We start from the raw sequence: 144,179 nt of genomic DNA, 5'->3' as shown, positions 1-144,179 counted from the left end.
ACAAAATCATAATGTGAAGCAAAAATGTTTCCCATTCAATTACCTACGGATTGGTACTTTGGAAAATGGAATCCATTGTGTTTTCACAGAGTTGTGACATATTTTTTAACCCTATGAAAATGCGTCTTAGAAAGATTGACCAAATTCCAAGGGTGATAACTCTTAAATCATTCAAGATATCGATAAGCCTTGAAGGGTTTAGGTAGTCCGGAGTGTGGGCTTTAAAATGTTATATCAAACACGATTGCACTATATGCCGTTCTGGAGAAGAAGATTTTCAAACACAGGCACCGTCAAAAACGTGAAAATCGACAAAAATTTCAGTTTGTTCAAAATAGCGGAACATTTGACCTACCGGCCAACTTCCGGTATGTGTTGAATCGACGGGGAATGGTGATGTCTACATTGAGTGAAAATTTGGTCAATTTATCTCTTATAGTTTTTGAGTGATTCAGGTGTAAAGATTTCGACATTTTGGGTTGTCTGCCCTTACCGGAAGCCGGAAGTCGGGATTTTTTCAACTATGTATCAATTGCAGCACACATGCTATCATCCCTGAAAGTTTCATGAAAATCGACCAAGTCCTTAGTCCAGGAGAGCTGTCACAAAACGTGTACAAATAATAAAAATAAGAAGAAGAATATTCGGATGATAACAGTAGTTCTTCCAGACTTTCGTCTGAAGACCTAATAATATTCGGGGACAAACAGTAGGTCTTCCAGACTTCGTCTGAAGACCTAATAACATACAGAAGAATAGCAGCACAAGGCACTGTAACTCGTGATTATATTATTGGTTGTAGAAGCACTAAGAAGGATAGCCAAGTGTCTTGAAGTGAGTTTAATTTTATTCCGGTTTTAGCAATATTCCAGCAACATCATGGTAGTAGACACCAGAAATGGGTTTCGCCAATTGTACATAAAGTGCCTATTTAAGTACTGACATCCTGACAGAATGAAATATTGCTAATATATATATACCACAAACAAAAAGTATTGAAAACACAACACAACAGGCTAGTGGATGTGGAAGACAGACTTCCCATGCAGCTTGTGGAAACGGTTCCTTTAAAAGAAGCTACAGACAGTATTGAAGCATCACAACTTCTTCAACATGCCACAACGCAGACCGTTAAGCACCCACCGCAGAAACAGGGCCATTGTGTGGTAACAGGATGGTGAATCCATAAGAAGTGTTGCTCTCCGTCTTCAGGTGTCTCCCTCTGTCCCTCACAGACTGAGGGACAGGTTCCAGACCACTAATAGAGTACAGGACAGACCTCGCTCTGGAAGACCCAGAAAAACATCAAGGGCAGATGACCGATATGTTGTGCTCCAAGTCCTTCGGAACCGATTCACAACTGCCAGTCCCCAGTTGCTACAAGCTGCATGGGAAGTCTGTCTCCCACATCCACTAGGTTGTTGTGTTTGAGCGTTTGAATCAAACACAGTACTGGTGTGTTTCACCACCCTTGTGTTTCTCTGTTTTTGACAATGTTTCATTTCAACGAATATTGAATCAGTTGCTTCACTGCACGTTCAACTTGTCGTTTAAAGTGCCAAATAAGCACACAAAAAGTTGCATTTACCTTATGTATAAATTACCTCACCACGTTTAAGTTTATATATGACTATCAAATTTTAGGGTGTTCCCATAACTTTTGTTTGTAGTATATTACTGGTGGTGCAGAGAGACAAAATTACGTGTTTACCAGGACTTCTGGCAAACACAACAGTACACATGGAACAAGGTGACTGAACTTGTGATACTTATCACAATACAGTAAGTCATACCACATATATACAGTGCATCACACATCACAATGAGTAGTATATACAATGATGGTACAGGACCAGGTCCCCACCAAGGGCTCAATTTAAATTATCATACAGTGGGCGATCGAAGAGGGACTGTGTCGTGAGGTACGATCATCAACTCCTCTCTGACGAATGCTCTCGACGGCACGTCTTTCAAGTAGTACAAGTTTTGTTCGCCGTTTTTTATGTCGACCAGGTCTACGTTGTACGTTTTCATGGACCATATCGGATCGGTGGCGCGTTTTCTGCTGTCTCCCTCATATTATCCCGGATGGTACAAGTACCTAACGCTGACCCGGTCCGGTAATGTTTTCTCCGTTTTATCACATCATGCTGCTGACGACAATGATTCTACAGATTTCATTTTGATGGCTTCGACAGGTCTCTTGCCCACTAGTCTGGTGACTTCGTTGTTGATGGCATCCACCACTCGAGGTAAGCATACGACCCATTCCGTGATTCTGTTTTTGGGATTCATTAAATTCCACAAGTACTGGTGCGAGAACAGGCTTTCGACTAAGGTGCGATTGAATCTCTCGACTATGGCTTGGCTATGGTGAGCTCCCGCTATACCTCGTCTCACTTGGACTTTGTGCTTGGCCAGCAGCTGCGACACGTTTCCCATGAACTTGCGTCTGGGATCGGTAGACCATGTCAAACTACTGCGTTTGTATATGCGTTCAAAGGCTATGGCGACTTTGTTCGAATCCAAGTCGTCGTTGAATATCATGCTTCGGTTGAACGCCAGGCTGGCTTTGAGTTTCCTGAGTTTTTCTTCCTTGCTGGATCTGACTAATTTCACGTTAACAGCCGAACACTGAGTTGTTCATGAGTTTGTACAAGTTTTTCTCGAAATCGCTGGTGGCCAGCTTTCGCAAGTCCATATTCATTTGGATGTAAGGCTCCATCCAAGGACTTTGATCGAACTTGAGCGCCCTGTGTATTTTTGTCAGTTTCATTCCCAGTGACAAGTACAGCTGCAGATTGCGATAGTGAACGACGTATTTTGGAGGCCATGGAAATCCCGCCTCACAAGCCTTTTTCCACGAACAAGTGCATGTCGTAATCCGTTAATAATTCCAATTTAACTCTTTTTCAACAAGGCGTCCCAAGAGAGACCAGGGAATGAGAAATACCACGTGGGGTCCAGGCTGTACTGTTTAGAGCACGTTTTTCTGAATAACTCGAACACGCCGCCAGCAGCAGCACGTCCGTTTTCAAGTACAGGTCGTGGTTAGTGCCCAAATTCTTGCAGCCCATTTTGTCCCACACGTTAATCGCGTGCGCTTATCCGTCCAGGGTGATGGCCGAGTCGGTCAAGTTGCTGTAAAATTGGTTCATGGGAGGTAATCGCGTCTCGTCAAACTTGGACCAATCGTCCATGTACTCGTAGGGGTAGACGCCCTTCCTCAGCAGCAGTGGTCGAATCTCGGCGTCGGTGTATCGATTGGTGATGTCGAAGTCGTCCGGGTCGTTGGCCTTCACCAGACTGTCTAGAGACGACAGCAGGAACTGAACGCTATCGATAAATCTCAGACTGTCTAACGAGAACAAGATGTATTTTTCCATGTTGTTGGGGATGCACGTTATGTTGCCGTCGACCTTCGCTATGGCCTGCATGATCAAGTGGGAATCATGCCGTGAAGGTTGTGAAACACGATGGGGATTTTGATGGTTTTGGGGTTGATTTTGAGCTTCAGGTTGCACGTGTTGTGAGCGGCACCTCTGTACTTGGTGGTGACGTGGCAGTGATCTCTCACAGAATCCCCCCACAGGGGTTCGTTGCACACGTGGCAATTCTTAGCCTTCTTGTCAATGAGTTTATCCTTCGACGCCATTCGCATGAGAGCAGGATCTGACAACTCTTTCCTGATTTTTATCTGTTCGTGTTGTAAGAACGTGAGAAATGTTTCGGCCGCGTCAGGATCCTGGTAAACCACAGGAGTGTTCGTTTGTTCGTCGCATCGAATGACCACGTAACCAAAACCGCAGGCTTTGTGCTCTTGCATTTTGTGCGTGAAACCTTTGTCCGGGGACGACGGAGCAACGGTGTCGATGTTTTTGATTAGGGCTTCAAAGTCGGCACGGACATTTGATGCTTGTGGTTGATGAATTTCCAGACGTTGTCGTTTTCGTTGGGCATGTCGATTCGGACGGCCGTCTGTCCCACGCCTCGGCAATCCTCCCGGTGTGATTCCAGCAGGTCGGCTGTGCACAATAGTTGTGTACACTTCATGTCCGAAGACGTTAATAGCCTGATGGTTTTATTTTCCACTCTAGCGATTTGTGAGATGGGAGTAGGCATGTCTATCCCTGTAAAGTCGAGGCCGGATTCCTCAATGGAGGGATAACAGGAAAGTCTGTCTGTATGATGGGTATCCGGATGCAAGTCGGCTATGGTCGCCACAGGTAAACAGTCATCGCCTTTGTTTCTGACGTTGAACATGGATTGTTTTTGCTTGTAGTACGGTGGCAGGTCCAGGTACGACACTCCTTTGAATGGCACGTAGTTCGCTTTATCCAGGTAGACCGCGTCGATCGTGTCCATGACCCAGCCCAAGCCCATGTCCATAAAGTGTTCCAGGGATTCTCGTAGTTTTGTAAACTAGGTGTCGATGGACGCGTCAACGGATTCGGGTTGAGTCGCGACTTCTTGCTTTCCTCTGAAGTAAGGCTGGATGTGATCGGTGGTGCTGTCCGTCTGCTGTTTTTCCAGCGACATTCTCACCATGAGTTGAAATTTGAGGCTTCTCAGATCGTTCAGTTCCTAGGTGACTTTGTCGGCGATCATGGGTTTGATGTCGTAGACGTCCATGTTTTTGTCGACGTCCAGCATCCAGCCTCTCAGATACTTACCTATGGCATGTTTCGTCCAAGCGAACTGTAGTTTGACGGTTCTTTTGCTCGGAGCTTGAGTTGTTTCACCGTGGGTTCGTCGACAATGCCGCGTTTTGGGGCAATCCTTTTCAGTTCTCAAACGGTAATCATCGTTGCTATATCAATGTGTGAAAACCTTTTTCTGAATAAAGACATAATTATATTCCGATTCGATAGGTTGTTCACTATAGTCAGATGCAAAATCAAATCTCTAATAGGGTTTTGAGTTTCTCTATGTTCAAAACCAAAGTCAAATCTCTTATAGGGTTTTTCACATGTGAAGTCAAATTTCTAATAGGATTTTCATTGCTATGTTCGGCTGCGAGTCAAAATCTCTAGTAGTTTGTTGGTGTGGTCTTGCTGTGAAATGTTAAACTTTCAACATGCACCTTAGATTTTTATTCTGAGCAGTCGGTTGCGTTCGTTGAGGTAGTCTCTTTTCGTCAAGTAGATGAGATGGTCTCGTACCACGTCCGCTCCATCGGCTTTGCAACGCCGATAATGGCATTTCACGCCAACGCCGCACAGTTCGCACGTGTAATTCACGAAACCCTTTTGTATGGACATCATATGTTTGCCGCAAATATTCGGTGGTGCATTTTTTTGCCGCAGGTTTCGGTTTTTCCTAGCAGCACGTACTTGCAGTTATACAGTGCACGCCTTCCCATCTTTATGTATATACACATAAATATATTTTAGTCTAATTGTTCGGCGATCAACACGGTGCCGCTAGACCCAGCGCCACGAAAATCAGTTCCCGGTTGTCGTTTCCTCCTGGTGGGCATCCATGTTGTTGTACATTATTATCATTATTATTTTTTTCGTCTTTAAATTGACAATGCTTTGCCGTGATGATCGCCACGGTCATCAGGGCTAAAACATGCCGTATCTGTGCTACAGCATACAGCTGACGGCGCTCAAAGCGTGGTCGATGAATGGATCTTTATTGAGATCTTCACACAGGTAAAGTCGACGTTCCGGCAGAATGGGAAGGAAGTACGACACTAAGCCGGCGTAGACTTGCGTTATGAGAGACCCTATGGTTTTGGTCATTTCGGTGCCGAATCTGGCTTCGTATCTCGCGTACAGCTTGTCGATTTCTTAGGTTGGCATTTTATGAATCTTATCGGGAGTGTGGTCACCCCCACCCAGTATAAGATCTTGTTCCTATCACAAACTGTGCATTCATCTCGATCAGCTGAGCACGACCGACAATGTTCAAGGCAAACGACCTTCCATCCATCATGCTGAGAGCAGTGCTGGTGAAAACGGAAAAGTACAACGACGGCAGAACCAAATCGTTTTCGTCACGGAATTACAAGAAATTAATCCGAGGCAACATCACGGAATTGAAAATCTCGGTTTAGACATCAAACACGATCCCGTAAGTATAGGATATCTTAGCGCGATGCTGCACATACGACAATGATGGAGTCCAGGAACATGAATTAGAAAATGTGCCAACATAGCGATCTCCGACCTCGGGACACGCGTGGATTCGAAGAACCTGGAGTCGATGGAAAACTGTATGCCTTGCAACTGAAAAACAAATGGGTATTAGTGCCATCCCAAATCGACTGGAATCTCAAAATCACCCTCGACTCTCCACACGTTTTCACAGACAACAAAGATCACTACCTGACGAAAGTCGTGAACAACGGAATGCTGCTCTTGGCTTACGTCCCTATGCAAACACGCTGCGTGATCGTTAGCACATTGAGGCAAAGAGTAGCCAAGATGCTGTCGAGCAAACACGAGATGCAAAACGTGGGATTGCAAATGGTGTCGGAATTCGACAGCTTGGTATCGGTCCTTGAAAATCTGCCGGCAAAATCGATGCTGTACATCTAAGTCTAACTCGGAGAACCACCGTCCACGCGTCGGCGAAATCGTGAAAGAGATCAAACTCCGCTGGGCCAAACAACAACAATACCAAGTTTTCTCCGTTTACGTGTGGGTGAACGTTAACGCCTACACCAGTCTGCAGGGGAGTCACCGTGACCGTGGAAGACACAATATTGCTCACCGAAATTTTCCTACTCGACAACATACGTCTCATGGGTTTGAAGTGCACGTCCGAGGAATTATCTGATAATCAATTGAAAACTATTTCGTAATAAATCATATATAAACGAGATGAACCATCCCAATGTAACGCTAGCTCATCTCGGAGAGACGCAGGGATTCGATCTCGCGACGAGGAAAACACCTTGTACGTCCTGCACTTAAAAGACAACATATACGATCGGGTGTCACTAGCAGACTTCAAACAGCCAGACTGGTTGATCAACATGACCCTCACCTCACCCCACATATCTTTTTAAAACAATGGTTACGTCTCCAAAATTACGAACAACAGGATCCTTCTCACGTTTTTCACTGCAGAGTTTGATGTACAAGTTTTACGAATGCCAGGTTAGCTTCAAACGACGTGGCTTCATATTTACGGTTTGACGTACCCGATTACCAACGGGATTTTTGTCAATTCAAAATTGACTATCAAATCACATACCACGCTCGTAGTAGATGTCTATCTCGCTGACGCTCGTGGGAGGTCAGAACGAACACTTTTGACTGGGTTGATAATACGCTGGTTAGACAGACACAATCACCAACGGTATTGTCATAAGACCAGGATCGACACCCTTAATAAGCCTCGATGGAGGGCGTGTGATAGAAAAAAAATTGAATCATGTCTCGAATATTTACATTGTACGATAATCTAAACCTTATCAGCCTCAAATACATCGATCAGATATTAACGGAAAACCAATTAAATATTATTTTATTAAAAAAATACATATATACACACACACACAAGATGGGACTGTACCCAGTCTTGGATGAAGTGGCGAAAACACTGGAAACCGTAGACGAGTGGTAGGGTTGATGGGATTGACCCTTAGCATGCATCTCGGTAGATGGTTACGCTGTAGCAAAACAGCATTGGGAACACTCCCGATGACTTCATTAGATTAATTAAGACTTAATTACGACAAAAAGTTGGACATTTCACCTTTTCCCTACCGACCCCATGCTCACTTAAAAGTCAATATTTCAGAAACTATTAGACCGATTTTTGTCAAATCTTGCATACAGCTCAGTAGTACTATATATAATGATGGTACGGGATTAGGGCCTCAATTTTTTAAATTGAGCCCTTGGGGGGATCTGGTCCCGTACCATCATTGTATATACTACTCAATGATTATTTCTGAAAAATAAAAACATGTCACCATGGTTAGAGTGAGTGAATGATATCACAGGATGTTTGCGAGTCGTGTGTTTAATGCAGGACTCTCCGTTTAAAATAGGGTATTAGTTAGCCTGGGGTTGTCGGGGGTTGTTTTGTTTAACGAACGCACTTAACTCAATGACCGTCTATACATAATCAAGTCTGGACCACACAATCCCATGGTTAACCCGACGTGCATCAATCTACATAATCGGGATACGATGACTTGTATCAACTAAGACAACGAACCAGGCCGATCCCATTGCAATTTTGACAGCAAAGGTATTGTAAGTCCCCATTGTCCCTGCTATGGTGATCTACCTTCAGTTGTTGTCGATCTATAACCTGACATATATCATGCTATAATAATATAATAATAGTCCTCTTGTTAAGCGCATTTTCCACACATACGTATGCTCAAAGCGCTGAAAGATAAGAGAAAGACAAAGGTCTTAGTTTGAAGGATAGGCGTGATGAAACAGATGAGTCTTTAATATGGTCTTGAAAGATGACAAATCATGGCATGTTTTCAGTTCTAAGGGCAGTCTTGTTCCACGCAGTGGTCGCAGCATATGAGAATGATTTCTCACCAAAACGTGTCATCTTAACAAAGGGGGCACTCAATAGATGACTGTCTTTAGATCTGAGTATCCTTGTTGGAATGTATGGTTTTACAAGTTCACACAGGTATTCTGGAGCACTGTTCGTTACACGATGGAAAGTTTAGGCGGAACAGTTTGTAGGTTATATGTATTGTCTATAGTTTAAGATTTACATGTTAGTGATGTTCTGGTTCTTTTAACTGTCTTTCGTCCACAGGTTTATGTATTCTGAGTTCATGAAAAAATAACCTTTTTTAGTCACGATATGGCTGAAATACTGCGGATGTGACGAAAAGTCCTGACTCACTCACCCTAAGCCGCTGTCATTTTACAGAGGAATGTTGTCAACAAATACTAAGTATGCTAATAAAAAGCTATAAATATAAAAAGCTTTACGTACCCGTTGCTGTGTAATATTCATGGCCTTGGACAGTAATTTGTCCGTTTCGGGAGCGGCGGAACAAGGTGCAAGACGATGTTGAGCGTAGGTGCTGAAATGCAAAACATGCTGTTCTCAGACTGCATTCAACACTGCACTTCAGCAGCGAGAAACCCAGGTGTCGTTGAATTACAGTTGCCCTTAAGTTGTCTGATACTTTGCTCTTCTTATATCCCCACTTCTGTAAATACGTTCCCCCTGATGCATCTTGCAGCAGCAGCATGGATGCACATAGAGCAGCAAGCACCATCAACCTCATCTTGACCGTACACGCGACTGTCTCTCCGTGGGCCTGTTTGTTGAGGTACGTTGGATTACAGTTCTGATCAAAATTAATATCCCCGTTACTACATGCAAGACCTTCGTCCTCACCCTGTTAGACAATAATTTTGAGAGTATGTACAAGCATGTTTCTTTGTTTAATTACCGTCTGGATATTAAACGACTGAACTACTATTCTTCTTTCTCGATACAATACAACACATATGCCCAGCATGCAGTGTGTTCATTCATTTATTCACTCCGACGATTTTTGAAAACTTTTGTTATGGTTTTGTGAAAAAGTACGAAGAACTAGCCTAACTGTACAATTATTGTCCCTCCTTTGGGATATGTAAAACCATGTCATGCAAAGTATTTATATATCTACCGGTGTTTTAATCATTATATATTTTAGCGTGCTATAAAGTGGCGTAATTTATAATGGTACATAAATTCTATCGACCGCTTCCGTGGTGTAGTGGTTAGAGCGTTCGCCTGGAGTGTGGAAGGTCGCGGGATCGATCCCCGACCACGTCATACCAAATTGACGTTAAAATATGGTACTTGTTGGTCCCTGCCTGGCGCTCGGCATTAATGGGTACAACAAGGACTGGTCGGCTCGGAGTCAGTATAATGTGTCTGAGTGGGGTATTCACGCTTCACTGCGGCATGGTATCTCAGTGGGCTAGCACTATAAAACCAGCTTCAGTCTGGGCTAGTACAAGCAGCCGCACATACACATATACACGCATGCACGTCGTCATCTGAGCGAAATATTCTCAAGCACGACGTTAAACCCAATTCCACCACCACCACATAAATTATATCAGTGGTAATCTAGTTAATTTACTGCCCACAGGCGACAGTTTTTTAAAGTATAAATGTATTCCAAATCAATGTCCAATTCTTCTCATCACGATTAACCATTGTAAAGGAACCTGGGGCAGGTGCGTTTATAAACCAGACCTGCACCTCACAGAAATGTTTGAAATATGTGAGTGAGTATATGTTAACAGATACATGAGGAAATGACCCTGTGTTTTCCAGAGCGTTCATGAGGAAAGACATAAATGTCCATGTGTCATCGAGAGAGTTCATGAGGAAAGACATAAATGTCCATGTGCCATCCAGAGAGTTCATGAGGAAAGACATACATGTCCATGTGCCATCCAGAGAGTTCATGAGGAAAGACATACATGTCCATGTGTCATCCAGAGAGTCTATACAACGCTGCCCATTCAAATTCCCATCTAAAACAACCAGATTCGTCTTTCTGTCACCACATTTCCCACCCCCCACACCATAAGCCATCACCGCCAAACGGTTCAACCTCCTGCACGCAGCAACCGGCCGTCCGCTCTCCTCTGTGTCGATGCACTCATGTCCTACCGTCAGGTCTGTTGAGGAGGTATATGCTGTCATCAGTAAATAAGACTCTGTCTTATTGTCTGCGCTGCCAACCATGAACGATATGTGTCCATCTCACACGTCCACGTCGATGGAGGCGCCTCAGTGCTACACCACGGTAGGGTCTGTAGGCTCGGATACCATGCTGACGAAGTCTCCTGGACACCGTCCTTTGGCTGATACGATGACCCAGCACAGTTGATGCTGATGACGTCACAGTGAAGAATCGGTTGTGCAAATGCAGGGTACGCAAGTACCGGTCTTAGCTGGGGTCGTCACCCGAGGTCTGCCACTCCTCGGCCTGTCCTGTGTCCTGCCTGTCTGTCTGTAACGGGTCATCAGCCTGGTTATTTTAAGTCGGCTACAACAGAAGATCCTGGCGACGTGATTGTGGGTAGCGTCAAGCTAGATCATGCCGATTGCCCTTTCTCTCTTTTCTTTCGATAATCTCGGCATGGTCGCAAATGTAATCGTAAAATATAGATGTCCATAAACATTTTCACGTGCTGTTATACCGATTATTTGTCACGTGTGTCATGTGTGCCCGTGCACGAAACTTTCGTGATATCTTCACTTTTCTGGGTTCGTGATAAGTTCACTTTTCACGTGCATCGATGTTTCATTGAGTCAGTTTTGTTGCGTTCGCCTGAATGTTTCTGACCATAAATACTCCAAATATCAAAGTCCAAGCACAAATTATAATTTCAAAAAGTTTGGTATCGTTTCTTTTGCCCCGGAGTGTAGATACATTAAGAGCGAAAGTGCTGTGATTCTGAATTTAAGTCTATTTTATCTCCTTTAACAATGATGAGTGTCCACCTCATTACCCTGGCTGTGAAATATAAATAATGTTCAGCCTATCTTCTATGTAATGTAATTGGAGACGTTCAAGAAAGTCAACGCTGGAATAAAGGGTAATTTATTTCTCTGTCGTGGTGGGAAAAACTGCAATGTAACGGCTGAATTGCATCGATAATGAATAATTCACACGTCTTCAGGCTTTTCTTTTCTGTTTTTGTCGTGGGACAACCTGTCCATCAGTTCACCCTGGAACATCGATCAGAACCGAACCTTTGGCATTTGTGGCACAATCACGTACAATCATTCCTAGATGGCGGGCTTGTTCAGTCCAGCAGTTGGTAGTCTTGACCAGTGTCCCGTTTCACAAAGCTCTCGTAAGCCTAAGATCTCGTAACCTTTCTCGTAGCATTCGCACCTCCTATACTGTAACATAGACTTACGACAGTCGTAGCGCTACGATAGCTTTGTGACACGGGGCCCAGGTGGCGTCCATAAACAGAATCGGGTTGGCACTGACTTGGTTGACACATGTCATCGTAGCCAAGTGACGTAGATGGTGTTCATTCTGTTGAGAACTGGATTGTCTGATCCTGACTCGATTAAGACCGTCACCATGTAGCTGGAATACTGATGCTAGTGGCGTTAAACAACGAACAAACAAACCATTTACATGAGTAGAAATAGATGCTCATGTCATTCAGTGTGTCCTTTGCATGGTAATGACAAGCGCTCCCGCAAATTATAGATGCATGGCTTCGTATTGCTTCCACTTGACACTTGAGGCGAATGGTGGATAAATATCTCATCGCTTATCAAATGTGCAGATGACTGGATCGTGTGTTGTCCACCACTCACATTGGTACACATTGCAGTGGACTGTCTTGCAAATAAACAAAAACTCACAGTAACTAGACCAGTTGGTCATCAATTCATTAAAGTGAATAATACAAATATAACACTTATATTCATGTTCTCATTTATCATGACAAAAAGTGATATTGATGCTTTAACTTTAAAGGATAAAGGGGTGTTTGTATTAAAGAAATGTATCTAGGTATTACCCTTGCTATAAACTTATACCTGTATCAGGATTCATTCTTCAACACAAACAAGTTTCTGTTTATGTATTCTAAGAATTGAGGGACATTTTGGAAAATAGCATAACATCAAGGTGTGATACAAATATTTTCGCCTCGATTTAGGCCTCAGTCAACATTTGTCAATAGCTTGAACGCAATAAATAAGAAAGACATCTGTGTAAGTACTAAGGTCCAAAACTTTAAAAAGTATGTAAGTACTGAGGTCCAGCACTATGACAACTGTGTGAGTCCTGAGGTCCAGCACTACGACACCTGTGTAAGTCCTCAGGTCCAGCACTACGATACCTGTGTAAGTATTGACTGCAGCACTATGACACCTGTGTAAGTCCTGAGGTCCAGCACTATGACATCTGTGTGAGTTCTGAGGTTCAGCACTACGACACCTGTGTAAGTCCTGAGGTCCAGCACTACGACACCTGTGTAAATCCTGAGGTCCAGCACTACGATACCTGTGTAAGTATTGACTGCAGCACTATGACACCTGTGTAAGTCCTGAGGTCAAGCACTACGGCACCTGTGTAAGTATTGACGTCAAGCACTATGACACCTGTGTAAGTCCTGAGGTCAAGCACTATGACAGCTGTGCAAGTACCAAGATCCAGCTCTATGACACCTGTGTAAGTATTGAGGTCCAGCACTACGGCACCTGTGCAAGTACCCAGGTCCAGCACTATGACACCTGTGTAAGTATTGAGGTCCAGCACTAGGATACCTGTGTAAGTTCTGAGGTCCAGCGCTATGGCATCTGTGCAAGTACCAAGATCCAGCACTATGACATCTGTGTGAGTATTGAGGTCAAGCACTATGACATCTGTGTGAGTATTGAGGTTCAGCACTACGACAACTGTGTAAGTCCTGAGGTCCAGCACTATGACACCTGTGTAAGTATTGAGGTCCATTACTATGACACCTGTGTCAGTCCTGAGGTCCAGCACTACGACAACTGTGTAAGTATTGAGGTCCAGCACTATGACACCTGTGTAAGTCCTGAGGTCCAGCACTATGACATCTGTGCAAGTACCAAGATCCAGCACTATGACACCTGTGTAAGTATTGAGGTCCAGCACTACGACACCTGTGTAAGTATTGAGGTCCAGCACTATGACACCTGTGTAAGTCCTGAGGTCCAGCTCTATGACATCTGTCCAAATACACAGGTCCAGCACTATGACACCTATGCAAGTATTGAGGTCCAGCACTATGACACCTGTGTAAGTCCTGAGGTCCAGCTCTATGACATCTGTGCAAGTATTGAGGTCCAACACTATGACACCTGTGTAAGTATTGAGGTCCAGCACTACGACACCTGTGTAAGTATTGAGGTCCAGCACTATGACACCTGTGTAAGTCCTCAGGTCCAGCTCTATGACATCTGTGCAAGTACACAGGTCCAGCACTATGACACCTATGTAAGTATTGAGGCCCAGCACTATGACAACTGTGTAAGTCCTGAGTTCCATCACTATGACACCTGTGTAAGTATTGAGGTCCAGCACTACGACACCTGTGTAAGTATTGAGGTCCAGCACTATGACACCTGTGTAAGTCCTGAGGTCCAGCTCTATGAAATCAGTGCAAGTACACAGGTCCAGCACTATGACAACTGTGTAAGTCCTTAGTTCCATCACTATTTCACCTGTGTAAGTATTGAGGTCCGGCACTATGACACCTGTGTAAGTCCTGAGGTCCAACATTATGGCATCTGTGCAAGTACCCAGGTCCAGCACTATGACACCTGTGTCAGTCCTGAGGTCCAGCACTACGACACTTGTGTAAGTTCTGAGGTCCAGCACTAAGTCAACCAACTAAATCTTGAAGCCAGACTAGCCAGGCGCTTGATCGCTATAAATATGAATGACGTTTGTGTAAGTACAGAGGTCCAGCACATTAACGCCTATGTTAGTACTAAACTACTCACGGAAAAAAAATTAAAATATTTGTTGGGGTTTATTTGTTTATTACTTTATTAAAATAGGTTGTTTTAACAAATATTAAAATAACTATGTTCTTTCCCAACTAAGGTCTTTGAATTTGGTCCTCTAATCATCGTCCAAGTTACTATTTTACAGGCAAAAATATAAAAAACTGCATATTATCAACAAATTTAGAAACATGGTATAATTCATGTCAGTATCAACAATGACTACCTGCGCACTGATCAGACGGGAAGATGCATTTGCACTATGCTTTTCCACAGCGATTGTGCAATTGACAATCAAAGCTATCAATAAACTCGTAGAAACTTTCAACTTCAGTACAGGCATGAAAATCCGTAAATCAAATATTTTGGATATCAATAAGAATAAAGAAAATAAAGGATGAATGGTATAAGACGTTTTTCATAACATATATTATGCACGCAAACCTATAGATCTCATTTACATACTATAGCTGGCACCAGAAGCGTGCATTTTGACTGATGAACTTTCAAAGGGTAAAAATGACTCGATTTCCACTCCTGTAAACTCATCTAAAAGTGTCCAAAACAAAAACTGGGAAAAACGATAGTCATAGAATATTTAACAGTCAAAGTTTAGTTGTGATCAAAACTACGAAATTCACGCAAGAAAACATATTATTTCTATTTCCGTGAGTACTAAAAGGTTCAGCACAAAGTAAGTTGTGTAAGTGCTGAGATCCAGCAGCTATCTATAACACCCGTGTAAGTACTGAGATCAAGCACTATAACACCTGGGCTAGTACTGAGATCAAGCACTATAACACCCGTGTAAGTACTGAGATCAAGCACTATAACACCTGGTTTAGTACTGAGATCAAGCACTATAACACCTTGGTTAGTGCTGAGATCAAGCACTATAACACCTGGGTTAGTACTGAGGTCAAGCACTAGAACAACTGGGTAACACCTGGTTAAGTACTGTGGTCCATCACATAACACCTGGTTAAGTACTGAGGTCCATCACATAACACCTGGTTAAGTACTGAGGTCCATCACATAACACCTGGTTAAGTACTGTGGTCCATCACATAACACTTGGTTAAGTACTTTGGTCCATCACCATAACACCAGTGTTTCGCACCTCATCTCAGCTCAATCACATCAAACACGTGTTGGGTGCTCTTGCAAGAAACCTTGGTGTCTGCAGACGTTAACCGCAGAATTTGCAAGAGCTGAGCGCATAGTTCCATACCCCAGATCTATCCACTAGCGATACACTGTGTTCTATATGTTCCAGACATATAGTAACACGTGTGAAGTTTCCTATTTCTATTATATGTATCAGTGCGAGTGTGGTGATTGCAAGTCTGGTCCGACCACGATTTTGCGCGTGATGTAGCTGGAATATATCTGAATATGTTGCAACACAGTTGAATAAGAATTATATCTCTTACTTTCAGAATTTGAACCACCTGTGGCACCTGCGCTACTAGCACCATCCGCGTCATCTGCGCCGCATGAACAGTTCTTTGGGTTGATTTTGTAGCCAGCCCTGCAGCCGCACACATTGTCAATACACTGGATCAAAGAATCCACACAGTCAGCATTATTGGAACACATGTCACCATAGTGACGGCCCTTGCAAGGATCTGAAATTAGAGTGGGAGGTGGGATCATTTCAATGCCACATAATTCTTCACCTGCCCCTTTTTGGCATACTTCCAAACTGAAGGCACAGCGTACAGAACACTGGTACCATATATAGTTCACCATATAGGACTCGTTTATCATTCCCACACCACTAAATACTTCACCCGCGCCTTGTTGCCATGCTTCGGAACAGAAGGCACAGCATACAGAACACTGGTACCATATATAGTTCATCATATAGGACTCGTTTATCATTTCCACACCACTAAAAATAGTACCAACACAGACAAAATAATATTTCATTTTGTTTCAAGGAAATTGCTAATTCCTACCTCTATCACCACATCAGAAAATTTCTCCCTTTTCAATTTGTCAACAAACTTGATTCATTCATACATAAACACACTCATAAACAGCAGGTCCTATCAGTCTTATCCTTGTTTAAAAGTTCACACAAAATGTTTGGAGCCAGTTATGATTATCCTGCTCATGCGAAAACTTCCCTTGACCTATTGTAATTCCTCATTACTTGACCCGTGAAGATTCGGGGTAGACTAGGTCTTCAGCATCCCATGCTTGCCACAAAAGGCGACTATGCTTGTCGTAAGAGGCGATTAACGGGATCGGGTGGTCAGGCTCGCTGACTTGGTTGACACATGCCATCGGTTCCCATGCTCATGCTGTTGATCACTGGATTGTCTGGTCCAGACTCGATTATTTACAGACCGCCGCGCCATATAGCTGGAATGTATGTATTGGGCATACATATGCATAAATATATACACACAGACACCACACACACACACACACACACACACACACACACACACACACACACACACACACACACACACATGATCCCATATACAACACTAACCATCACAGCACCTGACTAGATCCACACAACTCTGTTCATTTAACACTCAAGAACTAACTTGAGCAAATGTTTAGAGTTACCTCACTTGTTCTATTTCCAGCTCCATCTGATTCTATATTGTCGTTCGAATAAAGATAGAAAAGTCTACAGCAACACTCATTACATAACATACACAAGAGGTAACAGTTTAGACCTAGTTTCTTTCAGGGGGCATATTCACTGTTGATAGTTGTTTTATCAAGCACTGAACGTTCGCGGTAGCAGCACTTGTCAGACATGACCTAATTACCACTGTGTGTCACTACGCTATTTACATCCATGAAGGATTCTACTACTGATGTCATTGTGTACTATTATTGTACAGACTTATGTATTTCATGTCTCAAAATGATATATTTATTCACTGTCTTGAATCATTGTGTATTTTGAGTGTTAACACCGATGTTTGTCAGGGACTATTTCTTGTGTACACTCCTGCTTCGTGGCTATTTATAGAAAGGAAGTGTGACTTTTGACCCAGATAAACAATGACTTATTACACTTGTTAAGGACGATTTTCTGATAACTTTCTTGCTTAGAAGTGTTTTAAAGTGTATTCCATGATGGATACTAATGAAAATTACACTTGATTGAACTGAATAACGAATTTGATCTGTTTGACATTTCTCGGGTTACGGTGACCTGTCAACAACATTTACGTTAGGCTGAGTGACTAATTATAAATTGGATGTCCGTTTTTATATCAAAGCCACATATTCATTATCTGGTATTTTCCTGCATTCTATGGTAGAAATGCCTTGCTTTACGATATAGAGGACAATGTATAACCACCTGTATTTCCTACATTTGTACCTGCAATATGACAGTCGTTTCGTGTTTTGACATTTGTTGCCGACAATCATTTAGGCACTAATTGACAGTCTGCTGTCCGTTTTCTCTGTTTGCATTTACCAAATATTTTAGCAAACTTGTTCGTGTCCGAATTGTTAAAGGACACATAGGACAACATTAATTCCTGGATACAGGGCATATTGATGCTACACTGGGCCAAAGTTGTCAATGGTCTTAGTATACATTTGACGTCTGTCAAAATGTCGTCCCGCCTTTTGGCCTGAATATAATCGTTGTCCTTATTCTTGTTATATCACATGTTTACACAAATCTCACTTGTCCATCATGGTCGATCTTTTCGGACACTTTATTTAACATAAGGACAATACCATATGATAAAGGAAACTGACGCTTTTGTAAATTTCACTTGTCATAGAGCCGACCACAAACCAAGATGGCGGCCACTGACGCTACGTTGACGGACAGATATTGTCCGTTTTATTATAACAAATTGTCTCGATGTCCTGATTATTTCTACTGTGTCCTAATTGTATTCGGACAAGAAGGACAACATAAGGACAATTAGTAGTCACTTACTTGTGTTAGAAATGAAACTGCCTATGCAGCGTTTCTTGTATGCAAGCCATCAAACCTGTGTTCTGATTGGTTGAGAAAGGTCACATGACCTCCTGATGATGCCTATAAATACGATCACTGGTCAAGGCCTGACACTCGATTCGGATTCGCATTCGGATTCGATTCACTCGGGTCACTCGATTTAGAAACAATAAGACTTTCAGTCTGATTAAAGGCTCCTGCTCATATTTTTACCTGGCACCTCTACTGACTTAGATTTATCACCATAACTGCTTCTAGGTATATATTTTAAGTCAAATTACAATCAATTTAATAACTATATTACATACTCAGTAACATTTCTGCAAGATATTTGAGTTGAAATAACAAAATAACTATTTCCTTGGAGACTGAGCCTTGTCATTAGATATATATATATATATACAGGCCGAGTAGTGTGTGATATTTATTGGCATCATTTATTTTATTGCATTGCTAACAAAATCCCATCTACATTCTTGCCATTGAAACAAAATTAAAACAAAGTTTGCATATATCACGGCAAACTTTGCTCTCTACTTCATCGTCTCCTTGTGTTATTTGTTTTCCCACGTGCACCCCAAGGGTGTTACAATTTTGGTGTCAGAAGTGGAATACTAATTATGAAAATCAGTATCTGGACTTCGTCTAGATTGGTCCGCCCAAGGTCCTCAGGTGACTTTGAAAAGACATCTTGGTACTTGGTAAGTAACCCTGATAAGGCATCTGATTCATTGGGGGATAGGTGTATAGTACTTCTTTCCCACAATTCCTTTAAGTGCTCAGGAAGGGTAGGTGAATGCTGTTTTTGAATTTCATCAACAGATTGGGTAACATAATTATCTAAGCTAGATTCCCTTGTCTCAGGCAGCACAGCTTCATATATTCCTAAGTTCATTTTAGGGTGTAAGATGACCTCCTTCTCCCCCATGTTAACTACATTAACAGCAATAGTGGAAACCTTTGTATCAATAATACCTCTGGTTAAACATATCCCTTGTTTTTCATATAGGTCCTCAGAGGCTTCGATGATACCATTTTTAGCCATGCCAAGACAATGAGGAAGAACAACAAGAACCAATGACCCGGAGTGAGGTGAAGCATGTTCTCAACACCGGGCAACCTGTTTGGCTTCTAAATCCAGTCAGGAAGGTTGGCGTCTGCAGCAAACTTACCTCGCCCTGGAAAGGTCCATATGTCATACTGAGAAAATTAGATGATCTCACTTACTTGTTGAAGAAGTCGCAACATCAGATGGCTCAGGCAATCCACATTGACAGACTACTTCCATACTTGGGACGGAATGTGCCCAGATGGATCAGCAGATGCAAAACAAGAGACTAGGCCTATGATTTCCATGATTTTCTGATGACTGTTCGCTGTAAATATTTGTTCAACAATAAACATAATAATTAACACTAAACATTACTTCTGCCTGATGAAATTCTCAAGTCCCCTAATCCGATGCTCCCTAGATGATCTGGTTGTTAACATATCTGAAAGATTTGTCAGCCCTATGATGTGCTGAATATCTAATGTTCACATGTACCTGTCCGAGATGATGATGTTATCCTTGACTGAATTGGAGAAGCAACTTTTCTGTTGTCTAACTTTTGGACATTATGGCAAAATGGCGAGTGCAACTCACTGGGACACATAGACACTTGTACTTTTATACCCAAATATGTGAGAGGGCACCTACCAGGGTTATAATTATCGGGAAATAAGAATGGATACCGGTTTTATATCTTGGAGCTTCTGCATGGTACATCCATTTTTTTGTTAGGGATAGCATTAGGAACTTATGAGTGAAGGAAAAAAAACTGAACATACTTGACAGGGCTCTCGTATCCATTAATACCATATATGATGGTCGTATCAGCCATGGTAAAGTGCTAATATTTAATATATTATTTCAGCAATGGGGAAATTCACCTGCTGGATGTGTCCTGCTGTCTGTGCCTCCAAGAGGGAGTTGAAGAACCATGTAGCACGTGATGATCATGGCGCGCTACGGGTCCTCTGTGTGTGGTGCGATGAAGGGCGAACATTTCGTCGAGCTTGCGACTTAAAGATGCACGTACAAGCTGAGCACCAAGACGAGGCTATTGATGGGTCTTTGCTAACTGAAGCAAACGGTTTTTGGTTTTCGCTACGCCCTAAGGACTATGCTCGGGCTCTTGACTATACACCGGCATCAAATGAACCAGCCATCAGAGCGAGGGAGCCTGTGCTGCAGTGGCTGGAAGACGGCAATACCGACTCACTCATGCACCGAACCAGGAAGGAATGGGAGGTTGGGTGGAGCTTGACTTCTCCTGAAGAGGTACTTTCATTGGACATACCACCAGCAGAACAAACTCTTGATGATGATCTCAGCAGCTCCAATCCATTAGAGGCATATGATCCGGAAGCACCAAGGATTCAAGGCCCACATTATCATCTGAATGCTGTCACGGTTGGAAAAGAGGACATAACTCTCGATTTCAAGATTACAGGGGGTCTTTTCAGCTGGGTCCAACTCGATCTATCTCCCAATATCTTAAAGAACACAATCATTGGAGAAGTCCTTGCAAGAAACCTATTCCAATTAGTAGGAAGAAAAACTCCTGAGGGGCCATCAAACTCGTCAACACCAGTGGATCTTGCCCACCTGCCTAGGATTCTCGAAGGCTGTAACGGACAACTAGGCTTTGAAGTTCCAATGTCCGAGGTGAAACGCGCATTCTCTTGGCCATCGACCATTCATCCTCCAAAGCGTAGCTCACAAGGAGAGAAGCCTGCTACAAGCTCCAAGAAACAGTGCCTCACAGACCTGACCTTAGCGCATCGAAGTACCATGAAGCAAGCACACAACCTTTTGAAAACAGGTGCGATGCCCCAATTTCCCCCAGCCCGGAGGGAATGGACCAGGCGGGGAAGTCCTCTTCGCCTTGGTGGGACCTCCATCCTCTGGCCACCCAAGGGATGGACGGCCATGACAGCAGACGAGAAGCTGCTGAGCTGGGAGTTTGCAGCTATGAAGTTTGAGGAAGAGCTCAGAGGTTGCATGCCGACATCCAGTAGACAGGACCTTCTTGACAAGTATAACTTCCTAGGACTTCCTGGCACTGGAGACGCCAAAGTCGAGTTGAGCGAACTGCACAAGATGAGACTGTACCAGTATAAGTTCCTGGTGATGGTGGCCCGAGCAGAAAAAGAGAGCGACCTGCCGCCAACTGCTGCCAGACAAGTGCAGATGATGGCAAGTCTCGCCACCATGAGGGACTCCGACCTCGATCCTCTTCTCAAACAACTAGACGATGTGCCGCTGTGCCTCGAAGCATAGACAGCCATTATAAATACAGGAGTATTTCGAATTTAAGTGGGAAGGGGGAAGTGTAATAGAATCTAAATTGATAGTATAAGTATTAAAAACATCATGTAAACTTTGTCAATCATAAGTGTCACCTATTTTCGTTATATCACGATCTATCTGCAAATGTCCATCCATATTTTTAACATTAAAGTAAATAATAACCTAACAACATCATAGACAATTACCTGGTTCTGAAGTTCACAGATCTGAGGCATCTTTCAGGGGGCATATTCACTGTTGATAGTTGTTTTATCAAGCACTGAACGTTCGCGGTAGCAGCACTTGTCAGACATGACCTAATTACCACTGTGTGTCACTACGCTATTTACATCCATGAAGGATTCTACTACTGATGTCATTGTGTACTATTATTGTACAGACTTATGTATTTCATGTCTCAAAATGATATATTTATTCACTGTCTTGAATCATTGTGTATTTTGAGTGTTAACACCGATGTTTGTCAGGGACTATTTCTTGTGTACACTCCTGCTTCGTGGCTATTTATAGAAATTGAAACAAAATTAAAACAAAGTTTGCATATATCACGGCAAACTTTGCTCTCTACTTCATCGTCTCCTTGTGTTATTTGTTTTCCCACGTGCACCCCATGGGAGTTACAATATATACCACAAACAAAAAGTATTGAAAACACAACACAACAGCCTATAGGATGTGGAAGACAGACTTCCCATGCAGCTTGTGGAAACGGTTCCTTTAAAAGAAGCTACAGACAGTATTGAAGCATCACAACTTCTTCACCATGCCACAACGCAGACCGTTCAGCGCCCACCACGGAAGCAGGGCCATTGTGTGGTAAAAGGATGGTGAATCCATAAGAAGTGTTGCTCTCCGTCTTCAGGTGTTTCACTCTGTCCTTTGCAGACTGAGGGACAGGTTCCAGACCACTGATAGAGTACAGGACAGACCTCGCTCTGGAAGACCCAGAAAAACATCAAGGGCAGATGACCGATATGTTGTGCTCTAAGTCCTTCGGAACCGATTCACAACTGCCAGTCCCCAGCTGCTACAAGCTGCATGGGAAGTCTGTCTCCCACATCCACTAGGTTGTTGTGTCTGGGCGTTTGAATCCAACATGGTACTGGTGTGTTTCACCACCCTTGTGTTTCGCTGTTTTTGACAATGTTTCATTTCAACGAATATTGAATCAGTTGCTTCACTGCATGTTCTAACTTGTCGTTTAAAGTGCCAAATAAGCACACAAAAAAGTTGCATTTACCTTATGTGTAAATTACCTCACCACGTTTAAGTTTATATATGACTATGAAATTTTAGGGTGTTCCCCTCCTTTTTATTTGTAGTATATCACTGGTGGTGGAGAGAGCCAAAATTACGTGTTTAAAAAATTGAGCCCTTTGGGAGGCCCTATTCCCGTACCATCATTGTATATACTACTACTGAGTTGCATGCAAAATTTGACGAAAATCGGTCTAATAGTTTCTGAAATATTGACTTTTAAATGAGCATGGGGTCGGTCGGGAAAAATCGAGGCCTTTGATTCACACACACACAATGATGACAATTATCATACAGTGGGCGACCGAAAAGGGACTGTGTCGTGAGGTTCGCCGTTTTTTTATGTCGACCAGGTCTACGTTGTACGTTTTCATGGACCATATCGGATCGGTGGCGCATTTTCTGCTGTCTCCCTCGCATTATCCCGGCTGGTAAAAGTACCTAACGCTGACCCGGTCCGGTAATGTTTTCTCCGTAAAGATCACGTCGTGCTGCTGACGATGATGATTCTACAGATTTCATTTTGATGGCTTCGACGGGTCTCTTGCCCATGAGTCTGGTGACTTCGTTGTTGATGGCATCCACCACTCAAGGTAAGCGTACGACCCATTCCGTGTTTCTGTTTTTGGGATCCATTAAATCCCACAAGTACAGATGAGAGAACAGGCGTTCGGCTAAGGTGCAATTGAATCTCTCGACTATGGCTTGGCTATGGTGAGCTCCCGCTATACCTCGTCTCACTTGGACTTTGTGCTTGGCCAGCAGCTGCGACACGTCTCCCATGAACTCGCGTCCGGGATCGACTATGGTAGACCATGTCAAACTACTGCGTTTGTATATGCGTTCAAAGGCTATGGTGACTTTGTTCGAATCTTTCGTTGTCAACGGTTCGGCTTCCTTGGAGCGACTGGCGACGTCAACAACAGTCAGTGCGTACTTGTAGGTTTTGCGTATCACCCTGTCATGAGGGAGAAACAGGAGGTCGGCTTGGTGAACGCAATTCGGCGTTGAAATGTCAACTTTCTTCTCGGGATGTACAGAGGCGTTGGCAGGTAGAGTTGCCAGACGGCTTGTCTTCCGAGACTTGAGCAGCTTTGGCGAGTTTCAGGATGGCATCTGTGCCTTTCCAGTACCCGCGAGGGCTGTAATAAATTTTCACCATGATGTATGTACGCATGTGTGCGTGAGCGTTCAATTATTTGATACGCGTTTGTGCTCGTGTGCATAAGTGGTGTCCATGGGAGACAGCGAGGTCTTGTTGATTCTCAGTCCGTATATCCTGTGTCCGTCGCTTCTCAGCAATGTTCATTTGGTGTTTGAATGTTTTATTCTTGAACAGGGCTTCCTTGAATCTGGCATGTTTGATGTGTTTTTTCACCATGTGTTTTTTCATGCCTTTCAGATTTCGTCGTCATTTTCTTTCTTGATGGAATACATCTTTGGTCTCAAGCCGACGTACTCGGCGATCGGGGTGCCCGGGCATTCACCCTCATCTTGCCGAGCACTTTTTGGTTGACTTGGCTGACTAGGGTGATCTTTAGGGTAGTCGCTGGTGTCGTACAGGTGCATGTGTTTCTTAATGTCCTCGTACACGTCCTCGGTGTGAATTTCCATGAGCAGGGAATCCGTGTCCGTGTACAGCACTTCACACCTATTGCCGTACTGCTTTTTTTCAGTTCGTTGTAGTACAAATCGTACTTCAAGTCTTTGGATAAGTCGAGGATGCTCATCCCCACGTAAACGGACCGATTGAATTTGATATGGCTTTTGTTCATATAGAGTATGTGTTTGGTCAGTTTGCCAGGGTCGTGACCGGGAACGTACTTGTTGTTGGCTTTGGCGTATCGTTTGGAGGCCATGGAAATCCCGACTCGAAAGCCTTTTTCCACGAACAAGTGCATGTCGTAATCCGTTAACAATTCCAATTTAACTCTTTTTCAACAGAGGCGTCCCAAGAGAGATAGGGGGGATGAGAAATACCACGTGGGGTCCAGGCTGTACAGTTTAGAGCACGTTTTTCTGAATATCTCGAACACGTCAGCCAGCAGCAGCACGACCGTTTTCAAGTACAGGTCATGGTAATCGCCCAAATTCTTGCAGCCCAGTTTGTTCCACACGTTAATCGCGTGCGCGTAATCGTCCGTGGTGATGGCCGAGTCGGACAAGTTGCTGTAAACTTGGTTGATGGGAGGTAATCGTGTCACTTCAAACTTGGACCAATCGTCCATGTACTCGTAGGGGTAGACGCCCTTCCTCAGCAGCAGTGGTCGAATCTTGGCGTCGGTGTATCGATTGGTGATGTCGAAGTCGTCCGGGTCGTTGGCCTTCACCAGACTGTCTAGAGACAACAGCAGGAACTGAACGTTATCGATAAATCTCAGACCGTCTAACGAGAACGAGATGTATTTTTCCATGTAGATGTATTTTTCGTTGGGATGCACGTTATGTTGCCGTCGACCTGCATGGCCTGCATGATCAAGTGGGAATCATACCCGTGAAGGTTGTGAAACTGGATGGGGATTTTGATGGTTTTGGGGTTGATTTTGAGCTTCAGGTTGCACGCGTTCAGACCGGCGCCTCTGTACTTGCTGGTGACGTGGCAGTGATCACAGAATCCCCGCACAGGGGTTCGTCGCACACGTGGCAATTCTTAGCCTTCTTGTGAGTGAGTTTATCCTTCGACGTCATGGGCGTGAGAGCAGAATCTGACAACTCTTTCCTGATTTTTATCTCTTCGTGTTGCAAGAAGGTGAGAAATGTTTCGGCAGCGTCGGGACCTCGATAGACCATGGGAGTGTTCGTTTGTCTGTCGCATTGAACGACCATGTAACTGAAGCGGCAGGCTTCGGGCTCTTGCGTTTTGTGCGTGAAACTTTTGTCCGGGGACAACGGAGCGACGGTGTCGGCACGGACATTTGATGCTTGTGGTTGATGAATTTCCAGACGTTGTCGTTCTCGTTGGGCATGTCGATTCGGACGGCCGTCTGTCCCACGCCTCGGCAATCCTCCCGGTGCGATTCCAGCAGGTCGGCTGTGCACAATAGTTGTGTACCCTTCCTGTCCGAAGACGCTATAGCCTGATGGTTTTGTTTTTCCACTCGATCGATTTGTGAGATGGGAGTAGGCATGTCTATCCCTGTAAAGTCAGGCCGGATTCCTCAATGGAGGCATAACAGGAAAGTCTTTTTTATGATGGGTAGCCGGATGCAAGTCGGCTATGATCACCACAGGTAAACAGTCATCGCCTTTGTTTTTGACATTGACCATGAGTTGAAATTTGAGGCTTCTCAGATCGTTCAGTTCCTAGTTGACTTTGTCGGCGATAAAGGGTTTGATGTCGTAGACGTCGATTTTTTTGTCGACGTCCATCCTCCAGCCTCTCAGATACTTACCTATGGTGTGCTTCGTCCTTGCGAACTGTAGTTTGACGGGTTTGTTTTCCTCCAGCAGTTCGAGGAGCTTGGCATTCCTCATGCACGAATAACCTCTGAGCCCATGTTCTTTCGCTCGGAGCTTGAGTTGTTTCACCGTGGGTTCGTCGATGATGCCAAGCAATTTCAACAGCTGAGATTTCCTCAAACGTGAGTAACCGATCACTCCGTGTTTTTTTGCAATCCTTTTCAGTTCTCAAACGGTAATCATCGTTGCTATATCAATGTGTGAAAACCTTTTTCTGAATAAAGAAATAATTATATTCCGATTCGATAGGTTGTTCGCAATAGTCAGATGCAAAATCAAATCTCAAATAGGGTTTTTCACATGTGAAGTCAAATTTCTAATAGGATTTTCATTGCTATGTTCGGCTGCGAGTCAAAATCTCTAGTAGTTTGTTGGTGTGGTCTCCTGTTAAATGTTAAACTTTCAACATGCATGTTAGATTTTTATTCTGAGCAGTTGGTTGCGTTCGTTGAGGTAGTCTCTTTTTGTCAAGTAGATGAGATGGTCTCGTCCGCTCCGTTGGCTTTGCAACGACGATAATGGCATTTCACACCAACGCTGCACAGTTCGCACGTGTAATTCACGAACCCTTTTGTATGGACATCATGTGTATGCCGCAATATTCGGTGGTGCATTTTTTGCCGCAGGTTTCGGTTTTTGAGCTTCACGTACTTGCAGTTATACGGTGCACGCCTTCCCATCTTTATGTATATACACATAAATATATTTTAGTCTAATTGTTTGGCGATCAACACGGTCGCCACTAGACCTTGCAGTTTCTCCAAGGCCAAATAGTGACGTTTACGTTCCGCTTCCACTTCGGTCGCGCTTGACGTTCGTAATTTGGAGAAGAGATAATTGCTGCGGGAAAATGCGAGGAGGTTGACTAATGCACCACTGACCATCATAGCGATCGTAGCCATTTCTTTTCTAAAATATTATAATATTACTTCAAAATATTTTCCGGTATAATTCCTTGTTTCATGAGAATGTCCTTGGTGGCCATCACCATCCCTAAGTCAATGACGAGCATGACCATGTCCTGCACATTGAAAACGAGTTTGATCATAGGCTGTATGAGAACAATTTTCGAAAAGCGAGCGTGTGTGTATACATAAAATATATATATTTTTTTTTTAACATAACATGAGGATTTATTTTTAATTGTGTCGTCTGCTGTTGCGGGGCTATTTCTTGTTATTATTATATAGCAGCATAACGGCGCCAACGATGAGGCTTAATCCCGTTGCTGCAACAATCCACAGAGTATTATTATTATTTTTGTGGTGCTTGGCTAAACCACCTTTTCTACCGGCGGCGACGTTTTCAGGATTCTTGGTGACTAGTCGTATCGGTGTGGTTGTCGTTGCTTCCTCCTCCGTCGGCGCTGGCGTTTCCTCCAGGTGTGCATCCATGTTGTTGTATATTATTATCATTATTATTTTTTTTCTTCTTTAAATTGACAATGCCTTGCTGTGATGATCGCCGCGGTCACCGGAGCTAAAAACATGCCGAATCTGTGGTACAGCATGCAGCTGACGGCGCTCAAATCGTGGTCGATGACCGGATCTTTATCGAGATCTTCCCACAGGTAAAGTCGACGTTCCGGCGGAATGGGAAAGAAGTACAACGCTAAGGCGGCGTAGACTTGCATTATGAGATAACCTATGGTTTTGGTCATTTCGGCGCAGAGTCTGGCTTGTCGATTTCTTTTTTTGGCATTTTGTGAATCTTATCGGGAGTGTGGTCACCCCCACCCAAGTATGTATGTTTTTTATCACTTTATTTCTTTTTGATCTGGGTACAGCATATCATGCACATTTAAGAAGTCAGAATTTTTGTTGCTTTATATAGGAGTCAAATTACAAAGTCATTATCTATGTAAATAGATTGTGGCAAGACGACCAAAATGTAACAAAAAGTGTCGTATTTACAATGAGAGTATGTATGAAATTTGTGTAAGTGGTAATTGTAATTCAATTTTGGTTTCAGACTAGCGAGAGAAGGTACAATGTTTGCTAACTTTCTAGATTATATGTACTCTTTAGTTAATATGAAAATAAAATTCAGTACATCATTTCTCCTCTCTTTGAATCCGAGAATAATGGTTTCTGCGTTTAATTTCAAATGGGTGTCTGTTTCACCCAAGTATTGTTTGGCTTTGCCACCGATCGTCAGCACCACCAGTTTCTCTCGCTTGTCTAATGAAATAAAATGCGATGCATGCGAAACACAGCGAGATGAAAGTCAAGTGGCACACGATGAGTGTTTCAAACATTTGCTTAAGTTATGCTAGAAGTTTGCTAGAGTTTTTGCTAGAATTTTGCTAGCAGACTTTATACGCCACAGTTTGGTCGGTTTTCAACAGGAGTTTGGCATGATTCGTTTTGGCGAGCTGATCTTCACTCGTTCTCGTTCTTGTTTGGTCAGGATCATGTCATTTTCTCGCAAGCAGTCCTTTGAACAAATCCCTGTCCCTGTCTTAAAGCACCGAGTTGAATTTCTGCGTCAGAACCCAAACACTGTGTGTCGTGTGTCGGCCCTTGCCCGGTTTCGAATTTCCTCTTAGGGAACTTCGGGGTCTAGACGAAGAACATGCGCGGAGAACTCGTGAGCAACATGGGTAAACTGAACGAAATCGACGAGCACATTGCCCGCGAAAAACGAAAACTCAGGATCGTCGACGACGACAAAGCCACGAAAAACATCATCGAGAAAAGATTGCGACCTGGAAGATGAGAGGCGGACCTGATTGGAAGCCGCTTCCTCCAACCGGGAAGCCCTCCGATCGCAAATCAGCCACGTGCATGAAACCATCGACCGAATCTTCAACGAAGACACCACGTTGGTCGACAGGATCCGAAGTCTATTCCAAGAACAAGGGATCACCATCGCCAGCGTTCTCACGACTTTGGGCTTCATCATATCGACCCTGGTCATGTCGCTGACGGGCGGTGGTGGTACACCAAGCCTAACACCACCAAGCCCATCATCAGGCGATGTCAGAGACTGGATAAAAAAACATTTGAAATCTCTCCGCGAAGCCCTGGCTAAACTGGCCGGCAAAGCTGCCGAAGCGCTGCCTGGCATCTTGGGCAGCATCGTTTCCTGGTTGTTAGACTTCTTGTCGAAAACGGTCACATGGCTCGGTCAAAACCTGTGGGCTTTCATCGTCGCCGTAGCGGGTCTGGTGTACGTCGCGACTAAGGAATTTTTAACCAAATGAGGCAGTCCGACCGCGATCCCGCCGACCACCAGTGCAGTTTTGCGATCGACGCGCCGCTGATTATTTACGGCAAAAGCGACTTGAGACTCAATCGTCCGTTGGCTAAAATGCTCGGGTTTACGTTAGCGACATACCTTCGGAAACCACCGTGACCGGCACGAAATTACCCGATCTCGTTCCTATCACAAACAATGCATTCATTTCGATCAGTGTAGCACGACCGACAACGTTCAAGGCGAACAACCATCCATCATGCTGAGAGCAGTGCCGGTGAAAACGGAAGAGTACGACGGCAGAACCGAATCGTTTTCGTCACGGAATTACAAGACATTAATCTTAGGCAACATCACGGAATTGAAAATATCGGTTTAGACGTCAAACACGATCCCGTAAGTATAGGATATCTTAGAGCGACACTGCACATACGACAATGACGGAGTCTCATGGTCCACGAACACGCATTAGAAAATGCGCCAACATAGCGATCTCCGACTTCGGGGACATGCGTGGATTCGACAAACCCTGAGTCGACGGAAAACTGTAAGCATTGCAACTGAAAAACAGCATATACAAACGTGTCGAACTGCCAACCTCTACAGCCGCTGGTGGTGGCAACGACCTAGGCGATTTCATCGATACTGAATGAGCGTTCAACAACACTCGGTACGACCTGATACGCAACGATGAGGACGAATGGACGATAACCCCAGCCTTCCGCTGCAGGCTGTTCCACCTGGACGACGTCGAGACCACGGCCGTCTCCAGAAACCCGCAGTACACTCTCATCTTCAACGACAACAACAAATGGGTATTAGTGCCATCCCAAATCGACTGGAATCTCAACACCACGCTCGACTCTCCACACGTTTTCACGGACAACAAAGATCACTACCTGACGAAAGTCGTGAACAACGGAACGCTGCTCTTGGCTTACGTCCCTATGCAAAGACGAAGCTTGATCGTCAGGACATTGAGGCAAAGAGTAGTCAACATGCTGTCGAGCAAACGCGGGATGCAAAACGTGGGATTGCAGATGGTGTCAGCGTGGTATCGGTCCTGGAAAATCTGCCGGCAAAATCCACGCTCTACATCCAAGTCTACCTCAGCGAACCGCCGTCCACGCGTCATCGAAATCGTGAAAGAGATCAAACTCCGCTGGGCCAAACAACAACATATCAAGTTTGCTCCGTTTACGTGCTGGTGAACGTTAACGCCTACACCAGTCTGCAGGGAGTCACCATGACCGTGGAAGACTCGATATCGCTCATCGAAATTTTCCTATTCGACAACATACATCTCATGGGTTTGAAGTGCACGTCCGAGGAATTATCTGATAATCTATTGAAAACTATTTCATAATAAATCATATATAAACGAGATGAACCATCCCAACGTAACACTAGCTGATCTCGGAGACACGCGGGGATTCGATCTGCCCGGCGAGGAAAACACCTTGTATGTCCTGCACTTAAAAGGCAACATATACGATCGGGTGTCACTAGCAGACTTCAAACTTCAGACTGGTTGATCTACATGACCCTCACCTCACCCCACATATCTTTTAAATACAATGGTTACGTCTCCAAAATTACGAACAACAGGATCCTTCTCACGTTTTTCACTGCAGAGTTTGATGTACAAGTTTTACGATTACCAGGTCACACTGGCAACATGTTAGCTTCAAACGACGTGGCTTCATATTTACGGTTTGACGTACCCGATTACCAACGGAATTTTTCTCAATTCAAATTTGACTATCATATCACACACCACGCTCGTAGTAGATTTCTATCTCGCTAACACTCGTGGGAGGTCAGAACGAACACTTTTGACTGGGTTGATAATACGCTGGTTAGACAGACACAATCACCAACAGTGTCGTATCGTCATAAGACCAGGATCGACACCCTTAATAAGCCTCGATGGAGGGCGTGTGATAGAAAAAAATCGATTCATGTCTCGAATATTTCCATGTACGATAATCTAAACCTTAGCAGCCTCAAATACATCAATCAGATATTAACGGAAAACCAATTAAATATTATTTTATTAAAAAAATATATGTATACACACATATGGGACTGTACCCAGTCGTGGATGAAGTGGCGAAAACACTGGAAACCATAGACAGGTTTCGTTTGAGACAGATATGCAAGATCAAACAACAACTAGAACGTGAACAAGATACGCGGTCGGCATGACTGAAAAAATATCACAGGGCTGTCAGTTCCATGGACGGGATTAGGCGTAGCGGGTATCGGGTTATTATCCTCCATCGTGGCTGCACCCGTGGTGCTAGGCATCGAAATAACAGCCGGAGTTGTAGGGTTGATCGGAATGACCCTTAAGTATGTGTCTCGCAGACTGCAGCGTAAAGCATTGAAATACGACAAAATTTAGAATTCTAGCCGAAGCGAAGTTAAACATGATAGACGATCATATTTCCACCGCGCTCACCGATTCTAAAATCTCCGAAAAACATTTTCGTTTGGTGCTATCAGAAATTGCAAAATATCACAGAATGAAACAAGATATTCGGACCAAGTCTTGTAAAAACGCAGTCATTTGCGAAGACGAGAAAAAAAATTCATAGAACAAGGGAAGCAACAGGCCCGACAAGCCTTCATTACGAAAACCAAACAAATCATAGAAGGAGATTCACAATAAACCGTTTCGCGGACATCAACGTAATGTAGCCAGCCAGACCGAGGCGACTCCCGGGAGGAAACGCCGAGACCTGCGTTTTCATTCAGCTTCACACAGCTGTCTCCTCACTAGTCAGAAGGCCGGGCATCATAGCCAAGCCGAGACACACACACCGCGACTAGCCCACAGCATTCGCTCAATGCTACCGAGACGGCAGCGAGTCGACCCGGGGGAACTGTCGAGAGAGCCAGCCAGCCAGCAAGACGGCTGTACGAGTCGAGCCACACACTGCGACTCGCCCACAGCGCTCGCTCGGTGATACTGGACGATGACCCGTGGAGGAAACTGACGAGAGATGTGTTTCATTCACTTTCAGACAAAGTGATTATTTCCTAAACTATTTGACCGATTTTCGCGACAGTTTGCATGCATCTCGGTAGATGGTTACGCTACAGCAAAACAGCATTGGGAACACTCCCGATGACTTCATTAGATTAATTAAGACTTAATTACGACAAAAAGTTGGACATTTTACCTTTTCCCTACTGACCCCATGCTCACTTAATAAAAGTGAATATTTCAGAAACTATTTGACCGATTTTCGTCAAAGTGTGCATGCAGCTCAGTAGTAGTGTATACAATGTTTGTACGGGATTAGGGCCTCCCCAAGGGTTAATTTTTTTAAATTGAGCCCTTGGGGGTCCTGGTCCCGTACCATCATTGTATATACTACTCAATGATTCTTTCTGAAAAATAGAAACATGTCACCATGGTTAGAGTGAGTGAGTGAATGATATCACAGGATGTTTGCGTGTCATGTGTTTAATGCAGGACGCTCCATTTAAAATAGGGTATTAGTTAGCCTGGGGTTGTCGGGGGGTTGTTTTGTTTAACGAATGCACTTAACTCAATGACCGTCTATACATAATCAAGTCTGGACCACACAATCCCATGGTTAACCCCACATGCATCAATCTACATAATCGGGATACGATGACTTGTATCAACTGAGACAACGAACCAGGCCGATCCCGTTGCAATTTTGACAGCAAAGGTATTGTAAGTCCCCATTGTCCTTGGTATGGTGATCTACCTTCAGTTGTTGTCGATCTATAACCTGACACATATCATGCTATAATAATATAATAATAGTCCTCTTGTTAAGCGCATTTTCCACACATACGTATGCTCAAAGCGCTGAAAGATAAGAGAAAGTCAAAGGTCTTAGTTTGAAGGATAGGCGTGATGAAACAGATGAGTCTTTAATATGGTCTTGAAAGATGACAAATCATGGCATGTTTTCAGTTCTAAGGGCAGTCTTGTTCCACGCAGTGGTCGCAGCATATGAGAATGATTTCTCACCAAAACGTGTCATCTTAATAAAGGGGGCACTCAATAGATGACTGTCTTTAGATCTGAGTATCCTTGTTGGAATGTATGGTTTTACAAGTTCACACAGGTATTCTGGAGCACTGTTCGTTACATGATGGAAAGGTTAGGCAGAACAGTTTGTAGGATATATGTATTGTCTATAGTTTAAGATTTACATGTTAGTGATGTTCTGGTTCTTTTAACTGTCTTTCGTCCACAGGTTTATGTATTCTGAGTTCATGAAAAAATAACCTTTTTTAGACACGATATGGCTGAAATACTGCGGATGTGACGAAAAGTCCTGACTCACTCACCCTAAGCCGCTGTCATTTTACAGAGGAATGTTGTCAACAAATACTAAGTATGCTAATAAAAAGCTATCAATATAAAAGCTTTACGTACCCGTTGCTGTGTAATATTCATGGCCTTGGACAGTAATTTGTCTGTTTCGGGAACGGCGGAACAAGGTGCAAGACGATGTTGAGCGTAGGTGCTGAAATGCAAAACATGCTGTTCTCAGACTGCATTCAACACTGCACTTCAGCAGCGAGAAACCCAGGTGTCGTTCTCCAGTTGCCCTTAAGTTGTCAGATACTTTGCTCTTCTTATATCCCCACTTCTGTAAATCCGTTCCCCCTGATGCATCTTGCAGCAGCAGCATGAATGCACACAGAGCAGCAAGCACCATCGTCCTCATCTTGACCGTACACGCGACTGTCTCTCCGTGGGCCTGTTTGTTGAGGTGCGTCTTGTGTGGATTACAGTTCTGATCGAAATTAATATCCCCGTTACTACATGCAGTCTCAGGATCAGTCTGGTAGACAATGATAAAAAGAATGTGTACAAGTATTCATCTTTGTCGACACAATACGTCAAGTATGACAAGAATGCCGTGTTTTCACTTGAGAAAAATTCATTTCAGTACGTCCAGTTGTTTTTGATGATTACTGTTTTCATAGTGTACGGCTGTGCAACCATTCTTGGTTGAACATACAATGCGTCAAATATGAACAGAATGCAATGTTTGCACTAATTTCTTTTCATTTCAATACTTCATGTGTCGATAAGTACTGTCTGGATATTGTACGACCTGACAACATTCTTCTTTTTCAACATAATACATAAATATGTCGAAATATCGATTATGATGTGTTTGATACGACTATTGCAGTTGACATGTATTTTGATCCTTATGTTTGCTATGTTTTGATAACTGTTTTATCCTAGACACTTTCTGAAACTTTACCAAATCTAATTTTCAGTTTTGTACTTTTTTTTAAAATTCTGTTTATCAGCCCACCAAGTTTAATCAGCCGACGCTGAGGACAAAGTTGTCTTTACCGAAGTCCGTGCATTGTCTTTATAACACTTGCAGTGACTGTTAGACCATGCTTGGACCATACTGTTTGTTGCTGATACCGAGTGTAACCTCCATGTGACTGTATGACAGCCAGCACACTCCTCCTCATACCCCTCTGTGGAGGGGCAGTTTACGCCATTGGGCCAGGTTCTGTACAGAAGGATTCCAGTGTGTGTGTGTGTGTGTGTGTGTGTGTGTGTGTGTGTGTGCGTGCGTGCGTGCGTGCGTGTGTGCGTGCGCGTGCGTGCGTGTGGGTGGGGGGGGGACGCAGTAAGAGAGAAATTCTTGCCACGTGCCTGTGTGTCGGTTTTGGAGGCTTGCATCATTCATTCACTCAACGAGTAACATCTAGTGTCCCCCGAAAGTAGTTCTCTGATAACTAGTGGGTGAGTTTAATTTTACGCAGCACTCAGCAATATTCCAGCCATATGGCGGTCTCGGATTATTAAGTGTATTCGTACTGGTCCAAGTAGTGCTACTTATTTGCCTTAGGTCCTTACTTCCCTAACGCTTAATTGTCACTGGCTTGATAATTGTCTATCTGTGTATATCTGTGGAGCGGGCGGTTCAACTGTTTCTTGTTTTCTGCGTCTCATGTTATCTGGGTCACTTGTTATCTGCGTTGCGGCTGTTCTTCGGTCAGGAGATATCCACATCAATTTGACATTGACAATTCTGGGGGGAGGGGGGTGGGGGTGATAACTAGCTTCCTAGTATTGATAGTTGTCACTGTGACAGGCTTCACACACTGTACCCATCTGGGGAATCAAACCCGGGTCTGCAGCGTCCCGAGAGAAAGCTTTAGTCAGTAAGCTAGTCCACCGCCCAAAACTTATGAGGAAAATTAATGTAATTGTTCTGTGATTAAATGTTTTATCGATTGTTGGAAAAATAGTAGATGTCTTAAAACCAGAACAAAATAAGTTCGTCCTGATACCTTATGTCACACTAAACTAAATGTGAATAGATCCGGGTTAGAACTGGTCTTCAAAAATTCTTACTTCTTGTATAAGGCGACGAACGGGATCGGGTGGTCAAGCCTGCTGACTTGAGTGCTCCGTGTCATCTTATGCCAGCCTATGCTCATTATGTTAATCTCTGGATTGTGGCTGCAATACGATCACTTAGAGACCACCAACATGCTGAATATGTCGAACAAGCAAACATGAGACAAATCACAATGCTTTTTATGAATTCTTTAAAAAAAGTTCCCCATAACCCGCGAGCCTATAACACAGTTAAATACTCCCAGTACCATCTGCCACTCACATATTAATTTCGAAACCATTATCTATCTTTTCTTAAGTTTTAAAAGTGAACGGAATGGTGAAATGGTGTTATAAAAGACATATATTAAGAAGGAATTTGCTGTGAATCTGAATTTAAGTTTAATTCTGTCACCTTCTGGAATTTTGAATGTCTGCCTCATCATCCCCGCTGCGGAAACAAGATGAATTTTCAGCGTTATCTCATGTTTAATGTACTGGGAGACTTTCAGGAACGCCAACAGTGGTGTAAATATTAATTTATCTCTGAGGCATGATACGGAAAGAGCAATATATACAAACCACCAAATGAAATGTCAGTTTGGAATTTTACGTCCCAGAAACGGATAACTGTAAACTCATTTAATGTTTTGATTGTATATTTTTGACTACAACTCCAATTTTACCTGAGCACAGACATTCCTACATCTTTGGGATGAAATTCAGAGGAGACTGAATAATATCATACCAAGGCCGAACAGAGCCGATTTATTGCGCCAGGCCTTTGTCAGAGTATGGTTCCAGGTGCCAGTGGCCTTTGTCAATAGATTGGTGAACTGCATGCATAGACGCTGTGCTGCAGTTATTGCCGCTCGTGTTGGTCACACTAGATACTGAAGTCAAGAGACTGAATGGACTGCAAACGTTCACGTAATGTCTTGAAATTGTGCTGAGTTATTCATTGATGTGTCAAGATATTGTACACAAAATTGTTTTTGATCCGCTTAATATGGCCATTTGTGTACTGATTTGATTACCGTGCCTATCTAACCGAATCTGTGGTGTACTTGTTAGAGCGTCCGCCCGGAAAGCGGAAGGTCGCGGGTTCGATCCCCGACCGCGTCATACCAAAAGACGTTAAAATATGGTACTTGTTGGTCCCTGCCTGACGCTCGGCATTAATGGGTACAACAAGGACTGGTCGGCTCGGAGTCAGTATAGTGTGCCTATCTCATTTTGAATTCGTGCTGACGGGTTTTTTTGCTGCTGAGTATATTAACTGAATTGCATCGATAAGGAATAATGCATCCAGGGATGCATTCTGTGTTTGAAACTGGGTAGCATATCCATCAGTTTACTATCACCCACGTGTGTACAGTGTACAGAACTGTACATTCTGTGAGGATCGACTGACGTCATCTACGCGTTTAGGGTATCAACATCTACGACTCCAGCAGTGCACCAGGAAACACGTCAGACATGGGGGGGTGGGGGGTGGGGTGTCCTTAGACGATGAGGCACATTTCCTCCTTGAGCGATCCAAACAGAGGACTGTGGCGGTATAGAGTGAGTTAATATTTAACTAGTGGTTACACAGAAGACCCGGGTTCGAATCCCGACATGGTTTCAATACGTGGAGCTCTTTTTGGATGTTCCTGATATTGCTGTAATATAGCTTAAAGCGGCGTACAACTTCACTCACTTACTCAAAACAGGGATCGTGGCTACAGGCGTGGAAATAATCCTCACCACAAGCCATGTGTTTTTGAACGTTACTGAAGACGATCGCTTTCTTTTTGCCTATAAAAATGTGAAAGGCACAACATAAAAGAAAAGTATATAATATATATTTATTTCAAACGAACAAAATAATACCTAACACTGTTCATGTGGTTTAACTGAAAGGCACATAAAAAAACAATCTACGCCATCAGAGAGCTCTATATCACATAATACTTTCCAGATGAAGAGCCAAAATACTAATCTGACTGTTGTACATATCAAATCCAATGTTTATGCCCTACCAAAAGTACCCGTGAAGGTCTGGGTTAGAATGAACCTTCAGTAACCCATGCTTGTCGTAAGAGGCGACTAACAGGATCGGGTGGTCCGGTTCGCTGACTTGGTTGACACATGTCATCGTATCCAAGTTGCGTAGATCGATGCTCATGCTGTTGATCACTGGGTTGTGTGGTCCAGATTCGATTATTTACAGCCCCCCGCCATATAGCTGGAATATTGTGCGGCGTTAAACAACAACCAACCAACCCAAAGGAAACACAAGGACCATAAAACAACTCTGAATCAAAAAACGTTGTTGATTGATTTTTCTTCTCAGTTGTCAGTATAAAACCTTTGAATATGATTTGTTGAAAAACGCTTGATTTTGAGTCCTTATTTGAACAAATACCGCAATCGTGATTGTCCGTAACTTTTTTCATAGTTTTTCTGTTTTATACTATATAACAAGTGACAAGTCAGTGACAAGTGATAAGTTTATTAGTATTTGGGGCCACGTGACCCATATTACGAATACAGAACCAGCTGCACACAGTGCGCATGCCGGTATACCATTCACAACAATATCAAATTGGCAAATTTCTTTTTGAATACAGCGACAAAGATTTGATAAGTGTTGTGTAAGTGGATGATAGCAGCCGATTCCTTTTCTGAAGCAGACGGATTCTTATAATAATAGTCAGGTAAATACAGTTGTCTGTTTCTCTTATAATAAGGAGAAAGAATTAAAAAGTGAAATTCGTCTTCAATGCAGCCCAGGAGACATTTTGTACATAACAATGCATCATGGCATTTAAATCTGCCTAACTGAAATTTAAATAAAGGAGATGCACAGCGAAATTTACAATATACCCTCAGCAGTCCAAGATATTTTTATGAGTTAAACTTCTTTTTAATTTCTCTCACGACGTTTCGAGACCATTCCAGGTCCCTTCACCAGAATGGTCTCGAAACGTCGTGAGAGAAATTAAAAAGAAGTTTAATCCATAAAAATATCTTGGACATCAATGTACATATTCTAAATGCCACTGAAAGACATCATACCCTCAGCAGGTCCTTTTCGGGAAACATTTCAAGAATATACTTTTCAAGATCCAAAACAGATTGAAAACCACTATAATGTTTCAGAAATGATGACCCTGAGATCTTGCCATGCCAGTTTTTATATTGCATGTCCCTACGTCCTTGTGAAAACAAATTCATGAAAACCTTGATACTACCACAATCTTGAGCGGTACTATATAACCAAAACTGTCAAAAGCATGCACTGGAAGAAAACATAAATTTACAAAATTTACAAAGTTGCATATTTAGACATAAATTTATGATAATGTATATATTATCGTTATAACCATTTTAGTGATTTGTGATTTTTAACGTCATATTTACACACAGGCATTGTAGCCTTGTAAGATTCTTAAAGTATGTACAAACCCGTGAAGATCCAGGTTCGACTTAACACGATGGGTAATCAGGCTCGCTGACTTGGTTGACACCTGTCATCGTATCCCAACGGAAACAGATCTGGGTTCAAATTGGTCTACAGCAACCGTTGTCGTAAAACGCGACTAATGGGATCAGGTGGTCAGGCTAGCTGACTTGGTTTACACCTGTCATCGTATCCCAATTGGATAGATTGATGTTCATGCTGTTGATCACTGGATTGTCGTGCCCTGACTTGATTATTTACAGACCGCCACCATATAGCTGGGATATAGCCGAGTATGTCGTTAAGCAACACACAAACAGGTATGTACAAGTAAGAAAGGGTATACATTGTTAAAAGAGGTTACGATTTGTCTAGAACGCTTGTGCTGCTACATCTTTTCATGGTTCCTGTAATTTTTCCATCCTAACCAAAGTAAGGCTTCATTCATCCCTGAAGAATAAGGTTCTGGGTGATTGCTATTTCAGTAGGAACCATCCAAATTGCTGATTCTAAACCAATCAAAAACTGGGTTTATTTACCAAACCAACATGAAAATTGTGTTGTCCATATCCAGGCTAGATCTAGTCGTATTTATGTTATGTGTGAAAATGAGACATCAGCTGCTTGTCTTTATTCAACCTGCATGGAGCGTAAGATTTCAATCAACCTTGTGCTCCTTTCACAGAACATCAAGAGCTATTTCGATGCCGTTCTTGGAGACATAGTGGCTCATTCAACTTGGCATCCAGAGGGTTTTTCCGGGTTTTTTTGTTGTTTTGTTTTGTTTTGTTCTTACTAGGGTTTGTTTTGGGTTTGTTTTGATTGGGGTAGTGTTTTGGGTTTTTTTGTCGTTGTGTTTTTGTTTGGTTGTTTTTTTTTGTGTTTTTGGGTTTTTTTTTTTGTTGTGGTTTTTGTTGTGTTGTTTTGTTGGGTTTGTTTTTGGGGGGTGGGGGGTGTTGTTTTGTTTTGTTTTGTTTTTTCCTTTTATTTTTTGGGGTTGCTTTTTTATGCATCTCAGTCAGAACAATTATCGCGTTGCATAAAGGTTTGGTGGCCTTGATAACATCATTTTATGCATAAAAAACGTTTACGGGAGTAAGAAAGAGATTTGGGGCAGTCCGTGTTACTCTAGCCAAATGTTTGACAAATAGACGGATGCTTGACGTCGCAATTTTCGTCATCCAGAATCCAGGCATCAAATTTCAGACAGTTTTGACTGCCCGATTTGGAAAATCCTTGGACAGGTGCACCATCCAACCAGAACCACCGGTCATTGTTGTCCTTGTCACGCCCTCCAAGGTAAACATCGACGTTTTTGTTGCCTATTACATCTGAAACATCCAGTGATAACAATAAGCACAAACAGTTGGAATGTTTTCAGAGATTACTGTATACTCTCCTATCACATGGTACCCGTGAAAATCCGGGTTAGAATTGGATTTTAGCAACCCATGCTTGTCGTAAGAGGCTTGTAACACAGTGTGCGAAATAGCCACTGGCCCGCTAGCCCGTGGCTAGTAACAATCCAGTCGGGCCAGTAAATCTCCAGTCACAGGCCCGACTGACTAATGAATTTTCAAGGGATCATTTGTTTTGTTTTTTATGGTATTTTACCTTTTTGCATTCTTTTGCTTCGTTTTTACATTCAAAGTTCGGGGTAGTAAATTATTTTACTGGCTATTAACTTTCAGGCATACCCAGCCCGACTGGCTAGCCAAATTTAGAAAATATTTCGCACACTACTGTAACAAGTTTGCTGATTTTTATGTCAGTCGCTGGATTGACTCCTCTTCGTACACCTGGAATATTGATAAGTGAATAAATATATGTATGAATATAAGTATATTTTAAAAGATGAAAAGTAAATTGATAAATAATTGAAAAACCAAACAGCAGTTGACAATTTCATTCGTTGAAATACGCATTCACTCCCGTTTGGCCAGCTTCTTAACTTTTTAGATTTCTCAGACTGTCGAACATCTGAAATGGCGACCTAATGTACATTTCCCCAGGCAGATTGTGCTGGGATGAAAAGGTACCGCCTTCCACGACTCAACCCCTCCAGGCGAACAAGCGGGTAAACATGATTCAAACATCAAGGTCGTTGCACTTCCACAACATTACGGCAGTTACGTTGCAGAGATAAACTCCACTCATTGTTAGTGGGCCTTAATATTACTGTATACAGCATAAGATGATCACACATTACAAGCTTTCCGTGAAGGTCCGGGCTAGATCTCCAGTAACCCATGCTTGTTCTAAGAGGTGACTGGGGATTGGGTGGTCAGACTCGTTGACTCGTTTAACCTTATACAGACTTGTGTAGAAATATAATACCACCAAGTTCGTTTACATGACACTTAATATTTCGCACTATAATAGAAATTGTAACATAATTTACTCTTATTAAAACGAAAACAAAATTAAGGACTCGGTCATGTCTCTGTCTTTCAGGTCTTGGACCATCCTACACTGCTCCGGAGGCCACGTGTTTTCCACTGTCGACTTAGAGACGCGTGGCTATTGTTGAAGTTAGAAACGATGTTGCAACGGGACATATCTGGGCATGGAAACAAATAGCTTGCCATTGTTTATTTCTAAAAGTCTATGTCTCTCCTTGTCTAGAAAATTGCCTTTTCGGAATGTTTTACGCGTGCATTCTGGTATGGTAGAGTATGATCACCTCTTTCGACCAACATTTTAAAACCTGCCTTTGGATTCGGGTTGTGTTTAATCAATGCAGACATGCTCCTTTTGGTTGTCATTTGAATGTATTTGTTGAAAAGGAACCAACGTTTGTGCCAGTTGCAATCATTTTTGTGGGAGTTACATACGAACAATCAACTGTATAACCGTTGGTAAATGACCAGATGGTGCCCTCATGAATACGTGCAAACACTAAGTTGCGGGTACAACAACGTGCGGGAATCTTGGACAAAGTACCGTGACTATGTGTCCACCAAGCTGTGAATGGGTACCTCGTAAGGATGGGAAAGCCACAGTAACTTGGTGCGCCAAAATGGCTGCACGAGTTGTATGATCCCCAGGGAGTTGAGATTGAAAAATACGATGTGCTGTTGAAATTGACAACCTATGATAGAGTGAAAAACAAAGCGCCTTTGAACAGCTGAGCTGAGCTGGATATTTGCGATATATAAACATCACATTATGATAATAATAATAAACACGAAATGAAATCTGTCCTCAATTGGTTTTCCTTTGATTAATTTAAGCTTCCCAAACTGCTAGCAAACGTACATAATGGTATGCCATTTTATTCCACATATACATTTAAATACGTTGTTTAATTTTATCAAACTGCATATAATCATTCTGAATACGCTTTGGGGGTTATCTTTATCAAAGGGGAACCTTTGTCATTTGTTATGCAGCTATATGTATACTAACGAAAAAAAGCAACTGTGTATAACATAAAACTGCATAAAATAAAAGTAATTTGAAAACTTATAAAATAATCCTATTTAAACATGCAGTAAAGCACTTTGCATGGAATTTGACGTCACGTATTTGATGTACTTTGTGCACAATGTACACATTTTTCGTACACACAATGTTATTCCATCCTAACATGCACGTATGTCATGTCACTGCTTACAGAAAATCGGCCCCTCCGCGCCCAGGGTATGCTGGAGACTTGAATGGCCCAAAATGAAGTGGGCAGACATATTGGTGTCCATCGAAACACGATCTCATCCCTATGAAGACGTTTTCAGCATAATGAGAACACGAGAGATTTGCCTTGGACAGCAAGACGACCTCATTCAGTTGACCCATCTAAGCAATTGATTCCATACTGCCAGTTTGACTGATAGGCCAATTCCTGGCCCACATCCAATCAGTTCCAGGACCGTACGCACCATGGAGGAAGCACAACATCCGGCCCCAGCGGCCTGCAATATGTCCAATTTTGCTCCAACGTCACCGACAGGCACATCTTGCCTGGTGCAGACAGCATGTACGGTACGGAGATTAGATTGTGATGGTGTTTTGTTCACTGACGAGTCGAGATTTCATCTGGACAGCTCAGATGGCAGGTCAAGGGTGTACAGACGGCCAGGTGAACGGTATGCTGACACGTGCGTTGTTCAACGACGACAGTTTGGTGGCGAAGCGTTATGGTATGGGGAGAATCACATCTCATGGTCGGACATCACTTGTTATTGTCAATGGCAATCTGACAGGTCTGTAGTAAAAGAATGAGATCTTTGGGCCTCATGTGCAGCCGTTCATTCAAGGACAGGGACGTAGCTTCACGCTTCAGCAATACAATGCCCGTCCACATGTCCCTCGTGTAGTGAGAGCTTTCCTGAGACAGCAGAACATTCCGGTACCTCCGTGGCCTGCTGTTTCACCGGAACTGTCCCCTATCGAGCACGCTTGGAATAAAATGGAGACACGTTCACGTCAAACCAAGAAACAGCCATTTATGTTAGCTGAATAGGGACAAGCGTTGCTTCAGAAATAGAAGAACATTCACCAGACTTTCTTCAATCGCTTAGTGTCGCCTACGCGTTGTCATTGTCAAGCCTACATCAATGCCAATGGTTGACACACACGATACTGAATTTGTGAACTTACTTTAGACACCACATCTCTTCAAGAGCGTGTCACGAGACCTAGTGTCAAATCATGCATACAGATCTCGATATTATCCTGTCAACAGTTAAGGAAAACACCACAGATCATTACGAAATGGCAAAGCATCAAATAATGCACAGTTACTTCATTCCAGTAGTATATATACTCTTTTAAAAAGTAGGGAAACCTGAACTTTCAATTTGGATAGGAAATATAAGCGTTAACAAACATTTCAAAGACAGACTTCTTATAAACGAACGCACCACCATTTATATTTATCACCACCCCTAAACACAACGCCTGGAATGCACGTGCACAGCACAGTGGCCACATACACGTGCATGGGGTATCATTCCTGATTTTGACGGTTTTCAAGGACGATGGGCATTTTAGAAGTTTAGTTGATGAAGAATAATGACAATTATTATGGATATACAACTTCTTCGGGCTCAGGGAACATAAACAAACATCGAAGGTACATCAGCCCATATCCCCTTTGAGGCCAGTAAACAACTTCGAATGTACCTGTATAACATGCGGCATCATTACACAACGAGTAAAGTGCAAGAATTATATCAGTATATTGTGTGACCGACAGTACTTCTAAACACAAAAGACAACAGTGCATATATATTTACGTACATTAATCTAAACATATATCAACACGATGGAGCACAATATGACCGTACAATATGTGCTGTTACAATTTCAAGAATAGCTTTGCTCACAGGATAATACACACACACACACTCACAAACACACACACATTCTGACAACGTGCAGAGTGCATATATATTAACGTACATTAATCTAAACACATATCAAACCGATGGACCACAACATGACGATACAACATGTGCTTTTACAATTTCAAGTATATCTTTGCTCACAGGACAATGCACAAATTCTGACAATGTTCTGAGGGCTTATATATTTACGAACATTAATCTAAACATATATCAACACGATGGACCACAATGTGACGATACAATATGTGCTGTTACAATTTCAAGTATATCTTTGCTCACAGGACAATGCACAAATTCTGACAATGTTCTTAGAGCTTATATATTTACGAACATTAATCTAAACATATATCAACACAATGGACCACAATGTGACGATACAATATGTGCTTTTACAATTTCAAGTATATCTTTGCTCACAGGACAATGCACAAATTCTGACAATGTTCTGAGGGCTTATATATTTACGAACATTAATCTAAACATATATCAAACCGATGGACCACAACATGACGATACAACATGTGCTTTTACAATTTCAAGTATATCTTTGCTCACAGGACAATGCACAAATTCTGACAATGTTCTTAGAGCTTATATATTTACGAACATTAATCTAAACATATATCAACACGATGGACCACAATGTGACGATACAATATGTGCTGTTACAATTTCAAGTATATCATTGCTCACAGGACAATACACACATTCTGACAATGTGCAGGGTGCATATAGATTTACGTACATTAATCTAAATACATATAGGACTTATCACTAATTCTGGCGATATGCTACGAGGGGCGTTCAAAAAGTAGTCAGCCTCACCCAGAAAATGATACAAATGCAGCTCTTTTTATGTTTTATTTTTCTACATATTACCTGTCAACCTCAAGCAAATTGGTTTTGCTATGTTCTGCCTCACGAGCCCAATTTTGTTTGACTTAAAATGTATAAAAAATGCAATTTGAAACTACAATCGCGTGTTAAAGTAACTCCCCCCCTTCATGTTTACTGAAAGAGCTTGTGTTGGAGACACTACCCATCCCCCTTTCAGATGACGTAATCATAAGGACATAACTTATTCTAATGTTTTCACTTATTCATACATGATGTCAAGGGTTCAAACTTAATACTGAATGGTCACACAAATGTCTGCTCTCAATATATTGTAAACAGTGCCAGCTTCAATATCTGGACACAATGTTTTTGAAAGATTGAAATAGGGGTGTCCTTAAAAAACAGCCCCCGTCTAAATATATATCAAGCAATCCAAATCTTTGAATGTTGATTATGACGGGATTCATCCAATACTATACTGAACATATTTTATATGATATTATCTGAGGGCATACCGTTATCTAAGAGGTACCAAATGACAGATCGTATTTCATTTTCTGCAATTTTTAAGAAATATTATACACCAATGTGTATTGATGACTTATATCTCGTTAACCACATTACCCACAATTGTGAAATTTTGGATATGGCTTTGCTAATGATTCCTTCAAAATAGAAGTTTTTCAAACATTGGACATGGATAATATAGTTAGGCTGACTCCTTTTTGAACGCCCACGTAAGTGTGTCTATAATTTCGTACATGTGCATTAATCTAAACATGTAGTATCACACTTAGAAATACAGCTAACATAGGAACAAACCACACGCACTTCTTTAATACAATATGTACTTAAATCATTACATCTGTCAGAAGACACATGTTGGAAACATAGACTGATCACTGAGAACCCATGCTGGACAGACCCGTGAAGATCCGGGGTAGAATAGGTCTTCAGCAACCCATGTGCTTGCCATAACAAGGCGACTATCTTGTCGTAAGAGGCGACTAACGGGATCGGGTGGTCAGTTTCGCTGACTTGGTTGACAAATGTCATCGGTTCCCAATTGCGCAGATCGATGCTCATGCTGTTGATCCCTGGATTGTCTGGTCCAGACTCGATTATTTACAGACCGCCGCCATATAGCTGGAATATTGCTGAGTGCGGCGTAAAACTAAACTCACTCACTCACTCACCCATGCTGGACATAGACGGATCACAGTGAGCATATGCTGTACATAGACAGATCACAGTGAGCACATGTTGGACATAGACGGGTCAAAGTGAGCACATGTTGGACATAGACGGATCACAGTGAGCATATTTTGGACATAGACGGATCACAGTGAGCATATATTTGACACAGACCTATCACAGTGAGCATATGCTGTACATAGACAGATCACAGTGAGCACATGTTGGACATAGACGGGTCAAAGCGAGCACATGTTGGACATAGACGGATCACAGTGAGCATATTTTGGACATAGACGGATCACATTGAGCATATATTTGACACAGACCTATCACAGTGAGCATATGCTGTACATAGACAGATCACAGTGAGCATATGTTGGACATAGACAGATCACAGTGAACATATGTTGGACACAGACGGATCACAGTGAACATATGTTGGACACAGACCTATCACAGTGATCATATGTTGTACATAGACAGATCACAGTGAGCACATGTTGGACATAGACGGTTCACAGTGAACATATGTAGGACATAGACGGATCACAGTGAGCACATGTTGGACATAGACGGATCACAGTGAGCATATGTTGGACATAGACGGATCACAGTGAGCACATGTTGGACATAGACAGATCACAGTGAGCACATGTTGGACATAGACGGATCACAGTGAGCACATGTTGGACATAGACAGATCACAGTGAGCACATGTTGAACATAGACGGATCACAGTGAGCATATGTTGGACACGTAGAAGTATCGCACGAAGGTTGTGTTTGACGCATAGGAAGTCACAGTGAGTAACTGCATGTACATCAGACAGAGCACCTGGTACCTGCTTGACAAACAGACGGACCATAAAGCGAGATATCACACTAAGCAAATATTTGACAAATAGATGGGTGCTTGTCAGAACAGTGTTCATCATCCAAACTCCAGGCATCAAATTTCAGACAGTTTTGACTGCCGGATTTCGAAAATCCTTGGACAGGTTCACCATCCAACCAGAACCATTTGTCATTTTCATCAGTATCACGAGCACCAAGGTAAACGTCGATATTTTTCTTTCCTATTATATCTGGAACATAAAGTAAACTTGATATGAATACATCCCTGCTTGACGTATAAAGCATACCCTCCATTTTCAACGCATTTCTTGCAGTGACAGTGGACACTCCTGAAGACTAGACGGATGACAGTATCATTGGACGGACAAAAGCCACCCGAACAAAAGCCACCCGAACAAAAGCCACCCGGACAAAAACCACCCGGACAAATGCCACCCAAAAAAAACCACCAACACAATATCATGTTTCCCAGATGTATTTGCATGATAATTCATTTTCATTTACACACCAAAAAACATTCATTTTGCTTTCAATTTAAACATTAACAATAGACACTAGATATTTTTATATGCAACATTGGCACTAGTCGCACTATTTAGCACTAAATACGTTATAAAATAATGTATAAAAGATGTTGTATGTTTCCAACATGAGCACTATTTCATCGCAATATACTTCAATATATCATCCCAGTTCAGTGCAATACAATTTCACATTCAAAATATGATGTTATGAGCTGTGTTATAGATATATAAAGTCAACATTACCATGAAATCCATATTTTACTTCAAAATCAATATTTTATCAAAGTGAACATTTTTTTAAGGAAACCAAGTTATTCATCAAAGTAAACATAATTTTACAACAAAATCAACATTTTTATGAAAGTCAACCTTTTTAACAAAAACAAATTCTTCTTAAATTAAACCCTTTATAAAATTTCCATAAAAAATCATTAAAGTCAATAAGGGTGGTAATTGTCCTCTCCGCAATGTTAAAATAACTGGGTGGCTTTTGTCCTAGGTGGCATTTGCCCAAGGTGGCTTTTGTCCAGGTGGCTTTTATCCGAGTGGCATTTGTCCGAGTGGTTTTTGTCCGGGTGCCATTTGTGCTGCTCCCCATTTTGTGTCATAACATTTGAGGATTTTCGCAGTTTAATTTATTTGCAGGGTATAATTGTGAAATAGAAAACAATATGTCTTTAAAATGGGATGACGTTGTTTTGACCGGGTTGGTAGAAAATAGCGCTATTTGTCTGTAAGATATATGTGTGCACAATGTTACTGTGATAGCCAAATTAATAACTGTCGTATTTTGGGTTTTTAATAATTAGGGTGTTTTTAAACTTGAAAATGATCGAAGTACGAGAAAAAGCTAATTGATATATGAAGATGATAATAGAAGAAAGGAGAGGAATTCGAAATAATCAAATGAGGAAAAGTAAATGAAGTAATAATTGCAAAATGTTTATGCTGTCAATGTTAGGCTTAGTATACATTTGAACTGTGGGCAAGATACAACACAGGCCCATGTTTGAAGGTGACTAAACACGAAACAAACAACAAAGTGTTTCTAGTGTCGGGGAACATGTAATAACCGCTGTGTGATTCTGTAATTAAGCGTTACATAAAGAGTTGGGTATTTTCAGTTTGCCAAATCCGTCACAGATATAATATCGAGCAAGTTTGGAAGGTGGGGTGCGTTTGGGTTTTTTTATTTTGGAGTTTTATTAAATTCGATATGGTTGCTTTTTGGATCTCGGGGGTTGAACGGAAACGTTTAAAACATGTTGCTTATAAAACGGCAACAAACCATTTTCAGCTAAAAGTGTAGGTACCGTGTGCTACAGGTAGAGCGGGAAATGCTTACATTTTTGGCCAACACTTATGTCATCACATATTTTCAGGCATCCATTTGAGGGCATTTTTACACATTTTACGAATCAGTTCAACGGAGACTGGCTTGTGCCAGTTTTATACGTTCTATATTGAATTCAGTGGCTGAATTTAAATCAAGTTTATTGGTATTTCACCTGATCCAGCTCGGAAGATCGAAGTGATGCAGATCTCGGATTATTAAACCACGAGTAAGGTGAGTGCGTGATTTGCTTGGCTTTTACGCCGCTTTTAGCAATATCACGGTTTGGATCCGAGGAAACTGGCTTGATACATTGTACCCATGTGGGGACTCGAACCCGGGTCTTCGGCGTGTCGAGCCAACGCGTTTGCTATACATGTATGTCGATGTTTGGGGGTCAAACTTGCTCCTTCATCTTCTAGAACAGTATCGACTAAGCCAACATAGCAAAGACACTACCGGAGCCTGTGAGTGAATTTAGTTTTACGCCACTTTTAGCAATATTCCAGCAATATCACGGCGGGGGACACCAGAAATGGACTTCACGTAATGTGCCTACGTTGGGAATCGAACCCAAGTTTTTGGCGTGACGAGCGAACTCATCAGGGTCATGCTTGGTCCTTCATTAGGGGTAGGTTTGCTCCTTTATCAGGGTATGCTTGCTTCTTTGTAAGGGGTCTGCTTGCTTCTTAATCAGAGGTATGCTTGTCCTTTCATCAGGGGTATGCTTGCTCCTTCATCAGGGGTAGGTTTGCTCCTTTATCAGGGGTAGGCTTGCTCCTTTATCAGGGGTAGGCTTACTCCTTTATCAGGGTAAGCTTGCTCCTTTATCAGGTATGCTTCCTTCTTTGTCAGGGGTGTGCTCGCTCCTTCATCAGAGGTATGCTTGCTCTTTCATCAGGGGTATGCGTGCTCCTTCATCAGGGGTGTGCTTGCTCTTTCATCAGGGGTATGCTTGCTCCTTCATCAGGGGTGTGCTTGCTCTTTCATCGGGGTATGCTTGCTCCTTCATCAGGGGTGTGCTTGCTCCTTCATCAGAGGTGTGCTTGCTCCTTCGTCAGCGGTATGCTTGCTCTTTCATCAGGGGTGTGCTTGCTCATTCATCAGAGGTATGCTTGCTCCTTCATCAGAGGTGTGCTTGCTCCTTCATCAGAGGTATGCTTGCTCTTTCATCAGGGTGTGCTTGCTCCTTTATCAGGTATGCTTCCTTATTTGTCAGGGGTGTGCTTGCTCCTTCATCAGAGGTATGCTTGCTCTTTCATCAGGGGTGTGCTTGCTCCTTCATCAGGGGTAGGCTTGCTCCTTTATCAGGGGTAGGTTTGCTCCTTTATCAGGGGTAGGCTTGCTCTTTTATCAGGTATGCTTCTTTCTCTGTCAGGGGTGTGCTTGCTCCTTCATCAGGGATAGGCTTGCTCCTTTATCAGGGGTAGGCTTGCTCTTTTATCAGGTATGCTTCTTTCTTTGTCAGGGGTGTGCTTGCTCCTTCATCAGGGGTAGGCTTGCTCCTTTATCAGGGTATGCTTGCTCCTTTATCAGGTATGCTTCCTTCTTTGTCAGGGGTGTGCTTGCCCTTTCATCAGAGGTATGCTTACTGCTCATCAGAGATATGCTTGCTCCTTCATCAGGGGTAGGCTTACTCCTCATCAGGGGTAGGCTTACTCCTCATCAAGGATATGCTTACTCCTAATCAGGGATATGCTTGCTCCTCATCAGGGGCATGCTTGCTCCTCATCAGGGTATGCTTGCTTCTTCATCAGAGGTATGCTTGCTCCTTCATCGGGGGTAGGCTTGCTCCTCATCAGGGTACGCTTGCTTCTTCATCAGGGGTGTGCTTGCTCCTTCATTAGGGGTAGGCTTACTCCTCATCAGGGATATGCTTGCTCCTTGATCAGGGTATGCTTGCTTCTTCATCAGGGTAATGCTTGCTCCTTTATTAGGGTATGCTTGCTTCTTTGTCAGGGGTATGCCTGCTCCTTCATCAGAGGTATGCTTGCTCCTTCATCAGGTGAAGGATTAAGCATACACTGAGAAACGTCGTGTTATTCATACCAAAGAAGCTGGCATCCCTAAATCTGTGCTTTTCCTATAATCACTGATGTTCTTGTCATCACCACCTGTATTGTATCCTACCATTGTAATTGTATTTAATATCTGTTGTGTACAGAAGGTATATATGTCATTAATGGATGCCTAAATGGACTTGATATTTCGAGGTTGTGCATAAATATTTCAAACTTACCTCGAATGACATCCTCAAAGAATTTGTGCATGGCATCCGTCTTGTATATGACTAGGTCTGCACCTTTGCCCTCACAATGTTTCTGAGCGTCCTCCCATTTCCTCTCCTTAGATTCATACTTATAGCACATGTTATGGGCCTCCACCTTCGTGAACCCGCCGGGACACTCGACTGAAATACACAGCGTGGGAGTTTACAACACTCTAACAGTGTGAGTGCGTGTGTGCGTGAGTATGTGCGTGCGTGCGTTTGCAATACAGTGACATGTGCGGGCGCTCGGGCGCTCGGGCGCGTTTACAACAGTGACAGTGTGAGTGTGTGAGCGCGCGTTTACAACACTGTGTTTGTGTGTGCTATTTTACAAAACTGAGAAAGTGTGTGTGCGTGTGCGTTTACAACACTGTGACAGTGTGTGTGTATGTGTGTGCATGCGCGTTCACACCAATGTGACAGAGTGTGTGTATGTGTGTCCAACCGCGATTACAACACTGTGACAGTGTGTTTGCATGTGTGTGTACATGCGCGTTTACAACACTGTGACAGAGGGTGTGTATGTCTGTGAGCGTGCGTTTACAACACTGTGACAGAGTGTATGTATGTGTGTGCATGCGCGTTTACAACACTGTGACAGTGTGTGTGTGTGTGTGTGTGCGTGCGTGTGTGTGACAGAGCGTGTGTATGTGTGTGTGCATGTGCGTTTAAAAAACAGTGACAGTATGTGTATGTGTGTGTGCGTACGTTTACAACACTGTGACAGTGTGTGTGTGCATCTGTGTGTGCATGCGCATTCACAACAATTTGATAGAGTGTGTGTATGTGTGTGTCCATCCGCGTTTGCCACACTGTGAACGTGTGTATGTGTGTGCATGTGCGTTTACAACACTGTGACAGAGTGTGTGTATGTGTGTGTACATGTGCGTTTAAAAAACAGTGACAGTATGTGTATGTGTGTGTGCGTACGTTTACAACACTGTGACAGAGTGTATGTGTGTGTGTGCATGCGCGTTTACAACACTGTGACAGAGTGTGTATGTGTGAGTGCATGCGCGTTTAAAAAACAGTGACAGTATGTGTATGTGTGTGTGCGTACGTTTACAGCACTGTGACAGAGTGTGTGTGCATGTGTGTGTGCATGCGCATTCACAACAATTTGATAGAGTGTGTGTATGTGTATGTGTCCATCCGCGTTTGCCACACTGTGAACGTGTGTATGTGTGTGCATGTGCGTTTACAACACTGTGACAGAGTGTGTGTATGTGTGTGCATGTGCGTTTACAACACTGTGACAGAGTGTGTGTATGTGTGTACATGCGCGTTTACAACACTGTGTCAGAGTGTGTGTATGTATGTGTGCATGTGCATTTACCACACTGTGATAGGGCGTGTGTATGTGTGTGTGCGAACGTTTACAGCACTGTGACAGTGTGTGTGTATGTGTGTGTACATGCGCGTTCACAACAATGTGATAGAGTGTGTGTATGTGTGTGTCTATCCGCGTTTACAACACCGTGACAGTGTGTGTATGTGTGTTTGCATGCGCGTATAAACACAGTGAACGTGTGTATGTGTGTGCATGCGTGTTTACAACATTATGACAGAGTGTGTGTATGTTTGGGAGCGTGCGCTTACAACACTGTGACAGAGTGTATGTATGTGTGTGCATGCGCGTTTACAACACTGTCACAGAGTGTGTATGTGTGAGTGCATGCGCGTTTAAAAACCGTGACAGTATGTGTATGTGTGTGTGCGTACGTTTACAGCACTGTGACAGTGTGTGTGTGCATGTGTGTGTGCATGTGCATTCACAACAATTTGATAGTGTGTGTATGTGTGTGTGTCCATCCGCGTTTGCCACACTGTGACAGAGTGTGTGTATGTGTGTACATGCGCGTTTACAACACTGTGACAGTGTGTATATGTGTATACAACACTGTGACAGTTACATGCGCGTTAAACACTGTGACAGAGTGTGTATATGTGTGTATGCGCGTTTACAACACTGTGACAGAGTGTGTATATGTGTGTGCATGCGCGTTTACAACACTGTGACAGAGTGTGTATATGTGTGTGCATGCGCGTTTACAACACTGTGACAGAGTGTGTATATGTGTGTACATGCGCGTTTACAACACTGTGACAGAGTGTGTGTGTGTGCATGTGCGTTTACAACACTGTGACTGTGTGTATGTGTGTGTACATGCGCGTTTACAACACTGTGACTGTATGTATGTGTGTGTCCATTCGCGTTTACAACACTGTGACTGTGTGTATGTGTGTGTACATGTGCGTTTACAACACTGTGACAGAGGGTGTGTATGTGTGTGTGCATGTGCGTTTACAACACTGTGACAGAGTGTGTGTGTGTGTGCATGCATGACGCGTTGTGTATGTGTGTGCATGCGCGTTTACAACACTGTGACAGAGTGTGTGTATGTGTGTACATGTGCGTTTACAACACTATGACAGAGTGTGTGTATGTGTGTGCATGCGCGTTTACAACACTGTGTCAGAGTGTGTGTATGTGTGTGTACATGTGCGTTTACAACACTGTGACAGAGTGTGTGTATGTGTGTGCATGTACGTTTACAACACTGTGACAGAGTGTGTGTATGTAGGTGTGCATGTGCGTTCATAACAATGTGGTAGAGTGTGTGTATGTGTGTGTCTATCCGCGTTTACAACACTGTGATAGTGTGTGTATGTGTGTTTGCATGTGCGTATAAACACAGTGACAGTGTGTGTATGTGTGTGCATGCGCGTTTACAACACTATGACAGAGTATGTGTATGTGTGTGTGCGTGCATTTACAGCACTGTGACGAAATGTTTGTATGTGTGTGTGCATGCGCGTTTACACCACCCACAGAGTGTGTGCATCTGTGTGTGCGCGTGCGTTACAGCACTGTGACAGTGTGCGTGTATGTGTGTGTGAATGCGCGTTACAGCACTGTGATGGAGTGTGTGTATGTGTGTGTGCATGCGCGTTTACAGCACTGTGATAGTGTGTGTGTATGTGTGCATGCGCTTTAAAACACAATGACACAGTGTATGTATGTGTGTGTTCATGCGCGATTACAACACTATGCCATTGTGTGTGTATAAGTGTGTGCATGCGCGTTTATAACACAGTGACAGAGTTTGTATATGTGTGTGTCCATTCGCGTTTACAACACTGTGACAGTGTGTATGTGTGTCTGCATTCGCGTTTACAGCACTGTAACGGAGTGTGTGTATGTGTGTGTGCATGCGCGTTTACAAGCACTGTGACAGAGTGTGCGCATGTGTGTGTGCGCGTGCGTTACAACACTGTGGCAGTGTGTGTGTGTGTGTGCGCGCGTTTACAACACTGTGATAGAGTGTGTGTATGTGTGTTGGTGTACGTGTTAAACTCTGTGACAATGTGTGTTTGAAATACTAGTGTCGTTTCAACACTAATAGTGCAAGTGTGTGTTCTGTGATGGGGTGTGCTGTTTTAACACTGGGTCAGTGTTTGAATGCGTGTGTGGCAGTGTGTGTGTATGTGTGTGTGTTTTAAACATTGAGTCAGAGCGTATGCTTTTCAATGTGTGTCTGTTTGGCATACTGTGACATTGGCTGTGTGTGTCTTAACACTGTAACATAGGCTGTGTGTGTTTTAACACTGTGACATAGGCTGTGTGTTTTAACACTGTCATAGGCCATGTGTGTTTTAACACTGTGACATAGGCCATGTATGTTTTAACACTGTAACATAGTCTCTGTGTGTTTTAACACTGTAACATAGGATGTGTGTGTTTAACACTGTGACATAGGCTGTGTGTGTTTTAACACTGTCATAGGCCATGTGTGTTTGAACACTGTGACATCCAGGGTACTTGTGGAGATTTATCCAAACGTATTCCCTGGAGATTGTCAATGATGATGGCACAAATTATTATGCATGAATGGATTCCCGGGAACATTACTACCTTACCCGTTGCGTATACAAACACACACGTCCACTCACAAACACACGACACACACACACACACACGAACTCACACACACAAACCGAAACATGAGTCTCATTAACCTATTCAGACAATGACCTACTTTTCAGCCTATCCGAATTTTCTCGTGTGAAAGTGAAAAATAGACGTCACAAACAACTATGGTTACACTGAATTCCAATTCCTTGTTTCATGAGAAAATGGTATTTACAACTGAATTTTAATTTCAAACTTTAATAACATCGTATTTCTATATTTTATGGCGAGGTGTAGGCAGCATGACCTTAACTGAGACGTAACATACTGCAGCAGTTTGATGAGGTCGTAAAATGATTCACAATGCATCTGGCTCACTGGTTACACCTGTTATGTGTGTTCTGCGCTTATTCAGTGTAGTTCTGTAACGCACAATGTGATTGATATAATACCAAGTCCGTACCAGACCGCCAAACTTTTCTAGCGGCAGAACCTCGTTTTGAGATTTCCACGATTTCCAGGTTTCTGTTTGTCAGTGCTCGCTGTACGACAGAGCACGCTGCACGACATGTTTGCAAGGATTATAAGGAGCGTAGTGTTGCAATATACAAGTGCTTAGATGTACCGATTAATACTGATTAATAATAAGGTATCCAGTTAAATGAATTGGTCTAAAATATCTGGACTGGTTATTGTACTAAGTTGCGTAATAGGACGGAACCCAGTCAACAGGAAACGAGACTGTTGTGTAATCAATGTTTTGACTTGAAACACACGACGCACATATTCACAAACACACATACAGACACGACCAGACACATGAACCCAAGCACACAAACACACGACGCATACACGGACACACAGACACACAAACACCATGCACGCACGCACGTGCACACACACACACAAACGCACACCCCACCCAACCCCGCAAATAACGACCTCGACATACGTGGACATTCGTCAGTGTTGCAATCTGTCGTCTCCTGCTTGGTGCTCTGTCCGCTGCACTGGGCACCCCCATGTCTTGGGGTGGGGTTGGTACACGTGCGGGTGTACTCGACCGTCTGTGACCCCCCTCCACACGTCTTGGTACAGGCCTGGCGATCGTCCTCCACCCATGCAGACCACCCCCCGTCCACTGAAAAAATAAAACATACACAACGGTTTTGTATGGAATCCTAGAAAGGGCATTGTCGCAAAATTAACCAAGGTACGACAATGCGACAATACCACAACGCGACATTTGGCACATTGTCGCGCTTTGAATAATATATTTTATTCCACCAAAGGGCGACAATGCGACATAGCGACAGTTTTCAATGTCAAAATATGTCGTGTGTCGCATTGTCGTACTATCTAAGATGTGTAAAGAAAGCGTTAAAATGTTCGACAACGAGACGTATATATTTTCGACAAAACAGCAGATTAGAACTTGTCTTCAGCAACCATGCTTGTCGTAAGAGGCGACTAACGGGATCGGATGGTAAGAAACGCTGACTTGGCTAACACATGACATCGTATTCCTATTGCATAGATCGCTGGTCATGCTGTTGAATACTGGATTGTCTGGTCCGTCTGGTCCAGACTCGATTATTTACAGATCGCCGCCATATAGCTGGAATATTGCTAAGTGCGGCGCTATAAAAACAACAAAAACAATTACCTGGGCATGACCCATCGTTACAGGCACCTGTCTGGGTGTTGATTCCCACACTTGAGCATGTCGCTCCGCCGTTCGACGGGAGAGGGTTGTTGCAAGTCCTCTGTCTGTTAATGCTCTGTGTCCCGTCCCCACAGGTCACGGAGCAGATCCCCCTACTGATCTCTCGCCAGCTGCTCCACCCACCGTCAACTGGGAGTGAGTGAGTGAATTTCATGGTAAAGTTAATGTTTTCAACCAAAACTACCTTTCACAAGAGAAATTGCATTTCACATTATATTCGGGTCATTGCGTTACCATTGCTGGGATTATTTCAGATATATTCTGTTCTTGAAAAACCTATTTGTCATCAAGTGTATAGTACCAAACACATTCTCCACCCACCGTCAATTGGTAGTGAGTAAGTGAGTGAGTGAATTTCATGGTAAGTTACTGTTTTCAACCAAAACTACCTTTCACAAGAGAAATTGCATTTCACATTATATTCGGGTCATTGCGTTACCATTGCTGGGATTATTTCAGATATATTCTGTTCTTGAAAAACCTATTTGTCATCAAGTGTATAGTACCAAACACATTCTCCACCCACCGTCAATTGGTAGTGAGTAAGTGAGTGAGTGAATTTCATGGTAAGTTACTGTTTTCAACCAAAACTACCTTTCACAAGAGAAATTGCATTTCACATTATATTCGGGTCATTGCGTTACCATTGCTGGGATTATTTCAGATATATTCTGTTCTTGAAAACCTATTTGTCATCAAGTGTATAGTACCAAACACATTCTCCACCCACCGTCAATTGGTAGTGAGTAAGTGAGTGAGTGAATTTCATGGTAAGTTACTGTTTTCAACCAAAACTACCTTTCACAAGAGAAATTGCATTTCACATTATATTCGGGTCATTGCGTTACCATTGCTGGGATTATTTCAGATATATTCTGTTCTTGAAAAACCTATTTGTCATCAAGTGTATAGTACCAAACACATTCTCCACCCACCGTCAATTGGTAGTGAGTAAGTGAGTGAGTGAATTTCATGGTAAGTTACTGTTTTCAACCAAAACTACCTTTCACAAGAGAAATTGCATTTCACATTATATTCGGGTCATTGCGTTACCATTGCTGGGATTATTTCAGATATATTCTGTTCTTGAAAAACCTATTTGTCATCAAGTGTATAGTACCAAACACATTCTCCACCCACCGTCAATTGGTAGTGAGTAAGTGAGTGAGTGAATTTCATGGTAAGTTACTGTTTTCAACCAAAACTACCTTTCACAAGAGAAATTGCATTTCACATTATATTCGGGTCATTGCGTTACCATTGCTGGGATTATTTCAGATATATTCTGTTCTTGAAAACCCTATTTGTCATCAAGTGTATAGTACCAAACACATTCTCCACCCACCGTCAATTGGTAGTGAGTAAGTGTGAGTGAATTTCATGGTAAGTTACTGTTTTCAACCAAAACTACCTTTCACAAGAGAAATTGCATTTCACATTATATTCGGGTCATTGCGTTACCATTGCTGGGATTATTTCAGATATATTCTGTTCTTGAAAAACCTATTTGTCATCAAGTGTATAGTACCAAACACATTCTCCACCCACCGTCAATTGGTAGTGAGTAAGTGAGTGAGTGAATTTCATGGTAAGTTACTGTTTTCAACCAAAACTACCTTTCACAAGAGAAATTGCATTTCACATTATATTCGGGTCATTGCGTTACCATTGCTGGGATTATTTCAGATATATTCTGTTCTTGAAAAACCTATTTGTCATCAAGTGTATAGTACCACATTCTCCAACCGTTATAATGTTGGTAGTAACAACAATCCAAAGGCGAGAATTTATGGATGACAACTTCTATATTTGGGGAATAAGACGTTTCGGAGTATATTCTTACTCCTTCCGTTGTTGTTCCAGATATACATATATAGTTATCTGTTTCCTAGTCTTTCATTCACCCGATGAAGGCGTGCAACGTTGCATTAATTCTTTAGAACTTTTTAACTTATTATTGTTATCTAAATACGTATTCTTTTATTATTATTTTTAATAAATTGTATGGTAGCTTCTCTGTGGGCTGATAGCTTTATTACTGAAAGAAATGCATTTTGTTATTTATTAGAGAAGCATGGTGTGACATTGTGCCTTTAAGGTGTACGTTTAAACTACGCTCTAGCCACATCTGCATGGATATTTAGTGTCTTTAGGGACCAATGTTGTTCTTAAGAGACGACATGATGGATCGGTTGATAAGGCGACATGGTCAGTTGCATGCCATTATATCCTGATGTCATGGGTTAGAATAAGTCTTCTCCAGACCATGCTTGTCGTAAGAGGCGACTAACGGGATCGGGTGGTCAGGCTCGCTGACTTGGTTGACACATGTCATCGTATCCCAATTTAGTAGATTGATGCTAATGGTGTTGATCACTGGATTGTCTGGTCCAGACTCGATTATTTACAGACCGTCACCATATAGCTGGAATATTGCTGAGCGCGGCGTTAAACAACAAAAAAGACAAACGCATTAACTGATCACGATTCCATTATTCACAGGAACACAACAATGCCGTTAAAACACACAAAAAACAAATATTACCAGGACAGACTTGTTCGTTACATCTATTATTCTCCGTGGAGGTTCGAGACCCGGAACATGTATCGCCGCCGTTTGCTGGTGCGGGGTCGGTGCACGACCTCGTCGAAGTCACGGTCTCCTCCCTTCCCCCACATGTCGCCGTACACTGCGACGTGGAGTCGACCACCCAAGGACTCCAGTTGCCGTTTACTGGCACTGAAAGAGTGAAGTGTCAGTCATCGAGAGAGTGAGGTTAGTTTTATTTAAAGGTTACGAGAAGCAGCTATTTTAAAGGGTTTGAGAATAGACATGACACGTGTTTTGTTAGGACCTCCAGCCTTTAGATATGGCTCCATGGCTACCTTTAACAAAGTTCCAACAGCAGTCCCAGCTACCACACAAGGTTTTGGCAACGTTGTTGGAAGGTTGTAGAATGGTAACGTCATGACACAACGTTGTCACAACGTTAGTATTACGTCATTTTATAACGTTATGTCACAACGTTGTCACAACGTTAGTATTACGTCATTTTATAACACTATGGCACAACGTTAGTATTACGTCATTTTATAACGCTATGTCACAACGTAATAACAACGTTGCTAATTGACGTTGAGGAAATGTTATACTTTGGGCTCACAACGTTATGACAACGTTTGTTATAACTTGGTGTCATGACAGTTTTCTGTAAAACTTTTCACTTTGTGATTATTTTTACTATTCAGCCACAGTTTCAGAAAACACACGACCAAAAACAGCATCCAAACTGACGCATAAACATTGACGTGAATTTCTGCTTTGTTACTTATGTAGTGTTCAATACTGGGAAAACTATTCAACTATATACATTTGTATTTATATAGTAACGTTAAATAGAACGTTAGGACAACGTAAACTACGTTAGCATCAAATAACTTTAACCTTGTGGCGACGTAAAACTGACGTATCACAACGTCAGGCAAAACATTGTGACAACGTAAAAGGGAGTCCACAGAATAACGTCGTAACAACGAAAGCATAACTTTGCGACGACGTGAAATTGTTAGGGGGCTTCAGAGAGAGAGAGAGAGAGAGAGAGAGGGGGAGAGGGAGAAGTTTATTCAGTAGTATTTGGGCCATAAGGCCTATGATACAGTTGGGGGCGGTGGGGTAGCCTAGTGGTTAAAGCGTTGGCTCGTCACGCCGAAGACCCGGGTTCGATTCCCCACATGGGCACAATGTCTTAAGCCCATTTCTGGTGTCCCCCGCCGTGATATTGCTGGATTATTGCTAAAAGAGGCGTAAAACTAAACTCAGTCAGTCAGTCAGTATGATACAGTTGACAAATACAATTTAAATTACACGTGATCATAAACATTTGAATTTCATATTGATCTTATTTTGAATATCTCATTGAGATAGATAGCTGTTAGATGGTGTACATTACTATTTTGTGACATGAAAATTGCCTGAATGGTTAGTGGGCCTCTGTAGACTGATTGTAGCTTCTGTATATATAGAGTTCTGGCTTGATTATGGGCTGTTAGGGGTTTCAGTCACATCATGAAGAGTCAGTTTGATAGAAGAAAGCCGGAAACAGGGCCAGCAGTACTTGTAACTGATTTCTGTTACTAACACTACAATTTGATTCGTTGATGCAGACCACCTCCGTGGTAAAGTGGTTAGAGCGTCCGCCCGGAGAGCGGAAGGTCGCGGGTTCGATCCCCGGCCGCGTCATACCAAAAGACGTTAAAACATGGTACTTGTTGGTCCCTGCCTGGCGTTCGGCATTAATGGATACAACAATGACTGGTCGGCTCGGAGACAGAATAATGTGTCTGAGTGGGGTATTCATGCTTCACTCTGGCATGGTATCTCAGTGGGCTAGCACTATAAAACCAGCTTCAGTCTGGGCTAGTACAAGCAGCCGCACATACACATACGCATGCACGTCGTCATATGAGCGAAATATTCTCAAGCACGACGTTAAACCCAATTTCACCTCACCTCGTTGATGCAAATACGTAACGCTAAGACACGAAAATACTGTTTGTATCATCGCATTGTATAGTAACGATTTGCATCTCCTCTTTGCATCATTGTAGCCCCGCTTTCACGTCACGCCTTTGTATAATTTCCACCCCATCTTCATATCACCTCAACTCACATCACGTCTTTGTATCATTGTAAACCAATTCTTCACATCAAGTCGTTCTATTATTGCAACCCCCTACCTCACGTCACGTTTGATACCATTGCAACCCTTTCTTCTAGTCACGTCTTTGCATCACATCAAACCTTCCTCATAGCACATCTTTGTATCACTGCAAACCTTCCTTACATCACATCTTGTATCACTGCAAACCTTCCTCATATCACATCTTCGTATCACTGCAAACCTTCCTTACATCACATCTTTGTATCACATCAAACCTTCCTTACATCACATCTTTGTATCACATCAAACCTTCCTCATATCACAGCTTTGTATCACTGCAAACCTTCCTTACATCACATCTTTGTATTACATCAAACCTTCCTCATAGCACATCTTTGTATCACTGCAAACCTTCCTTACATCACATCTTTGTATCACTGCAAACCTTCCTCATATCACATCTTTGTATCACTGCAAACCTTCCTTACATCACATCTTTGTATCATATCAAACCTTCCTCATATCACATCTTTGTATCACTGCAAACCTTCCTTACATCACATCTTTGTATCACATCAAACCTTCCTCATATCACATCTTTGTATCACTGCAAACCTTCCTTACATCACATCTTTGTATCACATCAAACCTTCCTCATAGCACATCTTTCTATCACTGCAAACCTTCCTTACATCACATCTTTGTATCACATCAAACCTTCCTCATATCACATCTTTGTATCACTGCAAACCTTCCTTACATCACATCTTTGTATCACATCAAACCTTCCTCATATCACATCTTTGTATCACTGCAAACCTTCCTTACATCACATCTTTGTATCAAATCAAACCTTCCTATCACAAACCTCATCTTTGTATCACTGCAAACCTTCCTTACATCACATCTTTGTATCACATCAAACCTTCCTCATATCACATCTTTGTATCACTGCAAACCTTCCTTACATCACATCTTTGTATCACATCAAACCTTCCTCATAGCACATCTTTTTGTATCACTGCAAACCTTCCTTACATCATCTTTGTATCACATCAAACCTTCCTCATATCACATCTTTGTATCACTGCAAACCTTCCTTACATCACATCTTTGTATCATATCAAACCTTCCTCATATCACATCTTTGTATCACTGCAAACCTTCCTTACATCACATCTTTGTATCACATCAAACCTTCCTCATATCACATCTTTGTATCACTGCAAACCTTCCTTACATCACATCTTTGTATCACATCAAACCTTCCTCATAGCACATCTTTTTCTATCACTGCAAACCTTCCTTACATCACATCTTTGTATCACATCAAACCTTCCTCATATCACATCTTTGTATCACTGCAAACCTTCCTTACATCACATCTTTTGTATCACATCAAACCTTTCCTCATATCACATCTTTTGTATCACTGCAAACCTTCCTTACATCACATCTTTGTATCACTGCAAACCTTCCTCATATCACATCTTTGTATCACTGCAAACCTTCCTTACATCACATCTTTGTATCACTGCAAACCTTCCTCATATCACACCTTTGTATCATTGCAAACCTTCCTTACATCACATCTTTGTATCACATCAAACCTTCCTCATATCACATCTTTGTATCACTGCAAACCTTCCTCATATCACATCTTTGTATCACATCAAACCTTCCTCATATCACATCTTTGTATCACTGCAAACCTTCCTCATATCACATCTTTGTATCACTGCAAACCTTCCTTACATCACATCTTTGTATCACATCAAACCTTCCTTACATCACATCTTTGTATCACTGCAAACCTTCCTTATATCACATCTTTGTATCACATCAAACCTTCCGCATATCACATCTTTGTATCACTGCAAACCTTCCTTACATCACATCTTTGTATCACATCAAACCTTCCTCATAGCACATCTTCGTATCACTGCAAACCTTCCTTACATCACATCTTTGTATCACATCAAACCTTCCTCATATCACATCTTTGTATCACTGAAAACCTTCCTTACATCACATCTTTGTATCACATCAAACCTTCCTCATATCACATCTTTGTATCACTGCAAACCTTCCTTACATCACATCTTTGTATCACATCAAACCTTCCTCATATCACAGCTTTGTATTATTCCAACTTTCCTTACATCACATCTTTGTATCACATCAAACCTTCCTCATAGCACATCTTTGTATCACTGCAAACCTTCCTTACATCACATCTTTGTATCATTGCAACCCTTCCTTTGTATCGTTGCAACCACCTTTTCATGTCTTGCCTTTGTATCATTGCAACCCTTCCTCGCGTAACGTATTTGTTTCATTGTAACCCACTCTTCACGTCACGTATTGTATCACTGCAACCCACTCTCACGTCACACACTGTATCATTGCAAAACACTCTTCACGTCACGTACTGTATCATTGCAACCCACTCTTCACTTTACGTGTTTGTTTCATTGCAACCCACTCTTCACGTCGCGTATTTGTATCATTGCAACACCACATATTTGTAACGTATTTGTTTCATTGCAACCCACTCTTCACGTCACGTATTGTATCATTGCAACCCACTCTTCACGTAACGTATTGCACCATTGCAACCCACTCCTCACGTCACGTATTGTATCATTGCAAAACACTCTTCACGCCACGTATTGTGTCATTGCAACCCACTCTTCACGTCACTTATTTGTATCATTGCAACCCACTCTTCACGTCGCGTCTTTGTATCATTGCAACCCACTCTTCACGTCACGTATTGTATCATTGCAACACCTCTTGACGTCACATCTTTGTATCATTGCAACCCACTCTGCACGTCCCGCCTTTGTATCACTTTAACAGTTCCTTACATCACGTCTTTTGTATCATTGCAACCCTTCCTTGCTTTACATTTTGCATCACTGCAACCCCTTCTCGTCACGCTTTTGTATCACTGTAAATCCTTCTTTACATCACGTCTTGTAACCCCCTCCTTGCGTCGCGTCACGTCTTCAAATCAAGTCATCGGAAACCATTCCGTCATCCCTTCGTCGCTTTCTATTGCATCACCGTTTCATGACATCACATCCTCTTCATTTGATTGCATCACGGGCGGTGGAGTAGAATAGTGGTTAAAGCGTTCCATCGTCACGCCGAAGACCCGGTTTCGACTCCACACTCAGGTACAAAATGTGATGCCCATTTCTGGTGTTCCCCTCCGTGATATTGCTGGAATATTGCTAAAAACGGCCTAAAACCATTCTCACTCACTGTTTGCCTCACGGCTTTGCACCCTAACTTCGTTATCGTATTTCTAACGTAATACAATACTGGCGACATTCATCTGACAGCACTTAACTGACAGCATTCACCTGACGACATTCACATAACGACATTCACCTGACGTCATTCACCTGACGACATTCACCTGACATCATTCACCTGACGGCATTCACCTGACGGCATTCACCAGGCGTATTTCACCTGACATCATTCACCTGACGACATTCACCTGACAGCATTCACCGTATGTAATTCGCCTGACGGCAGTCACCTGACAACATTCACCTGACAGCATTCACCTGACAACATTCACCTGACGGCATTCACCTGACGACATTCACCTGACGACATTCACCTGACAGCATTCACCTGACAACATTCACCTGACGGCATTCACCTGACGACATTCACCTGACGACATTCACCTGACAGCATTCAACTGACAGCATTCACCTGACGGCATTCACCAGATGTCATTCACCTGACGACATTCACCTGACATTCCCCTGACGGCTTTCACCAGACGGCATTCACCTGACATCATTCACCTGACGGCATTTACCTGATATCATTCACCTGACATCATTCGCCTGACGACATTCACCTGACGGCATTCACCTGACAACATTCACCTGACACCATTCACCTGACGTCATTCACCTGACGGCATTCACCTGACACCATTCACCTGACGTCATTCGCATAACGACATTCACCTGACGGCATTCACCTGACGACATTCACCTGACACCATTCACCTGACGGCATTCACCTGACGGCATTCGCCTGACGACATTCACATGACGTCATTCACCTGACAGTATTCACCTGACGAAGGGGCAAGGGAAAGCCCAGAAACTCTGTGTATAGAATAAAGAAGAAGTTAACATACAATATATTCTGTCTCATAAAAGATTTACAGATTTCGTATTATGTTTTTGATAAAATGGGTTTATACTTACTTGTGCATGAGATGCGGTTGCAGAAATCCATGCTGGATTTGGCGGTGCCGTAAACAAGGTTAGAACAAACACTTCCCCCATAAGCAGGCGCTGGGTTGGTACAGGATCTTATGTATGTATTTGTGCGTAGTCCCGTAATTCCGCAGGTGACGGTACAGGCCCCTTGTGTGTTCACAGCCCACTCGGACCAGTCTCCGTCGACTACACAAAGAAATATGTTACAAATTACAAATATTTGTAAACTCCTCAGGGAGTGGAAAATGCACATTTAATGGGGTAGCCTTGTGGTTCAAGCGTTCGTTCGTCACGCCGAAGACCCGCGTTCGATTCCCAACATGGGTACTATGTGTGGAGCACAGTGATATTGCTCGAATATTGCTTAAAGAGGCGTAGAATAAAACTCACTCACTCTTGCTGAAGAATGCATTACTTTGCAATATACCAGAGGATTACATGTACTAGTATCTGAGGTGATGTGTGGTCCTGTGTTAAGAGCCCAGGCCACAAATCATTTGAAGCTAAGCGACGTTGGTCACAGTGAGACCTTGGATGGGTGACCGTAGCATCTTGATCCCTGAGAGTTTCCAGGACTTCAGTCCTGGCCACAAGAAGGCAAACGTGACACACGTGGTCTCACCCTAGGCAAGTGAGTTTGTTCATAAATTGCCTCTATTCACCCAGCAGTGGATGGGTACCCGGTGGGATAAGTGATGTGACTGTAAACTTTCTAGCCCCTCACAGGCAGCTCAGGTTATCCGGGTAATGATGTGTTAGCGCACTTGAGCACGCCTGCGTGGAAACAGCAGCTATATAACTAGCCAAATAGCCATTATTATCTGCCACCTGTCAAAATGAAAAAAGAACAAAACAAATATGTTGATGTGAAATGGTGATACTATACCTGGGCAGTTGTCAGGGTTACAGGCCATGTCTTCTGATTTGGAAGTGGCCCCGGGGCAGGTCGCCCCAGTACCGACGGGGGAGGGATTATTACATAACCTGGTGTAGTGTTGCTTGTGGGTTCCACCTCCACAGGAAACAGAGCAGGCGTCGGTGGTCGTCGCCGTCCACGTTCCCCATTGCCCGTCAACTGGACCAATAGAAGAGTCAATGAGTGGATCAGCGAGTTTGAATGTAGAGTGGATACTTCATGTGAGAGATCGTCTAGAGATCATCACTTTCATGAAATCGCTAAACTCGGGACTAAAACGGGTTGTTAATGACGCTGAGTGAATTTCATTCTGACGCATCAAGGCCACGTGTCCTTTACGGACTTCCAGTCTTTAAATGTGCCTCGATGACTATCTTTACCACTGCTTGTTGCTGATGCTGATGTGTGCAGCGGGTGAATTTCTAGCATCTGTTATATTTGGGATTACACTTTCTCAGCAAAGTACATCTCCTAGTGCATAACCTTCCTGCCCTTAATTGTATCTCGCTGACTATTATTAACACCTTTCACACCTTGGACACCTTTTACACCATGGACACCTTGGACACCTTGGACTCATAAGCTGCCGTGAGATGATTTGCCGACGGAAACAATTGAGCGTGACATGAGACTGTACTACGAAGACCTTGAGACGATGTTTATACACATATACGCAGCCACGCAAAGGGCGTCAATTCGTTTCTTCAATCTAACCAAGCAGATAAAACGAACGGTGAATGGCCATCAGATGCCGTTATGTGGAAACATTCCTGCTGATTCCAGCCCGATTATAACAAATTCTTTCATTGGCATTTTTGAAGTTGCGGAGTACAATCTTGACACACTTAATGGATTACTTGTTGTTACGTGACGTTTCGACTCAGAATCTGGTATCTTTGTCAAACAGGAATGTGACAGGAGAGGGACGTTGCACGCCGAAGACCAGGGTTCGATTCCCCACATCGGTACAGAGTGTGAAGCCCATTTCTGGTGTGGCATTGCTGGAATATTGCTTAAGGTGGCGTGAAACCAAACTGACGACATATACGGTCTTGTGACTGTCTTGTGGGCTTGCTTTGGAGATTTTACGTGCACTTGCCGACATTTTCATGTACTGTAATTGTATACAGCTACGAGTTGGTTGACGCATGTCATCGTGTCCCTATTGCGTAGATCGATGCTTATTTTGTTGTGCACTAGATTGTGTGGTCCAGACTTGATTATTTACAGACCGCCGCCATAGAGCTGGAATATTGCTGAGTGCGACGTAAAACTTAACTCACTCACACACCCTTAAGTGTGACTCGATAACGACCTTAAACGCGGCCATTATTAATTATTTCAGTGGATTCAAGCCGTGTCAACTGAATGTTGGAAAAATGTCCACCGCTTTGATAAAAGATAACACAGGACGACGTGATAATCCTGACAAACAACATAATCAGGGTGATTCTGGTGTTTGAACCTACGATAGTAGGGTTCTTGTACGCCAAGGGTACGCAACTCTTGACGTCATTAACCGTCGTAGACACACATGAGAAGAAGAGGGTGTCATAGGCTTGAATCAAGATGTAATCTTATTAGTAAGTGCCATTTGGCTCTGATAAAGGTGTTTCGCTTTGATCTTTGGACTTTAAGTGTACAGTTAAAATACATTTCTTTATAAAAAAAAGAGTTATTTGCATAATACCATGTTCGTAACTGCTATTTGGCTCCGATAAAGATGTTCAGCTTTGATCTTTGGACTTTAAGTGTACAGACAAAAAAAAATACGTTTTTTTAATCTAAAAATTGGTGTTTGCATAGAATACCATGTTCTTTTTTTAAAAGACAAAAACATAATGAGTTTGGAAATTCTCAAACCCACATACCCGGGCAGTTCTGATTATTACAGGCCAAGTCCTGTACATCTCTTGGGGAACCACTGCACAAAGCACCACCAACGCCTGGGGCAGGGTTGCTGCACGTTCTCGTCCGTGTCGACGTCATGGTGCCTCCGCCACACGTCACAGAGCAGTCGTCGTTGCTAGGGTTACCCCAGTTGCTCCAGTTTCCGTCAACTGAAACAGGGCATCATGAACAATATATGGAACCTGTGAAGATCCGGGTTAGAATTGGTCTTCACCAACTCAAGAGGCGACGAACGGCATCTGGTGGTCAGACTCGCTGACTTGGTTGACACATGTCATTGAATCCACATTGTGTATATAGATACGCATGACACATACACAAACGCGCACGCACATACACACACGCGCGTACGCACACTATAAAGCGTATTTTAGTATATTATGTTTTAGAATCCCCACCTGGGATAGTATGGTAGCCTTGTGGTTAAACCGTTAGCCCGGGTTCGATTCCCCACTTGAGTACAATGTTTGAAGCCCATATCTGGTGTCCACCGCCGTGATATTGCTACAACATTGCTAAAAGCGGCGTAAAACTAAACTCACTCCTTCACTAGAAGCTGCAATACCTGGACACACCCCATCGTTGCAGTTTTCCGGGTCGGTGTCTGTGTCCGAGCCTGGGCAAGTGTTCCCGCCATTAGCAGGCGCTGGGTTCGAACACGTTCTCTTCCGAGCTCTGTTCCGTGTCCCGGACCCACAGGTCACCGAACATGACGGTATAACGTCCGCCTGTTCCCATGGTGCCCACCCACCGTTAATTTGAGCTAAAAAATGAAAAACATGGATGGATGATGATGTGGGAATGATTTCAGCAATGTTGGTTGGTTGGTTGGTTTTTCACGCCGCACTCAGCAATATTCCAGCTGTATGGCGGCGGTCTGTAAATAATCGAGTCTGGACCAGACAATCCAGTGATCAACATCATGAACATCAATCTGCTCAATTGGGAAACGCTGACATGTGTCAGCCAAGTCAGGGAGCCTGACTACCCGATCCCGTTCATTGGGAAGATTGCTGAAGTGCGGCGGAAAACTAAACCAACTCACTCACTCACTCACTCTAACGAAATACAACACAGGAAACGATTCTTTATTAACATGTTATAGAACATACGAAACTACTGACCTGAACAATCATGTGTATTGCACGTTTTAGTTTCGTATTTGACCGTTGACCCCACGCAGTTGGAACCTCCATAGACAGGGGCGGGATCTGTGCAGCCTCGTTCTAAAATCTCCTCGCGGTCACCTCCACCGCAGCTGATGCTGCATGATCCGTGCGACGTCTCGACCCAGGCGGCCCAAACTCCGTTTACTATTTTATACAGAACATTTAAGCATTAAACTGCATGAAGAAACGAAACAAAAAGTTTCTTTGGGGTTTATTTATTTATTCATTTATCTATTTATCAATCATCCCCATCCCCAACAACGACAAACAGCCAAAATAACTAAAATAATAAATTAATAAATAAATAAATAAATAAATAAATAAATAAATAAATAAATAAATAAACGATCATTCAATCAATAAAAAAACGATCAATCAATAAATAAATAAATGATCGATCAATCAATCATTGTCTTACCTGGACAGCCCTGCTGATTGCACGGTACTTCCTCCGTCTTGTATTGGGAACCCGAACAGTAAGCGCCACCGTAGGACCGTCGTGGGTTGTTGCACCAGCGGTAGCTGTTCTGGCGCTTCGTCCCTCCCCCACACGTGGCAGAACATCGACCGGTCCACCTGACATACCACTGGCTCCAGCCTCCGTCCACTGTGTGTCGGGAGGGGTCGATTTCAGACAGGGAAAAGTGGAAGAAGAAAAACAATCAGGGCCTCCTCTCACAAAGCACTAAGGTGATCGAAATGTTAAAGAATGGGAGCTGAGTTTAACCTCAGTAAAGGTTGCTTCGTGAAAGGAACCCCAGATCTTAGAATTGGGTAATAAATTCAACTGACTTATCTCATGCTACTGGGTGATTCGATTTTACCATTATGTCCTTGCAAACGCCAACGGCGGATAGGGGTGCCGGGGTAGTCTACTGGTTAAAGCGTTCGCTCGTCACGCTGAAGAGCCGGGTTCGATTCCCACATGCGTACAATTTGTGAAGCCTATTTCTGGTGTCCCACGCCGTGATATTGCAAAAAGCGGTGCAAAACTAAACATCATACACTCACTCACTCAAGGAGGGAAGAAAAATCTTTGCCGGTTCTGTTTCGAGCTCGATAATAAGAAATATGCGTAATTCGGGTGAAGACAGTTTCAGACTTAGAGTCTTACCTGGGCAGGTGAAGCTATTGCAGTTGTACGTGTAGTCTGAAGTGGCACTTCCTGGACAAGTGGCTCCACCGTTGGCCGGTTCTGGATTGTCACAAGTTCTCTCCCTTGTCCGCGTGATTGTCCCATAACCACATGTTTTGGAGCAGGTGCTTGTTCGCCACACCCAACGACTCCAGGCGCCATTAACGGGATCAGCTGAAGGACAGCATACGAGGTGTTTCAACGAATGCATTGCGGTTTAACCGCAACGTGTTTGGGGCGTTAGGGTAGCAGAATGGTTAAGAGTTGGCTCGTCATGTCCAGTGAAAGGTTTGATTTTTTACATGGGTATAATATGTGAAGCTTATTCCTTATGTAACCCGCGGTGATATTGATGGACTATTGTTCAAAGCGGCGTCAAACCCAACTCACTCACTCATTCACTCGAAGACTTGCTGTTGTTGCGGAATCTAAGCCGAAGTTGTCTCTGAGAATCAACAGATTCTAATGCTGATATAAACGCTGCTTTGAATTACATTCACTCACTCACTCACTTGACCAGTGGAGATCTGGGTTAGAATTGGTCTTCATCACCCTTAAATTGTCGTAAGACACACCTAATCGGATCGGGTTGTTAGGCTCGCTGACTTGGTTGATACATGACATCGTATCCCAATTGCGCAGATCGATGCTCATGATGTCAATCACTGGAATGCGTGGACCCGATTCGATCATTTACATACCGCTGTCATATAGCTGGAATACTACTGAGTGCGGCGTAAACAACAAACAAACACACTAGCAAACACACTCAAACAAACAAACAAACACTGACTTACGTGAACATTCGTGGGTGTTGCATGCCTCTCTGACAGTCTCAGACTGGTCGCCTTCGCAAGATTCACCGCCGAAAGCGGGTTCCGGATCACTGCATGACCTTTCGGACACGACTTTCCTTTGACCTTCCCCACAAGACTTTGAACATCTACTGACCGATGTAACTGTCCAGTTTGTCCACCCACCGTCCACTGCAAGAAAACAATAAGGTCAGGAACAAAATACGTTAAAACACATATTGATCCGTAAGATTTAGGGCTGGCTATCGATTTAGATCACTAAGATTGATAATCGTTAGCTAAATATCGATCGATTATCACAAATATCAATCAACCCTACACCCTGACAAGTCTAAACCTGCAGCATACCAGCATATGAGTCCCTTATGTTAGATCTGCAATCAACCCTACACCCTGACAAGTCTAAACCTGCAGCATACCAGTCCCTTATGTTAGATCTGCAATCAACCCTACACCCTGACAAGTCTAAACCTGCAGCATACCAGCATATGAGTCCCTTATGTTAGATCTGCAATCAACCCTACACCCTGACAAGTCTAAACCTGCAGCATACCAGTCCCTTATGTTAGATCTGCAATCAACCCTACACCCTGACAAGTCTAAACCTGCAGCATATCAGTCCCTTATATTAGATTTTTAATCAACCTTACACCCTGACAAGTTTAAAGCTGCTTCATATCAGCCCCTTATGTTAGATCTTTAATCAACCTAGCACCCTGACAAGTCTACACCTGCAGCATACCAGTCCCTTATGTTAGATCTGCAATCAACCCTACACCCTGACAAGTCTAAACCTGCAGCATACCAGTCCCTTATGTTAGATCTGCAATTAACCCTACACCCTGACAAGTCTAAACCTGCAGCATACCAGTCCCTTATGTTAGATCTTTAATCAACCCTACACGCTGACAAGTTTAAAGCTGCTTCATATCAGCCCCTTATGTTAGATCTTTAATCAACCTAGCATCCAGACAAGTCTACACCTGCAGCATACCAGTTCCTTATGTTAGATCTGCAATCAACCCTACACCCTGACAAGTCTAAACCTGCAGCATACCAGTCCCTTATGTTAGATCTGCAATCAACCCTACACCCTGACAAGTCTAAACCTCCAGCATACCAGTCCCTTATGTTAGATCTGCAGTCAACCCTTCACCCTGACAAGTCTAAACCTGCAGCATACCAGTACCTTATGTTAGATCTGCAATCAACCTAGCACCCTGACAAGTCTAAACCTGCAGCATATGAGTCCCTTATGTTAGATCTGCAATCGACCCTACACCCTGACAAGTTTAAAGCTGCTTCATATCAGCCCCTTATGTAAGATCTTTAATCACCCCTACACCCTGACAAGTCTAAACCTGCAGCATATCAGTCCCTTATGATAGATCTTTAATGAACCCTACACGCTGACAAGTTATAATTTACAGCATACCAGTCCTTTATGTTAGATCTTTAATCAACCCTACAAGCTGAAAAGTTTAAATCTACAGCATACCAGCTCAGTATGTTAGATCTTTAATGAACCCTACACGCTGAGAAGTCTAAATCTACAGCATACCAGTCCCTTATGTTAGACCTTTAATCAATCCTACACCCTGACAAGTTATAATATACAGCATACCAGTCCCTTATGTTAGATCTTCTATCAACCCTACACCCTGACAAGTCTAAATTTACAGCCTACCAGCCCCATGTTAGATTTTTAATCAACCCTACACCCTGACATGTTTAAATCTACAGCATACCAGCCCTGTTTGTTAGATCTTTAATCAACCCTACACCATGACATGTTTAAATCTGCACCATACCAGTCCCATATGTTAGATCTTTAATCAACCCTACACCCTGACAAGTTTAAATCTACAGCATACCAGTCCCTTATGTTAGAACTTTAATCAATCCTACACGCTGACAAGTTCTAATTTACAGCATACCAGTCCCTTATCTTAGATCTTTAATCAACCCTACACCATGACATGTTTAAATCTACAGCATACCAGCCCCGTATGTTAGATCTTTAATCAACCCTACACTCTGACAAGTCTAAATCTACAGCATACCAGTCCCATATGTTAGATCTTTACTCAACCCTACACGCTGACAAGTCTAAATCTACAGCATACCAGTCCCATATGTTTGATCTTTAATCAACCCTACACCCTCACAAGTTTAAATTTACAGCATACCAGTCCCTTATGTTAGATCTTTAATCAACCCTACACCCTGACAAGTATAAAGCTACAGCATACCAGCCCCTGTATGTTAGATTTTTAATCAACCCTACACCCTGACAAGTCTCAATCTACAGCATACCAGTCCCTTATGTTAGATCTTTGATCAACCCTACACGATGACAAGTTTAAAGCTGCTTCATATCAGCCCCGTATGTTAGATCTTTAATCATCCCTACACCCTGACAAGTCTAAACCTGCAGCATATCAGTCCCTTATGTTAGATCTGCAATCAACCCTACACGATGACAAGTTTTAATTTACAGCATACCAGTCCCTTATGTTAGATCTTTAATCAACCCTACATGCTGAAAAGTTTAAATCTACAGCATACCAACCCCGTATGTTAAATCTTTAATCAACCCTACACCCTGACAAGTTTAAATCTACAGCATACCAGTCCCTTATGTTAGATCTTTAATCGACCCTACACGCTGAACAGTTTAAATCTACAGCATACCAGCTCCGTATATTAGATCTTTAATCAACCCTACACCCTGACAAGTTTAAATCTACAGCATACCAGTCCCATATGTTAGATCTTTAGTCAACCCTACACCCTGACAAATTTAAATCTACAGCATATCAGCCCCTTATGTTAGATCTTTAATCAACCCTACACGCTGACAAGTATAAAGCTGCAGCATACCAGCCCCGTATGTTAGATTTTTAATCAACCCTATACCCTGACAAGTCTCAATCTACAGCATACCAGTCCCTTATGTTAGATCTTTAATCAACCCTACACCCTGACAAGTTTAAAGCTGCTTCATATCAGCCCCGTATGTTAGATTTTTAATCAACCCTACACCCTGACAAGTTTAAATCTACAGCATACCAGTCCCTTATGTTAGATCTTTAATCGACCCTACACGCTGAACAGTTTAAATCTACAGCATACCAGCTCCGTATATTAGATCTTTAATCAACCCTACACCCTGACAAGTTTAAATCTACAGCATACCAGTCCCATATGTTAGATCTTTAGTCAACCCTACACCCTGACAAATTTAAATCTACAGCATATCAGCCCCTTATGTTAGATCTTTAATCAACCCTACACCCTGACAAGTTTAAATCTACAGCATACCAGTCCCTTATCTTAGATCATTAATCAACCCTACACCCTGACAAGTCTAAATCTACAGCATACTAGCCCCTTATGTTAGATCTTTAATCAACCCTACACCCTGACAAGTTTAAATCTACAGCATATCAGCCCCTTATGTTAGATCTTTAATCATCCCTACACCCTGACAAGTTTAAATCTACAGCATAACAGTCCCTTATCTTAGATCTTTAATCGACCCTACACCCTGACAAGTCTAAATCTACAGCATACCAGACCCTTATGTTAGATCTTTAATCAACCCTACACCCTGACAAGTTTAAATCTACAGCATACCAGTCCCTTATCTTGGATCTTTAATCAACCCTACACCCTGACAAGTCTCAATCTACAGCATACCAGTCCTTTATGCTATATCTTTAATCAACCCTACACCCTGACAAGTTTAAATCTACAGCATACCAGCCCCGTATGTTAGATCTTTAATCATCCCTACACCCTGACAAGTCTAAACCTGCAGCATATCAGTCCCTTATGTTAGATCTGCAATCAACCCTACACGATGACAAGTTTTAATTTACAGCATACCAGTCCCTTATGTTAGATCTTTAATCAACCCTACATGCTGAAAAGTTTAAATCTACAGCATACCAACCCCGTATGTTAAATCTTTAATCAACCCTACACCCTGACAAGTCTCAATCTACAGCATACCAGTCCCTTATGTTAGATCTTTAATCGACTCTTCACGCTGAAAAGTTTAAATCTACAGCATACCAGCTCCGTATGTTAGATCTTTAATCAACCCTACACCCTGACAAGTTTAAATCTACAGCATACCAGTCCCATATGTCAGATCTTTAATCAACCCTACACCCTGACAAATTTAAATCTACAGCATATCAGCCCCTTATGTTAGATCTTTAATCAACCCTACACCCTGAAAAGTTTAAATCTACAGCATACCAGTCCCTTATGTTAGATCTTTAATCAACCCTACACCCTGACAAGTTTAAATCTACAGCATACCAGTCCCTTATGTTAGATCTTTAATCAACCCTGCACGATGACAATTTTAAATCTACAGCATACCAGCCCTGTTTGTTAGATCTTTAATCAACCCTACACCCCGACATGTTTAAATCTGCACCATACCAGTCCCATATGTTAGATCTTTAATCAACCCTACACCCTGACAAGTTTAAATCTACAGCCTACCAGTCCCATATGTTAGATCTTTAATCAACCCTACACCCTGACAAGTTTAAATCTACAGCATACCAGTCCCATATGTTAGATCTGTAATCAACCCTACACCCTGACAAGTGTAAATCTACAGCATACCAGTCCCTTATGTTAGATCTGCAATCAACCCTACACGATGAAAAGTTTAAATCTACAGCATACCAGCCCTGTATGTTAGATCTTTAATCAACCCTACACCCTGACAAGTGTAAATCTACAGCATACCAGTCCCTTATGTTAGATCTGTAATCAACTCTACACCCTGACAAGTTTAAATCTACAGCATACCAGTCCCTTATGTTAGATCTTTAATCGACCCTTCACGCTGAAAAGTTTAAATCTACAGCATACCAGCCCTGTTTGCTAGATCTTTAATCAACCCTACACCCTGACATGTTTAAATCTGCTCCATACCAGTCCCATATGTTAGATCTTTAATCAACCCTACACGCTGAAAAGTTTAAATCTACAGCATACCAGCTCAGTATGTTAGATCTTTAATGAACCCTACACGCTGAGAAGTCTAAATCTACAGCATACCAGTCCCTTATGTTAGACCTTTAATCAATCCTACACCCTGACAAGTTATAATTTACAGCATACCAGTCCCTTATGTTAGATCTTCTATCAACCCTACACCCTGACAAGTCTAAATTTACAGCCTACCAGCCCCATGTTAGATTTTTAATCAACCCTACACCCTGACATGTTTAAATCTACAGCATACCAGCCCTTTTTGTTAGATCTTTAATCAACCCTACACCATGACATGTTTAAATCTGCACCATACCAGTCCCATATGTTAGATCTTTAATCAACCCTACACCCTGACAAGTTTAAATCTACAGCCTACCAGTCCCATGTTAGATCTTTAATCAACCCTACACCCTGACAAGTTTAAATCTACAGCATACCAGTCCCTTATGTTAGAACTTTAATCAATCCTACACGCTGACAAGTTCTAATTTACAGCATACCAGTCCCTTATCTTAGATCTTTAATCAACCCTACACCATGACATGTTTAAATCTACAGCATACCAGCCCCGTATGTTAGATCTTTAATCAACCCTACACTCTGACAAGTCTAAATCTACAGCATACCAGTCCCATATGTTAGATCTTTACTCAACCCTACACGCTGACAAGTCTAAATCTACAGCATACCAGTCCCATATGTTTGATCTTTAATCAACCCTACACCCTCACAAGTTTAAATTTACAGCATACCAGTCCCTTATGTTAGATCTTTAATCAACCCTACACCCTGACAAGTATAAAGCTACAGCATACCAGCCCCGTATGTTAGATTTTTAATCAACCCTACACCCTGACAAGTCTCAATCTACAGCATACCAGTCCCTTATGTTAGATCTTTGATCAACCCTACACGATGACAAGTTTAAAGCTGCTTCATATCAGCCCCGTATGTTAGATCTTTAATCATCCCTACACCCTGACAAGTCTAAACCTGCAGCATATCAGTCCCTTATGTTAGATCTGCAATCAACCCTACACGATGACAAGTTTTAATTTACAGCATACCAGTCCCTTATGTTAGATCTTTAATCAACCCTACATGCTGAAAAGTTTAAATCTACAGCATACCAACCCCGTATGTTAAATCTTTAATCAACCCTACACCCTGACAAGTTTAAATCTACAGCATACCAGTCCCTTATGTTAGATCTTTAATCGACTCTTCACGCTGAAAAGTTTAAATCTACAGCATACCAGCTCCGTATGTTAGATCTTTAATCAACCCTACACCCTGACAAGTTTAAATCTACAGCATACCAGTCCCATATGTCAGATCTTTAATCAACCCTACACCCTGACAAATTTAAATCTACAGCATACCAGCCCTGTTTGCTAGATCTTTAATCAACCCTACACCCTGACAAGTTTAAATCTACAGCCTACCAGTCCCATATGTTAGATCTTTAATCAACCCTACACCCTGACAAGTGTAAATCTACAGCATACCAGTCCCATATGTTAGATCTGTAATCAACCCTACACCCTGACAAGTGTAAATCTACAGCATACCAGTCCCTTATGTTAGATCTGCAATCAACCCTACACGATGAAAAGTTTAAATCTACAGCATACCAGCCCTGTATGTTAGATCTTTAATCAACCCTACACCCTGACAAGTGTAAATCTACAGCATACCAGTCCCTTATGTTAGATCTGTAATCAACTCTACACCCTGACAAGTTTAAATCTACAGCATACCAGTCCCTTATGTTAGATCTTTAATCGACCCTTCACGCTGAAAAGTTTAAATCTACAGCATACCAGCCCTGTTTGCTAGATCTTTAATCAACCCTACACCCTGACAAGTTTAAATCTGCTCCATACCAGTCCCATATGTTAGATCTTTAATCAACCCTACACGCTGAAAAGTTTAAATCTACAGCATACCAGCCCTGTATGTTAGATCTTTAATCAACCCTACACCCTGACAAGTTTAAATCTACAGCATACCAGTCCCATATGTTAGATCTGTAATCAACCCTACACCCTGACAAGTGTAAATCTACAGCATACCAGTCCCTTATGTTAGATCTTTGATCAACCCTACCCACTTAAAAAGTTTAAATCTACAGCATACCAGCTCCGTATGTTAGATCTTTAATCAACCCTACACCCTGACAAGTTTAAATCTACAGCATACCAGTCCCCTATGTCAGATCTTTAATCAACCCTACACCCTGACAAATTTAAATCTACAGCATATCAGCCCCTTATGTTAGATCTTTAATCAACCCTACACCCTGAAAAGTTTAAATCTACAGCATACCAGTCCCTTATGTTAGATCTGCAATCAACCCTACACCCTGACAAGTTTAAATCTACAGCATACCAGTCCCTTATGTTAGATCTTTAATCAACCCTACACCCTGACAAGTCTAAATTTACAGCCTACCAGCCCTATGTTAGATATTTAATCAACCCTACACGATGACAATTTTAAATCTACAGCATACCAGCCCTGTTTGTTAGATCTTTAATCAACCCTACACCACGACATGTTTAAATCTGCACCATACCAGTCCCATATGTTAGATCTTTAATCAACCCTACACCCTGACAAGTTTAAATCTACAGCCTACCAGCCCCATGTTAGATCTTTAATCAACCCTACACCCTGACAAGTTTAAATCTACAGCATACCAGTCCCATATGTTAGATCTGTAATCAACCCTACACCCTGACAAGTGTAAATCTACAGCATACCAGTCCCTTATGTTAGATCTGCAATCAACCCTACACGATGAAAAGTTTAAATCTACAGCATACCAGCCCTGTATGTTAGATCTTTAATCAACCCTACTCCCTGACAAGTGTAAATCTACAGCATACCAGTCCCTTATGTTAGATCTGTAATCAACTCTACACCCTGACAAGTTTAAATCTACAGCATACCAGTCCCTTATGTTAGATCTTTAATCGACCCTTCACGCTGAAAAGTTTAAATCTACAGCATACCAGCCCTGTTTGCTAGATCTTTAATCAACCCTACACCCTGACATGTTTAAATCTGCTCCATACCAGTCCCATATGTTAGATCTTTAATCAACCCTACACGCTGAAAAGTTTAAATCTACAGCATACCAGCCCTGTATGTTAGATCTTTAATCAACCCTACACCCTGACAAGTTTAAATCTACAGCATACCAGTCCCATATGTTAGATCTTTGTAATCAACCCTACACCCTGACAAGTTTAAATCTACTACAGCATACCAGCATCCCAGTCCCTGTTAGATCTTTGATCAACCCTACCCACTTAAAAAAGTTTAAATCTACAGCATACCAGCCCCATATGTTAGATCTTTAATCAACCCTACACTCTGACAAATCTAAATCTACAACATACCAGTCCCATATGTTGGATCTTTAATCAACCCTACACTCTGACAAATCTAAATCTACAACATACCAGTCCCATATGTTGGATCTTTAATCAACCCTACACGCTGAAAAGTTTAAATCAAATCTGCAGCATACCAGTCCCTTATGATAGACACTTCAGCAACATGGCAGCTTTCCGCGGCATACCATCGCTTATGTTAGCCTGTAACCAAGGCAACGCACTGGCAACAAGTCACATTGCATATTGCCCTGGAGAATTATTTACAACCGACGGCATCGGTGCCAGTTTGACGTCAGTTAGTGATTGCAGCGGTTAATCAGTGCATGTGACTGATCAATTACAGTTTGTCATTTGTAATGCACGATAAACTGCCTTTCTCTCTCACAGTTTCCGCATATCTTCAATAAGTAACAGCGTGTTGACGTGCTCGTATCTACCCGGGGGACCACCGATAGAATACGCCAACATTCGATTTTCGTGAAATCGATGCTGTCATGTGGCAACCTTCCTTGTATGCCTTGCCATTCCACGATATCAACACCTTGATTTAAAATGCAAGGTGTAGCCATCTATTCAAAAATTACTTAAGGAAAGATGTTATCTTCATTCCTAGAATAATTAATTGAGCATGTTTATCGCTCTTATGGAATAAATAATTGTGGTAAAAGGTTATCCAGTATAGATCGAATAATAATTGCAATCGTCTATACATGGCACAATGATATATGGTGGTAAACATCCGTTTACAGAATATTGTGACGGGAATTTCCATTAATATGTTTTACAGATTAAAGATAGTATGCAGCAGAGAGGGTTCGGGTGACCCTGGCACAGTCAGGCTGGTAAGGCTCATCATCAGCTCAGGGCCCTTACCCCCTCTACACGCAGCCCATACAGTGAATGGGACTTCTCCCAGGAAACTCTGCCTAGTCGAACCCAACAGGAAGCAAGAATTTTCCGGAGAATATGTAGACTCCCCAACACTGCAGCCTTCTGCATTATCCCAGAGTATCACAAGGGCTGTGCTCCCGGTTGAGAACCCGGGCACTGCCCCAAGAGATCATGAGGTACCAAACCAAGGGCACCGAGAACCATGGGGAGCCTGACGACAGTGTACTCGGGATGCAAGCAAGACATTTCATAAGTATTATTATTGTTATTGTTTGGTGAATCCACGCCCACGGCGTAACACTTGCAAGGACTGTAGTCAGTGCGAATCGTGATCATCGTGCCGAAGCTAATGTGCATTGCTTTCAATAAAAGAGCAACCTTGCCGACTGCATCGCTCTGATGCAGTCGGCTGGATTGAAAAGCGAAGCACAAAGCTCTCTGTTTGCTCCACATCTTGCGTATGACAAACGAAATATTTGCCGAAGCAAAGCCTTTTGATTATTCATGATCATCCTTAATGCCTGGGGACGGGCATGTCTGTGCATAACGCGACAAGTAAGGATCGGATGGGGAGAATGTGTGACTCAAGCTGGCCTAAAAAAGGAAACAGAAGGCTTTCTGTTTGCTGCTCAAGACCAGTCACATACTCAACGTAACGGTCAATATGTGATTTTTTTTTTTCGTCGAAATGTAAATATGAACTGTAGGTTATGTAATGGATTTAATGAGACTGTCCAACACCTTGTCAGTGGATACCCAGCGTTTACACAAACTCAATGTCTGATAATGATGATGATGATCATCATCATCATCATCATCATCATCATCAGGGTTCGGGTTCGACTAGGCTGCGCTTCCTGGGATAAGTCTCATTCGCTGTCAGGGCTGTGTTTTGAGGGGAGCTGATGATGAGTCTTATCAGCCTGACTGTGCCAGGATCACCCGAACCCTCTCTCTGGGCTGCGTGTAGAGGGGGCAAGGGCACCTGAGCTGATGATGAGGCTTATCAGCCTGACTGTGCCAGGATCACCCGAACCCTCTCTCTGGGCTGCGTGTAGGCCTGACTGTGCAGGATGTAGGGGGGCAAGGGCACCTGAGCTGATGATGAGTCTTATCAGCCTGACTGTGCCAGGATCACCCGAACCCTCCTAAATCGCACATGACGTTACACTGGAACATACCTGGACAGTCGTCTGTGTTGCAGTTCAGTTCATCTATTAGAGTTGCGTCCCCTTGACAGAACTCCCCACCATCAGAGGGCGCTGGGTTTGTACATTCTCGCTGGCGAGTCCGATTTTTAGACCCTCCCCCACAGGTGACGGAACATCCGTCAATGTCCACATCTGTCCATGCGCTCCATCCTCCGTCAACTGAGCAGAGAGAAAGAAGATAAGTTAGTACCAACGATAGCAGAGCATGCAGCTTGGGACTTTTGTAACTTTCATTGGGGTTCAGTTTTAAAGTGGGTACACTTTGCAAGAAATATTTGTGTGTGTCACCGTGGTGATAATAACATAACTACAAGAGGAAACGACCTCTTAACTTGTCAATGTTAATCGACAATACCTTTTAGAGATGGTCGATTGGTTCGCCGCACTCAGCAATATTCCAGCTAGATGGCGGCGGTCTGTAAATAATCGAGTCTGAATCAGACAATCCTGTGATCAGCCTCAGGAGCATCGATACGATGACATGTGTCAACCAAGGAAGCGAGCATGACCACCCGACCCAGTTAGTCGCCTCTTACGACAAGCATGGGTTGCTGAAGATCAATTCGAACCCGGATCTTCACGGGCCACATTTTGGAGAGTGTTCTTAGCTCGTTCGTCTATTTGTTGTTTTACGTTGGCATTATTCAAGCTATGTCATGGCGGTCTGAAAATATTCGTCTCTGGACCAGACAAATCCAGTGAATGACATCCTAAGAACGACGCAATTGGGATACGATGTCATGTTTCAACCAAGTCAACGAGCCTGACCACCTCATCGTGTTATTCGCCTCTTACGACAAGCGTGGGTTGCTGAAGACCAATTCCAACCGTATCTTCACAGGTCGTCAGAAAACTAAAAGAGGACCTCATATCAACCCATTCACCAACTAACTATGCAGATCTTACCCCCGGGGGAAGGTCGTCATACCTGGACATGGATCCGTCATGCAGGTCACAGTATCCTGCCCTGTCTCCAATAATGTACGCTGACCATCACTGAAAACAGAATAGGTTTAAGTGAACTTTACCAAAGTTAAAGGTATTAGCCAAATTCCTTTGCTTTGAATTTGCCGACCAGAACATAACTTCTGATTCCTATGCATGTGGGTGCCGTTGTACAAAGCGATCTTAGCGCTAAGGTTACCGTAACTCCCATTCATTTAACGTAGACTTAAGGTAGCCTTAGCGCTAAGGTTGTTTTGTACAACGGCACCCTGAAAGAAGGGTAGCACATCTCGTGCTCATGAGGATGCCTATTTTTTTATTAAATATCATAACCCAAAATTTCAAGTAGATTTTATCAGCGAGGACGTACAGATTTTCACATATTGTTTCCTTAGAACATTTCCGTTTGCTTTGGGTTTTCTTTGACAATTCTTTTGACATATTGTCCTAAACCTCTGAAACTAGATATGGAACAATCTGTGTGTGTTTGTATGAAAGTATGTATGTATCTATGCATCCATACATGTTTTGCAGGCGGTTGGAGGCTTTTTACGATAAATTGGTAACTGACGAAGGTTGACACTGTGAACGTTGGAGAAGGCACCTATGCTTAGGGCAGCATTTTTATTTTTTGTGTCTCTCATCGCCCGACCGACCCTTCTAATTTTATTGCCGACCCCTCAAAAAAACCTTTTTCTTTTCATTCCAACACCGTCTTCTCGAACTTAAAACGTACCGCCTCGTCATATACAATGTTTATCTATCTAAAATGTTTTAATCAATCGCTGCCTTAAGTCAAAAGAATGCGAGAAATTGTAATAAGAATTACAATAAATGAGCAGAAAGAACATCATTCGGAAAATTTTGTGTTTATAATATTTAGGGTTTTTTTTCCCCGACAAAACATGTTCGGAATTTGGTGGCAACAAAATGATGCGCTTATATGATCTACAGGTTGACAGCGGGATCGCGAGTCTCGGCAGCCCCAAGCAGTGGAAAGTACATCATGAACTACCAAGTCCATATTCTGCAACACGTTCCTTCAACTGGACAACTTGGATGAAATGGTGTTCGTACTGGAAAATTGATGGTGGTTTTCCATGATTTCAAATAGTGTGGTATTTTTATGGATATTTCTATAAACTGATATTTGTCTGTGATGTTAGTTAAATATAGGCATCAGTTTCGAATTTAGGGAAATGCAGTCTTTGCCATAGTAAGTGGAGTCTGATGGCTCGGCCAAACGTTTCAAAGCAATATCAGAACTATACGCTCAAGTCGATATTGTGGATTCTTGCTGTTTGTAGGTCCATACCTCAGCAAAATGCTTCAACCGTTCAATGACATAGACAATTAGTCTTTTTTAGATGTTGTACACTCTTTGCGGTTAGAGAAGGAGAGCCAACAAATCACCCAAATTGCTGGTATCATGCCGCCCTCCTTCTGACCACGATCTTCGCCATATAGCTGGAATATTGATTGCTGAGTGCGGCGTAAAACTAAACTCACTCACTCTGACCACGTCTTTGGAATGTCGGACACAGACTCGAAACACTGATGTCGACAGTTCCTTATCAAGAAAGACGTTTCTTGCCATTATGTACAAATATATACATCATAAAGCCATAGGTTCCCCCCCCCCAGTATCTCTGGATATTGTATAAGGGCGACTGCTATAAGCCTTTTATGCAAAAGATGAAGTGATTGTCAGAATTGGAATGTTGGTTAACATTTATGTTGATTCTCAATCTATGCTGGCTTGTTTGTGTCCGTAAATCAAGTTGTCTCTCCAACATCATTTAATCCACAATGGGGCATTCATTTAATAATATGACTGACTGACCGACTGAGTTTGGTTTTACGCCGCTTTTAGCATTATTCTAGCAACATCACGGCGGGGGACACCAGAAATTGGCTTCACACATTGTGCCCATTTGGGGATTCGAACCCGGGTCTTCGGCGTGACGAGCCAAAGCTTTAACCATTAGGCTACCCCACCGCCTCTTTAATAATATGACGCTTTGAATGTCACAAAATAGCTCTTCAAAATGAAATAAGTTTTTGAAAGTCACTGTGTAGTAAAGCCATATGTATTACGCCGTTGAGTCGTAAAAGATGGGACAGGATTTCTGTGATGGAACCGGACATTTCCCTTGACGACGGTGGGACGGGGTAGTGGATGGTTAAAGCATCTTCGTCACACTGAAGTTCCGGGTTTGATTCCCCACATTGGTGTGGGTGTGCTAAACGCGGCGTAAAACCACTCACTCACTCGTTCGCGTGACTGACTGACTGACTGAGTTTAGTTTTGCGCCGCTTTTAGCAATATTCCAGCAATATCACGGCGGGGGACACCAGAAATGGGCTTCACACATTGTGCCCATGTGGGGAATCGAACCCGGGTCTTCGTCGTGACGAGCCAACGCTTTAACCACTAGGCTACCCCACCGCCCCCGCTCGCTTGACCAGCGAACGCTTTCACAAAGTGAATCCACAGCCCATGGTTAGGGTAATGAGAAAATATGTGGATCTACCTTTGCAAACACTTCTGGCCAGTGCCCGTTGGTACTGGACTGTCACAGTAGCGTTCTTTCTTGTTGACCTGTGACCCGCCCCCGCACGTGACTGAACAGTCTCCCTCCTCCACCACTGCCCAGTCTGTCCATGAACCATCAGTATTAGCTGAAAGAGGAAAGATATCATTATTCAAAATTAAATTTCAGGCCAGAAAAGGAATTATACGTGATGGATGGATGTCCTCATGGATGCGTAACAGCAAGCTCCTCACAGCGATAGCCCATTTGCGCTTCAGCCCTTGTTTAACGCAACACTCGGGCATATGGAAGCTAAATGGCGTTGGTCTAAAAATAATCGAGTATGGACAAGATAATCCAGTGATCAGCATGTGCATCGATGTACGCAACTGGGATACGATGACATGTGTCAACCAAGTCAGCGAGTCTGACCACCCGATCCCGTTAGTTGCCTCTTACGACAAGCATGGGTAGCTAAAGATCTAACCCGGGTCTTTCTATTCTGTGCTTGGCGGTCCTATATCATGTAAGCACGTTATGTTTACAAACAAATGATGACTGTCGTGACGCCGAATACAATTCCGCCAACAAAATTGTTTTCTTTTATTTTGTCACTTTTAATAACTTGGAGCATTTCTTTGGTTTACAATCTGGAACCGGTCCGAGGAAACAAAAACAAACTTCATCTGAGACATGTAACGCATCCACCCCTGACTTGGTCGTATCCCAATTGCGTAGATAGATTCTCTTTGTTTCAGTCACTGGATTGTGTGGTTCTTTACTGGCTTCCTATCAACCTACTTAATCCTGTGTTATCAACCTATTCTATTGTATAAACAACTCATTTTCGCCTCATCCCTCATCTATTGTACAAACATCTCATGTATATATATCACCCAAAAATACTTCCCATGTACCACAACGACATTACAATCTATGTCGAAACGTCGCCTATACAGAATAAAGAAGTTGTACATCCATAAAAATAATCCTCATTCTTGTCATGTGGTTGGTATATCACAAACTGAAGAGTGATCGACCATCCAAAAATGATACATGATAATAACAATGCACTTATATTGTCTTAAATGGCAAGAATCTTTAGCTAATGTTACTTTTGATTGGAATCAGATTTTTACGTCTTAAAATAATGGTTTGAAAAGTATCAAAGTACTTGATTTCCAATACAAGTTTTTACATGGTATTATCTATACTAAAAATGAACTATTTAAAATGAAATTTGTAGACAATTCTGTTTGCTGTTGTTGTAATGAGCTGAATGAGTATATTTGTCATGTTTTATTGGGAATGTAGAGAAACACAAACATTCTGGAATGAACTTGAAGTTTGGATGAATAATCATATGGAGAACACAACTAAAATAACAAAATATCTTGTTTGGTTTGGAACATTATACACAGATAGATTATTAAACCATATTATCCTAACTGCCCAAAATAATATCCATTTATGTGGGATTAACCAACACACTCCAGAACTTCAAAAGTTCATGTTTTCAATGTGGAAAAGTTTATTGCAATTAAAAATAATAGCCTCTAAAGTCTTGACACAAAATGGAGATCTATATTCCCAACCTAACAATGAAAATAGACTCTATATTCGGTACGTTATTTTGATGTGAAAATGTGGATTTAGGTGTATTTTTTAACTCTATCTAACAAACTCAACAAAATGTGAATTGGTGTTTTAATGATGTACCCTTGGGAACAATAAAAACAGTATATATAATTAAAAAACGCACTTATATAAATAGAGAATCTCACCCAAGTGTCTTCTGATATCAATTATATCATCACGAGTTGATAAAGTTACAAATATCCGAGGCTTGCCGAGGATATTTTTACTTTATCAACGAGTGTTGATATATTTGATATCAGAAGACACGAGGGTGAGATTCTATTTATCATCAAAAATCACTCTTCATTAATTTTCAATGACAAATGTACATCTCTGAACATTGTACTGCCATTTGACTTGCAGTGCAGCGATGTCATAGCATTGTGACGTCATCAAGTACATGACGTCATAGCATTGTCAGGGCATTGTACAAAATCTACTGTCAAAACGATATCTCCTAGGAGATCACACAAGCGATATCTCCTGTGGAACACAGTTTTGGATGATAAAAGTAATTTCCAACCATTGCTGCCCATTGGCATATACGGGGCGGTGGGTAGCCTAGTGGTTAAAGTGTTCGTTCGTCACGCCGAAGATCCGGGTTCGATTCCCCACACGGGTACAATGTGTGAAGCCCATTTCTGGTGTCCCCCGCCGTGATATTGCTAGAATGTTGCTAAAAGCGGCGTAAAACTAAACTCACTCACTCACTTCATTAGCATGTACATAAACAAACAAACAAAATTTTAAAAAAACTACAAGGCAAATCTTGTTTAGTTATCCCTCCCAATAAACAAAGTTTGGTCCGACAAAGTATTCAGTTTGGCAAGGTTTGGGTCGTCATCGTGTGCTGCCGGTGTGGGACGTTCTTCATAATATCAACCGCTGGTGCACTCTCCTACCCAGAGTTCCATGCGGCAAGCCAGCATAGTACCTCTGCCACAGGCCACAAAAATGTGACGATTCGTCACATCTTGCACCGTCCATTCAATATAATGTACAGATTTCTTTTACTCTTTATTTTTGACGAGTCTACACATCTAACTAAACATCTTTAATAGAATGAATTAGTTTCACTGAGAAAATATCCAAAAACATGTAACACTATTTCGATTTGCGTAGCGATCCTTTGTTTACATAGGTTGTACGGCTCAACGTGCTGTCATCGTAGCTGACGGAGAGCAAACGATGCCGCCAGTTTGTTGAGTTTGATATCTAAATATGTACTGTCATAGACCTAACTGTCGCAGTTGTGGAAGAATATATATGTAACAATGTAAAACATTATGAAGAGAGCGCCGAAAAGCTTTCGTGAGTCCAGTCTCTTCTTGAATGAATATGCGCGTTTGGTTACAAACAAGAGAAAAGTCCGGTCACGTGATATGCAAATTAGCCTGTGGCAGTGATGTTATGTTAAGTCATCGCTGTGTCGGAGTGTGCCGCTGGTGCAGACTCGTGCACATCCGGTGTCTCACCGTGTGGTTGCTGATGAAATTTGGGGTTTAAGAAAATATAATATATACAGTACGTACGTGTACAGGCCTGGGAATTGCAGGCCTCTTCGGCAATTTCTTTAATATCTCCAGCACAATCTGTACCGTTGAACCTTGGTTTCGGCTTGTTACATCTCCGTCTCGAGGTCACAAACCGAGTACCTCCACCGCACGACCGAGTGCATGTGCCGATTGACCTCACTACCCACGGAGACCATCCGCCATTTACTGAAAATACAAGGTGCACGTGAAATAAACATAAACATCGTACCATACCACACAAACTCCACGTTAGTGGATTGAGTTTAACTTGCATTAACTCCAATATCGACCAGCTTCTTCGTGTAAACACTTGACGTTCCTCTGCATGTGTTTTTTGACGGAGTGTGTTTTCGAACGGTAAATATCGTGTGTGAGGAATAAACAGTATTGTGAGCAATCTGTGTCGAACTAAATATATAGTGCTTGATCCTAATACAGGATACATCTTGTACAGGATACCAGGGAGACTCTATAAGGGGGAGTGGTCACTCCTCGGAAAGCTCCTAAGCTATGCCTCGGCTCGTCACGTGACCAGTGCAGCCAATATGGCGACAGCGTAGTTTTTTAAGATTGAGCCCGGTTTATTTTCAACAGCTGATTACATACGCTGAGTGTTGTGACAACTGAAAACCTACATGTAGAAGATAAGTTACCTATTCTGTCACTTCATTTTAAGTCAAATACTTGTTATTAGTGTCAGTATAAGTACAGTAGCTTTGTAGTAAAGTTTCAAGTGGGCATGTTGTAGCTCACTGGCTTCAATTCTCAGTACACAGCGAAGAAAGACTAACTTATATCGCTAAAAACTTCTTTCACATATTCGTTTAATTTTTAGAAGGGAAATATACCTTTTGTTAAAAGGTGTTTGCAAGTAATAGTGATATTTTTATAACTAAAAAAAATTTGTTAGCGTGTATTTGAGGTGTGTGAAAAATATGACATATCGCCGATCTGACATTGAAATACTACAGGGCGTTGTTTGAGTGTTTCTAGTTAGTGTTCAAAAACAACTTTCACATACACTTTCAATTTTTATGAGGGGGATATACCATCAGGTGAAAGGTGTTTGCAAGTAATAGTAATAGTTTTATAATTTAAAAAAATGTTAGTGTGTATTTGAGGTGTGTGAAAAATATGACATATCGCCGATCTGCCATTGAAATACTACAGGGCGTTGTTTGAGTGTTTCTAGTTATTGTTCTAAAACATCTTTCACATACACCTTTAATTTTTATGAGGGGAATATACCATCAGGTGAAAGTTTTTGCAAGTAATAGTGATAGTTTTATTTATTTTTTGTTAGTGTGTATTTGAGGTGTGTGAAAAATATGACATATCGCCGATCTGTTCTGATACGCCATTGGTGCTTGTGATGCTTGAGTGTTATAGTTCTAAAACTTCTTTCTTTCTTGTTGATCTTAGTATTTGACAAAACTGGAAAGGTGTTTGCAAGGCTTTGTGATAGTTCTAAACTTTCTGTTCTTGAGGGGTCTTTGACAGTGTCAGTTAACATTCTGTCAATGCCCATGTCATTCCACACATGCAATAAGATATCTGAATTAGTTACTAATGTAAAAAAATGTCTCAAAGAAGACATTTTTATAAAAAGGACAGCTGATGTTAACATGTGTTCTACCGATAGTTTTGCGTTCTTTAACATGTTTGGGGAGGGATGGCCGTGGTGTATCATTTATTCTTTCATTCATTCACATATGTTCTTTTTCTTTTGTTCTTTTTCTAAATTTCTTTCATTCATTCACATAAAATTCTTGCTCTTAATTCATTCATTCATTCATTGTAAAATTCCGACCTATACAATACACTGGCTGAAGTACTGTTAAACGCAGCCGAAGTTGCGCTTGGACCGAACCAAGTCACTGTGTGCGTTGGAGCATGACGAGGCACACGTTAATTAGTACAAATGGTAAAGAAAGCAAGCGAGTGACCTATCCCTGTTGTAGAGTATCCCTGAGGATACGTAGTGTACTCATCCGGACATCGGTGTGTAGTGCAGGTGTGTGTTTTCATGTTGAGGGCGAATAGGTGCACAATAATGTACTTACCCGACAATGATGTGTATTGTAGATGTGCTATGGTGTACTTACCCCACAATGATCTGTATTGCGGGTGTATGTTTTCATGCTGAGGGGAATAGGTGTACTATTGTGTATTCACCCGACATTGGTGTGTATTCTACATGTACCATGGTGTACATAGCCGACAATGATGTGTATTGTAGATGTACTATGGTGTACATAGCCGACAATGATGTGTATTGTACATGTACTATTGTGTACATAGCCGACAATGATGTGTATTGCGGGTGTTTGTTTTCGTTGTTGAGGGGGAATAGGTGTACCATAACATACTCACCTGGACATCGATGTGTATTGTAAATGTATGTTTCCATCTTGAGAGGGCATTGGTGTCAAATAGCGTACTCACATGCTCATCGATGTGTATTGCAGGTGTATGTTTCTATGTTGAGAAGGCCGTGGTGTCAAAAAGCGTACTCACCCGGACATCGATGAGTGTTGAAGGTGTATGTTTCTATGTTGAGAGGGCCTAGGTGTCAAATACCGTACTCACCAAGACATCGATCTGTATTGCAGGTGTATGTTTCCATCTTCGGTGGGCTTTGGTGTCAAATAGCGTATTCACCCAGACATCGACGTGTATTGCAGGTGTATGTTTCCATCTTGAGAGGGCTTTGGTGTCAAATAGCGTACTCAAACGGACATCGATGAGTATTGCAGGTGTATGTTTCTATGTTGAGAGGGCCTTGGTGTCAAATAGCGTACTCAAACGGACATCGATGAGTATTACAGGTGTATGTTTCCATCTTGAGAGGGCCTGGTGTCAAATAGCGTACTCAAACGGACATCGATGTGTGATGCAGGTGTATGTTTCTAAGTTGAGTGGGCCTAGGTGTCAAATAGCGTACTAACCTGGACATCGATGTGTATTGCAGGTGTATGTTTCTATGGCGAGAGGGCCTTGGTGTCAAATAGCGTACTAACCTGGACATCGATGTGTGTTGCAGGTGTATGTTTCTATGTTGAGAGGGCCTAGGTGTCAAATAGCGTACTCACCCGGACAACGATGTGTATTGCAGTTGTATGTTTCTAAGTTGAGTGGGCCTAGGTGTCAAATAGCGTACTTACCTGGACATCGATGCGTATTGCAGGTGTATGTTTCTATGGCGAGAGGGCCTAGGTTATCAAATAGCGTACTCACCTGGACATCGATGTGTTTTGCAGGTGTATGTTTCCGTTGTTGAGAGAGGTCCGGAGCACGGCCGTCCGCCATTGTAGGGGCGAGGATCAGTACACGTTCTGTTTTAATCACCGTCAGTATACCGCCCCCGCAATCCACTGGACAAGTCCCTTCATCTGTCACTGTCCAGTTGGTCAAGCCTCCGTCAATCTTAACTGTGAAGTTTATTTGACATCAATATATAAATAATGAAATGATGCCTTCAGGATACATTCATCTGTATGTTTGCGGTGTGGTTTTTAGTGGTTGGTGCGCTGGGGTAGCCAAATGGGTAAAGTGTCCTTTCGTCACACAAAAGACCCGGGTTCGATTCCCCACATGGGTACAATGTGTGAAGTCCATTTCCGGTGTCCCCCGCCGTGATATTGCTGAAATATTGCTAAAAACAGGTAAGGCCTTCATCACTCACGCCCTAGCTGCCTAGTTCGCGTCGATCGATTCCTCACATGGGTTCAAAGAGTGTACCCAATTATGGCTGGAATATTGCAAAAAGCGGCGCAAAACCATAAACACTCACTTATCTTACTGAATTAGTGAGTGAATGAGTTTAGTTTAACGCCGCACTCAGCAATATTCAAGCTATTGCGGTTGTCTGTAAATAATCGAGTCCAGACCAGACAATCCAATGATCAACAGCATGTGCATCGATCTACGCAACTGGGATACGATGACATGTGTCAACCAAATCAGCGAGTCTGACCACCCGATCCCGTTAGTCGCCTCTAACAACAAGTATTGAATGAGTGAGTGAGATTGGTATAGAGATTAGTCTGTTAGTGCCAGTGTTAGCTCCGTGTTGTAAGAACGCCCTATGCCATCAGGCCTCACTCGTTTACTACTCTGGTGTATCCGCAAGGATGGAGATAGTATTGGAAAAATCTGGAAACATGATCACAATGAATCTGGCATTTTACATGAATATGTTTGGGGATACTTCTATTAACCTGTTCTGAATTTCCACAGGAAAGAAAAGTTGGTTATTTCGTTTGTCTGTATTTTACTATTTTTATTTAAAAAATTCAAAATGAAGCCAGATTCTGTACGAAACTGTTTTGAGAAGATTGGTGATTTCGAGATTTCTGTCTTTTATTTGCCTTCATTAAAAAATATTCGTTTTTGTTTATATCTGTATTACGTTTCTTTTAATTAAGTACTCTTCATGCAAAAAACATGTTAACTGAATTGCAGACAATTTCAACACAATTTTCCTTTCAGACGAGGCAAGTCAAATATATTTTTTGTACTTAGAGCACGTGTTTTTTTATTGATTAAACTATCTGTTTCATACACTGGTTTCAATGCACGATCTGTTTAATATTTTATTAGCAATTCATTTCTATGAACCAACACATGATTCACAACACTGACAGTTAATTTTGTGTATTTTTCAGTCGTAACGTGATTTTAATAAGCGAGAACCTCCATTCAATATTTGTATAGCAAACAGGCATTATTTTGTCAAAAAAATGTTCAGCAAACATGGCCTAGGTATTTTAAGAAATATTGCACATATGCTCAGAACCTTTTTGTGCTATGTTGACTAACATCCCTAATTAGTTGACGTGTCTCCTAGACACAGATGTTATTGAGGCTGTAATATAAACAAATAGTTAGATTCTCTTCACATGATATATACACAAGAATAAAGACCAAGGTTGCTGGTCTAACGTCGTTCAAGAGGAAGCGACTTGGCAGTGAGCGAGAACAAGAGTGAGTATAACCAGGGATACTCTACAACATATAGTCTCCCTGGTATAACTCGTCACGATCTAATTCTTGAAACCCAAAAGTCCAGAAACTTTCCCGCTTTGGCCAGTTCCTGACAAAGGATTTGACAAAATTCAACAAGCATTTATTATGAATACATGCTAAGGATGATAAAATGAAAAAATATTTTTCGAACATTCCCCGCCCATTGGCGAGAATATTTACTTTTGCTCAAAATTCATGTTTTGGAGGTAGTAATGACTGGAAGTATGTCTATATTATCATGACACAAAATTCAACTCACTTCAACTTAATTTAGCTAATTTTGAGATTTATTAAAATATATCGGCAATAATTATGGTTATTCGCTGTTTGGAATGAGAGGTTCCCGGACTAACGGGGTTTGCTGTACACAGCTCAACATGCGACATACTTACATGCTGGCAGACATATATGAGCGGTCGCCGCTCTCACAGGGATGCAGATTTCATTAGGGGCACACGGCTGACTGGCACAAGCATGTTTGGTATTCTGAAAACATAAAATATACTTAACAAGCAGAACATCAACATCAGTGACAATACATCGATCTAGATAATTATTTATCATTCAATAAACCCACTCAATACATCTACATTGCAGCCCCAACCCAAGTTTCACAGGGGACCCTTGAAGATCCGGGTTAGAATTGGTGATTTGTAACCCATGCATATCGTATGAAGCGATTAGCGGGATCGGGTGGTCAGACTCGCTGACTTGGTTGACCACATGTCATTGTGTCCCAATTGTGTAGATCGATGCTCATGATGTTGATCACATGATTTTCTAGTCCAGACTTTACTATTTACAGACCGCCACCATATAACTGGAATATTACTGAGAGTGGCGTTAAACAGCAAAGAAAACAAACCAAAAGATATCCTTAGGTTGTTGGAGTGGATGTTACAGCGAGGAGTGAGTGAGTGAGTTTAGTTTTACGCCGCACTCAGCAATATCCCAGCTATATGGCGGCGGTCTGTAAATAATCGAGTCTGGACCAGACAATCCAGTGATCAACAGCATGAGCATCGATCTGCGCAATTGGGAACCATTGACATGTGTCAACCAAGTCAGCGAAACTGACCACCCGATCCCGTTAGTCGCCTTTTACGACAAGCATAGTCGCCTTTTATGGCAAGCACATGGGTTGCTGAAGATCTATTCTACCCCGGATCTTCACGGGTCGTTACAACGAGGACGTGTAGTTGATGTATTTATGATATGTAAATGTAACGTTCTTTCAAACATATTATTACAAAATCCTTCTTGTAGTAATATTGGTGTAACTCGTCGGCAAACTTGACCTTGAATGGTTCGTTTTTTTACGGGTAGATAAATCCTGGTGCGATAGGTATCGATTTTTAAAAAAAACGTTGAGTTTTTTTGTGTAAGAAATACTTAAGTCATCCGTTTCCTATTCTAACCAGACATACTTCGGGGTTCGAACGCGGATCCCTTGCAGGATATAGGGTAAACTTTCAGATCCACGCGCAGCGTCTCGCAGCGAGGTCTTCGATTGAAAGAACAAGTCCCTCGTGAAAGGCTAAGCTTTTGATGTTTTTCATTCCACAATAACATAAATTAATGTACACTGAACAACATTAGAAACGCACCACCCATATAATACGAAGTATCCCCGTCAGACTGAAATGCACCATGATATCTGAGCATCATCGGTGCATTTTAGTGTGGTGTGTTTCTAATGTTGTTCAGTATATGTTCAATTGATTTCGACAGTCAGAATAACACCACTTCGTGCTACCTGCTGAAATTCTAAATATTTTGCATACAGTTGAATGTTACGGTTGCCTCAATGATTCCAAATACTCCAGTCCTTCACAGAACTTTATCGCTTCCGATACGGATGGTGGTGGTTTGACGGCAGGGTGTGTCTCGTCTTCATCATCAGACGAGTCGTCGTTGTGACAGGTCCTGGGACCAAGCAATGACTCGATGATGTCGGCATCAGATGAAGGGGCACATGTTTCAATGTTGTCATCGACACTTACATAGTCGGCCAAAGTCACATCACCTGGAAGTAATCTGGCTAGGGGGATGTCATCTTCATCGTCAGATTCACATGGGGCGTCGGGAGATGCGGCTTCTGTCAGAACGAATCCATCGTGGCGGTAGCAGTTGGAGATTGTTACTGGCTTTACTTTCTGCCAAGCATGTCGTAACATACGCATGGCATCAAGCACTGTGATTACACATTGTTTACTGTCGTTGATGGCTTCTATGTAACGGTCAAGAGCTGCATTCCTGTAGTGGACCTTCAGATTATTGATGACACCTTGGTCCATTGGCTGCGTTTTAGAAGTTGTGTTTGGTGGAAGGAACACAAGAGTAATGTTTGTGAGACCTTTGACTTTCGGGTGAGCAGGGCAGTTGTCTAAAATGAGAGCAATCTTCTTCTTCCGTCTAATCATTTGTTTATCTAATGATTTTACCCAATCACAAAATAAACCAGACGTCATCCAGGCAGACTTGTTGTTACAATATGAAGTCGGCAGAGATTTGACGTTCTTAAAGCAACGCGGCTTAGCAGATTTCCCTATCACTAATAAGGGCACCTTATCAGTTCCAGTTTGATTAGCACAGACAAGCACAGTTAGGCGTTCCTTTGATTGTTTACCACCGTGACATTTGACACCTCTGAACTCAAGAGTTTTGTTAGGCAAAAGACGGTAGAACATTCCTGTCTCATCAGCATTGTCAATGCAATCTGGCTCAAACTTCTGTAACACTTGTTGTAAGGATTTTGCCCAGTCATTCATAGCTTGAGAATCATTATCTACAGATTTTGATTCCCCACAAACAGCTTTGAAAAGAATGTCATTTCTCTCTTTATACCGATTCAGCCATCCGGTACTGGCAACAAAATCTGTTATACCAAGTTGCGTTGCTAGTTCTATTGCTTTTCGGCATAGACATGGACCATTAATTGGGACATTTTGGTCCCGCGCTATCTTGAACCATTTGAGTAGTGCTTCCTCAAGTTCAGGAAACTTAGCCTCCTTTAACCTACGACGTTTTGCACCTGACTGTAACATGGATTCTTTAATCTTATCTGCCATTTTCAACCAAGTAGAAAGAGTGTTAGGCGGAATTTCAAACTCTCTCGCAATTTCACTCTTGGATTTGGAACCTGCCTCCACTGCAGTGATCGCTGCAAACTTCTTGTCAATAGTGTGCACTTTTAGAATGCGCTTCCGTTTTGGAGTTGATGTTTCCGATCGGTTTATCCCCCCCAGATTGCTGGGAACATTGTAACTCCGCCATGATGTACAGATCATGAATAGTAATAACCGAATGAAAGCTGCTATATAACGCAACCGATTTGATTGAGTTAACTCAATGTCATGTGCTAATCCTTTCGCTTCCGTAAAATCACTAATCTGCCTTTTGAACTCACCCGACAATAGCGGAATGGTGCGAGCCGCGCTGGTTTGTTAATTGGATCAGTTACATGTAGTTGGATCACCAAATAACTTCTCATTGACTGACTTCGGCTTATGTATACAAAGATTACTATTGTTTGAATCTCAAGGGGACCAAATTTCCATTTCGAGTCATCGTGTGTATTTATGAGACGAATTCGTGTCACCGGAACTCAAATGATGACAAAAACAGCAGGGAATGGTCGGGACCGACAGGTACTTCGTGTTATGCATTATATTCGAGACACCGGCATTCGACTCATCGGGATTTGACTGTATGTCTTAAAGCATCATACTAAGAACCGTTGCCCATTGTTACAAGAGTTCTATACATCGCTTACACAGTAACACTAAGCGAGGATACATTATCGGAATATATTCATCAACTTGGTAGTCATTGTGTAGGAAAAAGTGCACAATCGTCCAAATACAATTGAGTGACAATGGATTGTATTTAGTAAACATTATCAGTAAAACTCGAGCTCTTACATCAACGCCGTTTAGCAAAGAAATTGACGTCCAGAGTGACTGAGCTATTTTGGTTGAAATGTCGATGCCCCATTACAGTCCGTATGGGGTCAAATGAAAACGATGAATGATTAAATAAATCGAAATAGGGATATACGTGCACTAAACATAAATAAGACATACGGTCCTGAAACGTCTGTACGCAGCAGGGTGCACGTCTGTACGCAACAGGATGCACGTATGTACGCAACAGGATGCACGTCTATACGCAACAGGGTGCACGTCTGTACGCAGCAGGGTTGTATGGTGTGAAATGATCAATCTAGGGGCCTTATATACCCGTTTCGAACAGTTTTCACGTGCATTTCATGCAAGGTGAAGTTACAAAGGGTACGTTTTGGCGTTATGCTTCCTTATACAAGGACAGAAATAGGCACAATTTTACAGTATCTAAGGGAAAACTTAGTCTTTTCTCGTTTGACGACTCTTCCTAAAACAGTCGAAAGTCATGATGATCCAAAAATTAAACCTCAAGTGGTTGGAATGTGTTTTAAAGAGACAAAAATCCAATATCAGCATTGGGTCCCTTTTTACGGTAAACAACCATTCTTTCATATTCAAAACCCAACTTCATCACTCTTTGTGAATGTGCATGCATTATCATCATAAACAATATCATGTGGACCCATTTTTAACAGTTTTTTACACTTTTGATTTGAATTTTTACATGATTGAAAATAGGACAATGGATCCCACCTAAACAAACATGTCGATATCCTAATTATCAATGACTTCCTCAGTCTGATGTTTTGACTCAATAGAGTTACATGATTGGTTGTTAAAACATACCAAACCAAAGTCTTCTATCCATTAAGCATTTTAGGATATTCTAATGTTCAGAGGTGTAACATTTTTTTGGCGTTCAGTTTATGATAAAACCCGTATTCGTTTCCATCAATATATAATATAGCCCGTATTTGTTTCCATCAATGTATAATATCATCTCTATTCGTTTCCATCAATATATGAGAAAACCCGTATTTGTTTTCATCAACATATAATATAGCCCGTCTTTGTTTCCATCAATGTATAATATCATCTCTATTCGTTTCCATCAATATATGATAAAACCCGTATTTGTTTCCATCAATATATAATATAGCCCGTCTTTGTTTCCATCAATGTATAATATCATCTCTATTCGTTTCCATCAATATATGATAAAACCCGTATTCGTTTCCATCAATATATGATAAAACCCGTATTCGTTTCCATCAATATATGATAAAACCCGTATTCGTTTCCATCAATATATAATATAGCCCGTATTTGTTTCCATCAACATATAATATAGCCGGTATTTGTTTCCATCAATATATAATATAGCCGGTATTTGTAACCATCAATATATAATATAGCCGGTATTTGTTTCCATCAATATATAATATAGCCGGTATTTGTTTCCATCAACATATAATATAGCCCGTCTTTGTTTCCATCAATGTATAATATCATCTCTATTCGTTTCCATCAATATATGATAAAACCCGTATTCGTTTCCATCAATATATGATAAAACCCGTATTCGTTTCCATCAATATATGATAAAACCCGTATTCGTTTCCATCAATATATAATATAGCCCGTATTTGTTTCCATCAACATATAATATAGCCGGTATTTGTTTCCATCAATATATAATATAGCCGGTATTTGTAACCATCAATATATAATATAGCCGGTATTTGTTTCCATCAATATATAATATAGCCGGTATTTGTTTCCATCAACATATAATATAGCCCGTCTTTTTGTTTCCATCAATATATAATATAGTATAATATTATCCCCCATCAATATATAATATAGTATTTGTTTCCATCAATAATATATAAAACATCTGTATTCGTTTCCATCAATAAATGATAAAACCCGTATTCGTTTCCATCAATATATGATAAAACCCGTATTCGTTTCCATCAATATATACTCATGGAAACGAATAAAGGAATACGTGAGAGCATTTCACCCACAGTGCAATACATACCTTGTGAAGAAACCTGGAAAAAAATAGAGAACCTGTATTTTCATGTGTTCCCTTATTCGTTTCCATGAGTATATAATATTACCCGTATTTGTTTCCATCAACATATAATAAAATATGTATTCGTTTCCATTAATATATCATATAATCCATATTTGTTTCCACCAATATAAAATAACATCTGTATTTGTTTCATCAATATATAATATAGCCCGTATTTGTTTCCATCAATGTATAATATCATCTGCATTCGTTTCCATCAATATATGATAAAACCCGTAATCGTTTCCATCAATATATGATAAAACCCGTAATCGTTTCCATCAATGTATAATATTATCTGCATTCGTTTCCATCAATATATTATAAAACCCGTATTTGTTTCCATCAATGTATAATATAGCCCGTATTTGTTTCCATCAATGTATAATATAGCCCGTATTTGTTTCCATCAATGTATAATATCATCTGTATTCGTTTCCATCAATATAATATAATCCATATCTGTTGTCACCAATATATAATGTAACCCGTATTGGTTTCTATCAATATCTGATATAGCCCGTATTTGTTTCTATTATAATAAAATCCGTATTCGTTTTCATAAGTACATAACATAACTGCATTCGTCTCCATCAGTTCATGACATACAGGGATCCCTGGCTACAAATTCATGTCAATAAAGTATGGTTAATGGATGGTTCGCTACTATGTGTATAGACTCGAGTCTAGTTTCAGACTCGGTCGTCACACAGCTTGAATATTCCTGATTGTGGCCTCAAACAACAAACAAGTCCACGGTAGATAAAGTCGACCTTAATTAATTAATTATGTCGTTTAATACACAAGAGACCAAGCAAAAAAGCAAGATACTTTATGGATAACAACTTGTTTATGATATATGATGCGACATTTCGGTATAGATTCTTATAGCGTTGTCAAACAAGAGAGACCAAAACAGGTAAAAAAGGCCTCAAATAATATAACCATTACATGTTAACGTCACTATAGTTGATTGATTGGTGTAAGTATCTTGTCAAATAATGCAACACATAAGGTAAGTAATCTGCCAAAACCATGGATCAGTACTCCAGACGTAAAACCTTAAAACCGGAAGCAACACCAATTCTTCTTTTGAAGAGAATTCTAAAGTTCCTTGAAAGTCCGCATTAAAAGCGATATATTGGTTCGTCCATCAAATACACAACACAACCTGCCTCACAGATAACCATAATCTTGAATACAATCAAATAAAACAATTTATTCATATTTACAGATAGTATTTGAGACAAGCGGAATGGATAAGTGGAAACAGACCCTAAACATCCGCTAGATTTGTCACAGTGTCAGAAAAGGCTCATTGGATTTTTTAAGACTTTGTACACCATTATCCCACACAATAAACGTACGGGAAAACTTCAGTACTTGGTCCATATGAGTTTCGTTACAAAACGTTGTGACAAATCAGGTACAAATACAGGTACAAATCTGTCTTCAGAGGTTCAGGGCAAATGGGGGCGGTGGGGTAGCCCAATGGTTAAAGCGCCCACTTGTGACGCTGAAGACCCGGGTTCGTTTCCCCACATAGGTACATTGTGTGAAGCCCATTTCTGGTGTCCCTCTCCGTGATATTACTGGAATATTGCTAGAAGCGGCGTAAAACTAAACTCACTCACACAGTACAAATTTTCAAAAATGACTGAGAAAACGTAAAATGTTGTGTGCTCTCAAGGTTCATATCTTGTTACAATTTAACAGTGGGAACCTAATTCGGTAGTAAGACATTTAGACAAAACGTTTAGTCTACGTTTATTATTCATGATTATGCAGGATGTTATTTTTAATTGCAATGAATTTTTCAACATTGATAATTTCTCTCAAAATAACCAAAAACCTTTGACGTTTTGGAGCATGTTGTTTAATCCCACATAAATGGATATATTTTTAGCAGATAAGATAATATGATTCAATGATCTGTCAATCTATAATTTTTCAAACCAAACAAGGTATTTTGTTATTTTACTTGTGTTTTCAATATGATTATACATTCAAACATCAAGTTCATTCCAGAATGTTTGTGTTTCTCTACATTCCCAATCAACATGACAAATACTCTCATTCAGCTCATTAGAGAAACTGAAACTAAACTTGTCAACTAGTTTCATTTTATATAGTTCTTTTTTAGTATAGATAATACCATGGAAATACTTTCAAAACATTTCTGTAAGTCATAAAAATCCTATTCCAATCAAAAGCAACATTAGTAAAAGATGCTTGCCAATGAAGACACACTTTAGATAAAACTTGTTGTTAACGTTGATATTCACGCCGAAGACCCGGGTTCGATTCCCCACATGGGCACAATGTGTTAAGCCCATTTCTGGTGTCCCCCGCCGTGATATTGCTGGAAAACTGCTAAAAGCGGCGTAAAACTAAACTCAGTCAGTCAGTCAGTTAACGTTGATATATTTCTTTGTGGATGTGAATCACAAAGTCGACTTGAGTAAGGTAAGGTCAGCAGACTCAGTTATGTACAGACTGCCTCCATATAGCTTGAATATTGCTGAGTGCGGCGTAAAACTAAACTCACTCACTCACTCACTCTGGCATATCTCCTACTCTTCTGTATAAATGTTTGTTACTTAACCCTACGACTTTGTGTAGTGTGTGTCGATTATGATGAAGAATTGCGTAGTGTGATGAAGGGAGATACAAAGCAACTCTAATCAGACGCCAACGCTTACAAGTTCTTAATCCATTCCCAGTGCTGCGATGGTGGAATTGTATTGAAACTCAATCTAGATAACAGAAAGAAATTACCAGTGTGTGTATGTCTGTAATTAGATACTAGAATGGTGTCACGCAAGGTTTGCTTCTGAGTCGACCTGTTTAACAAAGTCCCGTTTTGTGTATGACGAGAAACACGTTTACGAACAAATTGGTGAACGGGTTTTCTGTAATGGTTTAGTTACAAGCTGGCTCGTATTGAATATAAAACTGATTAACGGGAGAATATATGGCCCAAACGAGATTGTATTCATGAATACAGTCCTTTCCTTTCTTTCGTAAATGAAATATCACACAAATAATGTATTACTTTATTATATTACTGCCTGTTCGATACTGACAGGCAGTCAGGCATGACCAAAGACTATGCTCTTTTTGAAAACCAGACTGACTGACTGACTGACTGCGCCGCTTCGCAATATTGACACGGCGGGGGACACCAGAAATGGGCTTCACACATTGTGCCCATGTGGGGAATCGAACCCGGGTCTTCGGCGTGACGAGACAACGCTTTAACCACTAGGCTACCCCACCGCCCCTTGAAAACCAGAGGTCAGCATTATATGGAAAATATATCAAGTACTATTTATTTGTAATGTCTGTGATAAACTTAGATCTAAATATATAACCAATTTCACTAAAGAACCACATACTTATTACTCGTTTGTAAATCCTTTGCAAAACAAAAATGATGATGTTATATACAGTGTTGGCCTATACTTATATCATGTGCAGAAATAGATAAACTCCAGGATGTAGAGGTGCAAAGTTGTTTTGAGCACCTACTAAACACAATGTCAGTCTGATTGTGTTATGGGCGAGGGCCTCTTTACTGAATAAATACTGTCTGTCTGTTTGGTACGTGTTTACGTGTTGACCCCCCAACTTAACCAGGAAAAGAATTCGGAGTGAAACCAACAAACTAGATGGGATGCATTTAACAATAAATTCTAAAATTGACTAAGTTTACAAGTAAAAACAAGTCACTTCAAGGGTATAGCAGGGACAGCACAACACAGATTTGTGCAAATGTAAAGGCAGTAAGATACCAAAGCAATGTTTATAGTGATTATAGCAATGATGATAATTATGGTAATAGTCACCTCAATGTAACAAGTCAATGGACGGGAGAATAGACCCGGATGGGACGCCACAAAAGTATTAGAATCTGTACCTTACTGAGAAAGTGTCATCCGAAAAATAACGTGCGTTACATTTGACCACTTTCTAAATGACGTTGTGTATTCATAGCTTTCGGCCGTTCGAGCGGTGCCAATATACTAGTATGTCAACATGAAAATTCTCTGCAATACCCACCCTAGTATTTAACGTATTTATGTGTACATTGATGGACAGTTCTCAGATTCAGTACATCTAAACTGCGGTGTGCCTCAAGGTTCAGTATTGGGCCCGATATTATTCACTCTTTATACCAAGGAATTGGGTCAAGTCATCGACCAGCACAAGCTGCCAAGTCTGAGATGCGTATCATCTACGCTGATGATACGCAGCTCATGAAAATATTTCGACCAATAGCATCCATAACAGAAGCAGCCTCTGCCGATGTTACCAACTGCTGTACACAGATAAAAGAATGGATGAACATCAATAAACTCAAGCTTAACGACGACAAGACGGAGTGCATGCTAATAGGCCCATCTGCAAGATGTACTCAGTCAGGTCTCACCGTAGTTCAGATCGGAAGCTCAAGTATTGATGTCATTCGTTCTGTGAAGAACTTGGGTGTTGTTTTGGACTCAGAACTGTCCATGAAGCAACATGTCAGCCAAATCTCCCGAGTTTGCTCTTTCCAGCTGAGGAATATCAGCAAGATCAGAAAGTACCTGACCAAAGAATCTCTTATCATCCTGATTCTCACCCTGGTAACATCTAGGATTGATTACTGTAACATCCTCCTTGCCGGTGCACCCAAGTCTGTTACCAACAAACTACAGCACATCCAGAATACAGCTGCTCGGATAGTCTCCAGCTGCAGGAAGTACGACAATATCATCCCCATCTTACATGACCTACACTGACTGCCCATCCGACAGAGAATCAGCTATAAGATCTTGTGTCATGTGTATCGATGCCTGTCTGAAGATGCTCCACAATATCTGTGTGATTTGATCACAGAGTAAAAACCAGCTCGATCACTGCGGTCAGAAAACAAGCTCCTGTTGCAAGTTCATCTGTCAAATCTGTGAACTATGGAAAACGTTCCTTTGCTTTCAGTGGAGCAAAGGAATGGAACGATCTCCCAGTCAATCTCAGACAGTCTTCATCTCTTGCCTCCTTCCAATCTGAGCTAAAGACCTACTTATTTAATAGTGCCTTTCTAGAATGACTCTTAATACCCACATATATGTGCGCTTAGAGCATGCATTGAGCATGGATTAATGCGCTATATAAATTCACTATTATTATTATTATTATTACATAAGTCGATTAAGCTTGAACATAGATGAAGGAGATTCGGCATAGAGGTGAACATGTGTATTGTGAACATATGTGGACACAAGGGGGAGTTCAGGGCCTGGATGTTCGAAGCTCTCTTAGCGCTAAGATAGTCGTAAGTGCCATACATTAAAGATCACATATACTCTAGGGGGTTACAAAGACATAATTCACTAAATGGCATCGTTATAAATGAACACCCGTCATTAAAAATACTCATTTCGATCTTTAATTGACTTAAATCGACCTTTTGGACAACAGTGCACAATTCTCACCCGCGAACGAAATTTCAACCAATCAGAGCGGCGCGTCTCTGTGACGTCATTTGAGGAATAGCTATGAGGGCCGATGCAGAATTCATCTACATTTTAGGGGGTAAATTATCTTGTTTACAGGTTTGTATAAACCTGAAATCGTGACAACTGTTGTGAAAAATGAAAGCTATATGTTCTCACAATCTACTGTCATTTATTTTTGTCTCCTGCTTTGCCTAGTTTCCGAGTTACAACTTGTTTTCATAGACGCACTTATTCGTTCGAGCCAGACGCAAGTGATAGCGAAAACGGTGATCAGCCTCGCTCATCACGGGTACGGTTAATTTCTTCAACCTAAACAGTGCGACATTAAGAAGGGTGGATGCCCATCAGATGCAGTTATTTGAAAATATCCCCGGTAGTTCTTGTCTGATTGTAATAAAGTATCAAAGCAGTGTGGGCTTTTTCAGGCTTTATAATGCCTGGATGGTATAATGACTGATCCAAATTGATCCCATTTCTGTGTTTTTTTACCTCGATATGTAATCATGTCATGTAAAAATATGTATATATGCCGTCTATTACGTATGATATTAAAAATTGACATTTGATTTATTTGAATCCGTAAACTAAACAACCCTACTTTGCCATTGCTAGAAGAATCTGAAAATTTACTTAGGTAAATAGGTACGTACAGTTTTAGCACACAGCAAATGCTTCTAGTAATCTCATTTCGTTTTCTTTTAGCAGGTTGACTCGCCATGTTTGCAGACAGGTGTCAATCAAACTCTAAATGTACAGCTTCAGTCGGGAGCTTTTATGTGTAATTAAAACAACAACCGTTAACTGGCATGTCTCAAAAGTTAACAAGAGTTCATCTTGTCAACTCCATGACACCGAGTGTATATTGTTTGAGGCCAGTTAAGTAAACATCGCCGGGAAGTGTTGTTACAGTTCGTGAACACGAATTAACAGCGTCCGGACGGTGAAGCAATTTACTGTTTATTTTACTGATTGGTGACAGCTACTTACCGTCCGGTTCCGGAAACCGAATTTCCGGATTATCGAGGCAAATTATATAGGCATAGATTGGTAACAAGCTGAAATCGTCCGGGAGGCGAGACTTCCGGATTATCGGAGTCCGGACTAACGGGGCTTCACTGTATGTATTTCTTATGCAACAATGAAGTTCTGTTCGGTGTCGCCCATAAGTTTTCGCAATTAAAATTGCATGCAATACAGCAATTAATACTCCCTTGCTGTAACCCGTGTTAGGTGGTATAAACCTACACATGTTATTTGTCATCATTCACTTGATGGTCAGTTAATGAATTTAAAACAGGTATAATTAGTGGTAACACACTTAGATTACCCCACAAAGGTTCCCATTTGGCATTTCTTGTGTCTGGAGTAAATACTCAACATTATAAACATCGATCAAAGGATTAACCGATAACACGCTGACTGATTAATTACTTTTATCTTGCACAGCGGATTAGTCAAAAGGTAGTGTTTATGTATGTAGATTTACTAATCTATACTGAATACACTCTGTCGTGTCTGTGTCTGCGTAAAAACAACGTCCTTCTTTCAAAGGATTAACCGCCAATACATTGATTGATTGATCATTAATGGCTAACTAAATTACATTTTTTAAATAATGGCGGACATTCTGCAATTAGTTGCCAGGTGTGCTATCTTGGGTAACCAATGTTACTATACACCAATGTGAAATACCTGAAACGATATATCACTTTTTCGTATATTAGACTGTTAAAAGACACATCACTTGGAAGAGCTGCAGGTGAATGGCATATCACTCGTTTTTGTGGATATTGATGGATACATTCCTCGAACAAGGTAATAGCCTGACATTGCTCCTATAACTTTAATCTGTTTTTAATTTTAATATTTGCGTTTTGTTTTTATTCATTTGTCGTAGCATTCAACAGAATCATTGTTTTCGCCGTGAGGTGTAATGAAACAGACAACATACACTAGGGCGTGTGTGGGAATTATGAATCACATTGGCAAATTGGCAAACAAGACTACAAAATTAGGAAACTCCTAGAAGCCATAAACATCCAACGCCACAACCCCACCATGAATCGAGATCAAGGTTATTTCATCTCGTCAGCCTATCACCACCTAATCAAACACCACCACCAGTAATCCTTCCCTACCTCCGTTGTCCATCTGGCTTCCATGCTCCCTCCTTTGTGCTTGTAATCACAACCCTTGTACGTCAACTCATCAATTGTATAAACTCAACTCTAATTACAATCAATCACTCTGTCTAGCACCTCCTCTGCTGTAATCACTTATCAAATATCCAATGTACATCAACCTTGTTAATTGTATATACTCACTATACAGCTATGTATATATTCTCCTTGCTTCAGTTGTTGTATCACTTGCTTGATAACGGTGTTAGTACCTACACCGAAACGTCGCACTCATTGCAATAAAGAAGTTGTCTATCCATACAAATCAGTTTTCCTTCATCTTCACAACTTCTAAAATGCCTCTCAAAGAAATTACTTTCTACTGGTAGTAAATTATGTATTGGATTGATGGCCAATAGGATTTTGCATGACATAGCGTATAACATAACAATTTCTCTCGTGGAAGCGAGGTGGGTGTCAATGTAATACTACTTACAGTATTATTGTATCTTCGACCACAACCTCGCTTCCGAGGAAGAAATCGTTATGTTACAAGTTGTGTCGTGGAATATCTTTATGGTCATCAATCATATACATATTTTACTACAACTTGTAAGTAGTTTAGATTCTTTAACTTCCGTGAAGCGATCTGAACACAAGTAAGATATCGTTTCAGGCTTCCACAACGCTCGCTCACTCACAAACATAACCCATTTAGCACGAACTGCGGGGTCCTGTGGAAATCTGTGCATGGGGACACCATCGCCCGACCCCTAGGAGCAATTGACGACAACGCAACGATTCGGCATGTCGTCGTTAATGTGGCGAGAAATCATCAAAATGATGAGCGTGCTACACACTTTATATACAACTAACTGAAAATCGTTCCTCATATGACGTCACTGCAGTGCTCTGGCGACAAAGTTACGTAACCTGTCTGTGGTTTCGTTGGCGGGCGAGAGTGAAGCAGGCGACTTTTTGGCAACTTTTGATCGCTCGGTATTAATTAACCACACGTTTTTTAAGAACGAATTTGGTGTTCCGCATAAGACTAACCACAAATCTTTCATATGTAATGGTTAAAAGAGTAAAAAAAAAAGCAAAGTTTATTTGTTCTTTAACATTAACTTACGACTATCTTAGCGCTAAGAGAGCTTCGAAAATCTAGGCCCAGGTCAGTACCTGGTGACACCACCCCTTGCAGCCGTCACTGCTCGACATCGCTTTGAAAGGGATTGCATAAGATGGATTTTTGCTTGGGGAATTCTTCGCCATACCTCCTGCAACGCGTTGGCATCTTCGGCAAGTGTCTGAGGACGATGGTGATGTTTACGGACGCGTCGATCACGTTCGTCCCTTAGATGCTCGAACGGGATCTGATCAGCCGATTTGGAAGACCAGGGATGGACATTGACGTTTGCATTAGCGAGAGAGGCACCTGTTACACGAGCGGTGTGGAGTAGCGTTGTCGTGTTGAAACAGCTCCCTCTGGTGGTTAAAAAGTGGAAGGAGGTGAGGTCGCACGATTTGCTGTAAGATTGCCTTGAAACACCACCAGCTCTGATCTACCCGTGTAGGACAAAACTCCCCACACCATGACGCTTCTACACCAAATCTGTCCGCCTGTCGAACGCAGATCGGCGAAAATCGTTCGTGTCGACGTCGATAGACACGATGTCTCCCATCACGTCGTTGCAGGAGGAAACGCGATTCATCGCTGAACCAAACGCGTCGCCAGTTCCCCGGGTTCCGTGCCTGTACTCTGTTGCACCATTGGACACGTCGATCACGTGTAGTCGTGTCAGGACAGGTCCAACTTTTGGTTGAAATGCTCTAATCTCTTCTCTCAGATGATTTCTGACGGTTTTGTCGGAGGAGTCCATGTCTGTACTCTGTTGCACCATTGGACACGTCGATCACGTGTAGTCGTGTCAGGACAGGTCCAACTTTGGGTTGAAATGCTCTAATCTCTTCTCTCAGATGATTTCTGACGGTTTTGTTGGAAATTCTTCGAAGACCAATAGGGGTGAGTATTGCAGAGAATTTTCATATTGCGATATATTGCGATGCGAAAGCATGTATTGAGATATGTATTGCAATATATTGCATGAAGTATTTTTAAACCAAAAACTACTTATAATCGAGTTACTTCTTGATTTATAGAGCAAAAACACAACAAACTCACTAGGCCTGATTAAGCTTTAATAACAACTTTTAATCATGATAAAATAAAAATGTGAATAATATTTGGCACAAATGAAACAAGGACATATCCGAACATTTCCGAGTGTTTCGAAGTTTTCCGAATGCAAGTCAAAATACCGGTTTTCGATCAGCGTATCGCAATACGTATCGTTTTCATGTCTGAACTGGTAAATACCGGTAAACCGGTTATATTGCGCAGCCCTAAAGACCAAGCACATGCAGTGTCTGTTGCTCTAACAAATCGGTCACGTAGGTGAAACACCCGGATGAATCGGTGCTGAGCAGGAGTGGTCACTCTTGATCTTCCACTGTTCGGACGATATTGGGTATATCATGCCATAATCGATAATCATGCCATAATCGAGATATGGTGCTGGGGTGGACGTTGAAGTCTCTTGCAAAGGCAGACTGGGACTTCCCCGCTTCCAAACGTCCAATGGCGGTGTGTCAGTCAGTAGCATCTAATCTTGGCATGTTTTAGTTCCGTTTTTGTCGTAAATTTCGTAATGAAATGATAAATTTGGTCTGACCTTTTATAGTCGATGTCTCTACTCATGTTTCCGACACATTGCACTTGCATTACGTGGAAAACGTTTTCTGCATGCACGATTCACGTATCAATTTCATTATTTATGACAAAACCTTACAAACACATTTTGGGATGCTTTTGCGCTCAATACGCAACAACCCCACATGATTAACGGCAGTCAAACATTGGAATTGTCTTAACTCATTAAGCCCGAGAGCCCCATCACTACTCAACACCTGGAACACCAAATTCTCTCTCTTATATCATTGTGTGAGGTTTAAATTTACAAAACATCTATGACAATGACATACTGTAAAGAAGAATTTACTTTCATATTTCATAATCTTCGACGAAAATAGCGGTTTTGCCGATACATTTCTAGTGTTTACGAATTATCTTAATGAAAGTACTATAACGCTAGTCTGTGACTAGCACAAAGCACATTCATAGCATTGCACTTTATTTCATACAGATTTAATGCAGAAAACATACGTGACCATACAAACATACATATACAAAATGTATACTACATATTCCTTGCATAGACATAAAACAAAGAGTCACGTGATAGGGCGTCAACAAATTTCCCGAATAGAACGTTCGGTATCTCAACTGTTCAATGTAGTGGCTGGTCATATGTTATCTGCGACCAATCGTATCATGAGATACCTGTCACAGAGGAAAGGACAGGTGATGGGGCGTGGGCGAAATTTCTGAAGAGCACTTTGGTCACTCAGCAGCTTGGATAGAGGTTATTGGCTATATCCTTGACCAGTCGATATGCTGGGTTTCGGCTTTATCAACTCAAGCTATCATGTAACAGTTTGTGTATTGTAAACATACACACTGTTATCTCAACTGTTCAGTATAGTGGCTGGTCATGTGTTATCTGCGACCAATCGTATCATGAGATACCTGTCACAGAGGAAAGGACAGGTGACGGGGCGTGGGCGAAATTTCTGAAGAGCATCTTTGGTCACTCAGCAGCTTGGATAGAGATTGGTTATTGGCTATATCCTTGACCAGTCGATATGCTGGGTATCGGCTTTATCAACTCAAGCTATCATGTAACAGTTTGTGTATTGTAAAATACACACTGGTAACGATGTATGAAATATACACATAAGACAAATAGGAGTAGATAGTCACTTTGGCGAGTTTATTTGTCCTCATTTTAGTGTTTTTCGATAAGTAAAACAAAGCGATTGAAATCCAACCACTGAGTAGAGGTAGTATTTATTTTCATATACATTTTATGCACACAACTTGTAAATAAAACATAATGGTTTGCTTTACATGTAAATATAATCTTCACCTTGATACGAATGACTATCCAAACTAGAGTACACGCATTACAGAATTCACGAGGTGACACTATACTGAATTATTATAGTGTATAAACTTGCAGTTGACACCCCCACCCCCAATATTTATGAAGGTGGGCGTGCCTATATCTTTACTGAATGCAAACGAGGTTCATAAGATTACAGATGTGCATGCATGTATAAACATCACAGAGAAGGGCGTGACTCCATAAAGCAAGATGTCCAATGATATAACAGCGCATCTGTTTATGTTACACTTGTCACGGGACAAACCTTTCAACAAGGACGTAACTACATATGCATTCTACTGGAGGCTGTTATTTCAAGGTCGAAAGAGGCGTTCAATTATCTCATTACTGTAATCTGCTTGAATGATTATACGCATGTGTATCGATGGTTCGATACCGTAACTGATATAATATCCAGCTTTTATTGACGATGGATCAATAGAGACTGAGTTGATTGATACACGTGATAATTGCACCGGATTTGATAATTACACAGATCAAATACAAACGTTTTACAAAATGCTCTCGGCCTTAATGGAGACGCATATATGGGGCAAATTAAACAGCTCCTCACAACGAGTGACGTGTTTATGGGGCAGGTAATTAGCAGTTTCTCACAGCGAGAGCCCCATACAGTCGTCAACAGAAAGCTCCTCTTATTCAGCGAGAGACGCACATGTGTGTTGTACTTTTAAAAATCGCACTGTACCTATTATTTCAACCAATTTAGCAGTACTGAGCAAATGTTAGCTTTTCTTACGAGAGATCCCACCTTTAGTATCAATCAGAAGAAGTATTTAAAGTGTTTTGATAACAATTGCTAATCATTCAAAAATATATAAATGAACTGCTGAAAACGCCTGTGAGGTTCTGTTTTGGGTCTTTTTCATAGTGTATGTGATCCAGCCTACCAGTCGTCCGACTTTCATTTTTGTGGAAGCAGCGAAGTCTGGGTGGGTTAGATGGCTGACTTTGTGTGCTTTCGATTTAGTGCCTGGCTTTGAAACTGTGGGTTCGAATAGTACTAGATATGTAATCCCAAATGCATTAATGCATGTAACAATAGTCAAGTTTCCAAAATTAGGCCAAGACTGATTATCCAGGGTCTTTATTTTTCATCTACCCGTGAAGGTCCGATTCAAGACTCGATTATTTACAGACCGCCGACATATAGCTGTATTATTGCTGACTGCGGGGTAAAACTAAACTCACTCACTTTATTGTTCATCGTCTATTCCTGTCGAACATTATAACTAAGTATTCTTCCATTATATTCCAGGGTCCCGTTTCACAAAGCTCTCGTAAGCCTAAGATGTCGTAACATTTCTCGTAGCATTCGTACCTCCTATGTTACAGTATAGGAGGTGCGAATGCTACGAGAAAAGTTACGAGATCTTAGGCTTACGAGAGCTTTGTGAAACAGAGACCTGGGCTCCGTTCATCAAAGCGATCGTAGCGCAAAGTTGATCGTAACTCCCATACTTTAACACAGACTTACGACTGTTGTAGCGCTACGATCGCTTTGAGGAACGGGTCCCTGGTCCCTATCAGAGTATTGGATGTTTATTGAGAAGAATGTGTTGTTTTGCTTTTGTTGTTTTTGTTGTTTGTTTAACGCCGAACTTAGCAATATTCCAGCAACAGGACCGTAGTTTGTAACTAACCGAGTCTTAATCAGACAATCCAGTGATTAACATCATGAGCATCAATCTACCCCATTGGGATACAATGATATGTCTCAGCCAAGTCAGCGAGCCTGACCACCTTATCCCGTTAGTCGCCTCTTACGCCAGCATGGGTTGCTGAAGGTGAATATTAACCCGACCGCCGGTTTAAGGATATTGGAATTTGATGAAAGAAAATTGGAAATTGACAGAGAAATTAAGCAAGCAATGAGGCAGGGAGAAGGAACTTCTCTTTTTGTATTTTCCGAGTACAAATGGGATGAGAATGACTTCAAACGCCTTAATAACCAACTGCTTGAATCTGATCAAACCACTCATTACCATTTTTAATTGAGCAAGGTGTTATCATGTTATCAATCATGATAATAAATGACTAGATTCATCCTCTATTTTCCCGCTATATGACAACGATCTGTAAAAGATCGATTTTGGACCAGCGAACCCAACACGTGAACATCGATCTATGTAATCATGGAAACAAATGTCTTCTATTCTGAAACCGTTCATCAATAACACAACCAAATAACACTGGCGCCAATACGCATCTTATCAAATGACTGCGAACGTCTTCTTTAAATAATTTATGGCGCACAATTAGCATTCGTCAACAAAAGGACAAGCCAGTTTGCAAAAACTTACAAGTTCACAGAACAACTCTGCTTTTGATGTATAAACCGACTTGAGAAGACGTTTTAAATGTTTAATCCTTTTCTTCGTCACTAATCCACTGGCTCTCTGGGGACTGTTCTCACAAGAAAACCAACAAACATACTTGTCACCTGTCAGGTCGCATCCATCGTCTAGGGAGGCCTGAAATGTTGATGCGTTGTGGTCTCCGATTCTAGTCTCGCGAGAATAGACGAGACAAGACAGAATCCTTAACAAATTACCATGGACAAAACACCTGTTCACAGTTGTCCGACCAGATCTCAAGACCTGGGATAAAAAAATAGAAAACATCATGGGTGGGTGAGTAAGTTGGAATTACTGAATGTTTTATGGTCCAACATTGCCTTGAGGCACTCCTGAACGATTAGAGCATAAGGTTGAAATGTTAAAATGAAAGCAGAATGAATGAATGCTGGTTAACGCCGAACTCTGCATTATACATTTGCTCTGCATGGGAAAACTAACGGGATCGTGTGGTCGGGCTTGCTGGCTTGATTGACACGTCATCGGTTCCCAATTGCGCAGGTCGATGCTCATTCTGTTGATCACTGGATTGTCTGGTCCAGACTCGATTATTTACAGACCACCGCCATATAGCTGGAATATTGCTGAGTGTGGCGTGAGGCTAGACTCACTCACTCACTCACTGCTTCTAATATCATGGATATTACATTTGTCTCCATGCGACTGAAAGCACTAAAATAAAATTCCATTTATATGAGTGCAATAATAAATAGACAAAGGAAGTAACAATCGATTGACCAGAAGAATGACGCCTGTATGAAAGTACGAATTGATTAGCTGGAGAGTAACAGCGTCTTTGCCTAAGTATGACACTATTCTCAAACTCAGCTTCAGTACATTAAAAGCATTTGTTTTATCAAGGATTAATTATCTCCCGAACGACAGTGGGGGTAGGACGACGGCGGAAATTTGTATGCATGAATATTTGAAAATTAAAAATGACACCAAGGACCAACACGTCCTGCTCAAACGGAAGCAGCGTAGGACGACGACGAAAAACTCTTATGCATGGATGTCTGAAAATTAAAAATGACACCAAGGACCAACACGTCCTGCTCAAGCAGAAGCAGCGTAGGACGACGACGAAAAACTCTTATGCATGGATGTCTGAAAATTAAAAATGACACCAAGGACCAACACGTCCTGCTCAAACGGAAGCAGCGTAGGACGACGACGAAAAACTCTTATGCATGAATGTCTGAAAATTAAACATGACACCAAGGACCAACACGTCCTGCTCAAACGGAAGCAGCGAAGGGCGACGATGAAATTTCTTATGCATGGATATTTGAAAATTAAAAATGACACCAAGGACCAACACGTCCTGCTCAAACAGAAGCAGCATAGGACGACGATGAAATTTCTTATGCATGAATATTTGAAAATTAAAAATGACACCAAGGACCAACACGTCCTGCTCCAACGGAAGCAGCGAAGGACGACGATGAAATTTCTTATGCATGGATATTTGAAAATTAAAAATGACACCAAGGACCAACACGTCCTGCTCAAACGGAAGAAGCAGCGAAGGACGACGATGAAATTTCTTATGCATGGATATTTGAAAATTAAAATGACACCAAGGGCGAGCGCGTCCTGCTCAAACGGAAGCACCCGCCAATCGCACAACGCGGACCAGAAAATGTGTCGTTGTGGTCACCGCTGTAGAAGTACTCCTAAATTTCGACGACATCTGTACACAACAAACCAGACAATCTAGTAACACTTTAGTGTGTTTACTGATTCCGCTGGAACAAAAAAGCTAAGCTAACACTGTTGCATTAATTTCAACATTCATATCGAGATACCATCATGCTTAGAAATATGTTATTGATTATGAACGATGGTTCTTTCTCGTTGATATGGCACAAAATACTCGAAGGAACATTGTGAAAAAAATGTCCGTGGTGACATCCATTAGTGCACTGTTTGGAATCTGCTTCGTTAAAATCAGAGGATTTGAGAGAAGTTATTGAATATCATGAGTGTATTTGGAGCGTGCTGAATCAACAATGGATGTGTATTTGTTTCACAGAAATCTGTTTGAATTCCTGAGTGTTGTATAGATTAGCAATGGTGTTTTTTGTGTTTGAGGGGTTATGGGTGTATGTAGCACTATTATATTGTGTTTAACAGCACGAAGATGTGTAGCAGAAATGTTTTATTGTGTTTAGCAACATTAGATGTGTAACAGAAATGTGTTATTGTGTTTAGCAACATTAGATGTGTAACAGAAATGTTTTATTGTGTTTAGCAACATTAGATGTGTAACAGAAATGTTTTATTGTGTTTAGCAACATTAGATGTGTAACAGAAATGTGTTATTGTGTTTAGCAACATTAGATGTGTAACAGAAATGTTTTATTGTGTTTACCAACATTAGATGTGTAACAGAAATGTTTTATTGTGTTTAGCAACATTAGATGTGTAACAGAAATGTGTTATTGTGTTTAGCAACATTAGATGTGTAACAGAAATGTGTTATTGTGTTTAGCAACATTAGATGTGTAACAGAAATGTTTTATTGTGTTTAGCAACATTAGATGTGTAACAGAAATGTGTTATTGTGTTTAGCAACATTAGATGTGTCACAGAAATGTGTTATTGTGTTTAGCAACATTAGATGTGTAACAGAAATATTGTTTGTGTTTAGCAGCATGAAAAGGTAACAAAACTGTGCCATTGTGTTGAACAACGTGAAGATGTGTCACAGAAATGTGTTATTGTGTTTACAACATGAAGATGTTTAACACAGGACATTACTGTGTGTCATGGTTATGGGTGTATGTGACACTATTTTATAGTATTTGATAAATGAAAATGTGTCACAGAACTATTTTAAAGTGTTTAACAACACCCCCAATGTGTCACAGAAGTGTCTTGTATTTTGCAACCTAAAAATATGTAACAGAACATTTCTGTGAGCCAGAGTATGGGTGTATGTTACACCATTTCATTGTATTCAACAACATGAACAAAACATTGCCTTGTGTGTCAGAGCATGGCTTTGTGGAGTGGGTGAGTGAGTGAGTGAGTTATAACGCCATGTCCTCTAATTTAGACATATAGCTACTGGCTGTGTGCAACACTCGCTGTGTCAGAGCAGCGAAGCTGTAATACTATTTTACAGATCATGAAAATGTGTAACAGATACCGAAAACATAGTTTTCTAACAAAGCTGACTCTAACAGAACATATACGTCTACACAAAGATCTGCACCTAATTGGTAGGGCAGAGATACCGAACACAACATAGTTTTCTGACACAGCTGACTCTAACAGAACATATACGTGTACACAAAGATCTGCACATTACTGAGAGGGCTGAGATACCGAACACAACATAGTTTTCTGAAAGAGCTGATTCTAACAGAACATTTACGTCTACACAAAGATCTTCACCTTACTGAGAGGGCTGAGATACCGAACACGACATAGTTTTCTAAAAGAGCTGACTCTAAAAGAACATATACGTGTATAGACAGATCACCTACCTGGCATGGAACAGATTCAACATCTGCTCGCAAACTTCTCATCCTGGGCCGAACATTTGCCGGGGAGGTGTCGCCAGTCTCCGTCTTCATGTCGCACCTGTGGGTGCCGATGTCCATGTTGACGGACCTGCAGTTCCGTAAGTACCAACACATATGGGAGCACCTGTACACGGAGGACACCACTCCGGACTTTATGGACTTCATGTCCAGCTTTTCACTCTTGTGTTGATTGACATTACACTGGGCTTGCAGAGTCGCCGGCAGCATGCCCGCCAACAAACACAACACACCGGACAAAAACATCGTACTTCTTCGCCAAACAGCGGTATAGCGCACACACGTCCAACTCGAAGTAACTTCTCGTGTAACGAATGCCGCGTACAAGATGTGGTCCTTAATGCTCGCTATTCATGAAGATTATTGATCCTGCGAGTTATCCCAAGATGAACTTTCCTGGCGCTGACAAAACGGCGTCGTTCTTGGATACCCATCAATACCTATATGGTTGCTGGTCATCTGGTTAATTATACATAGTAATTATAAGTCTCTAACCTTGCGATAGTACAATTACCTATACTAGGGCTATTGGCAGTCATGCCTGTCGATTGTTCTCTTTAATACTCAAGTGGTGTGAAAAGGTGAATGTTGGCTATGGCCGCCTGATGTTGGACGTCTTTTACGATTGAGTTTGGTTTTACTCACTTTTAGCAATACCTTAGCAATATCACGATATGGGACACCGGAATCGTGCAGGGTTGCATTGCATGTTTAATGGAGTGACGGATGACAGCTCTCCTATGATCTACAAAAGCTCAGGGTGGTGGGGTAGCCCAGTGGTTAAAGCGTTCAACCGTCACACCGAAGACCCGGGTTCGATTCCCCTCATGTGTACAATATGTGAAGCCCATTTCTGGTGTAACATGCCGCGATATTTCTGGAATGTGGCGTAAAGCCATTGTCCCTCTTTCACACTACGGTGCGGTGGGGTAGCCTTGAGGTTAAAACGTTAGCTCTTCACGCCGAAGACCCGGGTTCGAATCCCCACATGGGTACAATGCGTGAAGCCCATTTCTGGTGTCCCCCGAAGTGATATTGCTGGAATATTGCTAAAAGCGGCGTAAAACTACTCACTCACTCACTCACACTTTCACTCTATAAAAGCTCAGTTGATTTCTGTCCGTACGAAGACATTGATGTGTGAGGTTTTTTTGGTTTAACGTTGATTTGAAAACTGTTACAATCATCACAGAGCGTCAGTTTTCTGTAAGTTGTCCGGACCAAACAATCAAATGATCAACAGCATGAGCATCGATCTATTCAATTGAGATACGATGGCATGCGTCAACCAAGTCAATGAGCCTGATCGCCCGATCTCGTTTGTCACGCATGGGTTCTAAATTCTAAACCCTCACGGGTCTCCGTTATTCTCCGGCCGACGTCATTAACTAGGTGAGGTGAGGTGAGGTGAAATATGGTGTCCTATAATTGCCATCGCGTGGCGCGTAAAAAGAACTACCATATTTTAACGTCTTTTGGTATGACGCGGTCGGCGACGTCGCCCACGACGTCGCATAAAATTTGTAGACTGACGTCGCCCACGACGTCGTGTAAGACGTCGTCCACGACGACGTCGCGCAGAAATACACAAGAGAGATCTACGACAAAATACAAAATCGACGTCGTCCACGACGTCGAAGGCGACGTCGCCCACGACGTCGAGGTCGACGTCGCCTACGACGTCGCGGGCGACGTCGTGTTTAGAAATTGTTATATTGGAAAATCGGGGAATAACCTTTTGTGGTGCAGTTATACTGCTATTGATCTCTAATCACTGATTTCATGTTCAACATTACTACTTATTTAAGTAAACCAATCAAGGGGTAAGCGCCAGAACACCTTAAGTAAAAAATTCTGTCAAATTTAGTTGATGCTTGATGTTGTGAAAACGGTGTTGTTTTAAAGGATCAAAACACTGGTTTTCTACAAAATGTAAAATGTCTCCACTCAGGAAACGAAATATGACTTTTGTACCAGCGGGTTGACATGTGAACCAGCGGGTTTAGTGAGTGAGTTTAGTTCACTCAGTTCATTAGTAGTGAGTTATTCAATTTCTTACATAAACGTGCAAGCTATAAGAATGTTGGAATTGACAGTTTTCATCATCATTTCCACAAATTCAGTTATGGAAAATGCACAATAGGTTTCTTTATACTTCTCGTGGTGGAACATACATATATGTAAATGGTTATATGTTTATTGTGAACAAGAAGAAAAGGGGAAAATGGATCTCGTGGAGATGCATTCAGAACGACTGCATATCAGTCTTAACAGTGAACGACATAATTTCCCAAGTACCTGGAGACCACAACCACGGACCTGTACACAGCGAAGTCAAAGTGAATCTTTTCGACTGTACCAAAAATACTGACGGCCCCCGCACAAACAACAACCTCCGGGTTGCAATTGGCATGGCTGTCTCATGAAGGTTGTGGTAAAACAACATCCCACCCTATTCGAGATGGCCAAGTTCCTGGAAGATGAACAAGGACTGAACGAGGCAAAGATGCTTCAGTACAATGCCGGCCAAAGACTGACCCCAAATAGAAGTACAGAGATTTGAGGAACGACTAGATACCTTGAAGTTCAGGCTTGCAAATAACCACCCGACATTGATGGAGTACCTGGACAATGACAGATAGACACACAGACAGTCACACAGGCTTTATTCAGTAGTTAAGGCCCAGTGGCCCAGAGTACAATTGAAGTTACTCAATTACAACTATTGGTCACGTGACATTAAATTATGATTTTACATGTGATTTACGGATGGACATCAAATGTTTCATGAAAATGGCAACAGATTTAATAATATCAGCATTATTAGAATTAAGTACATTGAATATCGTTTGTGGGGCATCATTAGTGCATTTTAAATACTTCTTTCGGCAGGCAGAGAAAGTCTTACAGACTAATAATAAGTGACGTTCGTCTTCAGTTTTACCAGAAGAACAATAAGAACATGATAAATCTTCCAATATATTATTATCTTTTCTAAAACGTTGTATTTTTAAGGCATGAAGAGAGATTTTAAATTTACAAAATAATTCTTAAAAGGGACTTATCATTAAGAACACTGACATATTTTGCAGGTCCGAACATCGATTTACATTGTGAATAATGACTAAGAAAAAACTCGATGAATTGACTGATGCGTACCAACTGTGAATATATATCTTTTATTCGTTGTTTAAATGTTGATAAAACATTTTTATATCACCAACATTTTGCTTAAATCAAACATGAGAAAACTCGCTTGAAAATAACATATTTCTCACATCTGAAGCCCATGAATACTTTCCACATTTATCCAGTGATAACAATATTTGACAGCTTTGATAGGGTAGCGATAATCAGGCATTCTTATAAGTTTAATCCAGTATCTAATAACTCTCATTTGACTCTCAATATGCATGTTATAGCATCCTGTTTCGCCAAGTATGGCTTTATTGGAAGCAAATATACCTTCTGTAAGAAATCTTTTAAAATAAGATGCATGGACATTTTCAATGGCTTCGAAATAATTTGCTCCCCATGTTATATGGGAAATTATGACATGATTATATATGTTAAAAGAAATATACTAAATCACAACCTTTTGTAATATGTTATAAAGGATCAAAGAAAGTATACATTTACACAAACACACATTCTTATGTGTTTTCATTGTATTCTAAACCGTAAACAACACCAGCCCAAATCCGATAGCCAGCGCGTATGCATATGCTTAAATTTGCTAGTACACATGAAAGGCAAAATGGTATTATATCTACTAGTACCTAAATACTTCTTTATAGAGTCTCAAAGCGTAGTATTTTAAGCAAACACGTTGCTCGAAGTGCAGCCTTCATTTCTATATATTCTGAACAAACACACTGTGTCACAAGCGTTCGGTCCGGCTTGGCTCGAGTCGTCTAAAGCACCTAACACCTCAAAGGTGTATCTTTAATTGTGCTTAAATCCATAGATTAGTATTATATCTACCTACATATCACATTGAAATGTTACAAAATGCCACATGTAAAGGTAACTGCTCCGTTAAAGTGAAGCCCTTGTTCTGCCAACCTCAAAATAGCCTCAATCAAAGTGTTCAGTCTGTTCGGCCCGATTTGGCTGGTTAAACAGTAACTTAAACCTCACACATGTATCTTGAAATGTGTTTAAATCCATAGATCAGTATTATATCTACCTAAATGCTACATTGTGATGTTACAAAGAAAACTGGGTCTATAAAGTGGTATTTAGATAGATATAACTATATTCATTGGATGTAAACAGAATCTAGGATTCATCTGTGAGACTTCAAGATACATGTGCGAGGTTTAAGTTGCTTTTGACAGCTCCGGCCAAGTGGGGCCAACAGAAACTTAACACTTTGATTGAGGCTATGTTGAAAATAGAGAGTGAGTGAGTGAGTGAGTTTAGTTTTACGCCGCACTCAGCAATATTCCAGCTATATGGCGGCTGTCTGTAAATAATCGAGTATGAACCAGACAATCCAGTGATCAACAGCATGAACATCGATCTGCGCATTTCGGAACCGATGACATATGTCAACCAAGTCAGCGAGTCTGACCACCCGCCCCCGTTACGACAAGCATGGGTTACTGAAGGCACTTTCTAATCCGGACCTTTACGGGTGAAAATGGAGAGAAAGGGCTGGAAAAGTGATATATAGGTAGATGTAATACTAATCTGTGAATTAAAACGCAATTCAAGATACATGTGTGAGGTTTAAGCTGCTTTTGACGGCCCGAGGTATGCCGGACCGAACAATAGTGGCGGTGATTATGTTTAGAGTGTGGGGAAGAGATCGTTTCATTTGCAGATGGGTATGCCTTACATACAATGAACAGTGGCCTTCTAGGGTGGTATTTGATTGGATATAGGTGTAAAAACATTTTCGGGTCGACAGAAATGTTTATCGGGAGTGACTGAAGCATTTTTTGCGTTTTAAATCCTGTTTCGTTTAACGATTCTTCTTTTAGACGTAACCTTGGTCAGCCACGTTCAGAGGCCGATAACCACTCGATATAGTCGCCCACGACGTCGCCCATGACGTCGCCCACGACGTCGTTCACGACGTCGCCCACGACGTCGCCCGTTATTTTTGTAGCCAAAATATATTTTACAAAGCGCGACGTCGTCTTTTTTATGCGACGTCGTCGACGTCGTTCTTTTTTTACGCGCCACGCGATGGCAATTATAGGACACCATAAGAAAGTGATCAAATGTAGCATATGTTATACATGTATTTGGATAACACTTTCGTAGTAAAGCACATGGCGGTGGGGTAGCCTAATGGTTAAAGCGTTCGCTCGCCACGCCGAAGACTTGGGTTCGATTCCCCACATAGGTACAAAGCGGCGTAGTTAGACCACGCTCGCTCACTCACTGACTCACTCACTCATTCATTTCAAGCGACAGTGAATGTCAGTTTGCCGACAGTAGCCAACAATTTACCGAAGACGTTGTGTTGTATTAGCAGGGAGACTATATAACGTGGTATTAGACGCCCACAGCAGCACCACGACGTCGTTACAACGTTAACACAAACGAAGTTGGTACAACACGATAATGTGTAATGCATCATTGAATTTCGACAGTTGCAATTCAAGCGGGACTACAACATTACTGCTAATAACTCTTTAATAGGCTTTTTGTCCTGGGTGCAGAACATCTGCTTTGAAATCTGCTGTCGCTATTTATCATTAATATATTTTTTTCACTTTTGACAAACTAAGTGGATGGGTTCTACATCACCGGCTTTTTCTCTCCACTGATTGCGTGATTGTTGACTTTATCACTTGTTAAGCGACTCCTGCCTTTCCACGCAAATTGTAATGATAATCATTAATTAATAATGAGTGAGTGAGTGAGTTTAGTGTTACGCCGCTTTTAGCAATATTCCAGCAATATCAAGGCGGGGACACCATAAATGGGCTTCACACATTGTACCCACGTGGGGAATCGAACCCGGGTCTTCGGCGTGACGAGCCAACGCTTTAACCACAAGGCTACCCCACCGCCCCTAATTAATAATTAGTGTAATAGTTATCGTACACTATTACTCAGTAACTTAACGACCGCCTCCGTGGTGTAGTGGTTAGAGCGTCCGCCCTGCGTGCGGAAGGTCGCGGGTTCGATCCCCGACCGCGTCATACCAAAAGACGTTAAAATATGGTACTTGTTGGTCCCTGCCTGGCGCTCGGCATTAATAGGTACAACAAGGACTGGTCGGCTCGGAGTCAGTATAATTTGTCTGAGTGGGGTATTCATGCTTCACTGCGGCATGGTATCTCAGTGGGCTAGCACTATAAAACCAGCTTCAGTCTAGGCTAGTACAAGCAGCTGCACATACACATACACACGCATCCACGTCGTCATATGAGCGAAATATTCTCATGAAAGACGTTAGACCCAATTTCACCTCACCTCACCTCACAGTAACTTAACATAGCGGCAATCCCTTGCGGTACGTAGGGGAGCGGACCAGTCCATTCATGAATTAGGGGTGACCAGCATGGCCCAATTAAATAGTGTGCAAATTTTATCTGCGTTTAGGGAGTTCTGCATTTTGGGAGGTCTGCGTTGTGGGAGTAAACTTAAAGCGACACCTGCTATTTCATCCAAATTGTTGGGCAGGACTTGCGAGGACTTGTCGCCAACACCTGGTGTCATCGCTGAGCAGTCCATGCCGTTTTTGCTCTGTTTTTCGTGACGTTGAAAGTTCTGAGTTACTGTGGAGAACTGTCACATATATTTACTTGAGTTACTCTGCTATTTACCTGCTTAAATTGAAGCTGATGTTATCTTTAAATCTGTTGTTTATAGTGTACCAAACCATAAGATGATATAGTTATGTATTACTGAAACGTTCATGGGATCGGGTGATCAGACTCAGTAACTTGGTCAACACATAGCACCATAACCCATTTACGTAGATCGTGCGTAGATCATGTTGTTGATCACTGGATTGTCTGGTCCAGACTCAATTATTTACAGACAGACGGCATATGGCTGTAATATTGCTGGGTGCTGCATTAAACACACACAATTAAAAGATAATAGCTATCCCATATCCTATATGACTTATGGAGCTGGAAATTGACCATCCTGGAATGCTAAGTGTCAAGAAATATTCATATTTTAAAAAACGATTAGAATACTCCACAGTACGTTTTAGTATAAAATAGAAATCGTGGTTAATTTTATTTAAACAAACGGTGAAAACAAATAGCTCAAACCAAAAGCGAGACAACCATGGGGGTGGGGGGTGAGGGGTTGTTAGCCTAATGGTTAAAGTGTTTGCTCGTCACTCTGATGACCCGGGTTCGGTTATCTCCCAATTGACAGACACCCATTTGACAGACACCCAACTGACAGTCACTGAACTAGAAGGTTAATTAGGGTAAGACCTACGGGTATAAGGGAACACTCCACTGTCTAGTGAGTAGAGCAGGGTGAGCCTGAAACAGGTTCGTTACGGAGAAGTTTGATTGTGGGTAAATAGAACTTTGTTGTGATTAAATGATAAATGATTTCTCTTCTCAAAACTGATTTTACTATCAATTACTATCGAATATAAAAACAGGTTTGTCACTGAGAGGTTTGATTGTGTTTATTGATAGAAAAGCCCCCTCCCAATAACAGTATATGTACAACAGAAGTTAACTGAGAAAACGTTTTGTTGGAGAGATATAGATATGTACATATTTGAAAACATTCTGATTTGCAGTAAATGAGACACCTGTATTGCCATGTAGGTTACGATTAATACCAATCAGTTTTCTAATTTTAACAATACTTTCTAACGTTTGTAACAGTTTATGTCTTTGAGTAGTATACAATGGACATTCAAGGAAGTAATGAAAAACATTCTCACATCCAAGGCCACATTGACATGATGCGTCATATTTTAAATATTTATTCTAAATCAATCGTAATTAAGTGCACTCGTCATATATCTTAATATTGTGTTCAAAACATATAACTTTTGTATTCCATGTGATTAATATTTAGGTTCACATTTGTCTTTATTTGATTTATATGATACAACAGTGTCGCAATTTCTAATAGCTAAGCTAATGTTTTCAATATGATGATGCCGACTCCCGTTAGACTAGAAGGTTAAACCGAAATATTTATGAAAATAAACTGTTTTTATATTGCAGCAATAAAAATTCAAACTACTGTCTTTTAGTCCATCTTTCAAAATAAAAAATATAGCTTCAGTTTATTATTAATTGGACTACATTATAATGTGGAGGTAACAGGTAGTAGATAATCTGTTCACTGAACCGTAAATGTTGTTTTAAGGTGTCTGCGAACTGGCTGTCCGCGTAATGGTTTCGATTGCCCACAGGGATACAACATGCTTCTGGTGTCCCCCGCCGTGATGTTGCCGGAGTATTGCTAAAAGCGGCGTAAAACTCACTCATTTACTAGAATTAACGCACTTTTACCAAAACGTTTATATAACTTACCTTATATACGCACACCTATTTAGAGAGAAACAAATAATTTGTGAAACAGGTTAGCAATCTCTTCTTACAGAGCCTTTCTCATTTAAATAAATAATTTAAAATATTATTTAATTATCTTACAATCTTATCAGATATTACACAGAATGTTGACATTTAGATGATTGATATATCATTAATAATTAGAGTCTATTACTGCTAATTTAGAAGTTTAGTTTAATGGCCATTTTTAATGGGGATATCAAATGACAGTTCTTGGCGGTTTTCCTTGAACGAAACTCGCTAATGATACATGAATAATATATAGTGAGTGAGTTGTTTTGGGGGTTTGGGGGGTTTTTTTTATTGGTTCCCAGGATTACAATGTCATATGTAGAACAGTGATATACAGACAGATGGATGATGTACAGGTACTATGTCAATATTGTGTTAATACACATATAAACTGAGGGGCAAAAGAAACGTCCCCAAAGTAAAATTGTAAAAAACATTTCTTCTGTTTTCGTTATGACGGAAATTTATTTAGGAACACATCTCCCGAACGCATCCCCACGTCTCACAGAACGGAAATCCACGTGGAGTTTTTTGTAAGCATGAAAATTGCTTTTATTCACGTTTTTTGCATGCTTCTGTGGAAACATACCCGTATGAAAGTACAGTATAAAAATTATGCTCGACTGTTCGAATTCATCACTTCAATACGTTGGACACAAAGAACATGCCTCGACTCACTGCAGAACAGAGAGAACGAGCTATTGGGATGTTGCAGCTGGGTGCTTCTCACAGTCACGTTGCAAGAATCATGGGTTGCAGCAAGAAAACTATCACCAGACTGATGACACGCTTCAGAACAACAGGTCGGACTGCAGACAGGCCTAGGACAGGGAGACCACCCGTAACCACCCCTCAGGAAGACCGCCATTTACGGGTGCTTCACTTGCGCAACAGATTCCTGACTGTGACGTCATCAGCAACAACCAGCCTTACCCATCCAGTCAGTAGAAGGACCATATCCAGACGACTCCGCCGATTCGGTATCAGAGCCTACAGACCATTCCGGGGCGTGACGTTAACGCGTGAACATCGACGTCGTCGATTGGCTTGGGCACGTAGAGTTCGGCAGTGGCAGCCGCGGAACTGGCGCCGGGTACTCTTCAGTGACGAGAGCCGCTTCCAGTTGAACAAAGCAGATGGTCGGGTACGAGTCTACAGACGTCGGAACGAACGCACAGCACGTTGTTGCGTTCAGGAAGTTGAGACGTTTGGCGGCTGACTTGTTGGTGATAGAGGGAAACCTGAATGCCCGTCGATACATTGATGTTGTTTTACGACCTGTCGTGTTACCCTTCCTCCAGCAGAATCGAGGCGTGTTGTTTCAGCAGGATAACGCTACTCCCCACACTGCTGTTGTTACCCGGAACTTCCTGAACAACAACAACGTAAACGTCATTCCTTGGCCAGCAAGATCCCCCGATTTATCACCTATTGAGCACCTATGGGATCATCTCGGCCGTCAGGTTAAGCAACGTCAACATCCCCCCACAGACAAGAAATGCTTTGGCTCAAGCTCTACAGGAAGAATGGCGTCGCATCCCACATCACGTGATCAGACGTCTTGTGCACTCTGCACGACGTCGTGTGGCAGCATGTATCGCTGCAAGAGGTGGACACACTCGCTACTGAGGAGTTGGACACTCAAAGCCACTCTGTCAGTACTGATGTGCATGTGTTGTCATGATCGAAAACCGGACATTTGAACCTCCTGTGAAAAACGTCACAAAAACTCTACTTACAGCAAATTGTTTCAATTGTTCTGTAATGACAGTCTGCATAATATGTTCAAAAATTATATCAAACATTTCAACATTGAATTGCACGTGTTTGTATCATTTTATGATACAAAAATGATCGGGGACGTTTCTTTTGCCCCTCAGTTTATAAGTCAATAAAAGAGAAATATGACCTCAGGTAAATTGGATACATTTTAAATTCATCAAAGTACTGGGAAGAGAAGACCCCATTTATGATTGAAATCTTCTATTTTATTATTTCTTTTGCATATATGGTTTTCCACAAAGAATATTTCTTTCAAATTTTTATAAATAGAGTTATGTTTGGATGCGTAATTTTAATACTGCATACGTAAATGTGTCTTTTTTGATGCAATAATGATGTGATTTAGTAATATATTATGATGTACCAAACCAAACCATATGTTTTGATAATAGCAATGCGTGAGGGTATAAATTGTTAAGACAAATTTGTAGGTTTTTCCAAAAGTTTGTGTCTCCTGACATTCCCAGTACACATGACAAACACTTTCATTTAGATCATTGCAGAAACAACATAGACTGCTATCAACCTTTTTCATTTTAAGCAATTCTCCTTTTGTATAAATAACACCTTGTAGAAATCTATATTGAAAATCTAAAAGTTGTGTGTCTTGCAATCCTTTTCTGTATGCTGTAAATAAGTCTATTTCAGGAAATAGCAGCTGCCATTTATTAAACATATTTGGGTGTATATCGTTGGAAATAAGTTTATCATAAAAAGTCCTGCAGCCTTTAGATGTTTTTACTAGATATATCTGGAATTGGTTAATATTTAAATCCCTGACTGGTATTAAATGACAGTGGTTAAGAGTATTTTTCCAAGAGTCAGGTAATACATGTAGTAAATATTTATAATCTAAAAAGGTGCCTTTGATACCATATATTTCTTTTAAAGATTCTATTGACAATAATCCAGTTTCATCACAAATATCCCTAATATTTATAATTCCTTTATCTGCCCCGTTCTTTATGAAGTTTAATGAATTTTTAAAATTATGATTAAACCATAACGGTTGGGATAGAATTTCATTAATGTTATTTGGGTCAATACAATGTTTTTAGTGGAATAGTTGCCATGCTTTTAGCACATCACGCCAAAAAGGATTTTCAATCTTAAAGTAAGTTTCAGAATTTGCTCCAAAATTAAATAAGTCTTTAAACGGTATATTGCATGGATTATCCTTATCACCTCTTTTGAAATACTGTCTTAAAGTAGATAATTTCAAAGCGTCTATAAATGTTTTTGCATCAATCATTCTCAAACCTGCTTCTTCATAGTTGTTTTTAATTACAATCCTTTTTATTTATCATTCTTGTCATTCCAAATAAATTTATAAAACATTTTGTCAAGGGACGTGATAAATTCTGCTGGTGGGTTGGGCAAGGAATTGAAAATATGGACCAATTTTGAGATTGCTAGAGTTTTTATTACTGTTATTTTACCAATAAGTGTTAAATTTCTTTTTCTCCAAGATGCTAAGAGTCTATTAATTCCCTCCAGTCTCTTTCCTGTGTTGATTACCCATAAGTCTTTAAGATCTGGTGTAAATTTAATACCTAGTACATCAAATTCACCAATTACCCATTCAAGTTTCAGATCATTACATATTTTATCCATTGATTTAGCTTTGGATCCAATCCAGATTGCTTTTGATTTGTCTAAATTAATTTTCAAGCCTGACATTTTGTAAAACTTATTAATTGTGTCAATAGCAGAGTACAAACTCTCTTCAGTTCCATCAAGAAATAGTTCAGTATCATCGGCATATTGATCCAGTTTATATTCATTATCATTGATGACAATACCTTTGATGTTTTCATTATTTCTTATCATGCAACCAAGAATTTCAGCCACAAAAAGGAAAAGATATGGGGATAGTGGGTCTCCCTGTCTACATCCCCTTTCATTTGCAAAGAGTGAGTGAGTTTAGTTTTGCGCCGTACTCAGCAATATCCCAGCTATATGGTGACGGTCTGTGTATATGCGAGTCTGGACCATCTATGCTCATGATCTCAATCACTGGATTGACTCGATTATTTACAGATCGCCGCCAAATTGCTGGAATATTGCCGAGTGCGGTGTTAAACAACGAACAAACATCATTTCATCTTCATCAACAGGGGCGGTGGGATAGCCTAGTGGTTAAAGCGTCTGTTCGTCACGCCGAAGACCCGGGTTCGGTCCCCACATGGGTACAATACAATGGCCCATTTCTAGTGTCCCTTGTCGTGATATTTCTGGAATATTGCTAAAGTAGGCGTAAACTCACTCACTGTTCAACATGAATAGGATCCGATACAATACAGGGGCGGATACAGCTTTTGAGAAGGGGCGGAGGTGCACACTATTGAGAAAAGGAGGGTGAACACTTTTTCACCCGAGTTTCAATGGTCATTTAACAAACTTTCAGCATAAAGGGGGAGGGGGGCAGACTTTATAAGCAATTCAAGGCATAGGCAGGAGAGTTTAGGGCCTTTGTCAACATTGCTCATAATATCACTCACTGGGTTTTGGCACCAGTCTCGACTTTACACAGACCTTCTTCTAACAGCTCTGTCCCGTGAGGGGGCGCTGGGGTAGCCTAGTGGTTAATGCGTTGGCTCGTCACGCCGAAGTCCCAGGTTCGATTCCCCACATGGGTACAAAGTGTGAAGCCCATTTCTGGTGTCCCCCGCCTTGATATTGCTGGAATATTGCTAAAAGCGGCGTAAAACCATATTCACTCACTCACTCACTGTCCCGTGAGCTTCGGTAACCCATGTTCGTCGTAAGAGGCGACTAACGGGGTCGGGTGGTCAGGCACTTGGTTGACACGTCATTGTATCCCAATTGCGTAGATCGATGCTCATGATGTTGATCACTGGATTGTCTGGTCCAGACTCGATTGTTTACAGACGGCTGCCATATAGCTGGAATATTGCCGAGTGCGGCGTAAAACTAAACTCACTTTAATAGCTCTATTGAGCGTGGCGTATAATATACACGGAACAAATACAATGGGTCCCACGTTTGCAATAACCACGAAAGGCATATTGTTGCTAATTAAATTAAAATTGTTTGTAATTTAATATACGATCAAAGAATGAAAAATATCTATATGAGCAACAGCGGGGACATCGTATACGAGTATGGCACAAACATGATATTATTCATTGTGTGTAACTCTAGAGACACGCATCACAAATAGTGTCCATTTCAAATATGCCACAATTCAATTAAAGAATGTGATATGAAATACGTTTCACAACGTACATCGATCTTGTGCACAGGCTGGAGGATACACGAGTTATCTCCCTTATATCAATCCCCGACCGTCTCAAAACAGCGTGTGTGCTACTTTCGCTTCGTTTAGCAGAGAAAGAAATCACTGTAAGGAGCTCGGACGGAAACCGTACTAGTTTCTGTCTACTGATAATTTTGCGCAAATCAATTCATCGACCAGTTATATGTTCCAGAGTCCAAACGACAGCCCTTGATCAGCTGCTTAACAGGTGGGTGTGTTCAGGTGAATCTTGCTGTAGTATTTATGAGAAGTACTTTGCCTGTCTCTATATTTATGACACTCTGTGATTATATATGACTTAGTGTCTTACGACCTCAAATGGGCGATATGTTGTGTGGCGTGTCAAAACCCAATTGCAAGACCGATCCTGTTAAGGGACTCGGTGTTGGGGTACAATTGGTACCAATTAACCTTATACACGGGTCTAATTATCAAAGGCTTCGTGCATACTGATAGGTAAGTAGAGTACTAGACTAACGTTTAGTTTCTGAATCTATATAAAGTTGACTTAAACAAATGATTCCATTTAAATTGAAAAGGAGCCCCAGTGAGACGGGAGATTCAAACCTGAGGAAATCTAGACTTGCTACATTGACCGTCTTACATTGCAGAAAGGGCTGGACGGAAGGGAAAGTAATGTGTTTAGAGAAATGAATAAAATTAACACTGTCGAATATGCTTGTCATGCGAGCTAGCCTGCTCATCTATGAATCCAGAAAATACCATGCATGTATCAAATTGTTCACTCATAAACTTGCCAGCCCACAGACTAATGCTTAGTCTCTGTATTATATGATTTGATAGAAAAATTAATTCCATTTAAATTTGAAAAGAGCCTCAGTGAGATGGGAGATTCTGAACTGAGGTAATGTAGACTTGCTTCAATTACAGCTTTACCATTGCAGAAAGGGCTGGAATATATAATCGTTCAGGGACTGTGAGACTGCCTAGCCCACAGACAGTATACTGTGTGATTGGGTTAAAATGCATCTTAGTGTCTCAACTGGCTAGCACAATAAAGCCAGGATGTGTCTTGACTACTACAAGCAGTTACACACATGTATGCATTAGTGGTGGTCCAATTAATTGAAATAATCGAAGATTGGTCGCAATGACTAAACGACCAAGCAATCGATCATGTTTTGTCATAATCGAACACAAGCAATTTTGGAACACTTGTTTGCATTAACAGTATTTATCTCAAGGGGTTGGTTTTGAATGTTACGTTTCATAAGCACTACAAGCTCGTTCCAAGTCGTGATGAAATTTATCTTGAAACTCCAGGAAATTTATGTTCCTAACATACTAGTCATCCTTTAAAGACGTGAAATTTGCAAAAAAAATCCCCAAAGAACTGCATGTTTTTTCATTATTTTATGTGCATTAACAAACAGCCAGGACAATTTAATAAATGACGCTAGCCAATTATTTTCGATGATTGATCGGTTGTAATGGACCAATCATCAATTATGATATTTTAACCAATTCCCAACACTAGTATGCATTTACATGTTGCCCTATTTAAATGCTGTTATCTGGAATGTAATGTTAAACCCTAATTCATCTCATTTAAACCCGCTTCATCCCATTTAAACCCATTAAAACCTATTTCACCTCTGTTCACCTATTTCACCCCTCCTCACCCTCCTTGTGGATACACTGGAACTTAATTCAGAAGCAGCCAATGAATAAAGACCTAAGTTTGTTTTTGGTATGAGTATATTAAAATTTTATTTCATCAGTTTTTGTACGATGTTATTGATGACACAATTTTAATGTCAATAATCATTATTATCTTTTTAAACAATATTCCTGAATATAAATCTTTTTAGCCAGCTCTAATGAAACATTTATCCTCATTAGAAAATCTCAGTGGAAACTCTACTATCAGGATCTCTATAAATAGGTTGAGTTTTGATTAATGCAATCTTTGAATGACATTCATAAATGATACATATGGTGAATGATGAAAGAGAAGGAATATACTCCGAAACATTGTGTTTCTCAAAATATAGAAGTCCATAAATATCCCCCCTTTATAGTCCGTTTGGCTCAAAAGCGGACCGATGAATTGCAATCTAACTCGAAAACTAATAAACATAACATACTCAATGAAACGCTGATCATAATCAAAACATCATACCCACTCTGTGAGGTTTTTGCAGAATTTTTGTCCTAAAAATAAAAAAGTTGTTTAACAATCTATCATTAAAATATTGACACAGTTCACTATTTGTTACGAGGGAGGGGTGCAGAGAAAGGGACAGCCAGGTGTTCGAGAAGCATGTTCACATACAAAGTTATTTATTCATTAACCTGTGCTGTGCCGTCTCCATCTGTCCGCTTTTGAGCCAAACGGACTATAACTTCCTTATCTCTTCAAAAAGTCCTGCTGGTTGGAGATTGTAGTTCAACATGACAATATGTCTTCTATGTATTCCCCATAAGAGTTTTGCAGAGAGGTAAGCATGTAATTTGAGCAGTCTTGAAGACATTCTTTCAGCTGTAGCGAGTAAGTTAGTCAAGTTTTATGCAGTTTTTAGCAATATCACAGCAGGGGACACCAGAAATGGGTTTCACACAATGTACCCATGTAGGGAATCGAACCCGGTCTTCGGCCTGACCTCAATGTTATTTCTGAAGTCAATGTTAGAAACTGTTTCCAATGCTGATAGTAATGTTTGTTTGTTTGTTATTCAACGCCACACGATGTCCAGGCTGTTGCTCATGTAGATATTTTCCATTCTTTGATCATATATTAAATTACCAATAATTTTAATTTAATGAGCAGTAATATGCCATTCACGGTATTGCAAACCTGGGATCCATTGCTTTTGTTTTTCGTATGTTATACGAGTGAGTTAAGTTATACGCCGCACTCAGCAATATTTCAGCTATATGGCAGCGGTCTGTACATAATCTAATCTGGACTAGACAATCCAGTGATCAACATCATGAGCACTGATCAACACAATTGGGATACAATGACATGTGTTGACAAAGTCGGAGACTGACTGCCTGAGTATGGTTTTACGCCGCTTTTAGCAATATTCCAGCAATATCACGGCGGGGGACACCAGAAATGGGCTTCACTCATTGTACCCATGTGGGGATTCGAACCCGGGTCTTCAGCGTGACGAGTCAACGCTTTAACCACTAGGCTACCCCACCGCCCCAACCAAGTCGGAAAACCTGACATTAGTTCTCTCTTATGGGTTACTGAAGACCAATTCTAACCCGGATCTTCATGGGTTCTGATAGTAATGACATTGATGGAATACTCCATAAGTGGCATAAAACAGTATTCATATGCTCACATAAAATTTGTATTTTATCTTGACAGTTAAAATATATTAGCTTTTCTTGATAAGAACAAATGTTTTTGTTTGTGTTTTTTCTGTAAATTGGTATAATTAATAATTGCTGTATTTCCAAGCAAGTCATCAATCATATTGTGTCTGTTTTGACAATATATGACTTGATCAAGTCACAATGTGGGTGAAATACTGCCGATGTCACTCACTCACTCACTCACTCACTCACTCACTCACTCACTCACTCACTCAGTCATTGCACTCACTGTTCATTCAATATTTTGCTTGAATCTCTGGAATAACTCTTAATCCTTTAGATTTATGTGAATTCTGATGCCAAAAATGAAATCAGGGGTATCCAATTACCCCATGTACTAAATTTTGTGTAATACCCCCAAAAACAGCAATGTTGTGGCAAAATTAAGATATTTTCAGCGAAAACACTGGTCCGCAAGTTTCAAGTATTACATGTACAAAATCAATCCAAACCTGGACCCAAAATCTTTACACTTTATTTGCCTCTAAAATATTTATTTATGGTCCGATTTTCAAAAGGAAAAGTGATCTGAAATCAGTAGAGTGCAAGCTATCACATAATGTTATTTATAATCAGTTATATGTATTATGAAAAAATCATGTGGTATAGCTACACTCAATCACTCACTCACTCTGAAGATCAGGGGTCACTCCTGACGTCCGACCAGTGAAGATGAGTAGAAAAATCTTAAAGTGTCAGTCAGTCTGTCCAATGTTAAACATGTTTTATTTAATAATCAACGCAAATTGCTTTTATAGTGAATCATTTCAGTTGAATTAAATGTTACAATCTGTCATTTATCAGCTGATCGTAGAAAAATGGACTGAACAGAATTTTTTGGGACTAAAGCTTCCTGTGGAGTAGTGTTGGGCTGATCGTATTGGACTGAAATCTCACAACTGATGATTGGTAACAATGCCAAGTAGTGTTGGATCATCGAAAAAATTGATGATTGGTTAATGCGTCATTTTTGGTTAGATTTTCCTATTCAGGTTGTAGTTGCAGATAAGTATAAAGAAAAAACATTTGGTTCTCTGTTGTTGTTTTTTGTTTTATTTAGAAACTGCACAAATTACATTTGCAAATTTCACATCCAGTGTAAAATGATTCAGTTCCAGTGTAACATAAACTTCCCAGATTTTTCAAGAAATATTCAGTCATGATTTTCAGAAAGTGAAGTGAGTTTTCTAAGAATTAAACATGTTTTCCGGCCCTGACAACGTCCTAGATATGTTCAATCATCAAGTATTTCAAACTCTATTACAGCGGTTCCAAAATCGTTTGTGTTCGATTATGAGAAAATGTGATCGATTGCTTGGTCGTTTGGTCACTGCGACCAATCTTCGATTATCTCAATTAATCAGACCACCACTACTGTGGAGTCAATGTTATAATACTAATGTAATAAAATTAGGATTTAGGCCTGTTTTGTGTTTGTGTTTTGTTTAAAGCCTCACACAGCAATATTCCAGCTTTATGGCAGCAGATTGTATACATCAAGTCCAGACAGAAGAAACCAGTGGTTGATATTGTGAGCATCAAGCTGTGCAGGTACAATGACATGCAATCGAGCAACCTACCAAGCTGACCAACTAAATAATATATAAAATAAAATTAGTCTGCCAGATTTTAACTGTTCTTCTTAAAATGTTGTGTGATCATTTTTTGTTTTATATGGAGGCAGTATCATGGATCCACTGGTAACACTACCAATTACAAAGCTTCAGTGTACTTCATTTAAAAATGACTGGTCTTGACTAGTATTTTCCAGCATTTGTCTAGTGGACCAGCACGTTTGTCAAACAAACTGTGGGGCAGTGGGGTAGCTAAGTGGTTAAAGCTTTCACTCATCATTCCGAAGACCCAGGTTCTATTCCCCACATTTGTACAATGTGTGAAGCCCATTTCTGGTGTCCCCTGCCATGATATTGCTGGAATATTGCTAAAACTCAACTCACTCACTCACTCAAACTGTACAGCTGTAACCTGAGTTTGGGAGTTCCACCACTGTCTTTTTGTTTACCATTTATTTCCTTGGATGATTTGTCCGCTCAGAGAGCGGAAGGTCGCGGTTCGATCCCCGATCGCGTCATACCAAAAGACGTTAAAAATGGTACTTGTTGGTCCCTGCCTGGCACTCGGCATTAATGGGTACAACTAGGTCTGGTCGGCTCGGAGTCAGTATAATGTGTCTGAGTGGGGTATTCATGCTTCACTGCGGCATGGTATCTCAGTGGGCTAGCACTATAACAAAAACAGCTTCAGTCTGGGCTAGTACAAGCAGCCGCACATACACATACACACACAAGCACGTCGTCATATGAGCAAAATATTCTCAATCACAACGTTAAACCCAATTTCACCTCACCTCACCTCCTTGAATGATTTAAAACATTAAATTACAGGTAGGATTACAGTCTACTTATTGGAGAATAGGTATTGCCTGGTGTACAATGTAAAGTGTTTAAAGGCTATACCTGTCAAATGAAACTATAATTTGAAGTCCAAGATGTTCCTTGGATACAGAAAACTATCAAACAAATCCTGATAAGCTAGACCTGTGAAGATCCGGGTTAGAATTGATCTTCAGTAACCCATGCTTGTCATAAGAGGCGAATAACGGGATTGGGTGGTCAGGCTCGGTGACTTGGTTGACACATCATCCTATCCCAGTTGTGTAGATCAATGCTCATGCTGTTGATCACTGGATTGTCTGGTCCAGACTCGATTATTTACAGACCGCCGTCATATAGCTGGTATATTGCTGAGTGTGGCGTAAAACTAAACTCACTCACTCCTGATAACCTAATGTCAAAAGCTTGATGCATGTGTATAATAAACTTTTCTTGAGATGGTGATTGTTTAGTCAACATGTTTGAGAATAGGAATTTCCTGCTGTAGAGTTAAGAGTTTGAAGGCTATACCTGTTAAATGAAACTTTAGTGTGAGTGAGTTTAGTTTTACTCCAACCCGTGAAGGTCCGGGTTAGAATATTGACCTTCAGTAACCCATGCTTGTCGTAAAAGGCGACTAACGGGATCGGGTGGTCAGGCTCGCTGACTTGGTTGACACATGTCATCAGTTCCCAATTGCGCAGATTGATGCTCATGCTGTTGATCACTGGATTGTCTGGTCCAGACTCGATTATTTACAGACCGCCGCCATATAACTGGAATATTGCTGAGTGCAAAACTAAACTCACTCACTCACTAGTTTTACGCCACTTTTAGCAATATTCCAGCAATATCACAGCAGGGGACACCAGAAATGGGCTTCATAATTGTACCCATGTGGGAAATCGAACCCAGGTCTTCGGTGTGACGAGTTAGCACTTTAACCACAAGACTACCCACCGCCACCTTTAATTTGAAGGGGTTGTTTACGTATCCAGGTGATTAGTGAAGACATGATGCTATCAGCCACGTTATTACATTATGACTGAATTTGCCATGAATATCTGCAAAATTGCTGATCCAATGTTAAGAAATATTCATTCACTCACTTATTTCCTCACTCACTTATTTCCGCCTTGTATTTCAGGGTCAGGGCAAGAACATATGACACACAACACAGCACTTGAAAGGATTACAAATCCTGGGCAGCACATGAGCATTCAGAAGAACATACCCAAAATGGACCAGAAGGACATCCGATGCCAGGGTGACGTGAGTCCACAAGACCCACCAAATAGTGACTGTACTGTCATCTTAGATAAACTTCCTGGAAGTAACTCAGAGAGTAAGTCCTACTTGCACCTGGAAAGCTCGACCTTAGATGAGAGTTGCTTGAGGAAAAGGAAAAGGATTCTTTTGTCTTGTCATAAACAAATCTTGGCAAAGGTCAGGGAGCAAAGATTGGTGTCAAAGAATCTTTGTCAGATGTTCAGTCAGAGGTCTCCAACTCCCATACCTAATGATGAGCAATTCCAAAATGGTACAGATTCCAGTCATCTAATTGTTTCGGTGAGACCAATATCACAAACTGCCGCTGGAAGCATGAAGTTGTCCTATACTATAAAAGATGGTTTCCTGTCAACATCTCTTCAGGAGGCTGGACAAAGTATTGGGATCCTTGAAGATGGCACAAGCATTCCTGCTGGAACAAATCTTCAGGATGCAGGGCCTGAATGTCTTCAACAGATGAAGATAGCAGAATACCCTAAAGATGACACAAGCATTCCTGCTGGAACAAATCTTCAGGAGGCAGGGCCTGAATGTCTTGAACAGATGAAGATAACAGCATACCCTAAAGATGACACAAGCATTTCTGCTGGAACAAATCTTCAGGAGGCAGGGCCTGAATGTCTTGAACAGATGAAGATAACAGAGTACCCTAAAGATGACACAAGCATTCCTGCTGGAACAAATCTTCAGGAGTCAGGGCCTTTTTGTCTTGACCAGATAAGGATACCAGAAATCTTTGAAGATGACCCATGCATTCCTGTTGGAACAATTCTTCAGGACGTATGGGCTGAACATCTTGGACAGATAGGGATTCCAGTGTGTTTTCATGGTAACCAAAAGGTAATGGTTCCTGCTGAAACCGTTCTTCAGTTGGCAGGTGTTGAATGTCTTGAACAATTTAACAAACCAGACAGTTTTCAGGATGACCCCAATGGTCTTGGAAGAACAGTTGGTGAAATCCAGAACTGCAGTTCAAGTCTGGAGAATCTGGAGTGGGTCAGATCTCTTGGATCTGAACACAACATAACTGTGTTGTATGCAAGTCCCAGTGTGGACAATGGCATCAATAATAGACATTACAATGAAGTAATTGAGGAACAGTATCAGCAGCCAGTGAAGAAGAGAAAGGTGAAGAAGTGACTGCTGCCATTTAGCCCATTGAAATAGAATGGGATAATTACACCTGACTTCCACCCTACAGCAGAGTCAAGGTAGGCAGGGAATTCCCAGGACGGATTAGGATGTGGATGGAAAACCAAGGAATAGATCTCAAAATTGTTGATGGTTTCTGAGAGTGATGTTTGTGTCTATTGCCCTGTGTTTGTTTCAGCATGTCCACCCCACATGGGCACAATGTGTGAAGCCCATTCTGGTGTCTCCCGCCATGATATTGCTGGAATATTGCTAAAAGCGGCGTAAAACCATACTCACTCACTCAGCATGTCCATCTCTACAGCCATGGAGGAATGTGTGGGGAAAGCAACATCCATGAAATGTGTAACACAGGGAGAAGATCTCAGGAGGTGTTGAGGCAGTGGATACCCTTGAGGACTCCAAACAATGTCCCCCCAGAGATGTCAGTTAAAGAAGAGGAAGATCTCAAGTGAGGAAGGTGGTAGAGAGCTTCTGTACATGGAAATAAACTTGGTCATGGTCATCAGCTTATATGAAAGAAAACTTTGAAGATCTCCAGTGACCTACCTGTGTGAGGAAAACTTTGAAGATCTGCATTAACATGTGATTATGGAACAAGAAAGTCAAAGATCTAAACAGTCATTAAAAAATATTTGAGAACTTCCTGTGAGCTACAGAGAATGACTGCATTGAAGGTTCTGCAAATGTTGCAGAAGTCAAGATTTTAACATCAGCAGTGAGGAAAGGTTTGAATACCTCTAGTCATTCATGAAATTAAAGGACCTATACAAAGAAAAGAATGGTGTGAAAGGTAAGGAAGGATCATAGCCGAGGAGGAGGTTTTGATCCAACTTATGAACCGACCGAAGATATACTTTAGATACAATTTTTAATATTTGGTATTTACTGTTGAAATCAACTGGGATTCGACTGGCAGTGGATACCTTGCCTTGCATGTGCTACCCGTGTCCTGCGCTGCTCGCACTATACCCATGAACACATGGTTCATGCTGACAAACATTCTTCACAGTGAAGCCTAGTGGACAAGACCGCCAAGCTAGTAAGCAAAGTGTTGAAGGTTCGAAACCAGGCATCGACACAATGTATTGGAAGTTTTCAATAATGTGATATTTTACGATCATATTCAGTAATAGCATGACAAAGTTATGGATGTCACAAGACCTCTGAATGGGGGATTTTCATCAAAAACAGTAAAGCCAGGAAAACAGTTAAGAACAAGAGCAAAAATCTATGGTTTTTGCTATTTTGCCAAAAGTGAAAAAATGGCAAAATGTGTCTCTTGTATAAAACTGTATGGGCTTCTTTTGTCCATGATATTTGTCTTCCTTACATCATGTATTCTTCTCAAAATAAGTTAGGAACACTTAAAAGACTTGTTTCCTGTTGTTCGTTACCCTGTGTGAGTCTTGGCATTGAGTCAGTAAACAAGGACTGGTTGCATCGAATCAGTGTTTTTTTTGCATCCATGAAGATCCGGGTTAGAATTGATCTTGAGCTACCCATGCTTGTCTCCTTCATGAAGATCCGGGTTCAAATTGATCTTCAGCGACCCATGCTTGTTTCCCTCGTGAAGATCCTGGTTAAAATTGATCTTCAGCAACCCATGCTTGTCTCCCTCATGAAGATCCGGGTTAGAATTGATCTTCGGCAACCCATGCTTGTCTCCCTCGTGAAGATCCGGGTTAGAATTGATCTTCAGTAACCCATGCTTGTCTCCCTCATGAAGATCCGGGTTAGAATTGATCTTCAGTAACCCATGCTTGTCTCCCTCATGAAGATCTGGGTTAGAATTGATCTTCAGTAACCCATGCTTGTCGTGGGAGGCGACTAACGGGATCGGGTGGTCAGCCTCGCTGACTTGGTTGACACATGTCATTGTATGCCAATTGCATAGATCGATGCTTATGCTGTTGATCACTGGATTGTCTGGTCCAGACTTGATTATTTACAGACTGATGCCATATAGCTAGAATATTGCTGAGTGTAGCCTAAACCTAACCTCACTCACTGAGTACGGTTTCCATGTTAAACTGTGTGATAACTCATGCATATGAAACTGAGACAACTCTGGTGAACATGTACACCATGCTTGAATATAAGCAACTTAGGTGAATATTGGCACCATGAAGCATGTCATATGAACATATACGTTGGAGTGAGTGAGTATGATTTTACGCCGCTTTTAGCAATATTCCACCAATATCAGGGCGGAGGACACCAGAAATGGGCTTCACACATTGTACCCATGTATGGATTCGAACTCGGGTCTTCGGCATGACGAACGCTTTAACCACTTGGCTACCCCACCGCCCCCATATATGTTGGTAATCCAGTGATCAACATCATCAACACCATGGGCATTTCATGGCATCGAGCGTTCTGCCCTGCATCATCCATATTATTAGTACCACTAAACAGGGTTTGGCATCCCACGAACAAAAGGAGTTGACATCAGCAGACACAGCAATGAGAGGTAAGATAAATAAGTGGGAGAAATGAGTCTCATATTTATATGTACATTCATACATATGAATATGTCATTCATGTATGTGTTTCCAGTAATATTTCCCTTAATGGGTTCGGCCATCTTCATTGACGTCACCTTCAATTGTTCAATGACGTCACAGACGACGAAATACAGAAACAATGGTTGCTGGGCAAAAGTGATATCTACACATGAGCACATATAATATATATATGACACTGGTTATGTTTCACCATATGGGTAATAAATAGAGGATATGATATGAGTGCCCATGTCTTACTATGTTTACGACACGAGTGCCTAAATGTTGGTATTTCCCGAGCGAGAGCGAGGTATATACAGATATTTAAGCACGAGTGTTATAAACATAGTATGATATGGGCACGAATATATTATTCTGTTTATTACCGAAGTCGTCAAATTGAAGACAATAAAACCAAATCTACGTTCAAACACAGGCTGGCTACCCGCCGTCGCTGCATGTAGAACGCAACGTCACAGAAGAAACGTGATGTCATAGCATCGATCATGACGTCACGTCACCATGACAAAGTGATATTTTGCCCCAGGGAATATTTTGAAAAATATGAACCCGATATTTTCGCCCTCGTAGGTAATAAATAACATTATCACGGGGTTCAGTCATGTGTAGGCACGAGTCGTCGTTTTGTCGGTAAGGCAACAAACTTGCTGAAGCATTCGTTTGAAAAGCCATACCTCCGAGGCTCCATTCCACAAAGCAACCTTTGCTGTAAGACGACCTTCACTTACATACTTTAACATACACTTGTGACAGTCGTCGCGCAACGGTGGGAATGCTAAACGGGGCCAAGGTTCGTTCTTCATGTACAATCCATTTCTGGTTTCCCCACCATGATGCCCCTGGAATATTGCTGAAAACCGTATAAATCCCAACACTCGTGTACAGACTGACACTCCCATGTCTGCGCCACGTTACTGCGAATATATAATGATATGTATTTTAATAACCATGCATGATTTATTACGGATAAATGGAAGTGTTTACTTATTAAAGACATTTACCTAGAGTATGTTAATCAATTCATCTTATAAAGTTGAATTAAGTTACCTCCACAAGATTCAGTTACATAGCAAATCAGTAATTAGCTAGGGTGAATCCATTCTATCAGACAGGGGAGAGTATGGTGTGTTTTCGTTGTTAATTACCTACTCCACTGTCTCATAACTGGGAGTCTCACAACTGGGAGTTCTCACAAATTGGAGTAGACCGAAGTGCAATAGTCGCTGCCACAATAGCTTTAACTGTTCAAATCAGTGATGTTTAAATTATGATCCACTTTTGTAGAGTAAGTTATTAAGTGATGTTCAAGTTATGGTCACATCAATTATGTAACAGAACACGTAATTTCGTGAATTATTATGCCAATATAGCTTGTTATCAATTACTTCTTGTCTGTTATTAGTCACCTGTATTTTAGCAACATCCTTTCAGTCATTTCGTGAAATGGCTAGACCTCTAAATCAGTCATTTTGCGAAATGACTGATTTCACAATCTGGCTGTAACATAATGTTCATGTATACGTGCAGATGTAGCTGTATTGCTCGGGCAAAAGCCCCTTAGTACAAAAGTCCCTCACCAAAAAAGCTCGTCGCTAATTTGAGTACCCTGTCAAAAGCCCCTCTATTCATGTATTTCATAAAGGAATGAAGATTCCCACTGCTCTTACATAGTATCGGG

At 41.4% G+C, this 144,179-nt stretch overlaps 4 protein-coding genes across 4 annotated transcripts; 2 read left to right on the top strand and 2 right to left on the bottom strand.

Annotated features, from left to right (window-relative positions):
• Positions 1-40,516: 40,516 nt before the first annotated feature.
• Positions 40,517-92,861, bottom strand: LOC124264274 (SCO-spondin-like). Its single transcript, XM_046699014.1, has 19 exons — positions 92,717-92,861; positions 92,501-92,533; positions 89,550-89,738; positions 86,380-86,527; positions 83,829-83,896; positions 82,871-83,059; positions 72,352-72,540; positions 71,534-71,728; positions 70,838-71,026; positions 70,375-70,563; positions 69,816-70,013; positions 69,211-69,399; positions 67,310-67,498; positions 66,409-66,609; positions 60,049-60,243; positions 57,444-57,632; positions 56,730-56,918; positions 51,835-52,005; positions 40,517-40,833 (listed from the first exon to the last, which is right to left on the bottom strand). Exons 1-19 carry the CDS (start codon positions 92,859-92,861, stop codon positions 40,631-40,633), a joined length of 3,258 nt encoding a protein of 1,085 aa, XP_046554970.1. The 3' UTR covers positions 40,517-40,630.
• A 3,512-nt stretch (positions 92,862-96,373) lies between these two features.
• Positions 96,374-97,870, bottom strand: LOC124264273 (tigger transposable element-derived protein 4-like). The gene has a single exon (XM_046699013.1). The coding sequence runs from the start codon at positions 97,868-97,870 to the stop codon at positions 96,374-96,376; it is 1,497 nt and encodes a 498-aa protein (XP_046554969.1).
• Positions 97,871-104,794: 6,924 nt separating this feature from the next.
• Positions 104,795-105,352, top strand: LOC124264272. Its single transcript, XM_046699012.1, has one exon. It carries the CDS (start codon positions 104,795-104,797, stop codon positions 105,350-105,352), a length of 558 nt encoding a protein of 185 aa, XP_046554968.1.
• A 26,473-nt stretch (positions 105,353-131,825) lies between these two features.
• LOC124264279 lies at positions 131,826-140,584 on the top strand. Its single transcript, XM_046699017.1, has 2 exons — positions 131,826-132,006; positions 138,676-140,584. The coding sequence occupies exon 2, from the start codon at positions 138,693-138,695 to the stop codon at positions 139,956-139,958; it is 1,266 nt and encodes a 421-aa protein (XP_046554973.1). The 5' UTR covers positions 131,826-132,006; positions 138,676-138,692; the 3' UTR covers positions 139,959-140,584.
• The last annotated feature ends 3,595 nt before the right edge of the window (positions 140,585-144,179 follow it).

This window comes from Haliotis rubra, unplaced genomic scaffold, assembly GCF_003918875.1.
Source record: "Haliotis rubra isolate DU_JTF1 unplaced genomic scaffold, ASM391887v1 Scf918, whole genome shotgun sequence".
NCBI classification, from domain to species: domain Eukaryota; kingdom Metazoa; phylum Mollusca; class Gastropoda; order Lepetellida; family Haliotidae; genus Haliotis; species Haliotis rubra.
This window is presented reverse-complemented; position numbering and strand designations above follow the sequence as displayed.

Excerpts from the sequence above, each read along its gene's own strand:
- LOC124264274 (XM_046699014.1), bottom strand. The coding sequence starts at position 92,861 with ATGGCGGACGGCCGTGCTCCGGACCTCTCTCAACAACGGAAACATACA. Across the intron at positions 92,534-92,716 it reads CAATACGCATCGATGTCCAG|AAACATACACCTGCAATACA; the intron begins GTAAGTACGCTA and ends CTCTCGCCATAG. Across the intron at positions 83,060-83,828 it reads CATGACGGATCCATGTCCAG|TTGACGGAGGATGGAGCGCA; the intron begins GTATGACGACCT and ends CTCTCTGCTCAG.
- LOC124264273 (XM_046699013.1), bottom strand. The coding sequence starts at position 97,870 with ATGATCTGTACATCATGGCGGAGTTACAATGTTCCCAGCAATCTGGGG.
- LOC124264272 (XM_046699012.1), top strand. The coding sequence starts at position 104,795 with ATGCGTATCATCTACGCTGATGATACGCAGCTCATGAAAATATTTCGA.
- LOC124264279 (XM_046699017.1), top strand. The coding sequence starts at position 138,693 with ATGACACACAACACAGCACTTGAAAGGATTACAAATCCTGGGCAGCAC.